General features: G+C 47.4%; 4 protein-coding genes across 7 annotated transcripts; 1 reads left to right on the plus strand and 3 right to left on the minus strand.

The window, feature by feature from the left end:
- Positions 1 to 774: 774 nt before the first annotated feature.
- On the minus strand, positions 775 to 66,779 carry CHD5 (chromodomain helicase DNA binding protein 5). Of its 4 annotated transcripts, XM_081017111.1 has the most exons (42): positions 66,450 to 66,779; positions 61,611 to 61,744; positions 53,868 to 54,050; positions 52,999 to 53,040; positions 52,612 to 52,730; positions 52,256 to 52,500; positions 51,765 to 51,889; positions 50,864 to 50,984; positions 46,382 to 46,548; positions 44,862 to 45,077; positions 43,683 to 43,889; positions 43,366 to 43,577; positions 41,576 to 41,707; positions 40,050 to 40,161; positions 38,980 to 39,171; positions 38,274 to 38,474; positions 36,451 to 36,588; positions 35,748 to 35,869; positions 34,425 to 34,598; positions 32,863 to 33,004; positions 31,342 to 31,473; positions 30,542 to 30,659; positions 29,371 to 29,495; positions 28,443 to 28,674; positions 27,645 to 27,770; positions 26,596 to 26,768; positions 25,226 to 25,400; positions 23,299 to 23,391; positions 21,486 to 21,574; positions 21,044 to 21,177; positions 20,027 to 20,171; positions 19,048 to 19,207; positions 18,177 to 18,256; positions 17,670 to 17,799; positions 17,002 to 17,100; positions 15,127 to 15,261; positions 13,996 to 14,104; positions 11,736 to 11,868; positions 10,860 to 11,055; positions 8,788 to 8,951; positions 7,977 to 8,091; positions 775 to 4,146 (listed from the first exon to the last, which is right to left on the minus strand). In XM_081017111.1, the coding sequence occupies exons 1-42, from the start codon at positions 66,490 to 66,492 to the stop codon at positions 4,028 to 4,030; spliced, it is 6,009 nt and encodes a 2,002-aa protein (XP_080873237.1). In that variant the 5' UTR covers positions 66,493 to 66,779; the 3' UTR covers positions 775 to 4,027. The 4 variants fall into 4 exon arrangements, with proteins under 4 accessions (XP_080873237.1, XP_080873235.1, XP_080873234.1 ...); XM_081017109.1 differs by lacking the exons at positions 50,864 to 50,984; positions 51,765 to 51,889; positions 52,256 to 52,500; ... (3 more) ...; positions 61,611 to 61,744; positions 66,450 to 66,779 and adding an exon at positions 7,757 to 7,807 and having other exon boundaries at positions 23,305 to 23,391; positions 46,382 to 46,613; XM_081017108.1 differs by lacking the exons at positions 50,864 to 50,984; positions 51,765 to 51,889; positions 52,256 to 52,500; ... (3 more) ...; positions 61,611 to 61,744; positions 66,450 to 66,779 and adding an exon at positions 7,757 to 7,807 and having other exon boundaries at positions 46,382 to 46,613.
- A 4,917-nt stretch (positions 66,780 to 71,696) lies between these two features.
- On the minus strand, positions 71,697 to 82,242 carry RPL22 (ribosomal protein L22). Its single transcript, XM_081017221.1, has 4 exons — positions 82,106 to 82,242; positions 76,785 to 76,889; positions 73,568 to 73,692; positions 71,697 to 71,912 (listed from the first exon to the last, which is right to left on the minus strand). Exons 1-4 carry the CDS (start codon positions 82,115 to 82,117, stop codon positions 71,768 to 71,770), a joined length of 387 nt encoding a protein of 128 aa, XP_080873347.1. The 5' UTR covers positions 82,118 to 82,242; the 3' UTR covers positions 71,697 to 71,767.
- A 2,164-nt stretch (positions 82,243 to 84,406) lies between these two features.
- RNF207 (ring finger protein 207) lies at positions 84,407 to 107,851 on the plus strand. Its single transcript, XM_081017160.1, has 18 exons — positions 84,407 to 85,052; positions 87,067 to 87,257; positions 89,978 to 90,107; positions 91,535 to 91,679; positions 92,254 to 92,335; positions 93,569 to 93,644; positions 94,757 to 94,882; positions 95,056 to 95,102; positions 96,123 to 96,195; positions 96,845 to 96,913; positions 97,492 to 97,560; positions 98,354 to 98,475; positions 102,799 to 102,991; positions 104,060 to 104,245; positions 104,368 to 104,419; positions 105,472 to 105,589; positions 106,147 to 106,239; positions 107,139 to 107,851. The coding sequence occupies exons 2-18, from the start codon at positions 87,067 to 87,069 to the stop codon at positions 107,353 to 107,355; spliced, it is 1,989 nt and encodes a 662-aa protein (XP_080873286.1). The 5' UTR covers positions 84,407 to 85,052; the 3' UTR covers positions 107,356 to 107,851.
- Positions 107,852 to 108,997: 1,146 nt separating this feature from the next.
- ICMT (isoprenylcysteine carboxyl methyltransferase) lies at positions 108,998 to 117,901 on the minus strand. Its single transcript, XM_081017208.1, has 5 exons — positions 117,634 to 117,901; positions 114,873 to 114,961; positions 114,063 to 114,232; positions 112,573 to 112,790; positions 108,998 to 112,181 (listed from the first exon to the last, which is right to left on the minus strand). The coding sequence occupies exons 1-5, from the start codon at positions 117,874 to 117,876 to the stop codon at positions 111,999 to 112,001; spliced, it is 903 nt and encodes a 300-aa protein (XP_080873334.1). The 5' UTR covers positions 117,877 to 117,901; the 3' UTR covers positions 108,998 to 111,998.
- Positions 117,902 to 118,236: the final 335 nt, after the last annotated feature.

The following is a 118,236-nucleotide window of genomic DNA, read 5'->3' on the forward strand; positions in this document are numbered from 1 at the left end:
TTTTACTGCATGGCTGAGATTCCTTCCACACAGGCACACCATTGAGCAAGATACTCTGCTGCAGCTGGAAGCAGCAGTTTGGCCCAGAGGAAGCAGACTGGACGCCACAACGGTCCCACTGTTCGCAGCCTTGATGGACTGTGATCGGAACAGGTTGTGTGTGCGGAGGGGGTGTAACTGCACTTGCTGATAGTTTTCTATATGCAAGGATGCACACAGGAGAAACATTCCACCTATGCAAGCCTGAACGTGCTTGGGCTCAAGTCCTGCTTGCAGGTTTCCCACAGCCATGTGGTTGGCCACTATGAGAACAGGAGGCTGGATAAGATGGGCCATTGGCCTGATCCAAAAGGGTGGTTCTTATGTTCTTACGGTGGCAATGTATCTTCTAGCTTAGGCTAAGAAGCTTTGTAGTTTTGGGTGTATGCATTTTGTCCCAAATATTCCCCAAATCCCCAAGTGACCTTTAAAAATAATAATAATAAAGAAAACCTTTTTCCCCCCTTATTGAGTAACAGAGTCCTTATATTGCTATTTTATTAATCTTGAACAAATCTGGAAACTGTACTTTTGCGTGGATTGTTTAGAATCCTGTCCTGAGCCAAACCCAGCCCCTCAGGGTCACTTGAATCATGATGGTTGACTCTAGACTCCTCATTCCTTACAATGACAAATGTCATGTCAAAAGTGTTTCTGTAAATGTGCCTCTTCCCATCTTCCAAACAATAGAAGCTTGGTGGGACCCAGGAGGAGAACCAGCCAGCCATTCCCACAGGTTTCCTTTTTCAAATGATTTATTAAAACACAAAAATTTAAAAAAAACAAAAAGCAGGGGAAAAAAACCTTTGAGACACTCACAGAATTCAAAGGGGTGGGGAGACACAGTTTGTGGCATTATAAACTTGCCAGAAAGGCCACCCAAGGGTGGGGAGAGCACTGCTTTGATGTCCCACTTGCTGGTATCACAGAAATAAAAACACAGGAGCAATATGACAAAGTAGCTTGGAACGCTTTTCTCATTACCCCACAACCCGTGTTAGGAAATCTAACTGGTCTCACCTGCATTTATGCTCCCAGCTTAAGAGCCAGACTTTCTACTCAGATAGGGGAGGAGGGGGAAAGTGGGGTCCTTAAAAAAGAGTTGAGACACCCTTGGCAAAGCCAAGGGGAAATGGTCACGGCAGGCAGGTGGTGGGGACTTGGGGTGGGTGGAACCAGCAAAAGAAACTCAGGGGAAGATCCCAGCAGACTCTAAAGCTCACTGGTTTTTGGACTGCAAAACCGATCACCTTACTATATGGATATGCTGCTCAGAGCAATGAAATGCTGGCTTGTTGTCAATCCTACACATGAGCAACCTAGAGGCAGGCCTCTCTTTATCCATTTGCCTGTATTCCTAAGACCCAAGTTCATTAATGGTACAGAGCAAAAACCACACTTCTAGCCACTGTTTGGCAAGCAGGAAGAGTCAATGCTAAAACTAGTAAATCCAATGACCAGGAAGAGGGAAAATGGGGTGCTTTCCATTCTGGCCAACCCCAACATCAGAGGGTCTCCAGATCTTGTAGGACTCCCAACTTCCAGCAGCCAGCAAGCATATCAGAAGTCCAGCAATGGCCAACCCCTCACCTGGGCATGGTTTGCTAAGGCTGACATGGGGCTTCCAGATGTCAGAGTTCAGAAAGATCTAGGAGTCTAATAAGGCATCCTGAGCTGCTCACAGGAAACTATTCTGGGCTTCTCCACATTCTGCCTTTCTCTCCTGGCATTGCACTTGTGTGTAGCATGAGGAACTAAACTCCCACCCTCACTTAATCGAATGGAGCTGGAGAAGCTTTGTCGTCAGGGAATAGCTTCGGTTCATCTGTTAAAACAATTGCCCAATAACTGAGTGTTGTGCTCATGCGCTGAAAAGGATGAGTGTGCAACCTTCTCTGAACAGCACAGTGGGGAAATAAATAGCAGGAAAGCATCCGAAATGGGGGGTAGGGGGACATTCAAAATAGCAGGGACTTGAGGCACACATCCTAGGATCATCCACTGGGTGCCTGCAATACTCACGTAACCCACCAAAAATGCATACGAAGGCGCTACTTGTTGGGGAAATACTGGTTTTTGTCATGGGCACAGATCAGTACTCATCAAAGGCAGAGTCCTCCTTCAATGGCAGACCCAAGTAGGAGATGGAACCATTCCCTGGTCCTCACCATATGGAGCCACAGGCACAATAACCCCAAACACCTTGGTCCGCAGGCTACTCAAAGGGTCAGGATTGCCCTGAGGAGGTATCTCCACAGCTTGAAACCCTGGGGCCTTAGAAGAAGCCAGCAGATGCAAAGAAAGGCACTGCCCCTTTAAATGGCCAGATGCAGCTTTCAAGGGGCATGGGGGGGGCTTTACTTAAAGGAATACTAAGCCCTGGTTATAAAGGTTGCTCCAAGACATTGCTAAGACCTATGGCCTATGTCAGCTGCAGGATTGCTGACCATGGTCTTCAAACCCACAGGTTGACTGCTCTCCATGGTGCTGAACTTGCCTTGCCTTCCTGTTTGCCTGGAACCCTGGGGCAACTGATCTCTTCTTCACTTCGGCCATCACCTATCCAGGGCAGAGGGCATTCTCCATAGATCAGGGCACATTTTGGGGATTTAGACAACAGGGGCATGGGGACACTGACACATTCTGTATGAGCTAGTGAAGGCTTGGTAAAAAGGAAGGCATCCAGGCCCTTTGAACAAATTGCTCAAGCATATACAGGTGGAAAGGGACCAAGCCCAGATTACACTCTGGAAGAGCTATATACAGCTGTCTTCATTTTATGGGAAAGACCAGAGTGGTCATGGCAAGGGGTGGACCGACGAAATCAAATCAACAATTCTGGATTGATGTTTTCATATCTGGGCGCTTGTAGATTCACTTTGGGATGCGTCCCCCTTGTCTCCTCACCCTGGTTTTTGCTCAGGGGCACTGAGGACTTTCTACTGTGTGGTGGTTCACATCCCAATGCACATTAATGCATCTCCTTTTAAGTTTGATCAAGGTACACCCAAGCCTGGTTCACACATGCACATTCATCACTGAATAGCAGAACAGCTCATGAGGCCTTCGTTGCATTGCTTGGGAATGAGCATTCACAAACCCCAAAGACGGAACTTTTGCACCACCACAACTCTTTTTGGTGCAGTCAAATTTACCTGCCGGTCACTGAGCAGAGGGAAATCAAGCAACAGATGCACACGTGTGAGATGGGCCTTGAAGAGGACATGCTTGGTGCTTTCATATCCCTCATTACTGGGGCCAATTAAAAACCACATTGCTTGACCCTTGCAAAGCCTTCAATCTTTTACACTGTGACCATTAGCCAAACAACATTAAACACTTTGAAGTCCCACTGATTTCAATGGGACAGAGAGTTAACTGAACAATTAACTCCTGCAGAAAGCGACGGGAGTCTTTGGCTGGACAGAGACCTTGGTGTCCATATTTTCTTTTTGAACCTCAGTTGGCTTTTTCGTTTAAATGCAGGTTGCATCCTCAGTCTCAGACATGTTATCTGGATTGAGCACAACCACAGTTCAGACCCTCCTCAACACACAGCAGCAGCATTCAGTCTACCCAACCTGGCCTGTTCAACGTCTGAGCTCAGAGAGTGAGCTTGTACCTTTTCCAAGCACAGGCCAAACAGGCATTAGCAAGGTTCTCCACTTGAGTCATGACTGCCACACATCTTGGGGGGGGGGAGAGAAATAGCACACTGGCACCTGCTCCCAGTCTCTCAATCAGCTGCGTATGAAAGGGGGACAGCATCCAGGCGAAAAACTGAAGAATCCATTTGTAATCCAGCCAACAAACCTTTCAAGTCCTCGATAAGAAAGTGCGAAAGAAAAACCCAAGATACAAGGAAGTGAAAATCTTGCTGTCTCAAGGAAGTTTGTGAAATGGCCCAAGGGATGCGGGGGGTTGTCCTTGTTTTGAAGAACACTTTGAGATGTGAACACAGCAAGCCCAGAGCCACCAAGACTGGCCTTCAATCTTCGATGCAGATGACATCGCAATGCTGTCCCTTGCAGTCTAAGGTTGCACCATCTTTCAGGGGCTCGAGGACATTTTTATCCAGGTGGCTCAAGGGCGGTCCATTGGGTGTTGCTGAAAGGACAAAAATGGTGGGATTATGTTCCGAGGACTGAGTTCAGCCTGGATGGCTCAGTTGGTTAGAGTGTGGTCCTCATAACAGGTTTGATCCCTGTATGGGACAGATGCATTGCAGGGGGTTGGGCTGAGATGTTCCTCAGGGTCCCTTCCAACTCTATGATTCTATGAGGTACTTCCATCATGAGCCAGGGTCAATTTGTAAATTAGACATGTGGCCTGACCAATGCCATTTTTAAAAGCAGGGAAGCCAGTATGGACCACAATATTTCAAACCCTGTTAAGGAGATGCCTTATCTCTGACTAGAGACCCATATGGAATGCATTTGCAGCAGTCAAATCCCAAAGATGCAAAAAGGCATGCTTGGAGCTACATTTGGGATTGCAGCCTTCTCATGTGATGCAAGGGAAAGGCATACCTGGTGACACACAGAGGACATGGAGATGGCCAAGGCCAGTGAAGGTGAGTGGTGGTATTGCCTTGCACTCCCCAAATTACCTGAATGGCAGTTAGAACAGGCACACCACAAGGAACTTTGACCTTTCTGCATGGGCAGTCAGCTTCCCAATGAACATGCAAGCACTTTCAACAAGCCTTTCAGGCTGGCTCAATGGATGGCCCAGTGCAAGGGTGGTCAACCTGGCATTCAAGGGCACAACAGTTCCCTTGAGGTACTCTGCTGCCACCCAGGGAGCTTCTGGAAGCCCCCTCCCCACTCACACCCACCTCGGTCAGGAAAGTAGATAGAGCTGAAGCAGAAAGTTGGGAAAGAAGCTCTTTCCCACTTCCTCTTTTAGGTCTATGTGCATTTCGAAGCTCCAATTAATTCAGATTCAACCTGGATCCCTTGGACAAATGAAGTGTGCTTCTGAATGCTAGTTACTGGAAACCACATGAGGGGAGAGGGCTTTTGTGATCAGATCCTGCTTGCTGGTTTCCTTTTGGGGCATCTGCTTGGTCACTATGAGAAAGCCACTCCCGACATAAGGAGGGGGGGTTGCAGGCTCACGCCCCCATCTACATTCTCGCGGGGCTGACTCAGGGATTCCCGGGTTCATTAATATTCATTACTCACTGCGCCAGCCAATCGGCTGGCGGTGGGGGCGGGCTTACTAGGGGGCATTTAAGGTCGGGGCAGCCCTGGCTCGCCCCTTTTCTTCCCTTTCAGCAGCTGCTTTTGGGGCATCTGCTTGGTCACTATGAGAACAGGATGCTAGACTAGATGGACCTGATCCAGCGGGATCTTCTTACGTTCTTGTGAAACAAGTGAGGACCTGGAAGGTTGCTTCCCCAAACTCTTCACTGGAAGTCTGGACCTAAAGATAGAAGCAACACCTGTGCTGTCATCAATGAGAGTCCGCTTAAGAGGCAGGCAGTAGCTGCCATGTGGAGGCCATTGGAAGCCGTGTGGGGAAACTGGGTTTCTGCCCAATCCTGAAGACTCTCAGGAGCAGCAAACTGGGCTGAGGGTGACATTCCTCTTATATTCCAGGCAGCACCTGCTTCCCCCTTAGGAAGAACCTATTTTTGGCCAGTTTCCTGGTTCCACAGAGTGGTTCTTGTGATAAACCACAGAACTGGGCCCAATGGTGGATGGACCATCTGCCAATTCCTTTCCTTAAAATTTGAAAAAGGGTAATTATTCATAAAATTTTAGGACTGAAGAGTTGGAAGGTACCCCAAGGGTCATCTAGTCCAACCCCCTGCCATGCACCCTGGGCCAACAACATCTGTTGAGTTCTTAAGAAGCATTGGGGGGGGCACCTACAGAATGCATCACAATTTAAGGTTGAATTATAGCACCAAAGACTTCTGAATGCTAGTCATGAATTAAGAGGAAAGGTCCTCTTGTTGATCAGGAATTGAGCAGGGAGTAAGAATAAATGTGCAGTGAAAATATCGAACAAAAATGGATTGTATTAGGTTAAATGGCTTGCCAAGAAATGTGTATATTACTAAATACTGCAGAAAATGTGTATATTAGTAAAATGCATGAGGACTTTTTAAGACTGGAAAAAAATTAGAAACTGAAATAATCTGAAATCGACAGATTCATTGGTCCTTGCTCTTGAGTATTTTCACAACAAATATACACCAGCAACACAGCGTACTTAACTGTCACAGCTCCCCAAATAAAGAAACTCAGGAATTGTGGTTTGCTAAGGATACTGACAATTCCCCATTTGAGATCCACTGTTTGTTAAATAACTTCATCTTCCTGAGGAGAAGCAAAAGCTCTTTGATTAGTCTGATGTGCAGATTCTCTTTCTTGGCCAAAGCTATCTCACCAGGTTGTCATGAGGATTAAGATGAGTAGCCCCAAGTAAACCACCATTTTGGGCCCCGGGTTTCAAACCTAATCCATTTAATTTTTTCACCCCCAAAATGGCATCTCTCTATGAAGATTCTCAGAAGAAAGCCAGCTCCTCTAGTGATCTATTCACTAGAGGAGAGCAGAATGTAGTGTTGTTAAAGTGTCAGAATAGCACTTGCAATGCCCTGGGTTCAAATCCCCACTCAGCCACCTGAGCTGAACCTACCTGCAGGGCTGTTTGTGAGGGGAGTAAATGGTTAAGTCCCCCTCTCAGGTTCATTGCAAGAGATGAGTTTAATAGAGAAATAAAGAAGGGATATGAACTTAATAGAAAGAAATAAGACTAGAGAAAGAAAACATTTTAAAAGCTACTGAGGCTTGAAAGGGCAAGGCTGTTAAAATAGGGTGATGATTAAAAGGTGGAGGCAACTCCCAGTAAAGGCCATTTTGCAGTGCAGGTGTCAGGATCCAGAGAGCTCTTGGGAGAGACAGGTCCAGGAGGCTGGAAGAGGTGAGGTCTGAGACTCAGGATATCTGGGCAAGTGACCTCTAAGCTTCAATCCATGCAAAGAATGGAAGGGAGCAAGTTTGGGGGGCAGGCAGTTCTGCAAGAGGGAAAAGAGGGGGGTGCTTAAGAGTTCCAAAGAAGAGAGAATTTCAGCAGGCGCATCAGCTATCCCTAGTCAGCTATTCCTGCATGCTCTCCCTGCTGAAATCTCTCCCCCCCCCCAACTCTTAAAGGAGAAGCACTGACCTATTTTGCATCTGCCCACCCAGGTGCTGTTGCTGATCAAGGTCCCTAAGGTTGGATCTCCTATTGAACCTATTGGCTGGTGGAAGATGGCTATAGTTAATTGGGCAAAATGTTTTTAAAATGATTATTTTTATTGCATTGTGATTTTATTTTTGTACTAACCAGAAAAAGTACATGTTGAGCACATGCTTTCTTAAAAAAAAAATCCTTTTAACAGAGGAATGCCTTTTGTTTCAGGTGCTTTTTGACTCCCTACAAATTCAACTGGCTAAGCATAATTAAGGGATTGTTGTGCTGTAGAACCTTTTGCATGTTTACTCTGAAGACTTGCTGTGTTAACTGGGGATTGCGCCATAGAAAGCACCCTTAGAATTACAGCGTAAAGCTCAGGGGACTGTCAGGTGACAACGCAAACCCCAAAGGTTGCAAGTTTGCCACCTGCAGGAAGACTAAGCCGGTCACAGCCAGCCACCCCCACCCTGCCCAAAGACAGAATGACAGAACACAGTTTATCAGAGAGTAATAAGCGTGGCCTTACCTCTCGTAGCAATGAGAACTGCAGAGGAAACTCTTGCAAACGGCTAAATATCTATTGATAAGAGAGAAAACAGCTGGCTTGCCCAATGCCCTTTTGTTTTTTGACTCATGGCCCCCACTTTAAAATTTGTACTCTTAAGAGAAGAGAGAGAGAGAGAGAGAGAGAGAGAGAGAGAGAGAGAGAGAGAAGAGGGGGGCAGCTGAAAGGAACCTCAACTCACCCGTCACGTAAGGTCCCAAGGGCATCTGACTGTAGTTGACAATTCCACCTGGTCCTGGACCACGGAAGTTTGGGCCAAAGTTGTTGCTGTAGATCTGGGAGGAGCCAAAAGAGGCCTGGAGAGGGTGGAGTTGGGGAAGAGCTTTATTTGAAAACACAAACCAACCCCATCCCCAAAGGCTCTTGGTGGATAACATTTAGAAACAAACAAACCATCAATATTACAATGATTATTTTTTTAACTGCTGGTGATTGATGCTGTGTACAAAATAACTTTAGCAAAAGAACAACCCTCTGCCCCATGGAATTTATAATCTCAATTTCAAATGGGGTGGGGTTGCAAGTAAGGGAAGATGAGAAATAGGCTTGAACTGCTACAGGGTCAGCTGAATTGCAATTGCATCCCTAACAGATATATGGTTTGGAATAATAATAATATAATAATAATAATTTATTATTTATACCCTGCCCATCTGGCTGGGCTTCCCCAGCCACTCTAAATATTCCAAAATTCCAACAAAATATTAAAATACAATAATGCATCAAACATTAAAAGCTTCCCTAAACAGGACTGCCTTCAGATGTCTTCTAAAAGTCTGGTAGTTGTTGTTCTCTTTGACATCTGGAATGCAATTGCATCCCAAATGGATAAATGGTTTGTCTCCTTTCTTTACCACTGCACACAGAACATCTGGCCACACACAAAAAACCCAAGGCCCACCCCCCCATTAGTGGGGAAAGGCTTTCTAGAGAAAACAGGAGCGCATTCTGGGTGTGCTGATGCACTAATGCCTTTGAACGCTGCCTCTAACCTGCTGGATGCTGGGGTCGCTCCCCCGGTTTGTCAGCCGGCTCAGGATGCTTCTCTCAGACATCTGGAGGCGAGCGGCCACAGGTGGGATGCGGGAAAGCATGGAGGGCAACCGAGTCACATCGGCTTTCATGTCGCTCAGCAGCTCTTCCAGCTGGTTTAGGACTGCAAGACAGTTGGGCACCTGTGAGCCCCAGACACCTGTACCCAACCCATCTGGCAACACCGCAGATTTTTCCTTCTGTGTAACTTAGGCTGCCATTTCTTATATTTTATTTCAGTACGTGCCATCATAGGAAATCCATTACCTGTGGGTGCATCTGGCAAAGCACAGCGCAGCCCATGAAAACCTATCCCATGATAAAATTGTTAGTGCTTTTTTAATGCAACAGCATTTATAAAAATTAAAATAAATTAAATCGTTTATTGTTTTCCTGATCTATACAGAAAAGTGAGCCTGGTGGGCCGATTATGGGATCAGATTCTGAGAGAGAATTGTAACCAATGGGATGCCCAAAAAGCTATGAAAGTCCATGGCACAGAATTGTAAAGTTGGAAGGTACCCCCCCTGATCTATGCAGGAATCATAGCTCAAGAATCCCTGAAAGACGGCCATCCAACCTCTGTTGAAAAACCTCCAATGAAGGGGAGTCCACCACCTTCTGAGGAGCTGCATTCCACTGTTGAGCAGCTTTTGCCGTCAGAAAGTTCTTCCTAATGTCTAATCGAAATCTCCTTTCTTACAATTTGAGTCCATTGGTTTGGGTCCTGCGCTCTGGGGCAGGAGGAAACAAGCTTGCTCCATCTTCCATGGGACAGCCCTTCCAATATTTGAAGATGGATTCGTATCCCCTTTTCTGGTCTAAACATCCCCAACTTCCAATCCCCGTGAGGCCTGGTTTCCATCTTGGCCGCCCTCTCTGCGGAGAGAGATGAGTCATACACCTTTTGGGGGTGTTCTTACAGTGCAAACTCTCCCCTCCTTCCCACACCCACAACACGCACAGAGTTATATTTACTGATTGCAGACATTTAAATTCCAGTTGTTGTTGTTGCTGCTACTGCTGTTGTTGTTGATCCGAGTAGTTCATTTTGCCAGTGCTCCCACAGCACAGCTGATAGTGTGAGTTCAGGTTCCCTTAGAACCTGAAAAAGCTCTTTCCTCTCTTAGCCACTGTGGAGGTGACACTCCACCTGTGCTGAGGCAAACCTCGCACCATGCATGCAACAGTGTGCCAAGGAGCATTGCGCCCACGCTCCCTGACCTTTTGCCTTCTTGGCTAGCAAACAGGGTTTTCCCCTGTCCATCTGTCCTCTCACAGATTTGGTTACTAGACATAATGCTTGGCTGCAGCATGACCGGGGATGCAGATGTAATCAAGTATTAAGGAAAACATTGCTAACACGTGTATTTGCTAATGCTGGAAATGTGCTTAGATGGAAATACATCATGTTCAGAGTGGTTTCACTACTGTTTCCAATTGTTGACTTCTGCTAATAAAAGGAGCCTCTACAGAACTACGGGACTACGGAACTCTACGGGACGTGGGTTAAACCACAGAGCCTAGGGCTTGCTGATCAGAAGGTCAGCGGTTCGAATCCCCATGACGGGGTGAGCTCCCGTTGCTCGGTCCCTGCTCCTGCCAACCTAGCAGTTCAAAAGCACATCAAAGTGCAAGTAGATAAATAGGTACCACTCCGGCGGGAAGGTAAACGGCATTTCCGTGTGCTGCTCTGGTCCGCCAGAAGCGGCTTAGTCATGCTGGCCACATGACCCGGAAGCTGTACGCCGGCTCCCTCGGCCAATAAAGCGAGATGAGCGCCGCAACCCCAGAGTCGGCCACGACTGGACCTAATGGTCAGGGGTCCCTTTACCTTTTTACTAGAGAACTAGCTGGCAGCCTGCTTGGAGCATGCTTACCAGTGTGCTTCTGCATAACTCACCTGCCTTCAACCTCCTGTCGTCCTCGTTATTCCTACAGCCACCACTCTCCCAACTGGCATGGGAGAAGCAGGCGAGGTGGAGGGAGTCAAGGGAGCAGGGAAAGCGGTCCCTTTTCGGGAAACACCCACCTTTATGAAGGACGGCGTTTGCGGGCTTGTTCCCCGCCAGGGACTCTTTGGAGAGGTGCTGGTGGCTCTCAGCAAGGCACTCCACTTCAGCCAAGCGGGCGTTCAAGGCCATGGCCGGGTGATTGGGGTCCTGGGTCATGTTGAGGTATGCTGCCCGGCGGAGCTGCTCCTCAATCACCAGCGCCTGCTCCAGCAACTGCAAAGAGGATAAGAGGAGCAGTGCCGTTAACCTTGCAGAATCCTCCAAGATGCATAGATGGCCTCTGACACAGATAGCAGCAGCCAAGGAGCAGCAGAATGGGTGAAACTTGGACCAGGAGAACATAAGCACAGCCCGCTGGATCAGGCCAGTGGCCCATCTAGTCCAACATCCTGTTCTCACAGTGGCCAAGCAGGTTCCCTAATGGAAAACCCACAAGCAGGAGCCCAAAGAGTGCTCTTGCTTCCTGCAACTGGCATTGAGAAGCATTGCTGCTACTGTGGAGGCAGAGCATAGCCATCATGCCTAGTCGCCATTGATAGCCTTATCCTTTCAATATCCCATTACACAGGGGGATGTGGAGACAGCCTGCAGAGATTTAAAACATCAATTTAAATTGTGTCTGTTTGCACCAGGAGCGAGGACATCTGGGGACCCTTCAGGCTGTGTTACATCCTCAATTGAATCATTCTGGCCAGGGCTGATGGGAGTTGGGAGTCCAGCAACATTTGCAGGGCTACAAATGCTCCCCGCTCCTAGTTTACATCAGTCCACCCTGAAAGGTACACTGCCTCTGTCCGTGGAAGCTCGTCTTTGATACTGCGGCTGAGACCTGGTGATAGGTTTTATCCTCTGCAAACATGGTCGCTCTCGAACGGGTATTTCTGGAAACCCACCTTGAACCGCCGTGCCAGGAACTTGTTCTTCATCTCCAAGTAGTTACCCTTGTGGATCTCCGACTTGAAGGGCTCGTTCAGGATTACATAATGCGGGTCGTTCTGGATGTCTTGCCAGCGCGCGTAGCCGTGACTTAGGCAGCAGGGGAGAAGCATTAAGGGAACAACAGAACCATCTGGCATCTGAAACATCTCCATTCATTCACTCATTCATTCATTCCTGCCTTTTTCCCTGACAGAGACTCAAGGTGGATTACAGATAACATAGAAACAGGGAGGGGTAATTTAAAGAAACAATCAAACATTAATACAGCTACAAATAATAACAATAAAAACATCACAGTACCATCCCTTTCCTTAAAAGTAGTCAGTTCCCAAAAGCCTGTTGGAAAAAGAAAGTCTTCACCTGTTAACAGAAGGACAGCAAGGTGGGAGCCAGTCTGGCTTCTTTAGGAAGACAGTTTCAGAGTCTGGGAACAGCCAACAAAAAGAAAGACGTCTTTTCCCAGTCTTAAATTTGGTTTGCCCCATTTCCACTTCAGCTTGGGCAATTTTCACAGAAGATTATCCCAGAGAATCTTCATGCACATTCCTCTTAACGGAATGCGTTTTTGCATGTTCACTGATATTTCATTTATTTCAAATAAATTGATTGTAAAAAAAAAAAAACACATCAGGGCAGTTTACCGAAAAGATAAAGCAATAAAATGACCACTAAATTTTTTTAACAACAATAATTTCATTTTTTTAAAAAAGTTACAATAACAATAGACTAATGAAAACAGATTAAAACTTGCATCACCTTTCTAAACCTCAAGGCAGACTTGCCTAAAACAAAAATGATTTTAGCAGGCACCGAAAAGAATAGAGTGAAGGTGTCCGTCTGATCTCAATAGGCAGGGGGTTCCAAAGTGTATGTGCCACCACACTAAAGGATTGATTTCTTACAAATATGGAATGGGTATTATGTGGCAGCTATAACAGGGCCAGATCTGCTGAGGAAAAAACTGTGCTTCTGCATGAACTTGCCCCTGTTATATGCTTTTTTTGTATGCATTTGTTTTCATCACAAAATCCAGTAATAATAAGGATTTGTATGCTGCCCATCTGGCTCAGTCCCCAGTGCCATCTCCTGGTAGGGCTGCGTAGGACCCTTCCTGTCAGAGTAGACAACATTGAGCCAGATGGACCAATGGTCTGACTCAGATTGGGCAGCTGCCTAGGTTGTTATATCTCTGTGTATGCAGCTTGGCCGAATAAGTGTGAACTGCCCTTTGGATTTCACACTTCTCTCTGTTTTGAGCCCTCAGCTCAAGAAATACACCAAAATGCACATTTCAGGATTAAGTACCTTTGGAAATGTGCACACAAGATAAAATAGAGATCTGAGTATGAATCTGTGTGCATTTTTAAAACAAAACATAATAATAAGCCCACATTAATGCAGAAACAGGGTGGGACCAACTTATACGTGCAAAATGGACATGGGCCAGGAACAGGGAAGGGCCGTAGCTCAGTGGGATAGAGCATCTGCGTCACATACAGAAGGTTCCAGGTTCGATTCCCGACAGCGCCTCCAGGTAGGGCTAGGAGTGACCTCTGCCTGAAACCCTGGAGAGCAATAAGTAACCAAACAAACCCTGTGTTGCAAAGAGAACGTCAGCAATGTCTAGGCAACACGATGACCATGTACATACGCAATAGACAATCTTTATAGAATTCCTTCAAACCATAACAAGTACAAAATGAAATCTTTAGGTTCAAAGTCTCTGAAAATCTTTAAATGAAGTGAGGTACCAGACTTCATACGATGAAAGACAAACTGTGAAGCTTTGTGTATTTGGCAAATATGATGTCCAGCACTGAACAGTGATTCTGGATATTGACTACTGTTTCATAGAATTCTTCGTCAGCTTGGTGGGAGGATATAGAATTGCTTCATAAACTGAAAATAAAAAGCTTCACAGCTTGTCTTTCATCTTACGAAGTCCGGTTCCTCGCTTCATATAAAGATTTTCAGAGACTTTGAATCTAAAGTACTTGTTATGGTTTGAAGGAATTCTATAAAGATTGTCTATTGGGTATGTACATGGTCATCGTGTTGCCTAGACATTGCTGATAAAACCCTGGAGAGCTGCTGCTGCCAGTCAGTGTAGGCAATACTGAGAAAGATGGAGCAATGGTCTGACTCGGCAGGAGGCAGCTGAAGGAAACCACTGCCGCATCCACCCCCGACTTCCCATAACCACGCCAAGGATACGTGACGATTCCTGCCAGGAGCCAGTAATCGTGCCTCCGGTGCCAGATGTCGTAAATCTTCCCCGAGGAGACAGCCGCCCTCTCCTCGTTCTGCCACAGCGTGTGCAGTTCTGTAAAGCGAGAGCGGAGAGATGCTGCGTTTCAGGCGCCACACCAGCTGTGGACTGGAATGTCAAGAGGAGGCTTAATAATGCTTGACATTTCCACAGCCCTTGTGGGTAGGAAGCCTTGCACAAACTCTCGAAGGGAGGCCGCTGTTATTAACTCCACAGGGAGCCCAGTGACAGCAGGCTGCCCAGGAGTCCAGGCAACCAAGCCAAGAAATTCTTGCGGTTCCTGCATTGCATGGGGGTTGGGCTAGATGGGCCTTAAGGGTCCCTTCCCTACATTTCTATGCGGGTTGCCAGGGCTCTGCCTTACCTCTGATCCTGTGTTATGGCTCTGTGTGAATTCATCATCATCATTATTATTACTATTTTTATTACCAATATTATTGATATTAATATTGAACAGTTATTTATATAGCGCCATCAATGTACACAGCTCTGTACGCAATTGAAATAAGAAAATCTACCCCACAGGGTGTACAATCTAAGACAACAAATCCCAAACAGTAAAAATCAGTAGTTTGAAATGCACAATTCCCAATGCATAGCAGAATTATGTACACTTAGAGGATGTTGCCTGTCGCATCTCTGCATAACTCACTGCTCTGTCCTTCCCTCCTCCTCCCAGTTAGAGGGCAAGCAATTCTGCCATGTCTCTGCATCAGCCACTCCCTGTGCAGGGCACGGCAGAATTATCTGCCCTCAGAGGAGGTTGCCTGCTGTGTCTCTGCCCAGCTTGCTGCCCTAGCTTTGCATCCTTCCTCTCAGCCTCTGCTTGGGGAAGGTAATGCATCATATGCGACTGGATCAGAATTGCCCTCTCCTTCTGAGGAGAGCGCTGCTCGCTGTGTCTCTGTATAAGTCACTGCTCTGAGCTTCCCAACCTCCAACCAAAAATATGGGGCTGAGATGGTAACAATGAAGCATGCCTCCAGTCTTAACCAATGAAGGAACAGAGCTTGAGCCACCAGGATCTCACAGGGGGAGGCTGGCTTTCCAGGAGGTTGGGGCCTGCTCGCGTGTACCTGTGAAGCCCCCATCAGCGATGTTGAACATGAATCGGATCCCACTCTTGTCATCCTTCTTCCCATCCTCCTCCTCCTCCTTTTCTCCATTCTGCTGAGCCTCTGACAGCTCCTTTTCTTCTGCCTTGGCATCATCTGCTTAGCAAAACACAGGGGCACCCCATCACAAGAACATACTAAGAACATACTAAGGACCTTATGGGTCATGCCAATGGCCCATCCTGTCCAGCACCCCATTCTCACAGTGACAACCAGGGGGAATTCATTTTTATAAATGCTGTATTAGGTTAAGGTCCGGTTAATTACAATAACTTTTCTTTTGTTCTGTTTTGTTTTCTACATGGGTACTCTTCTTCTGCTTCCTCTTCCTCTGTCTTACTCTGCACACTTGTCGTTATGTATGTTTTATTTTTCAATAAAGAAAAGCATAAAAAGAGGGTGAATTGGAGGGGGATTGCTTAACAATGCAGACCAAATGAAATCTTTAGGGAGACCAGAGTCATGCAGGGGTTCCATATAACGATGGCTAGTTGCTGCTAAATTAATAATATCCCAAGTAAAGTGGATGGAATCCATCAAGTCTGCCTGTCCTAGCACTGGCTCTCTGCAGGGTAATCCCTCATTGCTAATCAAAAGTGACTCATTAATTGCTGGGGGCGGAGAACAGTAGCCAACCAGATGCCCATGAATGGAAACCACAAGCAGCAGCTGAGCACAAGAGCCCCCTCCTTCCCCACACTGTGGTTTCCAGCAACTGAGATTCAGAAACATCCTCTGACACTGGAGGCACTGCATAGCCATGATGGCTGGTTCCCATTGATTGCCTTATTCTCCCCGATGAATTTGACCAGCCCTCTTCAAAAGCCATCCAAGCTGGCAGCCTTGGCAGCCACACACTTGGTGTGATGGAACAGGTTCTCCAGAGCAGGGGTGCCAAGTTGAATAAAACATTGTAGGGGCTCAGGTGAGTCCCACCTCACATAATCGATCACATGGCACAGTGCACACACACACCATTTGAATGGGTATGCCCAACAACTTTGTGGGAGCCCATCTCCCTCAAATATTTTATAGTGGGGACTGAAGCCCTCACGGCCCCTAAAAGTTGCCTCCTATGCTCCAGAGTGAGCTTGGCATTCAAGCCATGCCCAGCTGGAAGAAGATGCCCTGATTTTATCCTGGCAAACCTCATCTAGGGGCCCCAAGTGCAGCAGGGACCTCTGTCTGCCCACGTTGCAGTTGTAACAGTGGGGTATTTAAGAAACCTTTCAGAACACTTGCGCAGGACAGAAAGCAAATCGATCCTGAAAAATCAAGGATTTCTTGGTCCAGTATATCTGAAGGAGCGTCTCAACGCCCATCATTCTACCCGGACACTGAGGTCCAGCGCTGAGGGCATTCTGGCGGTTCCCTCGCTGCTAGAAGCCAAATTACAGGGAACCAGGCAGAGGGCCTTCTCGGTAGTGGCACCCGCCCTGTGGAATGCCCTCCCACCAGATGTCAAAGAGAACAACAACTACCAGACTTTTAGAAAGCATCTGAAGGCAGCCCTGTTTAGGGAAGCTTTTAATGTTTGATGCATTACTGTATTTTAATATTTTGTTGGAAGCCACCCAGAGTGGCTGGGGAAGCCCAGGCAGATGCATGGGGTATAAATAATATGTTGTTGATGATGATTTTGGAGGAAATTGAGCAAGTTCCTGGCCCTCAAGAAGCTGGTGGGGAGGAGCCCAAGCAGGATCTGCAGTAGTGGCCAAAGGGACAGCCACAGGACACAGCCCTTTTGACCCTTGATATGAGAAACAAAGGAAAAGTTACATTTGCTTATGACTGTGCATGCTGAGCTGGGTAAAAGCTGAAGAGGGGACTTCTTACCTGACTTGGGTTCTTTACTGCTTCCTTTACAAGGGCTGGCGTTTGATTCCGACTTTGCGGCTGGCTTTTCATTCTCCTGGGAGGCCTCATCTGCAGGAGCTGGGCAGGGTGGGGGGTAGGCAGGGAGGAGGGGAAGGAAGCAAAGCCTCGCATCAGCCAACAAGGAGATGAATGCAGCTTTGCATCAGGAATGGGCACCTGGGGCAGTGGGGATAATATGGCCCTCTTTGGGGCCTTACTGTCTCGTCCCAAATATAATAATAGCCTCATCTTCCGCTTTTAAAACCATGCAAGTTGTTGGCCATCACTGCCTCCAGTGGAAGTGAGTTCCATAGATTAGCTATGTGCTGTGTGGTCATATAATATAGCCCCTCATCCTATGGATGTGCACACTATGATGCGAGGCAGCTTTATTTACACTACTTTTTATTGCACCCTATTATTCACATTTAGATAATTCTACGTGCTTTCTTTCTTAGTGCTGGTCATTGACAATAAAGATTTGCTTTGAATGTTCCTCACACTGGCTCACTATTCCAGGTACAAAATAACATCAAGCGAACTAGAGCAGGGTCCGGTTTGATGGGTCGTTCTGAGGCACCGGTCAACCCCCAAAACCCATTGCTCTTGCACTGTCACCTCCCCACGGCATCTCATCAGCCCCACACCTTTTGCTGGCTGCTCGGGGACAGGCTCTGCCCTCTCGCCCTCTTCAATGCTCTCTTCGCCCGGTTTTGCTTGTCCCACCACAATTTCCTCCTTCTCGTCCTTCTCCGTTTTCTCTCTGTTCACCGGCACCTTAACATAAAGCAGAGTTTCCATCACCTCTGGCTCTTTCCAATATGAATTTGTCTAATCCTGATGGGGGCTGTTGAAAGGTAGACTGCGGTCTGTGGGTCAGTGCCCTATTCGCCCTAGCGGATCAGCCCCACTGCTCTTTCTACCCTTCTGTTTTCTTCTTTGTTATTATTAGTAGTATTTTCTTGATGCCAACCCATATATTTTCCCAGTTTACTCTGGGTTATCCCTTTCTGGGTGAAATTCAATATTATTATTATTTTAACTAACCTGCTGCCAACAACCCATCTGCAACATCTCAATGTCCCACTTGCAACACCAAGTCCCCCACCTGTGCCCCAAGGATGCCCCTCCTAGCTCAAGGGATATGCCCTTACCTGGCTCTCCCGTGGCTTTTTTGCCCTCTGCTCCAAAGGATCTTTTTCCTGGGGGATCCCTGGCTGTGGATCCACTTTGTCTGAAACAAGATGAAATGAAATACAGGCAGCTTGGCAAAATCCTGCACACAAAAAATCGCTTTCTAGGCTCTTGCATGGAAATTATTAAGGCTGGTGGTTCTGTTTCTACAGCCATTAGCCATCGTTGTATCAGGAGTGGCCCTCCAGGTTGTGCTAGACTTCATCTCCCATCAGCCCCTGCGAGCATGGCCAATGGCCAAGGGTGATAGGCATTGTAGCAGGGCTGCTATATGCCTGGATTTTCCCGGACATTACTGGAATTCCAAAGGTGAAATTGACATCCTGGATCTTAGGCAAGTCAATTGAAAAATCACTCAACAACTTTGGGGTTTGTCTTAAAAAAAAAAAAACCTGAAAGAAAAGTTCAACAACTTTCGGGTTGTACTGGTTTTTACAACCCTAATTGTAGTTCAGTAGCATCTGGAGGATCAAAGTTTCCCCACCCCCCGATTTGCATTACAGTGGTACCTCGGGTTAAGTACTTAATTCGCTCCGGAGATCCGTTCTTAACCTGAAACTGTTCTTAACCTGAAGCACCACTTTAGCTAATGGGGCCTCCTGCTGCTGCCGCACCGCCGGAGCACGATTTCTGTTCTCATCCTACAGCAAAATTCTTAACCCAAGGTACTATTTCTGGATTAGCGGAGTCTGTAACCTGAAGCGTATGTAACCCGAGGTACCACTGTATATCAATCCAGCAGCTGCCTGATGTTGAGTCTAGCCCAGTCTTTTCTACACATGGGTTGGCAGTGGCTTTCCAGGGTTCCAGGTGGGGATGTTTCAGCCATACCTGGTTGCAACGTGGGCCCCACCTGCCCATGAGCTGGGCTGGCTGGGACAGGCGTGTTTGGGTCCGAAGAGAGAACCTCCCCTCCCTTTTTGCTCTCCAGGCCTTCCGGGATGAGGTCAGGAGTGCTGTATTTCCCATTGACAGGTTCGAACTCTTGAACCTGGATCAAGGAATGGGCGGGGTAGGGGGAGAGAAGGTGCAAGGAACATAGGGTTAAACCCCCCCACAGAGAGAGAATCCATTTATTTCTTAAAGTTTAAAGAACACCGTTTCTTACAGGGTATAAGAAGCAGCTTCAGAAACAAAAGGTTGTGAATAAAATGAAATGATATTCAGGTTAATGACATCATCACCCAGACAATGATATTTAGGTTAGGGTTGCCATATTTCAAAATGTGAAAATCTGGACAGTGAGGTTGTTGAACTTTCTTTCTTTTTTGGGGGGGGGGCAAAGTTGTTGACATATCCTGGACGTATGGCAGCCCTAATTTAGGTTGATGATGTCATCATACAGGCAGGGATATTCAGGTTAATGATGCCATTATCCAGGCAATGATATTCAGGTTAATGGCGTCATCATGCAAGCAATTATATTCAGGTTAATGATGTCATCATCAGAGCAATGATGACTCAGAACTCAAACACAAAAATGAAGGTCATTTCACACTAACTCCCCCCCAAAAACAGCAACCCCTAAAACAGGAAAGAGCGAAACACCTTGCTGATTAAACAGAAGGTGAAAACCATTCCTGCAGGGCTACATCAGTTAACTTAATCTCACTTTTTGCAACCTGGTGCCCTACAGACATTTGGGGCCACAATTCCCATCAGCTATGAAAGCAACATTGGGTAACATGTAGAAGTCAACTTGGACCCAACTAAAGCCATATAAACAGTCTTACAATGACTTTTCCATCAACTCACTGAGTTCTCGGGAGCAAGCCTAGCAGGAAATAATTCAAGGAAAGAGTTGACCCACCTTCTTCCTTACTAGCGACATCACGCCAATTCGGGTCAGCACATGCTGCCGGGACAACCCTTCACGGGGGACGCCGTCAGCGAAGGTCTCCGCCCCATCTGCCCCAGGTTCGCACAAGTGCCTCATGAACAGGGAGACGTAGGCCCTGGGGAGGAAACAAACAGGAGGGAGGGAGACGCCAGGGCAAATGGCTTCCATTGCCTTAAGTCAAAATAGATGCAACCAACCCATAAATTAGACAGCTTGAGCTACGCAGGGATAGATATCTGTGTGGAAAGACTCAGCTTAGATCCAGTAATCAAACCAACACCCCGTGTCTTCTACCCAGAGTTCCAGGTGGTGGATCCTGGAATCCTAGCAAAAGCACAAAGCAGATCCCACAAGTCTGCTTTGGTCTAGAAAAGGCTGGAATCAAGCAAAGTGCATGGGAAATCCACTCCACAGAAGTCCATCCATTCTCTGCCATGGCTCCCAGTGACTACTCCAAAACAGGTCTCAAGGGCAGGAAGAGAGAAGGGTCGTGGGGCACCCCCAGTGCCAGGCATGGAGAGTCCTCCCCTCCCTTTGCAACTTCACAGATAAGAATTAACGAGCAGTTGATAGATTTATAGTCCTTTTATTACAGCATCATGTTGCAAGCACAAATACACAGCTCTCTGCAAGGAGGGCAGTTGCCTAGTCTAATCAGCTTTCTGGTTTCGGCAGCATTTTGGGCGCCAATGGGAAGTTCCTCCCTCCCTGTGGCTCCTTTGCTCTCTGATACATCCAGACCTCTGAGTCCGAGGGGAGGGGGAATCCTCCACGCTCTCAAGTGACGTGTCAACTAGCTGCCCCCTCCCTTCTGGTTCTGTCGTCATTATCTCATAACTGGGTAACTCCCCACTAAGTTGTTCAGCTTCTGCCTCTCTCTCTTCTCTGCAATTCTTCCCCCGCTAGCTCTCTATCGGAGAGAGGCCGGTCTGCCATAGAATGCACTCCCTAGTCCTTGTCTTCAGACCATTCCCTGACACCCAGTACCTGAACTCCTTCTCGCTTTTCCCCCGGAGGTCCCGCACCAGCCAGTGGGAGTTGAAGGCGTCCTGAGGGGGCATCCCCCAGCGCATGATGGCGTTCAAGAATGCTTTCCGCTGGCGGGCGTTGAAACCCAAAACCTGCAAAGAGAGGCAGGGAAGGGTGGAGAGGAAGGAGGATATGGGGAAAGATGGCATTCTCAGATGCCTAGGACAAAGAGGCAAAGCAGCATGGGATTGTAGGGCTGGAAAAGGAACCCCAGGGGTCATCTAGCACACACACACCCAAAATGCAGAAATCACAGCTACAGAATCCCTGGCAGATGGACATCTAAAGTCTGGAAATCTCCAATGAAAGAGGGTCCATCACCTCTCTAGAGAGTCCGCTCCACTAGCCAACAGCTCTGTCCACCGGGCCATCGCCATGAACAGCGTTGTCCAAGACGTACCTCAATGTTCCCACCGACTCTCGCCAATAACGGTGGGAGGGGCTTGTCCCTGTCACTCTTCAGCTGCCTTCGGGACTGCCGCCGGCCACCTAGAGAGCGTCAGAGAGATCCCGTGTCAATAAGCTAAGATCCTAGGAGAAAGCTGCAGCCTCGAAAATGCCCTGTGGAGGGAGGCGGTGCTCTAGACATTCTAGGGCACTTAAAAATATAATAATGCATGGTTCTACGCTAAGCTAAGCGATGTGAACTGGGATCCACCGAGGACCAAAAATGAAGACTTGAATGCTGCACACACCACACCAGAGCATCCCTGCATTCCGAAAGCATCGCTGCAAAGACTCAGCCCAGAATATAGGGCAGGGCTTCCAGGTTAGGCTTTGTTCGCTGACTCTCAGAGCGTCTTCAGCTGTGAGCCAGGAGGGCTGAGAGGCTATGATGATGTTTTATTGGGTAGGGTGTTAGACTGGACCTGGGAGAGCATTTGGCCACGATGAAGCTCGCTGTGTGATCTTGGGTTGAACTACCTCACAGGGTTGTTGTGGGGGTTAAATGAGGACTAAAATCTTGGAGAGGCCAGGGTTGAAATTCCCACTCAGCCAAGAATGAAGCTCACTTTCTTTGTTTTTTAGGATGGTGTTCTCTTTATGAAGATGGGAGAGAAAGGTACTTTAAACAGAGAAAGTGTGTGCAAGATAGGCAGAGATCCTACAGTAATGATCTAGGAGAGACAACGTCAGCAAAGCCTTTCTTGTACAGAACTGCCAAAATGGAAGGAACTTTCTCCTCCTTTCCACGGGGTCAGACCAGGTCAGCCTTTCCCCAAAGCTGGTGCCTCCAGATCTTTTGGACCACAAATCCCATCAGCCCCAGGCAGAACAGCTGCTCCTTCTGGGACTGATGGGAGTTGTAGTCTGAAATGACCTTGCTGGCTGAGGCTGATGGGAGCTGCGGTCCAAAATGGCTGTGATGACTGGGGATGATGAAAGTTGTAGTCCAAAACATCTGGAGGCCATCAGCTTATGGAAGGGTGGTCTAAACCAGTGGTTCCCAAAGTGGGTGGTACCACCTGCGGGGTGGGGGGAGTTCTGGGGGGGCACTAAGAGGCAAGGGGGTGACAGGGAGGTGCTGGAGGTGCAAGTGACTATCAGAATGGTGTCGCTAGATCAAGTTCAGCAATTTTGTAGCAATAGTATTAATGAAATAATACAGAACATCCACCCAGCATCCATGCTGTAAGTGAGAGAAATTACCAGAGACAACATCAAGCATAAATCTTGTCCAATTAATACTTTTAATTGGATTTTGAATAGACGTGCAATTAATTGTGACTGTTTTGAATTTTACCGTGTTCTTCTCTTCCATGCTGGGTCGTGCAAACTGCTGTTCAGAATCATGCTTTTTATAGGGGGCAATGGGAATGGGTTTATGCAACAAAGGGGGAGGAGGACAAAAAAAAATTTGGGAGCCACTGGTCTGAGCAAAGATTGGGGGGGCCAGGGGGAGAGAAATGACAAGGAAGATTGCAGGCTGGACTTTAAAGATGAGTTCCAGGTCTGCAGGGTCAACCAGGGGTAATTGCGCAAAGGAATTAGGACCCCCCTTTTCCTTTGCACCCTGTTCTGCCTTGCTCCAACACCCACAGTGGATTCCGAGGATGCCTGAGCAAATGTCTGCTGTCCATCCACTTTGCTCCCACTTCTGCCGGGATCAGCCTCTAAGGGCCCAAGAGCAGTTGCTGGAACATGCCTGGCTGATGTCAGCACAGACGAAGAAAGGGACAGGGTGTCGTCGAAGTAACAAAGGTCTGACTCACTCTGACCTTCGGGCCGCTCCTCAAAGTCTTCGTCCTCATCTTCAGAGCCGATGGAGTACTCAGACTGATTGTCGGATAGCTCGTCCTGCCACTCTGCCGGCAGAGGAGAGGGAGGGGTCTCAAGAGGGAGAAGCAAGGGGTCCGATGCTAGGAGGCTCGAGGCTGGGCGCAGCAGGAGGCTAAAGTGGCAGAGTCCTCAAGGGGCTGCAAGGACTCTGCCACTTTGGGCCGCAAGCGCAAACTCACATTCGTGAACGTTTGAAGCATCATAATAATCATCTCCTCACAACGGATATTTAAACAACAACAACACAAGAGGCAAAGGTTAAGCCCGCCAAGGTCAAGATTCGGTTGTTGACATTTAAAAGGTACTTAAACAATTTGGCGGGGGGGATACCTAGCAGGTCACCTCCCCAAACACAGTCCAAGCTGAACTTCCAAGAAGACCCTGCTGCTCACTGCAATGATCAGCAGATTGTCACTTGGTGACAATGTGGCAGTGGGCCATTCTAGTGGGCAGCAAACACCTTCGGGAATGCCCCCCCCAAGTAATTTGTTAGGCAGATGAAAAACATACATGTTTACCCATGGATTTCTACTTTCCTGGACTTTTTGTTCTTGATTTCATTTGTTCTCTGCACACGCCAGCTTTATTTATGGCTTGCAGCTGCATATTCCTCTTTGATTTTTACACTTGCTTTTAGGAAAAGTGGTTGAATACTGTTGGGGTTTTTTTAAATTGTTTTCACAGAAATAGCTTTACATTACATTAAAGCATTTTTGCAAATAAATCAATGCACCCATAAATAGGGGCCAGCTAATTTTCTTGACTGATGGTTGCAAACGTTCCATATGTACGTGTAACATTTAATATGTTTTTTTGGTGCACTGGGTAAGTCGATGGTCACTCAGGGGCTTTTCCAAGGGGCCAGTTTGGGTATATGCGATATCCTAGAATGTAAGCCTTGTGCAAGATGCAATTGTACTGTGTTGGGATTTGCCATTGGGCTTCAGCTGGAGGGATCTCACAGGTTAGGCACCCCACTTGGTAAATCAAAAGCATCATTGTCTGCTGATTTCAACTTGGCTTTGATTCTGATTCTGTTTTAAATTTAGTTCTGATTTTACATCCAAGTTGTATTTTATGCCATTCCTCCCCCCCCCTTTTCAAAATGTACCCAGCAGCACAGAGAACATTGGGTTGATTGGCAGCATTAAAAAATATCTGGAACTTATTAAATTGGGGTAGTCAACACGGTGACCTCCAAATGCTTTGGACTTCAAAACTTGCATCCTCCCTGGATACAGGCCATGCCAACTGCAGCTGAGGGGAGTTGTTGTAGTCAGAATATCTGGAGGGCACCAGGTTGGTCACCCTTACATTAAAAATGTGAGCAGCAAGGAAACTCTCAAAGGACAGATGAAAGCTTCTCCCATCCTTTCCCCTGAATGCTCACTTAGAATCAGAGAATCGTAGAGTTGGAAGGGAACCAAAGAGACATCTAGTCCAATCCTTGCCATGAAGGAATCACAGCTAAACCACACAGAAGAAAACTGGTCAGGATCACAGCCCCATGGAGAGAATGCACAGAGGGTCACTGTACGAGCAAAATACATCTTCTTTCAGGGGGCAGCTGCACATGTCGAGTTCAAACATGTGTAGGCTCTTTCTCACGAGTAGCTGAACCCCTTTACAGGTATCTTGCACCCACGTACAGTGTAACATGGGGACACCCCTGGAAAGATTGTCCGCGAATAACTAGTTTTCAAGTTACTGGATAGGATGAGTGCATATGTTTGAGAGAAGTTCCTGGACTACAATTGCCATCATCCATTTCTAGCCACTGGCCATGGGCTGATGGGCGATGGAGTCCAACAGCAGCCAGAGGTCTGCAGGTTTGCCACCCCTAGACCACAACAGCCTCACCTTGGTCCTCCTGCGAGGTGTCGTTGTAGTTGACCTGCTTCCGGACTCTCTTCCCTTTCCCGAGGTTACGGGCCAGATCCTCCTGCTGCTGTTCGTAGTGGTGCCTCAGGAGCTTCTCCCAGTAGTCGGGATCCACGTTCTCCTCCTGCTTGATGATCTCGCGCTCAACCTCCTCCTACAAGCGGAAGAGGGGAGAAGGGGACAGCTCTCAAACCACAGCTTTGAGAGATGGCAGTAACCATTCCCTAAAGGACAAACTCGCATGGGGCATGATGGCAGGGCTGTAGTGAAAGAAAGAAAGAAAGAAAGAAAGAAAGAAAGAAAGAAAGAAGCTTCCAAACTGGATTACTGCAATGCACTCTACGTGGGGCTGCCCTTGAAGACTACTTGGAAACTTCAGGTGCTCCAAAATGCAGCAGCCAGATTACTACTGGCCGGGGTTCCATTTAGATCACATATAACCTGCTTTAAAAAAGCCACACTGGCTGCCGGTTATTTCCCAGCCCAATTCAAGGTGCTCACATTGATGTTAAAAGCCCTACATAACTCAAGACCCAAATACCTGAAAGACCACCTTCTTCCCTACACACCCTCACTGATGCTGTGATTAGCAGAGGGGGCCCTCTTGGTAGCTCCTCTTCAGAAGGGGGTGGACCACAAGAGGGCCTCCTCCATGGTGGCCCCTGAGCTGTGGAAATGCCTCCCCACAGAGGTGTGTCTGGCACCTTCATTGCACAGCTTCCAGCCAATGCTGAAGTTGCACCTCTTTACCCTGGCTTTTGACACTTGAGGAGTTTGTTTTTAGGACCCACCTTCTTTTCATGGCGGCAAGTTGTTCTTAATTGTTTTTCACATTGTGTTTTCATGTTGTAACTAGGACCTTACGGCGAAGGGTGGACAATAAATGAACTTCAGTTACGTGGCAACCTTTGCTGCCTGGATGTGACTTTACTGCTAAATCACTCAGAGGTACAGTATTTCATGGGAAGCGATTCATGAACACAGTGAAATAAACAAATGAGTAAACACTTAAGGGCTAGAAACATGGGTTTGGCTTGGGCTTTGAAGATTTTCAAGATGGCGGAATCACAAACCACCACCAATCTCTGCCCTCGGAGTGTTCTTTGGTGCCCCGATGAACAGATTCCAATGGCAGATGGGTATTACTGTCCTTAGGCGTTCAGTAAGATTTGTTTATATGTTTTATTTGCACCATTTTAGAAAGTTGGGTGGGTGGGTGGGTGGGTGTCTACGTGTAGATTTTAGTGTGCCATGCATAACTTTGCTTTGTGTGTTTTTAAAAAACGCAACACCCTGAAATAAGCAAACTTATTGAAAAGGAAGGTAAACCATGACTCTGAACGCATTACCACACCATCCTCTTCTCTCACAACATACTGGGCCACTTTAAAAGAGCTGAGATACTCGTTCATGTTCTGCAGCTCCGTGTCGTCAGTGGCATCTTGGTTGCGGTCCAGGAGCTTTGAGATGGCTGCGTCGTCATAATGGATCACGCTGCTGTCCTCAACGTCTTTATTGTCACCTGGGAGGGAGAACATACGCGTGTGAGGAGAGCCTACTGGATCAGGCCCATGACCCATCTGGTCCAGCATCTGGTCCAGCACAGTGGCCAAACAGATGCCCCAGTAGGAAGTCCACAAGCAACAGTGCTCTCTCCTCCTGTGGCTTCCAGAGACTGGCAAATAGAAGCATTACTGCTTCCGACCATGGAGGCAGAGCTTAGCCGTTGAAGCTGGTAGCCATTAACAACCTTCCCATCTATGAATTTGTCCAAGCCTCTTTTAAAGCCATCTAGGTTGGTGGCCATTAGTTTTCCTGCAGGAAGGAGTTCCCATGATCAGAGGACTGTGGCAAACTCTATTGTGTGAAAAGGTTGCGATGCCTGGGGCTTTTTAGTTTAGAAAAGAAAGGTGTGAGAACAAAAAGGTGCATAAGATCATGTGCAGGAGAAAGTGGGTGGGGGGAACTTCTTCTATCCCTCATTTGACATCAGAACTTAATGGGGCCATCCTGAGCTTTGAGAGGTTCAGGACAGACCGAAGAAACTGCTTCTTCACACGGCACATAATTAAAACTGTGGAACTCACTCCCACAAGAAAAAGTGGTGGCCCCCAACTTGGGAGGCTTCAAAAGAATGTTAGATAAATTCAAGTTGGATAAGGCGATCCACAGCTACTAGTCTCAAGGGCTGTGCTCTGCCCCCACTTTCAGAAGCTGTAGGCACTCAAGTTCTGCTGGTTGGCTTCCCTTTGGGGTGTCTGGTTGGCCACAGTGAGAAGAGGAGGCCGGACAAGAAGGGCCCCATTTGACAACTCATCTTAGCTTCTCACGTACAAACTGCAGAGCAAAAAAGGAATGTCAGCGTTGGTGGCCTTTGTGCCTTCTGTCCTTCACGTACCTGGTGGAGCAGGGCCATGTTTTTTCTTCATGCCAGGAGTCACTGTCCCACCTTTGGAGGTTGGTGCCTCCATGAAAGGGGTCATGGCCTCAGGTATGCCAATTTTCTGGGCCTGAGATATCATCCCTGGGAGCGAGGAAAAAATGTGAGTGTTACAGGTGTGTGCCAAGCAAACAAACACTCCACTTATTCTCACTGCAACTTGGGCCCACTAAGTCCAAGTACAGCTCAATTGGCTGAGGTGTCTAGAACCTTGGTTCTTCAACTGTTTGAGGTGTCTAGAACCAGAACCCTTTGACTGGTTGAGCTAGCTAGACCCTGGATCATCCAACTGACTGTGGTGTCTAGAACCATTGTCCATCAACTGGTTGAGGTGTTTTGAACCTGAGCCCATTGACTGTTGAGGTATCCAGATCCTGGATCTTCAACTGCATGATGTGTATAGAAATTTGATCCTTCAAGTAAGTGAGGTGTCTAGAACCTTGGCCCTTCAAATACAGAGATAGAGTAATTCACAGATGGCCCCAGGCTCAGTCCTGGACATCATATAGGGCTGCAAAAGACCCCCATCTGCAACACTAGGCAGCTGCTGTAAGTCAGTGCAGACAATACTAAGCAAGCTGGACCAATGGTCTGGCTAGGCATAAGGCAGCTTATTATGTTGGAATGGGACTGTGACTCAGTTGCAGAGCACCTACTTGGCATGCAGAAGGTTCCAGATTCCATCCATGGTTCCCCCATCGCTGCCACCCTTCCCCACTCATGCATGGATCCTCATGCACAGCCATGCCATCTCACCCTCAACATCGTCCTTGAACAGTTCCTCTGTGCCAAACTTCAGGATGTCATCCAGCTCTTGTTTCGTCATGGAGCCAGACTTGGAGCCAAGGCCCGGGCGCACCACCAAATGCGTCAGCATCATCTTCCTCTTGGCCACTTGGGTGATGCGCTCCTCGACGGAAGCCCTCGTCACAAACCGGTAGATCATCACCTTCTTATTCTGCCCAATCCGGTGGGCTCTGCTGAAGGCCTAGATGGATGAGCAATGAGATGTTTCAGAATAACATGGAAGGCCTTTCATGGAGGAGAAGACTATTAATGACTCCTAGCCACAATGGCAATGTTCTACCTCCATGGTTGGAGGCAGAAATCCTTCTGAACACCGGTTTCTGGAAGCCAAAGGAGGGGAGAGGGCCTTTGTGCTTGAAAGCTCAAATATAACGTGGAAATTAACAGTTAGGGAAACACAGGGGAAATGGAGTAGACCGCTGTGTGAATGCAGCCTTAGTCATGCGAACACCCCAAATGGATAAATTATTTCAGCAACTTCATTTTTCAGCCGTCAATAAAATGAGGAACATCTGGAGCAAATGCTGAAGCAAAGGAAAAACAGCAAAAAAACAAAAAAACCAAAAACCAGCCAGCAGAACATTTCCTTGTGAAAATGGCAGTGGGCAGAGAGGGGGAGAAGGAAAGATTTATACAAGAGGAGAAGGAGGAGCGAAGTCAGAAAAACAGGCATGCATTTCTAGGAAACACCAGCAACTTGCTTTGGAGCCAGGGATGGGGGGAGCTTTTTTGGGACCCCAGCAAGATTGGTAGGGGGTGGGGAATGAGGCAAAGGATGCTAAGAGGAGGATGGGAGGTTGGGAGATGGCAGGTGTGAGCGGGGTGCCTTTTACTCTGGGGGTTACAAAGGCAGCAAGGGAGAACCAACAGAATTAACCTGAATGTCATTGTGGGGGTTCCAATCAGAATCGTAAATTATGACTGTGTCGGCTGTTGCAAGGTTAATGCCCAAACCTCCGGCTCTGGTGGAGAGCAGGAAACAGAATTGCTGAGCTCCGGGTGCTGAGGATGACAAAATCGACAAGGTTGTGGGGTTAGGGTGGGGAGAGACGAGAGGGATAGGGAGACAGAGAAGTGTCGGGGTTAATAACGACAGCAGGTGCCCCTGACTGCAAGGGGGGTGGGGAGAAGACAAGATCAGTTAGTGGCAAACAAAGAGGGGTGATCCAGAAGCAGGCAGGAGAGAAACAGACAACCTGAGCACCCTTTTCTGGGGCATTTATAGAGCCCTACCAGAGCTGGCTAAACTGCTCCATCAGCAGTAGAAGCAAATTCATTTTGTGTTGGCTTAAGTCCATCATTTTCAAGTTGTGGGCCACAAAGGAAGGGCTAGCATGCTGTGAGAAGCAGATAAACAGAGCGAGGAAAAGCTCTAGTGGTCCAGAAGCCTGCAGACAAGACCCTGCTCTGAGCTCGCCTCCTTCTGATCTGACAATCTAGCCTGTTCAGCTCCCAACCGGCTGCAGCTAAAGGAAGGAATTGCAGCGGGACCAGGGGCATCTAAGTAAATCAAACTGTGCCAGCCAGGGGGAGCCCCCAGGGAACCAACGCAGCAGGAGAGGTAGCTCTTTAACCAATGGAAAGCTGAAATGAAAACTGTGCTAGTCCATGAGAATTAAGCTAAATAACATGAGTCCCCAACCCGTTTTGGCCATTTGGATAACAAAGAAACCACTTCATCCTACGTATCTTGCAATGGAAAGACATCAAATCCTACAAACTTTCAGTGGCTTTGAGCTCCAGCTGGCTCCCCAGCACCACCACAGCATTCATTCATTCATTCATTCATTCATTCATTCATTTCATTTATATCTCCCCTCTTTTCCTCCATGGAGCGAAAAGTGGCTTACATGGTCCCCCCCCCTCCTCATTTAATCACCACAATAACCCTGTGAGGTAGGTTCTAGGCTGAGTGGGGATTTGAACCCTGGTCTCCCAGGTCCTCGTCCAACACTCTAACCACTACACCACCACTGCCTCTCCACTAGCCACCTGCGGGCCGGAGCAAGGCCTGCATCTTGAACACGGAAAAGCCGAAACTGAAGTACCGTTAAACCTGTCGATGGCTTCCTGCCTCAATCCTCCAGTGATGCCACCATCAATCCTCTCATACTTATAACCCTCATATTCCAGGAAATCTTCCAACAAATCAAGCATCTTCGTCATCTATTAAAAAATTAAAATAAAATAATCAGACCATGAGCGAGTGCACCACCTGAAATAAAAAGAAACAATTAAAGGTCCCTTTAAGCCCAAAGTACTCAGAAACAGAAGACACTCTACGGCAGCCCCAGGATTCCCCCGTGAAAACAGCAGGAAGGTACCGTATTTTTTGCTCTATAAGACTCACTTTTTCCCTCCTAAAAAGTAAGGGGAAATGTGTGTGCGTCTTATGGAGCGAATGCAGGCCGCGCAGCTATCCCAGAAGCCAGAACAGCAAGAGGGATCACTGCTTTCACTGCACAGCGATCCCTCTTGTTGTTCTGGCTTCTGAGATTCAAAATATTTTTTTTCTTGTTTTCCTCCTCCAAAAACTAGGTGCGTCTCATGGTCTGGTGCGCCTTATAGAGCGAAAAATACAGGTAACTGCATGCTGGTATACCACTCCCAAACTTTTATCACTTTACTCCTACAATTTTTCCTGGTCAAACAAGTTTTTCCCCCTTTTCTTTCTGGAATCAAATAACACTAAAATGAGCGCTAAACAAGCCCCACGTTCCCAAAGTTTTCCTGAAGTGCTTTCACATCATGCGGAAGAACAAGTACGATGCAGAAATTAACAGTTTCTTTGGGGAAATGGAATAAATGGCCGCATGGATGCAGCCTTTGCCACTCGACCTGTTCACACCTGGGAGAAGATGAGCACCCGGTGGCCACCATCCCTCAGCTTCTTGAGCATCTTCTGCAGCAGCATCAACTTCCCAGACGACTTCACCAGCGAGCTGCCGTCGTAAGACCCGTTTGGCAATACCGGGGCTTCCTAAGAGCAAAGGGAAGTGAGTGGGGAATGGCTAAGTCCGGCCTGCAAGGGAACAGCTCCTGCACAGCACATGACCTCTGCTAGGAGGCAGCTGATTGAGCAAGAAGTGTCTCCAGAGAGATGAAGCCACACCCAGTCTTGGATGGACCAGTGGTCTTGCTCAGTCTAAGCCAACTCTCTGCGCTTGAGTCAATCATGCTTCTGAATACCAATTGCTAGGAGCCACAAAAGGGGAGAGGGTTCTTATGCTTGGGTTCTGCTTGTGAGCTTGGGGTAACTGCTTGTCCCCTGTGAGAACAGGATGGTGGACTAGGTGGGCCTGATCCAGCAGTTTCTCCTTATGTCCTTATGTTCTGAATAACTTAAGAGGTCCACAAGAAAAAAATCCAAAATCCACAGTAGTTAGGACCCACCAAAATGTCCCAGGAACGACTTCGCAAATGACAATAGTTTATAATGCTGACTAAACAGATAAACACACTGTTTACATCTAACAGCAGTCCTACTCAGAGTAGACACATGCAATTTAATGGGCATGGTTAACCTGGGTTCAATTAAGTTCAGTGGGTCTGCTCTGAGTAGGACTTAGCAGGAGACAACCCATTTTGTTGGTTGCTGGCTTAAGATACTGTGAGCAACGGACGCATAGAGTTCTTAAGCAAATGGAATAAAGAAAATAAAAGGTTTATGGGATATATCCTGCTTCTGCAGTTGGAGGCAGTAATGAATACCAGTTGCTGGAAGCCACAGGAGGGGAAAGGGCTCTTGTGCTTGGATCCTGCTTGCTGAGTGCCGTCTGGGTGGCCCCTGTGAGGACAGGATGCTGGACTAGATGGGCCATTGGCCTGATCCAGCAGGCTCTTCTTATGCTCTTATGAAAGAGTAAAGTTGGGTCAAGGAGTTCCCCCGCCTCCAATGGTGAACCTGATGAGAGTGACCTTATCCAGAGCAAGCAGACCCCTTAAGACTGGGTTGTTGGGCCTCTTGGCCAAAAGCAACTCTGCCTTGGCTGGAGTAAGCTTCAGACTCTTTGTCCAAGTCCAGTTCACCCCGGACCCCACCCAGAGGTTCAGAACCTCCCCCGACTGAGATGGTGAAGAGAGACAGAGGTCACATTGGTGACCACCAGCTCTGATTCATACAGAGGAGCCCCTCTGGAGTGACTCTCCTTCCTCGGAGTTTTTCAGAAGAGGTTGGATGGCCATCTGTCTTGGATGCTTTAGCTGAGATGCCTGCATTGCAGGGGGTTGGACTTGATGACTCTCAAGGTCCCTTCCAACTCTATGATGGGCAACTGCCTAGGAAGCCCGTCCACCCAGCGCACTGATCTGAGCTGCGGTTTGGAGCAAAGGTGGGGAGGGGGAAGGCATGAAATAGAAACAGACCTACCACAGCCGCCACGGGGAAAAGATACGGATGGTTACAACACTTCTTGAGATCCATCATGATATTGAGCAGGGACACCTGGTTGCCTCCACCTTTCGAATTCAGAGCCTCAAAGTTCCTTGTCAGGATTAACTTGTAGTATTTCCTGTGAGAACACAAGTGGGGAAAGGGCATCTTAGTTAAGGGGCTTCTGGGCTTCCCATGGAAGCTGTAACATTTCCATGACTCACAAGGGGTATGCTAGATCCCCACCCAGCCACAAGCAAAATAAAGACCTGGGTGCCTTCCAAGTCTACAATTCTATGATTCTGTCTGAGATCCTAGATACACTATCCTGCAGTGAACGGGGAGGGGGGAAGGATATGAGCATTTCAATCGTATACCTCTGCAAAGCTACCAGGACTTCCTCAACGGGTTGTGATGCTTTGCTTATGTTTCTGGAGCTTGGAATGAAAGTCACACTCTCCTGCCAGGAAGAGTGAAAGGGAGGGGGGGCAAAAACACAAAAGAGAACAAGAGTTTTGGGGGTAGCAGCTGTTAAGAAGCAGCCCCACAGAGCAGGAGGGCAGTGGCCTTTGAGGGAGCACATGGGCCTCCCTGCTTCCCATCTCCTCAACCTGTAAGTAAACAAGGACACAGCAAGTCCCTAGCACTCTCTCTTCCTGGAAGAAAAATGATAGCAAACAGGCTGTCTCTGGAATGGCCTTCCAATGGAGAAAGAGAAAGTGGAGGCCCTATGTGTAAAAGGCTGGCACCATCGGCCTCAGGAAAACTAGTGAACGTAGCTCGTGGGATCACCACCACCACCACCCTCCAAGGCCCCTCCCCTTGTTGCATTTTTAAAAGTTTTTTGGGACATTTTCTGGGGAGAGGGTCAGCTGAGAGCACTGCCTCCTTTTTGAGGGGGTGTTGCTCATTTTTCCAAATTTCTTCTCTGCTCAAAGTTCTCACAAGATGACACTATTATTCTAATTGCAGGTCGTGCATCATGCTTGATGCTTGTGTCATGCTGTCTCTTAAAGACATGTGTGTTTTATGCTTTGTATCACATTGTATTTGCCATAAGTGAATGCTTTAATGCTATATATATATATATATATATATATATATATATATATATGTCAATACAGTCTACTCTGTTTTGATGGGCCTGTGACTGTATAATAAATGATGGATGGGTGGAATGAATTTTCTGTCTGTGTTTCATGTGTGTGTTTTTTGTGGAGGGTGGGGACTTGCAGGTATTCTCACATTCCCTTTTCCACTACAAGTCTGAGAACAAGAACTGTTGTGGAAGTCACTATGGACTTATATGGGAGCTTTTTCCTGCTAAAGAGCATGATAATATTGCCAATAATAATAACAGACACACCCACCATTTCTCTAACTATGGTAATGGATCAGTAAAGGTGGGGGTCTACATGCAGATGAAACAACTTCTGGGCCACCAGGACCACTGCAAATAAAAACACCCCACTTGCTCCCCAGTTTCCAAGCTGTGGGCCATAGGGCTCAGTCACTGTGCTGTGGCCTGGCCCAGCACGTCTTGCAAGGGGAGAACTCACTTCTGCATCTGGCTCAGCTCCACCCTGACAATCAGCTCCGTCTTGGCAGGCATGTTCTTAAACACATCGGCCTTCAGCCTCCGGAGCATGTGAGGTCCCAAAAGGTCGTGTAGTTTCTTGATCTGGTCCTCCTTGGAGATGTCTGCAAACTCTTCCAGGAAACCCTCCAGGTTGCTGTGGAACAGCAGAGGATGGATTATGGAGCAGCCAGGGCTTGGCAAAGGTAGCCATGGCACTCCAGCACAGCAAATGCCACCCGCTCTGCCTGTAGGATGCATCTTGTACAGTGTCATTGGGTGGCTTCAAGGCAACGTCTGGAGAAGGTCTTGTTGCCAGCTGGCCAGGCTGGAGCTCTGGGCAGCCATACCTGAGCGCAGGTTGGGAAGAGCTGCTCTCCGGCACGTGGGCGAGCCACCAAAACAAGAGCTGCAGGCGGCATCTGGTAAACAGAGCCTTAAATACAGCAGGAAGGCAGCCCTGCAAGGTTGGCCAGGTAAAGACGAGGATTTACACCAAGCCCAGTCACTCCAAAGTCTTCATGCAGACCACCAACCAACCACAGGCACATCCACAGTCCCAAACAAAGCATAAGGTGTGGCTTCAGCCTCAAGTTACAGTTTGTTCAGTGGTCTGCCACAGAGCAGCTTTCCCCAATATGGTGCCCTTCAGCTGTTTTGGAACACATTTTCCATCAGCCCTAGCTTAGGGATGATGGGAGTTGCAGTCCAAAATAGCTAGAGGGCACACATTTGAGGAAATCTGCTTTGGAAGTTACGTGAGGAAGGGCATAACTTGCAGCATTTGGGATTTTTTTTTAGTTTAGAGAAAAAGTGAGGAAGAGGCGACATGATGGAAGTTTATAAAAAATTATGCATGGCATTGAGAAAGTGGTCTTTCTCCTCTCATAACACAGCAACTCATAGACATCCAACGAAGCTGAATGTTGTAAGATTCTGGACATTTTCTAAAAAGTGCTCCTTCACGCAATGCATAGTTAAGACTATGGAACTCACTGCCACATGAGGCAATGCCGGCCACCATATTGGGTGGAATTAAAAGAGGATTAGACAAATTTGTGAAGGAAAAGGCTACCGATGGCTACTAGCCACAATGGCTATGCTCTGCTGTCACAGCTGGAGGTAGCAATGCATCTGAATACCAATTGCTGGAAACCACAGGAGGGGAGAGTTGCTCTTGTGCTTGAGTCCTGCTTGCTGGTTTCCCATGGGGTCATCTGGTTGGCAACAGCGAGAACAGGATGCTGGACTAGATGGGCCATTGGCCTGATCCAGCAGGGGTCTTCTGATGTCCTTAAATACTCACTTGAACCTCTCTGGCGTGAGGAAGTTGAGCAAGTGGAAGAGCTCCTCAAGGTTGTTCTGCAGAGGCGTCCCAGTCAGAAGCAGCTTATAGTCGATTTTGTAGCTGTTGAGCACCCTAAAAAACTTTGGAGAAAAGGTGAGGGGTTGACAGAGAGCTTATGGCAAAGGATCTGGGCAGTCGAACCATCACATAATTTTCCATTCAAAGAGAAGCCACTGACTACTGACCCTCCTAACCCATGGGATGGGATGCAGGATTAAGAGGCTGCTCTGGAAACTGGTGCCCCACCATCACGTTCACCCTCCTTTCCCCCTTGGAAAGTGGTGGACTCTCCTCCTTGGAGACTTTAAAGCAGAGGTTGGATCACCATCCTTCAAAGATTCTTTAGCTGTGCCTCCTGAATTGCAGATGATCCTTGGGATCTCTTCCAACTCTACATTTCTATGATTCTAGGAGGCACCCCCAGAGCAATGATCTCCCTCATTTGGAGACCGGTGTTCTTGTTGGCTCCTCTTGGGACAGGTAACCTTGTGTCTCTTTACACATTCCCCAAACCAGCTTGTTCTTGCACAAAGTCAATGTGGTGCCTCCAGTTTTGGGTCCAGAATGGAGCATGCCTTGGCTATCAGCAGTTCGGGAAACACATCTGCCATTCAACCCCTGCACCAAACTCTGTCAACCTGCCCTGAAAAGGTGCACCTACCTTGGACTGGTTGTTCTTCAGTCTGTGGGCTTCATCCACCACCAAGCATGCCCACTCAATGGATCCCAGAATGGCCTGGTCAATAGTGATGAGCTCATAGGATGTGAGCAGGACATGGAACTTGATCTGAGCTTCTTTCTAGAGGAAACAAGGAGACAATGTTGCCAGCAAGAGAGGCGTGATCTGGAGAGAGGCCCAGAGCTCAGAGCATACCGGCTTTTCATGCAGAATGTCCCAGGTTTACTCCCTGGCATCTCTCATTACAAGGAGCGAATAGAAGACCTCTTCTTTCCGCTGAGTCTGGAGTGCCACTACCAAGCAGAATAGGCAAGATGGAGCTATGCCCATCTTATGCCCATCTTCTGCTCTGGTGCGAGGCAGCTTCGGAGGTTCCATGATGGCCCTGGTTCACACACAAAGCTAAGCCAGCTTTGGTTCAAGCCGAACTATGGTTTGCTTCAACATATAGACCCGGCCCTTGCAGACTACCCATGCTTAGTTTTCTGCCCAACAAACCATGATGTGACGCTATCGTTTGTTGCAGGCTTAGGAACCGGCAGCTTGTTTTAACTATGGTTTGGCATAACAGAGGTTCAATGGTCATCTGTCACAGATTCTTTAGCTGTGAGTCTTGCTTTGCAGGGGGTTGGACTAGATGGCCCTTGGGGTCCCTTCAAACTCTAATTTTTTTCCCCAAACTGTAGCTTGTTGAGGGTGATGAGAGGTGTTAGGAGATCTCCTATTCCCTGCACAGAGCTACAATTCTCAAAAGTTTCCTGTGAAAGATTATTAAACCACTCTTGAGAGAAATTTTTTTTTAAAGAGTTGAAAAAGATGCTCAAAATCACCATAGGAAAGAAAGCAGAGGCGTATTTACTAGTTTATTATGGAAGGATATCCCACAGGAAAAGAAAACAATCTTTCTATACGCCACGGCAGCCACCAGAATAGCTCTCGCCAGTAAATGGAAAGGTGAAACAATACCCACAAAAGAAGATTGGATATGTAAATTAAGTGAATTTATAGAAATGGCAAAGTTAACAGCAGTCATAAGGCTCCAGACAAATCAAAAATTAAGATTAGAATGGCAATGTTTTGAGGAGTATATGGAAGAACACTGTTCTAAAAAGAATATGTTAATATGCATGGATTAAGTATGTAAAGTATAAGTGAGAACAATAACTGGAAACGGCTATAAGAGATGTATTATCCAAAAAATGCACTGATAGTATTTAAATTTGAGCTAAAGGAAGTCGAGTCGTGGTGGAGGGAAGTCACCGGGGTATGTAAGGTTTCTGTTTGCAGGGTAGAGGGTACATGTATTTTCTTTAGTTTAATTTTGTATTAATATTTGTTTGTTTACTTTATTTTAATTTTCTGTATCATTTATTAAGAAATAAATAAAAATTAAAATATAAACCACTTCGAGAGTTTGTATCTCTGTTAAACTGCAGCTCTCTGAGGGGAACTGGGGTCTCCTAAAATTTCTTAGCAGCTCTAATAAAATATAGTTCCCAGGATTCAGTGTGGGGTACGTCATTATTATTCAAAGTGGTATGATACTGCTTTCTGGTGCAAATGGGGCCTAAGTTGGCTATGCCTAGCCATTTCTATGGGTCTGCGTAGAACTACTTTGGATACAACCCACTATGTCTGGCATCTCCAAGGAGGGCTGGGAAGAACGATCCACACCTGAAACCCTGGCTGCCGGCCAGTGTCAGCAATACTGAGCTAGATGGAGCACTGGTCCATCGTGACATAAGGTAGCTTTCTATGTTCATAAGCAAACGATGCTTGCTCACTCCCCGCCAACCAGTGCTCACCTTCATCCGAAAAACTTTCTTCCCACTGCGGATGGCGTTGTCCTCAAAGGAGAACTCATTCTCGCGAATCACAGACCGGCTCTCCTTATCCCCCGTGTACGTGACCACGTAGAATTCGGGCGCCCACATCTCAAACTCCCGCTCCCAGTTGATGATGGTGGAAAGAGGGGCGCTGACCAGGTACGGACCCTTGGAGTGGCCCTGTTCGGGGAAAGAGGGGTGTTTCTGTGCAAAGGGGAGGGATTTCCCCATAAACAACCTCCTTGCAAAGGAGGCCAGATAAGGAAGAATGGTTGTGGGTCTGTTTAGCTTGGAGGAGAGATGACCAAGAGGGGCTATTATGGCCATCTTTAAATATCTGAAGGGCTGCCCCATGGAAGATGGAGCAAGCTGATTTTCTGCTGCTCCAGACAGGAGGACCTGAAGCAATGGATTCAAATTGCAAGAAAGGTATTCCAGCTAAACATCAGGAAGGACTTTCTGATGGTAAGAGCTGTTTGACGGTGGACTCCCTCAGAAAGTGATGGGCTCTCCTTCATTGGAGGTCTCTAAGCAGAGGTTGGATAGCCATCTGCTGGAGAGACTTGAGTTGCGATTCCTGCATTGCATGGGGGGTGGGCTAGATGACCCTTGGCAGTCCCTTCCAACACTACAATTCTACGTTTCTGTGGTTCTAAGTCAGGGATAGCACAAGAGAGGCCTCTACCTCTTTGTAAAGGGAGTAAAGGTACACAATGGTCTGGACGGTCTTCCCGAGGCCCATCTCATCAGCAAGGATAGTGTCCGTTCCCTGTGCCCAGGAGAACCGCAGCCAGTTGAGACCCTCCAGCTGATAAGGATGCAGCGTCCCACCGGTTGTATCAATATACCACGGCTGCTTGTCGAATTTTATGGTGGGCTGCAGGGGAAGGAAGAAAACAAGGCATGCCATTAAAGCCGTCAAGCAATGGAAGACATTTCCAGTTGACTCATTGCTTTTTTAATACAGTGATACCTCGGGTTACAGACGCTTCAGGTTACAAACACTTCAGGTTACAGACACTGTTAACCCAGAAATAGTACCTTGGGTTAAGAACTTTGCTTCAGGATGAGAACCGAAATCGCGCGGTGGCAGCAGGAGGCCCCATTAGCTAAAGTGGTGGTGTTATGTACTGAAGTTCTCACCCTGGGCCAGAAGGGGGATACTATAGATAGTTATGCAAATAAGGGATCGAAAGTGACTTTCAGTGATTGGATAGTTTTAGAAAGTTGTTACAATTATGTGTACTGGAGCTCTATATAAGCAGGCTGACTGAACCCTTCAGCTCAGTTCTGTTCTGGCCTCTGAATAAACAAGAGCTGTTTGAAGAATCGCTGTGTGGTCTGATATGTTCACCCGCAACTTAACAGGTTCCTCAGGATAAGAACAGATTCAGGTTAAGAACGGACCTCCGGAACGAATTGAGTTCTTAACCCGAGGTACCACTGTAATAAAAAAAGACGGGTATGCAATTGAATCTTCCATTGCTTCAAAATGCAGTTGCTAAGGGCTGATCTTTCTTTCCTTTTGCTTAAAACCAAGCAGCTAGCCCTTATGACTGTGACGGCATTCTTGATGTTGTGCAGCCAATGCCTGCTAACTCTCGGAAGCAGACCAAAAGGTGAGAAAGAAAGTGTAAGAAGCTTTCAATAACCATTTTTAAGGGGGACAAAATGTCATATAGGAAACGTAAACATGTATGAGGAGTGGGTGGGGAAACAAGCTCTCCCCCCCCCCATTCCTGATCCCGAACGTACATCCACAAGAGGCGATTCTGGAGGTCTTTCTAGTTTCTCGTCATTGAACTTCTTCCCTTTCTTGCTCAGCCTCTTGGCGGTCTGGCTGCTCTCCTCTCCCAACATCATCTCCCTGCAAGGGAATCAAACACAAAAGTCAGTGTGGTGCAGGATGCCACCTTAGACCAAGTGATTCCTGCACTGCAGGGGGTGGACTGGATGACTCTTGGGGTCCCTCCCAACACTACAATTCTATGATCATCATTTTTGTCAAACCATTGATCTGTCCAGGCTCTCCACAGTTCAAGCAGGGGTCTTTTCTTAGCCCTACCTGGAGATGATAGGAATCGAACCTATGACCTTCTGCATTACAAGAACCTGCAGAAGGCACTCAGCTATGAAAACTGACACACACCTGCCAGAGACACGGCATATCTGTTTGCAAAGCCAACTTTGGCTGATCTCTTCGGCCACTTGCAACAACCACCAAAACAATGATGGCATCTCAGATTAAAACTCAAGGACATTTGCAAGGGATCTTTGTCAATTTGAACCCAATGACAAAATGGACGTAAACACAGACTGCGGGATTGGGCCCCTAGCTGTAAGAGCCCTGGCTTCAATATACTGAAATAAGACAGGGCTGGCTGAGCTGCTGGGGTGGCGTGGAACATCCATAAACACTCCAACTTCTCCTGGTGAAAGGTGGAAGAGCAAAGGGACTCATTTAGGAAAGAAGGAGAGAGGTGGGAGAGCTAGTGCAAGGATAGGTGTGTAATATGGGAGTGGAAGAGGGAGACCAAAGCTGGATGTGGAACTGACACAGAAACAGAATCTATATATCCTCCATTCTCTGCTCTTGTTTTTATTATGTTTTTATCTTGTATTTCTGTGTTGTGAATCGCCCTGAGATTTCCCGATGAAGGGCAGTATACAAATTTAATAAATAATAATAACAACAACAACTGAGAAGTGTTTGAGCTTGCTTTTCCCTCCTCCTTCCCATTCTTTTTTCCTCTTGCGTCATGTCTCTTTACACTGTGTATCTGAGGACAGGGGACCATTTTAGCACTGATTGTTCTAAGCCACTCTTAAGGTAGGGTTGCCATATTTCAAACTGTGAAAATTGGGACGGAAAAGTTGTTCGCAAATAAATAATAATTGCCATTTCTTAGCTATTTTAAGGGGAAATTGGCAAAATTGGCAACCCTGCTTAAGGACTCTTTTGGCTAAAGGGCAGGCTATATATGCCTTAAGCACAAGAAGAAGACTTTTCTGGTGGTAAGAGCTTTTGGGCAGTGGAACAGACTTCCTTGGAAGGTGGCGGCCTCTTCCTCACTGAAGTTTTTTAAACAGAGGTTTTGTGGCCAACTCTTGGGGATTCTTCAGCTGTGATTCCTGCATTTCAGGGGGCTGGACTAGATGGCCCTTGCAGACCCTGTCCAACTCTACAATTCTGTTATTTTATTCTCTGATTATCTGAATGCATTAGCCCCTGGCTGCCCTCCCCGCATCGACGTATCCTGCACAATGCCTCACCCCCTGACCTGTGATTCCAGTATTGCTGCTTGAAGTTCTCGTAGTACGGAATGTTGATTTCATCCACCTCCCAGGTGCACTGATCATACGGCAGGTCCTTCCACTTGATCAGATAGTGGACATCTCCTTTCTTGTCAAAGCTGGGAAGCAGAAGACACAGCTGGTTTTTCAAAGCAGAGCCACAAACCTGACCCAGTCCACCAATGAACAGTATTTCAGGATTCAGATTACATGTACTAGAAGTAGGATTAAGAATCTTCTGATTAGTATATTTCATGTTGTGCTGATATTATTTTATGACATTTGTGTTGTATGCTGCAAACCTCCCTGTGGTCTTCTGACAAAAAAACGGTATAATAATATGTGGGACATAGCATAATGTTTGAGGATTGGGAAAGACTGTGGAAGAAAGGGGTCAAGTTCACTGCATGTACAATGTTAAAGGAAAATATAATGAAAATGATGTATAGGTGGTATTTGACCCCTGTTAAATTAGCAAAGATTTATCATAACTGTGATAATCTATGTTGGAAATGTAAAGAAAAAGAAGGTACTTTCTATCATATGTGGTGGACCTGCACCAAGGTGAAAGACTTCTGGGAAAAGATTTATAATGAATTGAAAAAAATGTTGAAATATACATTTATAAAGAAACCAGAGGCCTTTCTTCTTGGAATAATAGGTTCGGAATTGCCCAAGAAAGATGTTAAATTATTTTTGTATGCCACAACTGCTGCTCGAATTTTATTAGCTAAGAAGTGGAAAACGCAAGAAATACCAACAGTGGAAGAAGGGCAGATGAAGATGATGGGTTTTTTTGGAGCTGGCCGACCTGACCGGAAGAGTCCGTGACCAGAAGGAGGAGGAATACCAGGAAGAATGGACGAAATTTAATGATTATTTAGTCAAATATTTTAAGTTAAACTAATTGGAAAAAGCTTGCAATTACCAGATAGGCTTAGGATTTAAATATGCAATGTTATGAATTATTATGTTTAATGCTGAATTGGAAAGAAACAAAGATGTTAAGTTATTAAGTTAATCTATTCAATCAATCAATCAATCAATCAATCAATCAATCTTTATTATGGTCCAGAGACCCAACAAATCACTACAAATCAATACACAATTCATACAGTCTACCTCCAGGTTAAACAAGCATTTTGTTTAGAATATAGGGCTCATTTGTTCTTGCAAGCACTGATAAAAACTTTGCCACTGCCAGCGTTCTAGCATTTGTCCGGTCTTCCAGTACGAACCTGACATAGTGAGCCTCTGATTTTCCCGGGAAAGGTACCAGCAAGGGTAGTAAGTTAATCTTATAAGAATACTGATTTGGAAAACTGTTAAAATGATATGCATTAAAATTCAACAAGGGGGATACGAGGAAGTCACTTAACAATGTTAATAAGATTAGTCTTAATAAGGTTATGATTTATGTTTGTTTGTTTATTGTTTGTGTGCTTTTAATTTTGTGAAAATCAATAAAAAAAATTGGGGGAAATGGTCTAATAATAATAATATTAATAATGATGATGATAATGAATCTACTATAATATAGAAGAAACTTTGTTAATTAGATCCACATCTTCATCTGACCCTGTTTTCCCTTTAAAAAAGACCAAACCACCTTATATGTAGTTTCAGCTAATCCACCAGATCCCCAGATATAAGACTGATAAACAAAGGCCAGTCTGCCGAAAACCTGTCCTTTGACCTCTAATCCTTTGATGTTTGCGAAACCATCTTCCTGAGCCAACAAATCTGATTTACACAGGTGCGACGTGGGCCTCCTCACCTGTGGTTGAGGATACGGTGAATCATCATCCATTCGGGCTTGATGCCGTAACGATAATACTTCTCCTCCATCTTGGCATACTCGGGGTCTTTGCTCTTCCTCTTCTCTATCTTGGTGTCCTCGTCACCCGAGCCATAGTCAAAAGCTGGAGGGTCGTCCATATCGTTCTTCCTTTGGTAGTTGCGGAACATCACCGTGTGGTAGAGCTCCAGCTGTAAAGGGAGAGCGCTGAGAAAGGGCTGTAGCTCAGTGGGTAGACCGTATGCCTTGCATGCAGAACTCCCCTGCCCCAGCATCTGCTGTGACTGCTTACTTACCTGCAACTCTTTGACCCAGGAGCAGTGCCAATAGGACAGTCCTGCCCACTTCACGAAGAACTCTCTCTCGGGGATCCCCTCCAGAGGCTTCGGTGGCAGGGCAGCCAGCTCTGGATCCGCCAAGGGCAAGGCTGGCACGAGCGGAGCTGGGGGCTCCTGCCAGATCCAGTGGAGGATCCTCTGCACTTTCCCTTTCAATGGCGGGCACTGAGGACGAAAGAGGGTGAGACACACACAATCTACAATTGGCTTCACCCGCAAGATCCAGAACAAGATCTGAGCGCAGGACGTCTCACTTGCCTGTGGTGCGGAGTACACAACCAGCCTGGGGGGGTGCAGTGGGAGGGAGAAAGGTCTCTGCCCTGAGGAGCTTACAATTTAAAGGAAGGGAGAGGAGGAGACATGGGGGAAGAGTGAGGACAATTTCTAGCCCCCCAGACAGGAAGGCAGAAACTGTGCAACTGAATTATAAAGTTGGAAGACCCCTTAAAGATGGGTTGTTTTGACTCATTTTTTCGATGCAGCAGCAGCAAAGATGAAACTAAACCTTTCTTATACATAGTTTTAGAAAATTGAACAAAAATAATTGGGGGGTGCCTTTTCCATTCTGAAACTTTACAGTGGAACCTTGGTTCCTGAACTTAATCCGTTCCAGGAACCCGTTTGACTCCCAAAACAGTTCGAGAATCAAGGCATGGCATCTGATTGGCTGCAGGAGCTTCCTGCAGCCAATCAGAAGCAGTGGAAGCCACACTGGATGTTTGGCTTCCAAAGAACATTTGAAAACTGGGACAATCACTTCTGGTTTTCGATTGTTTGGGAGCCGGAACGTTCAGCTCCCAAGGTGTTCGGGAGCCGAGGTTCCACTGTACTTGGTGTGGATTTGACTTTTTAAAAAAGAAGGCAGGAAAGAGAGGGTGGAACCCCTGCTCCCTGTCAGGCAAAATTCCCCAAATGCACCTCTAAGGAGATTGACTGGTGGCAGGGCTTTTGCATTCTTCTCCAGTGAATGCATATGGGCAAAAGAGAACCTCAGGATTCAGGCTAGGACCTGGCAGAGGAGAGCCGGCCACTGGCTGTCCCACCTTGGAGGTCCCAAGCCGTCGGCATCAAGCCCGGCCCCACTGCCAGGGGGCACAAGGGAGCAGATGGCACGAGGAAGGCTGGTAAAACACTCACTGTACAACGGGGGCAGAGCCATTCACCATTTGGTATCTCCGGCAAAGGTGGGTTGAGGCAGTGCAGGTGGTAGGAGGACGGGCAGGTGTCACAGCAAAGGAGCTCCCCTCCATCCTTGCAGATGCGGCAGAACTCCATGTGGTCGTCCTCTTCCTCACCAACCTCCTCTTCCTCCTCATCCTCTTCCTTTGGCTCCCATTGGATGCCTTCTTTTTCCTGGTGTAAAGGGGAAGGCAGAGCTGAAATGTTTCACATCCCAACTCTGAGCCCGCCATGTTTATCTCCTCTGCAATGGCCTCCGGTAAAATTTATTTGCGAATTTTTTCAGGCAGTTTAAAAGCAGCTGTGCATAAGAGACTGGGGCAAATTTATTGGCTTGCTTAAGATGGTGAAATGGCACGAGTCAGGCAAAATATATTTGTGCAAGTTGACAGAAATTACAAAGTATGTTTCTAGGAAGTGAAGTCTCTTCTCCCCCTGAGGATGAAATAAAATACTGCATCTATGGAATGTATGTTTAAGGCAAACACAGGAATCATTATGTTTTGATCATTAGAATCAGTCCTTATTAAGGGGATATGTTTGAATCCAGTGTGATGTCACGTCCCTACGGAACACAAGAAATCATGCAATGCTTGCTTCAAGCAACAGTACTCCGTATACCAGAGTAAATACAGGCCTAATTTTTAATAACTTTTAATTCTTATAAAATATTGTGAGGTAGGGGTGGGTGGGTGTGTAAAATTATTTTAGTAAGTAAACCACTTGGGGGTGGCCTTGGAATGTTCATTGGTATATACCAGTTTTATAATAAAAAACCAAAGCTATCCAGATATTCTCTGCAGAGACATTTGCCTAATATTTGACACCTGCATTTGATATCCAGAGCTGCTTGATTATCATATGGCATCCTCGAAGCTAGATACTTTCCCCCTCACCATAGCAATGTTCACACCATACATTTAAAGCACTATGATACCACTTTAAATAGTCCCCCAAAGAATTATGGGCGTTGTAGGTTGGTAAGGATTCTGAGAGGTACTAGGAGAGTCCCTGATTCCCCTCCCAGAGCTACAATTCCCTGAATTCCCTGGGGTTGACTGTTTAAGAACTCTGGGAATTATAGTGCTGCAGTTTCCTCAGCTCAGCAATTAGCCCCAGAACTACCGTATTTTTTGCTCTATAAGACTCACTTTTTCCCTCCTAAAAAGTAAGGGGAAATGTGTGTGTGTCTTATGGAGCAGATGCAGGCTGCGCAGCTATCCCAGAAGCCAGAACAGCAAGAGGGGTCGCTGCTTTCGCTGTGCAGTGCTCCCTTTTGCTGTTCTGGCTTCTGGGATTCAAAATATTTCTTTACTTGTTTTCCTCCTCCAAAAACTAGGTGCGTCTTATGGTCTTGTGTGTCTTATAGAGTGAAAAATACGGTAATAGTCTGCCATACAGGTTAGAAATCTCCCTCAAAGCACATCCTGCACCCTTTTCTTGCCAACGGCTGACTCTCAAGAGCCAAACCTCCTTACACAATGCGGGCAGCTCCATTTCCCTTCTGGTGCCTTCTCCAGCTCTGGGTCCAAACAGACGAGGTGGTAGGCCCGGGGGCAGGTGTCACAGAGAATGATCTCCCCTCCTTGCTGGCACACCTCGCAGTAATCCTGGTGGTCTGTCTCGTAGCCATCTCCTTCTTCAACTGGAAGGCAAAAGCCAGGTGGAGGAAACATCATTCTGGACTGCTTATCAGGGTTTCCTCAATTAGTTGAGGTGAGTCGATTTAATACAGTGGTGCCTCACAAGACGAAATTAATTCGTTCCGCGAGTTTTTTCGTCTAGCGAATTTTTCATCTTGCGAAGCACGAAATCCCATAGGAATGCATTGAAATTCAATTAATGCGTTCCTATGGTCAAAAAAAGTCCAAACAAAGTCGAATTTGGTACAACAAGAGTTTATTAAGTGCTCTTTAAAGTCACACATACTGTAAAGAGCATTTCAAAAACTGAAGGAACAATAAATTAAGTTTCTAAACATGACAGAAAAACATTTAAAAATCAACAAAGCGCAATTCAAATTTCTCTGGCTGATCCCGTTCCAGGCCGTGGTGATCATCTTCAAGCAGGTGACGATGTCGAAGTGGTCCTTCCAGAATTCCCGCAGGGTGATGGTGGTGCAATCAGTCACCTCGAGGCATCGTCTGAAAAGCTCCTTGGTGTTTTTTGAAATTGGTGATGACCTGCTGATCCATCGGCTGCAGCAGTGGCGTGGTGTTAGGCGGCAGGAACATGATGCTGATGAAGCTGAACTCCTCCAACAAGTCCTCCTCAAGGCCTTTAGGATGAGCAGGAGCATTGTCCATCAGAAGCAAAGCCTTCAGCGGCAGGTCATTGTCCAGCAGGTACTGTTTGACAGCAGGGCCAAAAGCAAGATTGACCCAGTCCACAAACAGCACACGTGTGACCCAATCCTTACTATTGGATCGCCACATGACACTCAGCTGCTCCTTGTCGACCTTGTGTTTCTTGAAGGCCCTTGGGTTCTCCGAGTGGTACACCAGCAGGGGCTTGATCTTCAGGTCGCCGCTTGCGTTGGCACAGAAGAGCAGGGTCAGCCGGTCCTTCATGGGCTTGTGGCCAGGCAACTTGGCCTCCTCCTGTGTGATGAAAGTCCTTTTGGGCATCCTCTTCCAAAACAGCCCGGTCTCGTCGCAGTTGAAGACCTGCTGTGGAACGTAGCCCTCCGTCTTCACAACCTCCAGGAACTCCGCTGCAAAGTCTTCAGCCGCAGAAACATCAGAACTGGCAGCCTCTCCATGCCTGACCACGCTGTGGATTCCAGATCTTGTCTTGAACCGGTCAAACCAGCCTCTGCTTGCCTTGAAGAGTTCTGGCTCGCCTGAGGTTCATGGCTGTTCCCAGACGAGGTCTGCGTGCAAGGCCTTGGCCTTCTCACAAATGACGGCCTCAGTCACTGTGTCCCCTGCACGCTGCTTCTCTTCTAACCAGATGAGCAGCAACTTCTCCACCTCCTCCAGAACAGCTGGGGACTCACGATCCTGGTGACTCCCTTGGCTGCATCAGTCGCAAGGATCTTCTCCCTCATCTTCAGGATGGTCCCGATGGTCGATGGATTCCTCCCGTACTCCCTGGCAAGGTCTGTCACACGCATTCCACCGTCGTGCTTCCGGATGATCTCCTTCTTCATTTCCAGCGTAACCTTCTCCTTCTTCCCCTCACCGTCGTCTGCAGCAGCAGTCTTCTTAGGTCCCATGGCAGCACAGCTCCTACCTGCGCAAACCCCAAAAAAAATAAATCAGTGCTTCACATCCAAAAAATTCAAAAGCACCCAGCCACCCACCACACAGAAATTCAAACCCAGAACCAAATCCTTGAATTCCAAACACCCCAACCCAAAATCCAAAACCCCCCAAAAAAGTTTTAAAAGTTTAACTTACCGAATGGCTGCAAAAGAAGTTTTGGAAAAGCTTCAAAAATCACCAAAGTCTTCAAAATCCTCAACTATTCCCCCAGCCACCCACCACACAGAAATTGCAAACCCCTCCCCAACTGTTGCAAACCCCTCCCCAACTGCTCCCCCAGTCACCCACCACACAGAAATTCAAACCCAGAATTTTTTTTAAAAAAAACAGCAGAGTGGCCCAATGGTCACAAAAAATCATAAAAATGCAGAAAAAAAACACACAAGCTTCCAGATTCTTGCAAACCCCTCCCCAACACCAAGTCCTTGAATTCCAAACACCCCAACCCAAAATCCAAAAACCCCAAAAAAAGTTTTAAAAGTTTAACTTACCAAATGGCTGCAAAAGAAGTTTTGGGAAAGCTTCAAAAATCACCAAAGTCTTCAAAAACCTCAAAAAAGGCTACCACACTGCGTGCTATGAGTTGCTCCTCGAAGTCAAGTCGCAACTGCACCTCTTCAAGCAATGCACCCTGGGTATTAACGATTTTACGAAAAAGGAAACAAACTTGCAAGACGTTTTCATCTTGCGAAGCAAGCCCATAGGGAAATTTGTCTTGCGAAGCACCTCAAAAAACGAAAAACCCTTTCGTCTAGCGAGTTTTTCGTCTTGCAAGGCATTCGTCTTGCAGGGCACCACTGTATTTGCATCCCGCTTTTCCAACAACAAATGTTGAGCTCAAAGTGGCTCACAATAATCACAACAGCATTAAGAAACAACCAACGTTGCAACCACTATGCTATCAAACACAATAGCATATAAAGCAAGCAACAACAAATCTGTCAAAACAATGAATATAATTCAAGATAGCCATCATAGCTTATAATATTGCTAGGATACTTTCTTTTCTTTTTAATTTATTTATTTGGTTTTTCAAATTAAAATTTTACAGAGATATATCAAACAAAGATCATAAAAACAAGATTCCAAGGAATCTCCTGGACTTCCATAATCTCTTTTGTGGTTCCTATTATTAATCATTTCCTCCTGCATCTTTTTGCCAGGATCCTTTCTAATCCCATGGATGTTTACTACAGAGCAACAAAAAAATGAATTCGTTGTTGGCTATCAAACGCATTGTTTTTCAACACGGCAATGAAGGGAAGCCTCATTCCCTGTAAAGTGGTACCTCTGGTTATGTACTTAATTCGTTCCAGAGGTTTGTTCTTAACCTGAAACTGTTCTTAACCTGAAGCACCACTTTAGCTAATGGGGCCTCCCACTGCTGCTGCGTCACCGCCACATGATTTCTGTTCTCATCCTGAAGCAAAGTTCTTAACCCGAGGTACTATTTCTGGGTTAGCGGAGTCTGTAACCTGAAGCGTATGTAACCTGAAGCGTATGTAACCCGAGGTACCACTGTACATGAATTATAGACACTGACACAGAACATTTAAGCACCATTTGGGATGGGTGGGCAAGGTCACTGAGTCAACGGTGGCTGGTCAGCTGCAGACATGGTTGTGGGAAAAGGATTATCAGTCTGGCTTCAGGACTAGTTTCAGAACCGAAAGAGCCTTGATGCCAAAGGCTTATGTCAGGAGTGGAGAACCAGCGGTCATCCTTGATGTTGTTAGACCACAACTACCATCAGTGCCAGCTGGCATGGCCAAGGATCAGGGATGGGAGGGGGGCACAGATTCCCAAAATGGTCAAGCTGCTATCTCTGTGAAGTTCACAAGGAGGACATGAAGCAATAGCCATCTCCCACCATTGTTCCACAGTGAGTGGCATCCATTGCCACTCAGTTTACCAGTTACATGAAGCCATCATGGCAAATAGTCATTGATGGAGATACCCTCCAGCCCAGGGGTCACCAACCTTTTTAGGCCCATGGGCTCATTCAGATTTTTGAGCGAGTGTCATAGGCACCACCTCCTCTGGTCATTTCTCTCTCTCCACCTGCCACCTAAGTAAATACCTGATCCAGTAGAATGAATCTGAGTTTTGGAAAGCACATAGAGCAGAAGGGTGAAGTGAGAAAGAGGGTCACTCTTCCAACTTCCTTCTTCAGCCAACGGGGCAGTGAGCTAGACGGGGGGAGCTCAATGGCTTTGGAGGTGCCCAGAAAAGATTGTGCCCAAAGGCACCATTGCCCTCACTACCCACCACTTCTGGTCTTCCCAGGCACATCAAAACATAAGAACAGGCATAAGCAAACTCAGCCCTCCAGATGTTTTGGGACTACAATTCCCACCATCCCTGACCACTGGTCCTGTTAGCTAGGGATCATGGGAGTTGTAGTCTCAAAACATCTGGAGGGCCGAGTTTGCCTATGCCTGCATAAGAATATCAGAGGATCCTGCTGGATCAGGCCAGTCCAGCATCCTCTTCTCACAGGAGCCACCCAGGTGCCCTTTAGGAATCCTGCAAGCAGGACCTGAGCACAAGAGCACTCTCTCCATTACTAAAGTGTGTGTGCATAGCTCTTGGTGTGCTGCCCTGTCAGGATGAAGCCCTGCACCAGCCAATGCTGTGCCCCTCCCCATGGGCAGTTCTGGTGAGCCCTGAGGAAAGCTCCTGGTGATGACCTACTTTTCTTCTTCTTCTTCTTCCGCCTCTTTCCCCTCTTGCCCAGAACAGCAGAGGACTCGGAGCGCACCGAGGAGCTGTTGATGCTGGCGCTGTCGGATTCCTCCCGTTCCTCCTCCTCGCTCTGGAAGGGAAGCCACGTGGTTAGCACTGCTGACACTGGGGACCCTCCCAGCCACCAGCCCATGCCTCCAGCCACAGCCACACACCCTTGGAGATGGCACAACCTTCTAGCATTAGACAATGTAATTAGGGATGCATTACAGCGATCAATGCAGATCTCCTTGTGCTGCCTTTCAGCTCGATCTACTATTTTCCATGAACCTACACAGGGAAAAGATTTGGAGTGCTCCAATACGATCTTGTGGAGCAACCTGTTTTCCATGCTGTTCACAGCAGAACTTGGGTTCCCTTGAAACTGAAGCACCTAAATGCTTAGCCCTGGAGCACACAAAACAATTCCTCCTAGATCTTCTTCCTGTGTGTCTTCTCCAGAGGAACCCGAGGAACCCATCCTCAGAGGCCAACTTGCCTCCTTCCACTCTGATCGGCTCCAATCAGCACCGAGGGTGAGAAGACCTCTTCTCGTTGGCTAAAATGCTCCCTCTTCATGCTGATTGGGCAGCCCCAGGACCCTGGAGACCATGACCCAGCTTCAGAAAGAGTAACAGGACACCCCTTCACACCCCTAGACCACTACACCACTGCCCACCTCTCTTTGAACAAGAGCTGTCCAGTCTCAGAAGCAGTGACTTAGTGCAGTTGTGGGGCAGGCAGGAGGATGCAAGGAAGCTGGGGAGGTCAGGGGACTGCCACTGTTATTGCAAAGGTTGCAGACATGTGAGCAGTGATTCTGCACATGCCCAGGAACACTGGGCTTTAGTACAGACAGGCGCTTACTTACCGAGGAGCCCTTTTTCCTCTTGTTGGCGATTCCCCCAAAGCGGAATTTCAGAGCCCCCACTTTCTTCCCTTTCCCCTTCTTCTTGATCTCTTTGGTGTTCTTAATTTTTTTCCGCACGCCAGGACCTGCAGGAACATAGAGGCATTTGCAATGGAGACCACCTGAATTTCATTACTTCTCCTGAGCCCTAAAATCCCAAGTACTTCCCTCGTTTGAGCATTCAGCAGTTATCAAGGGCTCATGACTTTGCTGGGCTTCTCTCTCTCTCTCTCTCTCTCTCTCTCTCTCTCTCTCTCTCTCTCCCTTTCTCTCTCTCTTTCTCTTTCTCTCTCTCTTTCTCTTTCTCTCTCCCTCCCTCCTTTCCCTCCCTCCCTCTCCCTCTTTTCTCCAACTTTTTATCAACCTTTTGTTGGCCTTAACAATTCCCCAGCCCTCATTGTTCTGTTAATCACAGCTAGCACATCCATTCACATTCTTCCACCCCATTTTACCCTTTCCCTCCTTGGTTTTGGCTTTCCTGATGGCGGGTGGTGGTGGCAGCAGTTGCTGGGGGCTGAGGGTCAGTGGCGCCGGAGCTATGGCAACGGTTTCGACGGCCGCCGCTATGGCGGCTGCAGCAGCAGCAGCTGAGCTGCCTTTGAAGGGGTTGTTGGCGCTGAACTCCCTCCACTTGGCACCCAGAACAGTCATCATCTTGGACATGGGGATTTTGGGGTTCCTTTTGGCAACCAAAGGTCTGGAGAAGAAGCGGAGAGGACCATTAACAGAAATCCGGGACACCAGTTCAAGTCCACAGACACACAAATACCAGACTAGTTCAAACCAGGCAAGGAACGGCATGACCTACCTGAGAAACTGGCTGAAGGCCTTGTAGTTTGTCAGCATGTGATAGTCTTCTTCGGAAAAGGCATAGTCCACATCATCCAGACCCCACTCCTCCATGAGCTGAGCCGAGGTCTTGGGCTCCTACAGGAGAACCAAGAGCTACAGTGAAGCTTCCCCACAAACTTCTGCAACTTCCAAGGCAGAGCTGGGTGAAATGCTTAGCAAACAGCATCACAGAGGAGACATAGAACTGTAGAGTTGGAAGGGACCATGCAGGAATCCTGCCCACAGCCATCTCTGGGTGGGCTTGCACCACCAACCTTCTGGTTAACAGCCAGACATACTAAGCCATTCACAGACATTCCCCCACCCACCCACCTTCCCACAGAGTTCCAGCAGGCACACTCACCTGGCTGTAGTCATCCTTGTACCCGTGGCGTTCTGGTGGCTGCTGATTTAGAAGGGAGGGAGACATGGTTAGTGCCTCTTCAGAGGGAAGAAAAACACCTTGCAAGCCTACCGTGCTCCATTAAGAAGCTCCATTTGACTTTCTTGGAGCTTCGTGTCTCATGAGGCCTGATCCTGATTAGCTTCAACAATGCTGGGGCATCACAGACCCTTCCCTGGACCCCAAAGAAGCACACTCCCCAAGGGTCCTTGGTGGAAACCAAGCAGTTCAAAGGCCCACCCATAGGGCCATTTGCAAGCCACAGGGGCACAGGGAGCCAGCGTAGTGTAGTGGTTTGAATGGAACTAGGAGCTGGGAGACCAGAGTTCAATTCCCCCACTAGGCCATGAAGCTCACTGGGTGACCTTGGGGGCCCATCACTGCCTCTCAGTCTAACCCACCTCACAGGGTTGTTGTGGTGATTAAAGGAGGTGTGGGAAGACCATGGTCACCACCTTGACCTCCTTGGAGGAAAAGGTAAATGCAATCAAAATAATGATAACAATTGTTGCCCGTGGTTCTTTCTGGTCACCCTAAGAGATGGCAAGCCTAAGACCTAAGCTGCCAGGGATCAGCTCTCGATATGCCAACACACTTGAGAAGAAAGCCATCGCATAGACGGTCCTGATAGGTTTGGGTGCCCATAGCTAACTCAACTTCAAATACGCTGAGTCAAGGATGTTCCCATATGGGTACCACACACACACAAGTGCATGTGTACACAGAGCCTTAGTCTGTAGTACTAATGTGATGCCCTCTCCTTACCCAGCCCCATCACAGCACCAAGCTGCTGGTTGCCACATCCCAAGATATCTAGAGTTGAGGGTTACTTTTAAGCCTCCTTCTTCGTTCTCCTCCTCGTTCTCCTCCTTCTTTTTCCTCTTGGCCTTCTTCTCCTTCTTCTCTTTCAGCTTCTTCTTCTTCTTCTTGTTGGGGGAATAGTCACTGCCTTCGCTCTCTGATTTCTCTCCTGCTTCCTCTTCATTTTCGGAGATTTCGTCGTCTTGGTTCCCCTAGATTTTGACAAAAACAAACACGCATGCATGAGTTAAAGGAAGACGGGTCATAAAATTGGATGAGGCAAATTCATGGAGGAGAAGGCTATCCATGGCTACTCTGCCTCCACTGTTGGAAGTGGTAATGCTAATGGTTTCTGGGAGAGTGCTGTTGCACTCAGGTCCTGCTTGCAGGTTTCCCACTGGGGCATCTGGGTGGCCATTCTGAGAACGGGATGCTGGACTAGATGGGCTACTGGCCTCATCCAGAAGGCTGTTCTAACATTCTTATGTTCTTAAGAAAAGAGGCAGAAGGCAGAGAACGGTCAGCTCTCCTGTCAGCAATGGGACTGCTTCACACACACACAACCCCCTCCTGGGCAGCTTCAAAGGCACAGCTCTGGTTGTTAAGACCGGGAGGCAACTTTCTCTTGTCGTTATTATTGTCATTAGCTGCCCTTCAACAGCAGATCCATGGACAGGTGACAGCCATTTTAAAATTCAGAATGAAAAACAGTTAAAACATATTCTATTCACAATAATAATCTGTCAAACATGTGCAGTTAAAGTTTGCTTGTCTGTGTAAAAAGAAAAGAACCACTAGATTACAAAAGAAAAACCTGACCAAGCTGCAGTCAGTGGGTCAAGCATTCTAAATATGATCCAAAAAATCAGAGATGGGGAATCCTGGGGCCTCTGGGCGTTGTTAGACTCCCAACTCCCATCACCTCCAGCCAGCATGATCAATGGTCAGGGATACATTTGTGTCATGCAAGCGCTTGAAATTGTCTTGAGCGTATACCTTAAATGTAATGTGAAAACAGTCTTATCCGGATGCACAGACTTATGCCATGGATCCAAAAGAGAGCAGGACTGCTTTAGCGCAACATTTTTGCAGCCTCCCTTTCTATCTGGCAAAGGCGGCAAGTACATGCTGCGCCAAGAGCTGGCAGTAATAAAGCCAAGAAGATTTCAGCACCTTGGACAGGGACAGAAGCCCAGAATGGGGCAGACCCAACTGCATCCCCGGCACAACTGGTATGCTCTGCATAGGAAGTCACTGCCGCTGCCCCCCTGCCCCACAAATCCTGAAGCTTTTGGTGCTGCTTGTATTTACAGCTGCTGAACAAGCACCAAAACTGATGTGCAAACATCTGGCCGATTATAAATGGTCTGGAAGCCTATATGAGACGGTCAAGGGAGTTGGGTATGTTTAGCCTGGAGAAGAGAAGACTGAGAGGTGCCATCATTGCCATCTTCAAATATCTTAAGGGCTGCCACGTGGAAGATGGAGCAAGCTTGTTTTCTCCCGCTCTGGAGGGTAGGACCCGAACCAATGGAATCAAATGACAAGAAATGATATTTTGACCAAACATTAGGAGGAAGTTTCTGATGATAAGAACTGTTCTACAGTGGAACTAACTCCCTCGGAAGGTGGTGGACTCTCCTTCATGGGAGGTTTTTGAACAGGGGTTGGGTGGCCACCTGTTAGGGATGCTTTAGCTGTGATTTGTGCATTGAAGGGCCTTGGACTAGATGACCCTTAGGATCCCTTGCAACTCAGCAGTTCTAGGGTTCTATAGTCATGATTTCACTCTATCCAGTGTTCCATGCATGAAGGTCTTGGTTGAAATGATGGCTTTCCCCCCAGAATGCCACCTTTCCATCACAGCTTAGCACATGGGGTGGCAACCTAAGGCCCATGGGCCACAAGCGGCCCACAGGGGTCATTTAACCGGCCCACGAGCCACCCCTGAACCAAGCCACATGCTTGGTGAGTCCCCACATGCGGCGCTAAACTGGAAACCGCATCTACACAGAAACAGATGCTGGAAATCGGGGGGGGGGGCGCTCACGCATGCACATGATCTGGCCCATGGAAGGATCTCCACTGGAGTGAACCGGCCCAGGTGAGGTAAACTTTGCCAACCCCTGGCTTAGCATGAATGAGAGAACCTGGGGTGGGGCTATGCAGATGAAAGGAGTGGGGATATGCAGATCAGAAGGGCTGGATTCTCAATGGCCTGTGGGGGGGGGGGCGAGGCTGTCACCAGATGCACAGAGCAAACTCACCAATGACCTGAGAACATCCCTTTACTTTCTCTCAGATTGTGAATAGAGCCACTCCAGCCTGCAAATATTTGAGCATCCCTGGACCAGCTCGCATCATGACCGGATGGATGTTCACACGTGATAAAAGGTAAAGGTAAAGGGACCCCTGACCATTAGGTCCGGTCGTGGCCGACTGGGGTTGTGGCGCTCATCTCGCTTTATTGGCCGAGGAAGCTGGCGTACAGCTTCTGGGTCATGTGGCCAGCATGACTAAGCCGCTTCTGGCGAACCAGAGCAGCGCACAGAAACGCCGTTTACCTTCTCGCCAGAGCGGTACCTATTTATCTACTTGCACTTTGACGTGCTTTCGAACTGCTGGGTTGACAGGAGCAGGGACCGAGCAACGGGAGCTCACCCCGTCACGGGGATTCGAACCACCGACCTTCCGATCGGCAAATCCTAGGCTCTGTGGTTTAACCCACAGTGCCACCCGCGTCCCTTCACACTTGATATAAGCCCCCAAATCTCAACCTAGGCCCCTCCTGATGTTTTGGACTAGCCTGGGCCCATGGGAGTTATAGTCCAAAGTATCAAGAGGGCACCAGGTTGGGAAAGCTGGATCTAAATCATGGGTATAGAAACACACAAAGACAGCGCTGGCTAGTAATTCTGTGTCCTTCAAGTTTTCCATTTAATAACGGGGAGAAAGTGGGGGGAGAGAGAGAGAAATCTACTGTTGCTTTTCGCTGGCGATATGAACAGTTATAATTTAGGCCTGAATAATTGGTTGCCATGGTAATTTCTGCAGAACTGACTGAAATCCCATCTCTCTCTCTCTCTCTCTCTCTCTCTCCCTCCCTCCCTCCCTGACAAGGACTTCCATCTAAATATGTTCCGACTCAAACAGCAGCCTGGTTGTTTTATGTCAATACATCTCCCTCCTGTTCAGGTTATGCTGTTGAGAGCCCCAGTGAAGAACAATCAGCAAATGCATTTGGCTGCCAAAATGGCAGGCATTGAGACAAATTAACTCTTGCAATCTAGATCTAGAATGAGGATGGGGGGGGGGCTTCCAGAGATACAGATATGCAGATGCAGGGGAGGCAGAGGAGAAATGAGCTATTCTCTCTCTCTCTCTCTCTCTCTCTCACACACACACACACCCCACAGGTCACATCTGCAGTGATACATGTATCAAGAAGGGTTTGCAGCTGCAGGGTGCAGTACATACCATAATCTACACTATAAATTTTTAATTTTATTTAAATATTTATGAGCCACCTTGTCGAAGAAAATATCGCAAGGCGGTATACAGATGAAAAGCACAATACAAACATCACAAACACATCAGTAAGAGCTTGTTGGCAGAAAAAAAGGGAAAAAAGAAAAATCAGGTACGAAAGGTCTGTCATCTAAAACATCATCTAATATTGAGCAAGAACAGCTCCCACCAAAACTCAACTGGTAAGGAGTTCCACAGGGCACAGCCCATCACACTAAAAGATTGGAAACCCAAAATCTCCCCATCAGAAGACAGAAGACAGGAGTTTCTAAGGGCCACTCGCCAGCACCCCCACTTCAAAGGATCTCAGGGCCCTTGCCCAAGACCTACTGCCAACCGTAATTATTATTTTTAATTAACTGTTAATTCATATCCTGCTTAAAGTGGCAAGCTAGGCTTCAGAATGGACAGTTCAGAGCCTGACAGATCAGTATAAGGCAGCTGCTATCTGTATGCACAAGTCCTGGGTAAGATCAGCTCCTGCTAAAAATGGGCGAAGCCACTTGCATGAAGAAGCATTGTAGGGGGTTGGACTAGATGATCCCTGGGATTCCTTCCAACTCTACAATTCTATGATTTGATGAACCAGCTTTATACAAAATCAAGCCATTGGTCTGTCTGGCTCAAGCTTCTGTCCCCCAGCCTGAGGACCTCAAGATGTTCTTGGACCAAAATCCCCATAATCTCTGACCCCTAGTCATGCTGCCCACCCCCTTCCTAGTGAAGAATTGGATAGATGACTGCATGCACCTTCTCCATTCTCCTCCATAAACAGAGGAGCTAAATTCAAAGAAAGAGAAATGGATACTTGGATCCGGCCTGAAGTACCGTTGAGAGGACCAACATCCCTTCCCCCTTGCAACTTGTTGGATCAAAATAAGGATCCGCCCAGCCTAGTGTCCTGTTCTCCGACAGTGTTCAGCGTCTGGGAAGATCACATGCCAAGATTAGTCACTGGATTGTGCCACGGCGATAGCCCAAAGAGGACCAGATAAACTAGCAAGGTGTTCTGTGTGCTGGTCAGTTTTCCCCATGTCTTTCAACTAGGAAATGTTCTACTCGGTGGCTCATGGAAGGAGCACCCACCTTGCATGCAGAAAATCCCCCTGGGAGAGTTGAGAAAGACCCCCATCTGAAGCCCAGGAGAGCCAGTATAAGGTCAGTGTTAGCCCACCTCCCTGAACATCTTGCCCAGCAGAAGTTGCTGGACTCCTGACTCCAATCAGCCCCAGCCAATATGACCAATGATCAGGGGTGTTAGCAACTGCAGTCCAGAAACATCTGTAGGGCACCAAGTCCTGGAGGGGTGCCCTAAACTCTGAGCTGCTGCTGAGAATCAGGATCAACAAAGGTTGATGTGTGAACCTCCCCTCCCTCTCCCCCCCCCCAGCCAAACACACATCGGCTTTGAGAACGATGTTCTGCATCACCACCAGGAAGACGGCCACTGTTTCCCCACCCATCTCTTCTTCATAACAGGTGGGTGAGCCGCTCCCACGCATGTCTGTGCCGTCAACCGATGCAAATTGCTACCAGAATCCGGAGAAGAGAGACAGGCAGATGCAGAAGCCAACACTTCTGCTAATTAGAGCAACACCGTAAATGCTCACCCAAACAAAGGAGGCGTTGCCCACATGCCCAAGCAGCTTCAGAATCATGAGCAGGAAATCTATACATTCATTTCTGTCGTGGGAGGGTGTATCCTTTTAATTTCGTCCTTGTGTCTTGCAAGAGCATAAAACTCCCAGGATGAATGTGGGCTTCTCTCTATGTGCATCAGGAGCAGTGACCTCTGGCCTTGCTTAGTCTTTCCTAAGCTGTATAATGTCATTCTGCAGCCAGGACTCTGTACACTTTGTACATTTAAAATAATAACACTATTATCATTATTATCATTATTCTGCACAAATTCCAAACATAATTATGTGTCCTTGATGCAAATTAAGGGCATTTGCATTGCTGGGCATAATTTTCATTTCCCTGTGAAGAATGTATGTAGAGAAACATAGGAAGTTGCCTTATATGGAATCAGGCCATTGGGCCATCCAGCTCAGTACTGCCTACACTGACCGGCAGCACCTCTCCAGGGTTTCATGTTTTATTATGTTTTTGTATATGTTGTAAGCTGCCTGGAGTGGCTGAGGAAACCCAGATAGATGGGTGGGGCACAAATAATAAAATTAAAATTTTCAGGGAAGCGTCTTTTCTCATTCCTAACTGGAGAAACCAAGGATTGAACTTGTGACCTTCTGCATGCAAGGCAGTTGCTCTACTACTGAGCTACGGTCTTTCCCCTGTTTCAAGGTAAGAAGGCGTCAAAGGCCCTCTGACTCTTGACAGCCTTATTCCCTTCCAGCTTCCAGGATTTCTTCTCTCGGCGTTGTCCACATGCTTCCAATCACTTCTTCGCAAAGCTAGAAACTTGCTCTGTTGGAAAACAGAGATGGCCAGGAAACTGGGTCCTGCCTGTGGAACCGTGGAACGCAGGCAGCCCTCCGTCCCGTCATCCCGCTCTCTCCAAAAAGCGTCCCCCAAGGTCCTCTCCCCTCCCTCAGATGCACCATCCACAGACAGAGCACGGTTGGTACAGCAGCGAGCTGCCAAGATTTACAGCCAGCCACCAGGGACAAACTGTAAATGAGGTGCTGCAATGCAGCTGGAGTATCACACGGAGGGGAAGGCCCAAGATGCTGGAGAAAACACTTCCGGTAAGGTGGAGAGGATGGGGCAGAAACAGCCACATCGGGATCCTGCCTTCACGGAGTTCTGAATTAGTGCATGCATACAGTGTGAACACCTTGGCCCTTTCCTCAAACTAAAAGCTAATTCTCGTGCCAAGAGGTCCAGGACATACATACATCAGCAACATCTGCTAATACTTTGCAAATCCAGACTGCTGCCAGAGGGAGGATATTCTGTCCAGTGGGGCCAGGAAAGGGCAACCAAAATGATCCATCGGATAGGGATTAACCCCCCCCCCCAAAAGAAAGGTTGCAGTGTTTGGGACTTTATAGTTCAGAGACAAGGGGAGTAAGAGGCAACATCACAGAAGCTTAAAAAAACAATGTGTGGCATGGAGAAAATGGGCAAAGTTTATCTCCCTCTCACATAACTCTGGAGCTCGTGGACATACAAGGAAGCTGGACGTTGGAAGATTCAGGACAAGTAAAATAAAGTTCTTCTTCATGCAACACCAAATTAAACTATGGAACTCACTCTCACAGGAAAAAGTGATGGCTACCAACTTGGATGGCTTCAGAAGAGGATGAGACAAAATCATGGCAGAGAAAGTTTTCAATGGCTACCAGTTATGATGGCTACACCCTGCATAAATGCTTCTGAATATCAGTTGCTAGAATTTACAGGATTTACAGGAAGCGTAGAGTTGGAAGGGACCCCAAGGGTCACCATCCAGCCCTCTGCAATGCAGGAATCCTTGACAGATGGCCGTCCGGCCCCTGCTTATAAACCTCCAATAAAGGAGAGCCCAATGAGCTAAATTTGCCATGTGCATCAATTTCAGTGGGTCTACTCTGATTAGGTCTAATGTTGACTACAACCCATTATGGTGCTGAGGCGCCTGCCATGCAATCTTGAGATTGGGGGCCCAACCATGCCTCAGCTTACTGTGAACTGTGAATCCCTCGTGACTCCTCTAATTCCCTCTTGCTCTCTACAAATACTGTTCTCCTCCCTAAATTGTAATGTCCACAAGCAGCTGAACTGCAAGCACTACTTTACAACGACCCGAAGCCTCGCATTTCAAAATGTGAATGCATCCTTAAAACTGCATGTGTGCAATTGCAAAATGCATGGATTCTTTGGGGTGGGTTTTTTGTTTTTTGCATATTTGCAAAGAGCACAAGTCTACCTCTCTGCTGAGACACCTTTCCCATTGCTTTGATCTTCTTATAGCAGATCTCCTTGCAAGGGAAAGGAGCTGTTATTGTGCACTTTGCGTAACATCAAGCCCTTTCCTTCTCTCAGCTAAACAGCTGAGAGGAGATACACAGCTTGGCAGGGGGTTGGACTCGATGGCCCTTGTGGTCTCTTCCAACTCTATGATTCTATGATTCTAGGAGGAGACCCAGAGGGCTGGAGGTATGTATGGCTTTGGGGCCTGAAGGGTCCTCATCGCTGACATAAGCCAATTCAGCATTCCTTAAGTTTATCTCAAGACAATCATGCAAGTGTGGACGTCTTACTCCTGCTTTCCTCATCCCAGCAAGCCCAAGAAAACCTACCTCCTTCTTCTTCCTCTTGACTTTAGCTGCCTTGGTTTCCTTCAGCTTCTTGGCCTTCTTCTTCTTCTTCTGGGTATTCACCTGCTCCTCAGGATAAAACTCCTCCAGATCTTCCAGGACTCCATCCTCTTCTTCTAGACCAGGAAGGAAAGGGATCAGTCAAGAAACTGGGATCCAGGAAACAGCTGTTTTAGCTGTACACTTAATCAGGCCATTAGAACCTCAACGGCTATCTGCTATTCCACCCAGCCTTCAATTTGAATTAGCCTAATCCTCTATTCCCTTTTCCCTTTCTTCTTTTATGAAGAAACCCTTTCTGGGACCCCACATTTAAATTCTTCCCTGGTCTCCTTGCTGGCCCTAGTAGGACCAACTTGGCCAGTTAGCCCTGGTGATCATTTGATGTCTATTGACTGGGGGGGGGGGTTTCTTCCCCAAAATGACCCTGAATTTTTGAAATTTTATTGATATTCATGCTGCACTTTATGTTGTATTTTATGCTGTTTTATGCTGTTTTTAAGCCACCTAGCAGTTCGAAAGCACCCCTAAGTGCAAGTAGATAAATAGGTACCGCTTTATAGCGGGAAGGTAAACGGCATTTTCGTGTCCTGCGCTGGTGCTGGCTCGCCAGAGCAGCTTCGTCACGCTGGCCACGTGACCCAGAAATGTCTCCGGACAGCGCTGGCCCCCGGCCTCTTAAGTGAGATGGGCGCGCAACCTTAGAGTCGGACACAACTGGCCTGTACGGGCAGGGGTACCTTTACCTTTAAGTCACATTTTAATCAATGTTTTATATTTGCTGTTAGCCGCCCTGATCCTGGTTTTTAAAACGGGAAGGGTGGGATATAAATAAAAGTTTATTTATATTAATTATTTATAACGGCTGCCTCTCCCCATACAAACCGACCTGGACCCTGCAATCATCACCTGAGGCCCTTCTCCATGTGCCTCCGCCATGAGAGGTCCAGAGGATGACAATAGGAGAACAGGCCTTTTCAGTGGTGGCTCCGACTTGTGGAATGCTCTTCCTATGGAGGCTCGCCTGGCGTCATCATAACATACTTTGAGGTGCTAGGCAAAACCATTTCTTTTTCCCCAGGTCTTTGGCTGTGCTGGCCTCCAGCACAATATTGATTCTGACCGTTGTGTCTCTGCATGATTCATGACTAGAGACTTGACTTCTTAGCATCAGCCTTCAGTGCAAGGGGGTCATTCTGCTGCTTGTCTGCATCAGGAATGATTGGCCCACCCACTGCAAATGCAGCAGAGGAGGCCAGGTCCAGAAAGAGGACTCATTCAGAGATGCTGTAGGGGTGCTCCTCTGAGGCTGGATCATTCTGACTCACTGTAGTTAGAGTGTGTGGGTCCAACACACTCTCTCTCACACCCACACAGCCAGCAAGTATGGGGGGGGGGAAATGTTCAAAACCTGCAAATACATTGCCAACCTCGCAGGGCTGTTGCAGGAATCATGAGGCCAATGCTAAGACATGCCTTGAACAAGGTCCACAATGTGCCTAGTGCAGCCCTTGCTGGAGTTAAAGTGATCTGAGTTTTGTCAGCGCCTGCATAGGAGACCACCCCATGTATGCCGACTTTGATTGAACGAAAGCAGGTTATAAATAGGTGCAAAGTGCTGTTACAGTTCTGGTGCAGCAGGTGGCCTTCAGTCACAGGTTCAGGTGGGCTTGTGATAAAGTATTCCAGCATCCTTTTCTCACAGTGACCAGTCAAATGACCCAATGGGCAAGCCACAAGCAGGATCTGAGCACAATATCACTCTCTGCTCCTGCGGTTTCCAGCAACTGTCAGAAAGTTCTTCCTCATGTTTGAATTGGAATCTCCTTGCTTGTCCATTGGTTCAAGTTGTACCCTCTGGAACAGCAGAAAACAAGTTTGCTCCATCTTCCATGTGGCAGATATTTGAAATGGCTATTATATTTGAAGGTGGCCATTTGTCCCTTCCCAAAACATTCTTCAAGGGCAGCCCTATGAAGAGTGAGTGCCTTATAGTAATCTAAGCTGGATCTTGCCAAGGTAATAGTCACAGTGGCTATTATTGGATATCCAGGATCAGCGTTTAGATCCAGCAATTATAACCCATATTCTTAAGGGGGAGTGCAACGCCCTCCCAAACATATTGCATGACTAACCCTGCCTCTGCCCTTAAGGATACTATCTCTCAGCCTCAGAGCCACCATCTGCATTACGGGGACAACAATACTGACCTACTTTACAGGGTTGTTGTCAAGATTACTGGCAGAAGCACTTGAAAATGAGAGGCTTGAAAGTATGTGTGTTCCTGCAGCAACGTTGCAGAAGTACAGTGGTACCGCGGGTTACATACGTTTCAGGTTACATACGCTTCAGGTTATAGACTCCGTTAACCCAGAAATATTGCTTCGGGTTAAGAACTTTGCTTCAGGATGAGAACAGAAATCGTGTTCTGCCTGCGCGCCGGCAGTGGGAGGCCCCATTAGCTAAAGTGGTGCTTCAGGTTAAGAACAGTTTCAGGTTAAGTACGGACCTCTGGAACGAATTAAGTACTTAACCCGAGGTACCACTGTATTTCTAGTGAAGGGTGCAGGACTTCAGAGGTTCCCCCATAACTCAAAAACCCCTCCCCATAAAACAGGACAAATTTTGCCAACTGTTGAAGTGTTAGTTCATTAAGGAACTTTTTTCTTCAAGTAGCTTGAAGCAGAAAAGGAAACATTACAGTGGTGCCTTGCAAGACGAAATTAATTCATTCCGCGAGTTTTGTCGTCTTGCGATTTTTTTCGTCTTGCGAAGCACGGTGTCGGGAAAGTTTTGGAAAAGCTTCAAAAATCACCAAAATCTTTAAAAACCTCAAAAAAGGCTACCACACCGTGTTCTATGAGTTGCTCCTCGAAGTCAAGTCACAACTGTATTAACGGTGTTAAGAAAAAGGAAACAAACTTGCAAGACGTTTCCGTCTTGCGAAGCAAGCCCATAGGGAAAATCGTCTTGCGAAGCAGCTCAAAAAACAAAAAACCCTTTCGTCTAGCGAGTTTTTTGTCTTGCGAGGCATTCGTCTTGCGAGGTACCACTGTATTAGGCAAAGCACCCAAAGACCAAGCAAATGGATAACCATATTATTTATTAGCATCCTTTGGAGATCAATATGGTAATCTCTTAAAACTAGCAAGGCAAGCTTCCAGGTCACTAAGACAGGAGTGAACAGCTGAGAACCCACCTAGTGGACTTTGCTAATTAAGTTTCAGAATTCACTATAACGTCAGTAAGCAGCAACAGCAGTGAGCATCTTTGGCAGTTTCCGAAGAGGCCTAGAGACAAATGGACTGAGGATATATCCAGCATCAGCTTAGAGCCAAGTGGGGCCCTCCCCATTCCTCAGAAGGAAACCCCAGGACACGAGAAATTTATAAAAGTTTATAAAATTTATAATTTATAAAATTTATAGAAGTTTATAAAACTATGCATGTCGGAGAGAAAGTGGCCAGAGATAAGTTTTCCTTCCTCTCTCAAAACACTAGAAGTCGTCCAATAAAGCTGAATGTTGGAAGGTTCAGGACCGATAAAATAAAGTCCTTCATGCAATGCATTGTTGAACTGTGGAACTCACTCTCACATGAGGCAGGGGTGGCCACCAACTTGAATGGTCTTAAAAGAGGATTAGGGGGAAAAAATATCTGGAAGAGAAGGCTATTGACTGCTACTAGCCACAATGGCTAAGCTGTGCCTTCGTGGTAGGAGGAAGGTGCTTCTGAATGCTACAGATGGGGAGAGACTGATCATGTGCTTGCTGGCTTCCCACAGGCATCTGGTTGGCCACTGTAAGAACAGGATGCTGGACTCAATGGGCCATTGGGTTGATCCAGCAGCATTCTCCTTGTGTTCTTAAATGAAAAGGAACAGAGGATGAGTGCCCCTCTTGTGCGTCCCATTTTAGGAATTCCCTGAGGTCTCTCTGGAGACGGAATACTGGATCAGAAGGGCCACTGGTCACCTGGCCCAGAGGGGCACACTTTCCTAGGATGTCCCATCAGGCTTGCAAAGGCCTCCAAAGAACAGCTGCTACTTGTCAAACGTTCTTTACAACCTGTGCTCAGGCTTGGCAGGAAGCCCCATCGATTTCAGTAGGGTGTGTGCAAATCACCGCCCTCCCTCTCAGTAGGCTTACTGAGGACAGCTATTAGCTAGAGAGAAAGAGAGTGAGGGGGGTGAGGTAGCACACTTCTAAACTCCAGAGGCTCAAAGAGATGTGGAGAAGACCGAGAGCTAATATGATAGCCATCTTTCTGCTGCTCCAGAGGGTGGAACCCAAACCGACTACTAAACCTTAGGAACAACTTTCTGAGCTGTGGAAGGGCCTCCCTCAGAAGGTGGGGGACTCTCCTTCATTGCAGGTTTTGGAAACAGAGCTTGGGTTCAGAGTCAGGGATTCTCCAGCTGTGATTTCTGCATTTTAAGGGGTTGGACTAGATGACCCTGGGGGAGCAATTATATTATTCTAGTGGCTTTGCCCTGCTGCATCCAGACTCCAGGATCGGATGGAGAGAGGCGTCCAACAAGCCTTTGGATAAGCTAAAGGGAGCCTCCATGGGTAGGGGCAGTCTACCTCAAGTAGATGATCAGAGAGGGAAAGGGGCCACCACCTCAGGGCCCTGTTTGGGAGAGCTCTCCCCCTCCCAGCGTGGGGGCAATCTTGCAGGCCACCTTGGAGAAAGGTGCCTGACCCAGCGGGGCTCCTCTTCGGGCTGTTTTGGGGAAAAGAGGTGCACCCTCCCATCTGAGCCCCCACTCGCGTCAGGTTTTGTCCCCCCCCCCATTCCTCCCCACGCTTTCTCCACCTACCTGACATGTCTTCCGCGATCTGCGGCTCCTCCGCGCCGCGCATCGCTCCGCGGGCCGAGCGACGGCCGCCTCCGCCCGGTGCGCACGTTGCGCTGCGGAGGGCGAGGCAGCGAAGATGGCCGCTGCAGCGACTGGGGAGGGATGGAGAGGGGGTGCTCGAGAGCCCGGCGCGCGGGAGGGGGGCAGAGATCGGTCCCTCTTCTTCCTCCTCCTCCTCCTCCTCTTTCTCGCCGCTGCCTGCCCCGCCGCGATCCGCAGCCGCGCAGGAGGAGGAGGAGGAGCGCGCTGGACCCACCTCGCACAAGCCAGCCCGGAGCAGCGGCCGCGCACACATGCCCAGGCGGGCGCGCTGACGTCCAGTCTGGTTACCTTGGCAACCGCATCCCATCATTTTGGGCACACCACCACCGGCGGCGGCGGCGGCGGCGGCGGCGGCAGCAGCATCTCTCTCGGTAGACAGCCAAAGCAAGCCCCCTTCCCACCTCCCCAAACACGCACAAACGCCCCTCCAAGAATCCTCCCCGCGGAGATTTTTACGCACCAGGAAAGTGAGAGGCGCAGGGGGGAATAGATGGGTTGGGGTTGAGAGGGTTGATCCTGCAGGGACAATGCGATATGAGAAAAGGACCACAATATTTCTGAGGGGAGATACTTTGATTTGGCATTTGTTTTTCTTTTTAAAGGACCATTTATTTAAGCTTTTCTCCAAAAAGCCGTGACAAAGGCCCATCAAGGCTAGAGAACCCATGGTGGCGTCATGGTTAGAGTCCAGGCTTCAAATCTCCACTTGGCCACTAAGCTCACAGGATGACCTTGGGCCAGCCAGGAGGAAAGGTGGGATACCGATGCAACAAATACCGTATTTTTCACCCTATAGGACGCACTTTTTCCCCTCCAAAAATGAAGGGGAAATGTGTGTGCATCCTATGGGGCAAATGCAGGCTTTCGCTGAAGCCTGGAGAGCGAGGGCGGCCGGTGCGCACCGACCCCTCTCGCTCTCCAGGCTTCAGGAAGCTATCCGCTAGCCGTGGGAGACGCAGCTCTCCCACGGATAGCCGAGAGCTTGCCTGCACCCAGAAGCTTGGGGCGCGCTGAGCTCAGCACACCCCAAGCTTCAGGCTTCGCTCAGCGCTCCGCTAGCTGTGGGAGAGCTCAGCGCGCCGTGGGAGAGCTCAGCACGCCCCAAGCTTCGGGCTTCGCGCAGCGCTCCGCTAGCCATGGGAGAGCTGCGCGACTTCGCGCAGCTCTCCCACGGCTTGCGGATAGCAGCCTGTTCTGGGGGCTGGGGTCGGGGGAAGCTCGGGCTTCCCCCACCCCGGCCCCGCACCTGGGGGGGGGAAATAATTTTTTTTTCTTTATTCCCCCCCCAAAAAAACCAGGTGCGTCCTATGGGCCGGTGCGTCCTATGGGGCGAAAAATACTGTAAATAACAGACCAACCTCCTGTTCCTGCAGTGGGAGATGCCTATGAGGAACCTGCAAGTGGGACCCAAGAACAGGAGCACCTTTTGCCCAACTGCAATTCCCAGCAACTGTTATTCAGGGGTCTGCTGCTTGCAACAGTGAAGGCAGAACATAGCTATCAGGGTTAGTAGCCATTGGCAGCCCTCTCCTCTATAAAATTGCCCAGTCCTCTGGGTTGATGGCCCTCACTGTCTCCTGTGGGAGGGAGTTCCATAGTTCATGCACTGCCAGAAGGAAGACTTCCTCTTATCTGTCCTGCATCTTCCAACATTCTTGGACATCCCTATTATGAAAGAGAGCTTTCTTCAGTTCCATCACATCCCCTCTTATTCACCGTTTCTCTAAACTGAAGTCTCAAACTCTGAAGCTGTTCCTTGATCATTTTGGTTGCCCTTTCCTGAACCTTCTCCAACTCCGCAATATCCTTTTTGAGGTGAGGTGAGCAGAACCGCACACAGTACTGCAAATGTGCCATAGATTTCTATAACGGCACTATGATGTCAAAAGTTTCAGTTTCTTTCCTGATGATCCCTAGCATGGAATTTGCCTTTTTCACAGCCACTACACACTGGGCAGGCACACTCTCTCCCTGTTTGTATTCCCCAGCAGATGGTATTTAGAGATGACACTGGTTAACCTGAAGGAGGACAGGGAGGAGACTGGTGTGACCCGTGCCCAAGTGAGGATTCGAACTCAGGGCTTCCTCGCTTTGGATATTCTGAAAGCTGGCAACCCACAAGGGGAGCAGCAAATTGGGTCCCTGGGAAAGCCCCACAGCCACCCTGGGGAGGTTTGTGACACAGCAGAGTCAAATGGAGCTTCCACAGCCAATCTAACAGCCCCAAGGATCCAAACTTGGACTGGATCCCAAATGATCTCTCACCTTTAAGCTGTACCTCTCCAAAACTAAGGCAACCAGAAGGCTTTGCTTATTACTCTGCTCTCTTCCAGATGACCGGTTAATTGAGCATTCAGTCCGGTTTTGTTTGCAGGTAGATTACACCATACATTGAAAGCAAATTATACCCACGCTTCAAGCGCATTATTTCTCCCCAAAGAATCCCGGGAATCGTAGTTTTCCCCCTTCACAGACCTACAATTCCCAGCACCTTAACAAACTACAGTTCCCATTATTCTTTCGAGGAAGTCACTCTGGGATTGTTCAGTCAGTAGAACTTGAGTCTCTTAATCTCAGGGTTGTGGATTCGAGCTCCACATTGTGCAAAAGCTTCCTGCATTGCAGGGGGTTGGACTAATGACACTCGTGGCACCTCCAGCCTTTGCCATCGCGGCACCTACAACCAACTTCTGAAATACTGTTAAGTATCCTTAATATTATTTGGTGTGAAATGCCAGCTTTGTTGTTGTTTAGTCATTTAGTCGTGTCCGACTCTTCGTGACCCCATGGACCAGAGCACGCCAGGCACTCCTGTCTTCCACTGCCTCCCACAGTGCCCCTTCATGGATCACTGCCTTGCCGTGGCGAAGGGGCTTGAATAACTCAGAGAAGCTATGAGCTATGCCGTGCAGGGCCACCCAAGATGGACAGGTCATAGTGAAGAGTTTTGACCAAACGTGATCCACCTGGAGCAGGAACCGGCAAGCCACTCCAGTATCCCTGCCAAGAAAACTCCATGGACAATGGACAAATGCCAGCTTAGCAGTATTTAATAAATTAAAAATCTCTCTCATTGCTTTCCTTAACTACTGGCTGACACAATAGCCAGAGTACTTGGATGTTCACCCTGCACAGCTTGGCAAACTTAATATTGGGGTTTTTTTATTTAAAAAAAAATCTGGGGAAAAAGCTTTCCTCAACCTCTTCTGTTCCTCAAAAGCAAAAAGACTAGTTTGCCTGGCAAAAGAAACCCCTCTTCCACAAGTTGCTGCAACAGTCAACGTGGGAATTTCCTTCACAGTCAGCAAGCTGCATTTGCTCTCCAATTCATCTTATTCCACCCAGCTGCAAGAAGATCTAAGCAAAACTTGAGGTAGGAAGGAGTAGCCAGGGAGCTAGAAGCATGGCCTTGGGGTAGCAGAGGTTCTGTGGTGCCAGCATCGTCTACAAAGCAGGGCGTATAGTTCGAAGGGATCCCCAAGGGTCATCCAAACCAACCCCCTGTAATTCAGAAATCACAGCTAAAGAACCCCTGGCAGATGACCATCCAATCTCTGCTTAAAAGTCCAAGGGACTTTGACCCACTGTCAAACCGCTCTTTACTGTCAGAAAGTTATTCCTAAAGTTTAGTCAGAATCTCATTTCTTGCCATTTGAATCCATTTGTTTGGGTTCTTCCCCTCTGGAGCAGCCGAAAACAGGCTCGCTCAGATTTTCCATGTGACAGCCCTTTAGCTATTTGAAGGGGGCAGTCATATCACCTCCACAAAGTCTTCTCTCCTCCAGGCTGAACGTCCCCAATTTCCTCAGCTGCTCCTCCTAAGACTTGGTTTCCAGACCCTCTGGCAAGCCACCAGTGAATCTGTCAAAACCCCAAACCCAACCACCTTCAATACTCTACACACTTGCTTCATACATCCCCCCCTCTCTGAAACCAGCCTCCTCTTCCCTATTATATGAACACATGCTCTGCACCCCCCTCTCCAATTATGAAGCCTTTTCCATCACAGCAAGTGTGGGAGCCTTTAGGAATCTAGACACTGATGAACTACAACTCCCAACGTCAACCTTGACCATGTTCCTCGGGCAGACGGGACTTGGTAGTTACAGGTGAAACTCAAAAAATTAGAATATCGTGGAAAAGTTCATTGATTTCAGTAATTCAACTTGAATGGTGAAACTGATATATGAGATCGACTCATGACATGCAAAGCGAGATGTGCTTCCACTTCTCAGGGGTCCAATCTTGCTCGATTTGCAATCTTGTTTTGCTGATTTCCTTGAATATTCTAATTTTCTGAGATTGTTAATTTGGCGTTTTCATCAGCTGTACGCTATGATCATCACAAGGATAACAAATCAAGGCTTGACATATCTCGCTTTGCATGTCACGAGTCTATCTCATATATTAGTTTCATCTTTCAAGTTGAATTACTGAAATCAATGAACTTTTCCACAATATTCTAATTTTTCGAATTTCACCTGTAGATTCCCCGCACCTGCATTGCAGCAGCCCTTTCATCCCACCCCAATAAAAGGAGATGAACCTTCCCCTCAGCCCAGTCTCCTAGGCTGGCACCCACAGGCACAATGACCCTCTCAAAACACCAGCACCCAACACATTCCCAATTTTAACTTGAGGTGCTTTAGCTTGTGGAGAAGATAGTTTGGTTGGGGGAGTGAAGGGCTTGCCCAACCTTTGGGGGTGGTCTTTCCCCCCCGTGTTTTGTTTTGTTTTGGGGTGGGTAGTTGTTTTCCCCTATGGGACGTGTGGTGTTTCAGAGCATTGCCAGTTTTTTCTTCTCCAAAAGGGCCCTTTGCAGCGATCCTGAGTTTGAGATTTCTAAGTGGGTTCTTGGGCACATCGGAAATGGGAAGACGTGACTGTGGCGCCACTACCCTGGAGAGATTTTGTGAGGTTTTGGCTGCCAGTGCTGCCTTTCTGGCAGTGGCAGAGGTGCCCACAGGGGCCACTTTGCCCCACGCCACAGGCAGGCTGGCCCTGCTTTGGCAAAAGAAAAAGTTGGGGATCCCTACCCCTAAGCCCATACCACCATCTCTCCATAGAGGGCAGCAAAGGACAGGGGAAGCTTTTGGTGCGGACATCTATTCTGGCTGTGTTTACATGGCAGACTGCAATCCAGACAGAACCACACAAGGAGAAATGTTATAACAACTTTCACCGTATTTTATTGAAGGAAAAGTGAATGTACAAAATATTGCCAGATTCCTTTGCGTTTAATCTTCTTCCTCCTCCTCCTCTTCATCCTGGTTGATCTGGAAATATCGCAACTCATAGCTCTCCTTGCTGTTGGCGACCACGCGGAGCCAGTCGCGCAAGTTGTTCTTCTTCAGGTATTTCTTGGTGAGGTACTTCAGGTATCTGCAGAAGGAACAAAGAAGCAGGGAAGCAAACTGACTGCGGCCCCCAAATGACGCCACTGGAGTCTGCTGGGTCAGTCACATGCCCGGTTCTCGAGCTGCTTAAATAATTCAAGCTGAGTCAACGGCAACAGGATCTCAGTTGCCTGATGGGGGATGCAGCAGCCCAAGGTCCCCAAAGGGCATGGTATCTGCAAATGTGGGTAAAATCTGGGCAACCCAAAAAACCCTTAGCTTTCTTGTCATTGTATTCTTTAAGAAATCACATTTCCAACTCCCTGTTTCTGGGTGTGAAGGTGAGTTGATGACCCCGACTGAAATCTCCAAGGCTTAGAGGAAGGACTCAGTAGGACACCCAGGGGGTAAGGAACTGGTTTCATGGGCTTGCATTCTTCAATACCCCAAGCCAAGAAAAAAATATATTCAAGTCTGTTAAATGAGCGGTTTGGCTTCATTTATACATGGAATGGGAGGGCCTGCATTCCCCTAAAAATATCAGTCCCCCCACAAACCAGCACAACAGAGCCTTTCCAACCCTCCTTCTCACTGTACTCAAACCTTGTTTTAAACTGTCTCTATCCCGCCCTCCATGACACCACCTGCTCATTTTACTGAAACTTCCATGTTTTCCTCTCAGTGTTCAGGTTGCAAGGTTTTTAGCTGGGGCCATGAGAATAAGATCCATTATTTGACTATTGATCCAAACCCTCAAAATGTATTTTATATAAGTGCCCTTTTACCTTTATTCTTTGTATACCACATTCTGTTTGTTTTATTGCTATGGCTGGTGGCTGATGCAAATAAATATTCATTCATTCATTCATTCCTCTCAGTGTTACTCCATCCCTGCTCTCCTCAAACCTCCACCATTATTTAAAACCACTTTTGTTCTTCTATCCCACCTGGACTTCACACAAATCCAGGATTGTGTTGCGACATTACAAATCCTCAAACGGGAGCTGCATGATAACATTTTTATTGGAAATGTTTTATCTATAGAACTGTTGTATATTGTTTTCACACTTTTTTGGTTCAAGGCTTTTTAAATATACAGTAGAACCTCGGGTTACGTTACCCTCAGGTAACGTAAACTTCAGGTTGCGAAAGCAGCAAATCCAGAAGTGTTTCGCTGCGTGCGCATGCACAGAAGCAGTCTACCGCTTCTCCTCCGGTTGCGAAAACCTCGGCCGGACCTCCAGAACGGATCCCGCTCTCAACCAGAGGTACCACTGTAACTGTGTATTTTAATGTTGCATCTCGCCCAGAGACCTTCCTTATGGTAAAGTGGGGAAGTAATTAAATAAACAAATAAATAAATAGCCCTCTTCCACTATTGCACCTCACCAACTGGTAATTCAGAGGCAAGATTTCTCTGAAGATGGATGTTCTAAATTGTCCTTATGAATAGCAGCCATGAATAGATTTCTCCCCTCCTCCTCCAAGAATCCCCTTTTAAAGGCACGAAAGCTAGTGGTCAACAACACTCCCTGTGGCAATGAGTAAAATGTATTGTATGAAGCAGCACATAAGCTTCATTGGGTGATCCTCTTTTCTCAGCCTGCACCTGCAGCCAACTGTACAACACCAGAGGGCCAGAGGCCTCTTTAAGTCAAAGCCACCCCCACCCCAGTCTTTTAACCCCACGTGGCTCCTTACCTCTTGGAAAAAGGGACCTCTGAGGTGACTGTGATTTTGCTTTTGCTTCTCTCGATGGTCACCACACCGCCACCAAGGTTCCCAGCTTTCCCATTCACTTTGATTCGCTCCTGCAAGAACTGCTCCTGCAAAAAAAAAAATAGTAATGCCTGTTTAGGAACTGGCACCCCAGTTTAATTTGTTTTTTCCTCTACCCTCCCCGTCCCTTTTCCCTTGGGTGCTGCGTTTTTTAAGGTTGTAAACCTGCAGGAAGGGACTGTCTCGTTTTACATGACTGTATGCTGGCCACTCTGGGAGCCTTTCTGCCTGAAAAGTGGATAACAAATGCTCTAAAGAAACAACAAGCGCTTGAAGAGTGACTGTTACGAGGTGATGCCTAACCTTTTATTTATTTTCAAGAACATGTTTGTGTTGCCATTGCTCCCTCTAGGAAGATAAAGGCGGTGAAACTGGACCCACCAATCCATTTCATCCCTACAACAACCCTGCAAGACAGGCTGAAAGACAGCAACTGATCAAAGATCAGTCTGAGAGCATCATGGCTGTATAGGCAGGGCTTTAAACCAAAGTCTCCCTAGTCTTAATCCAAAATCCTGACCACTACACTAGGTAAAGGTAAAGGACCCCTGACAGTTAAGTCCAGTCACAGACGACTCTGGGGTTGCAGCGCTCATCTCACTTTACAGGTTGAGGGAGTTGGCGTTTGTCCACAATTTTTCTGGGTCATGTGGCCAGCATGACTAAGCCGCTACTGGTGCATCGGAACACTGAAACCAGAGCAGTGCACGGAAACGCCGTTTACCTTCCCGCCGGAGCAGGACCTATTTATCTACTTGCACTTTGACGTGCTTTCGAACTGCTAGGCTGGCAGGAGCTGGGACCGAATGGGAGCTCACCCCGTCATTCGAACCACCAACCTTCTGATCAGCAAGCCCAAGCAGCTCAGTGGTTTAGACTACAGTGCCACCCGCGTCCCTTGCGACCACTACACTAGCCTTCCCCAAAGCTGGTGTCCTCCAGAGGCTTTGAATTATGGATCCCATCAGCCAGCTGCAGTCCCAAAACATCTGGGGGGCACAGGCTTGGGGAAGGCTGTTCTGCAACAAAACGGGAGATGCAAACGTCCTGAAAAAGGAGGCAACACTGCCAATTTCTAAAGGTCTAAAACCCAACAAAGGTTAATGAGAGACTTCAACGTAATTCTCACAAATGTTGAGAAGAACCATGACCCATAATATTCGTCTGTGAACAATGTGAGGTCACCAACCAATTAAAGGATGCCTAGATCAAGGATGGGGAACCTATGGTCCTCCATCTCTCATCTTTTCTAGTCAGGGATGATGGGCCAACAACACCTGGGGATGGGACACAGGTTCCACATCCTTGTTGTTCTGGAGGGTCGTAGTTTAGCGCCAGAGCACAAAAGGTCCCAAGTTCAATCCTGGGCACCTCTCATGGAAATCTCTCAGGCAGCAGGCTTGGCAAACTCTTCTCTCTACCCCAGACTGTGGAGAGTTGCTGCCAGTCAGTGCAGACCAGAGAAATGGAGCCTGCAGCTCTCTGGCTGCCACGTGGCTTCAGTGTCCATTAGGCCCAGCCAGAATGGTCAGGGACGATGGGAGTCATTGTTCAGCAACAATTGGAACAGATGTCGCCAAACTAAGGCCTGTGGGCCGGATAAGGCCCGAGGGACTCATTTATCCGGCCCGCGGCAACCCCTGCCACCCGCTACTGCTCTTACCGCCGCTGCGCGGCTGCCCACCTCCAGGTCAGAGGAGCACCAGAAATAGCTTGTGCGCATGCGTAAGCGTTATTTGCGTATGCGCAAGCATTATTTCCGGTGCACATCTGGGTTGGAGGAGGCCCACGCACATGCGCACAAGCTATTTCCAGTGCTCCTCCGACCCGGAAGTGCGCCGGAAATAGCGTATGGGCACGCGTTCCCCTGCCCACCGCACGATCAGTGCTGGAGACACCGGCCCGAGGCGCGGTAAGTTTGCTGACCCCTGAACTGGAGGGTCACAGGCTCCTCACCTCGGCCTAAGGTGATTCCTTTTCCCCCACGAGTGATTAATAAATTTACATTTGAATAAATCTGCATGTATAATACAGACAATGGCAGAAGCAAGAAAGGATTTACGATACATAGAAGCCTTTGAAAGAATGCACAACCAACAAGGAAAAGGGACAGCCCGCTGGGGTATCCAAACTACTGTACTGGTGATACTCTGAGAAGAGTCCTCATCTGAAGCCCTGGAGTGCTGCTGCCAGTCAGGGTGGAAAGCACTGAGATGGATGGCCCAGCAGTCTGACTGAGACAAAGCATTAGTGCAAGCACATACCTAGTTGCTTTGTTCAGAGCTGAATGTATGCACTGCAGCAAAATGGCAGTGCCACAAGCAAACAGGCATCAGGCTTTGCCACACAAACTTCAGATACATACACAGAGCTCCAAGATATGCCCACTCCAAACCAGGCTGTTCCAAAACACGACCAAAGCAAGAATAAGGAACGGGTGACCCTGCTGAGGCCATTGGACTACAAGTCCCATCATCCCTGACCAATCTGGCCACACTGGCTATGGCTGATGGGAGCTGGAATCCAACATTCTCTGGAGGGTACCAGGCTCCCCACCCTGAACCAACAATAACCTCCTGCAGGATCCAAAACCAGTTGCAACCAAATGTATGCAGCACAGACATGAAAAGAGCTTGCTGGATCAGGCCAGTGGCCCATTTGGTCCAGCCTCCTGTTCTCACCACGGCCAATCGGATGCCCCAGTGGGAAAACAGTAAGAAAGAGCATAGCAGAAGAGCACTCTCCCCTCCTTCGGTTCCCAGCCACAAGAGCACTTCACAAGCGTTACTGCCTCCGACTCTGGAGGTACAGCACAGCCATCACGGCTAGCAGCCGTCAATAGCCTTGTCCTCCATGCTAGCTGGAGAGATCAGAGAGAACAGCAGGTGCTCCAGTTAGCAGTGTATTTGCAAGCAGCCTTTCGACAGCACAAGGCATATCCTGCCTGTCAAAAGCACACTCCGAAACAGAAGCCCTGACCAAGATAGAAGTGCCTCCCATTTCCAAAGATGGCAGCAAAGCAACCAGATCTTCTATTTGCAATCTGTGTGGGAGATGTGCCTGGTTTCTCAGAGTAGCAAGTGCAGGCAGTTAATGGGATTCCAGAGGTGGTCAATGCCTCCAAGGGCTGGGAACTTACAAAGTTGGCAGCATCCATGATGCCATCTTCTACTGGATGGGTACAGTCTAGAGTGAACTTCAGAACCTGCTTCTTTTTTTTGCCACCCTTCGTCACAAGCTTTTTCTGCAGGAGAGAGAGAAAGAGAGGTTACTATTGTTCAAGAAATCCGGGCACATGCACCAGAGAGGAAAGGGCTCTTCTATTATTTTAATATGCTGAAAACCGCTTTAGCTATTTTCCTATACTTGAAATGCAGTATATAACTTTCTATAACAAATAAATAAAACTAATGTCTCACAGCCTGCCAAATGTAGGAGGGGAGGGGAGGGGTGAAACAGGCAGCTGTCCCTCCCCAAACCCAGATTTTTTCATCTTGGCTGGAGTCTAAACTTAACCAAAAGATTCAGGGTAGATCACACTGACTATACACTGGTCCCTGCCACCCAAAAGGTGAAATTAAAGTACTGAGGAATGCAGTAAAGAGGTAAGAAATTGCTTTTCAGCAGATTTTTGTCCACAAAAGTTTGTCCCATAATAAATTTATTAAAACTCTTTTGTTGTTTTTGCAGCTACAGACTAACATGGTTACCCCTCTAGCTAACAGCTTTAGATGCCTTACAGGAGGTGACAATAACCGTAAACATGTTTTCTTTCCCTATTGGGGCTTGATGCTCACTGCAAAAGCAGACATCCTCTTTGCAACATCAGGTGAGCCCCACATAGAGAAGAAATTGCACAACATCACATGTTTTCCCAAACCCTTTTTCCCCCCACCCAACACCCTGGTTTTGTCTCACACCTGTTGAATCTTTGTGCTGGCTCCTTGCCACTTCTCTCAGCCAATCTAGAAGTTCCTCGTCCTTAAACGCAGGGCTCTACAACCAGCTGCACCTCCTCTCAAATTTTCTCCCAATCTTTCTTGCTCTCCCCAACCCAAATCTTCTGCCCCTACAATGCCTTTCGTGGTGACGATTCTGCTTCTGAAGCCGAAAACCATGTTTTTAGAAGTGCTTCCTAAAATCCCTTCCCCCCCCCAAGATTGTCAAGCTGCCCCAGAGCCAACTTTTATTTACTCCTAGTAGGTTTCTTCTTATTGCTTTATCTGCTGCTATCCCATGCTTTAATTCTTCCTAACTCTGGCTGACTGGAAGCCTCCTGAGGAGAGTCCAGAAGGGGAGTGATGTTGCTCACTGGGCTTAGAGGAGCTCAGGCTAATCCACCTCACAGAATTCTGGAAAAGAAGTTTGTCATTCGCCCTCAGCCATGACAGCAAAGAAGGGAAGTGAGAGGCGGCATGTTGACTATCAAGCACTGGGGACAAACACCAGTAAGTGGCTATTTCCCCGTAATCCATGCTGGCCTAGCTATCTGCTTGCAAGCTAGCAGGACCACAAGCAGATGATGCTAACTGCCCCCTTATCTGGTTGTCTACAGAGAGCCAGAAGCAATTCCAGGCAATCAAGCTTTGTAGGAAGCTGGCACCTTTTTCAGATTTTGCTAGAAAGGAATGTCAAAACACAAACACACCACCAGACCACTAATACACTGAATAATATAAATGAACTTGGGCTGTAATCAATGCTGGTCCTACTCAGAGCAGACCCACTGAAATTAAGAGATATTACTAATGCAGGTCCACTTTCTAAACAGTCATAGGTAAAGGTATGTTAATCTCACTTAATATATGCATTTTTAACATACCCTTCAACCGTCCTACTAAGCAGGACATCCCGGAATTACAGAAGCCATCCTGGCTTCTGACTGGATCCTGGGATGCCCCATTTTGGCTTCCATGAGAGCATGGCCCCAAAAGACACACATCCAGATTTTCCTCTGTGGCATCTTGGAGGGTATGTTTTAATGCACACTTTCCCCTAGTCCACGTATTTCTGTACTTGCTTCTTGGCTGGAGAACTGCGTTGTGAAATTCAAAGAAGTGGGAATTTGAAAGGAGAGCTGTGTTTTTGTCCAAAAGTACAAGTTAAGTAAAGGTAAAGGGACCCCTGACCATTAAGTCCAGTGGCGGACAACTCTGGGGTTGCAGTGCTCATCTCTCTTTATTGGCTGAGGGAGCCGGCGTACAGCTTCCGGGTCATGTGGCCAGCATGACTAAGCCGCTTCTGGTGAACCAGAGCAGCTCACGGAAACACTGTTTACCTTTCCGCTGGAGCGGTACCTATTTATCTACTTGCACTCTGACGTGCTTTCGAGCTGCTAGGTTGGCAGGAGCAGGGACCGAGCAACAGGAGCTCACCCCATCGCGGGGATTCAAACCGCCGACCTTCTGATCAGCAAGCCCTAGGCTCTGTGGTTTAACCCACATACAGAGTCATAGCTTCCCCCAAAGAATCCTGGGGACTTAAGGCTGCTGAGAGTTATTAGGAGACACCCCTATTCTCCTTACGGAGCTACAATTCATAGTTATCTGGGAAGAGGGACTGACTGTTAAACCACTCTGGAAATTATAGCTCCGTGACAGGCCTTGGGAGGAGGGCCGCCTAACAACTCTTTACACCCTTAACAAACTACAGTTCCCAAGGTTCTTTGAGGGAAGCCAGGGCTGCATAAAGTGGTATGAGACAGCTTTAAATGTATAGTACAGACGGAGCCTAGGACTTAATTGGATGCAACCACTAACACTGCTATGTGTGTGAACAAACCTAACCAGTTTGGTGGACTATAAGCAACTAAGCAGTGATCTAGCCCTAGATAGCTGGACAGTCAGGTCTTCCCTAGTGCTCCAGTAACCTAGCTCAGTAACATAAAGGCAAAAAAAAAAAAAAAAAGACAAGTATGTGCACATACTAATCTTGTATACTATAGATCACATCTGGCACAAACTCTGCCATGGTTTGGGGCTTCCCTTGGGTTTGATCCAGAAGCTACAGTTGGTGCAGAATGCTGTAGCACAATTGCTGAGAGGTGTGACTTTGTCCACATAAAACAGCTGTGCTCAGAGATTTGCAAGTTCAAGGTGTTACTGTACAAGCATACAGTCGTACCTTGGAGGTCGAACGGAATCCCTTCCGGAAGTTCATTTGACTTCCAAAACGTTCAAAGACCGAATCGCGGCTTCTGATTGGCTGCAGGAAGCTCCTGCAGCCAATCAGAAGATGCGGAAGCCCCATCGGACGTTCAGCTTCCAAAAATAGTTCGCAAACCGGAACAGTCACTTCTGGGTTTGCGGTGTTCGGGAGCCCAAACGTTTGAAAATCAAAGTACAACTGTAAAGCCCTTGACAACTTTGGAACCAGTTTACCTGCAAGAACTCCTTACCCCATATGTGCCTGCTTGACCACTTCAATCTGCAGAACAGGCACTGTTACAGCTACCCCATTACCTGTTCTGCATTTGTAAAAAATCATTTTTGTTATGTGGCAGCACCTGCACTTTGGAACTCCCTGCCTACTGACATTGGGCAGGCACCTTCACTGTATACTTTTCAGGGTCTGCTAAAAATATTTTTGTTTAGCCAAGCTTACCCTGATATCTAGAATGTTGATGTGTTTTTTTAATTTGTTTTTAGTTTACTGCTGATTTGAATGTTTCAAATTATTGTTTTTTTACCAATAATGTTATTGCTTTATTCTTCTTATAAACAACTTTGAGGTTTTCTACAATGAAAAGTGTCTAAATCTTAGGAAATAAATAAATAACTTGTGGCCGAAAATATAGTGTGCCTTTAGTCTGACCCCCCTGTCAGTCAATTTCTTGAGGAGTTGATGTGAAAATATGAAGGTATGCCATCTTTTCATATTGTTTCATTAGATTTACTGTTTCAGCTTTAAATTTGATATGGTGTGGTTTTTTTGTTTTCTTACTGACTGCTTTGACTGTTCCGATAGAAAAGTAGTACAGAAGAAATAATAATAATAATAATAATAATAATAAACACAGCAACCTGAGAGACAGAGTTTAAAATAGCTCTTATTGCAACCAAGAATTGGAACAAAAGACAAAGCTATAGCTTAAATATTGTGGTTAGGATTATACAGCAGGTTCAGCATTCTGCCCACTCTATACATTTTTTCTTATGGTCATACATCGGGTTACAGATGCTTCAGGTTGCGTTTTTTCGGATTATGGATCACCGAAACCCAGAAGTACTGGAACGGGTTACTTGTGGCTTTCGGTGGTCGCACATGCGCAGAAGCGCTAAATTGCGCTTTGTGCGTGCATGCCAAATCACAACCTGCGCGTGTGCTGACGCACACACTGTTGGGACTCTTAACTCCCATCAGCTCCACTTAGCATGCTCAATGGTCAGGGACGATGAAAGCTATAGTTGTTCAGCAGCCTCTGCACTGCATATTTTGGGTCTATGGACCACAATAAATTTGTGTGTGTGCTATGGTCCAGCAAAATCTGAATGTCTCATGTTGGCTACACCTGCAGTAAATTATTGATGGTTTGTAGTAAACCTATGGTCCTTCAGGTGATGTTCAGCCTCCAGCTCCTATCAGTCACAGCCAGCATGGGCAATGGGAGTTGGGAGTCCAAAAGGCAACCCTTGAGACACCCCAGCTGAAGCCTCTGAGATAAACGGAGAGATAAAAGGGGTCTCTGATATAAAGGGTGCAGGGCTGTGAGAAGGAGGATGTGCACCAGGCATAGGCAAACTCCGGCCCTCCAGATGTTTGGAACTACAATTCCCATCATCCCTAGCTAACAGGACCAGTGGTCAGGGAAGATGGGAATTGTAGTCCCAAACATCTGGAAGGCTGCAGTTTGCCTATGCCTGATGCGCACTGTGAGAACGGGGCTGGACTAGGTGGGTCCCTTTTGGCCCGTTCCAGGGGCTGCAGGGCTCTTCTCAGTTTTGTAAGATTTGTCAATGGAGCCTCCATAGACAGTGCAATCTACCTTAGAATGCAAGAGAGTAGGAGTGGGAGAAGGCTGTTGCTCTCACGTGCTGCTTGGGAGGGGGGTTCCCTTTGGGGCACCTAGTTGGCCACTGTGAGAACAAGAGGCTGGGCTGATCCAGCAGCTCTTATGGGTAGGCCTCGCTTCCTGCGCTGTCCTTCTGGAGCCAGATCCAAGAGCTCAGCTGCTCTCTGCACATGCTCAGGGGGGACATGGGGAGCCTACCCCGGAAAGCAAAACGGGTGCGGGTCCAGGGAAGTCAGAAATGCGCTTCATGGGGTGGGAGGAGAGGCTGAGGCCTACCTTGCAGGGAGGAAGGGGCAGGGGGAACCCCCCCCGCCAGGTAGACTCCCTCCCCTCCCTGCTCCTTATGACGTCACCGCCAACAACCCCCCCTCCGCTTCCTTAATACGTCACGGGCTTCACCCCGCCACCCTGGACCTCCCTTTCTAGGCCCGACTCGGCCAGAGACTCACCGCAGGCGCCATGGCGGCAGCAACGAGGGGGAAAGAGAGAAAAAGGAGGCGGCCGCGCGCATGCGCCTACTTCGGCGCCGCCCTCCCGCCCACTTCCGCCCTTGCGTCAGGCGGCGTGCGCTTGCGCACTCGCCGCATAGGAGGGGCGGGGGAAAGGGGAAAGGAGGGTATAACCATAGAGACGAGAGGGTAGGGTGGGGATCGCCTTCGGCCTCCCGTCCTCTTAAGGCCGCTGCTCGCGGAGCATGCTGGGAGGTGTGCCGTAAAGAGAAGCATGGCGGGGAGGGATTGAGCAATACCTTTGGGCCGCTTCCCATCCTGCTCCTCCTCCCTTCCCGGGGGCTGATGGGAGTTGTGGTTCCAGGCGCTGCTCGGAGCTACCTGAGGGGATTGAGACGAGGTTGAGGGGGAAATGTCATAATAAATACCGTATGAAATGCATAAAGAGACTAACGAAGTATTCCACTAATTCAAAGAAAGAAGGAAAGGAAAGAAACTTTATTAGTCTCGTTATTCATTAAATTAAATAAGTAAATAAATAAATAAAGTTTTCAAATAAGTAAAAAAGAATAAATAAAAAATATTCTTTCTAGTAGCACCTTAAAGACCAACTAAGTTAGTTCTTGGTATGAGCTTTCGTGGGCATGCACACTTCTTCAGATACACAGTGTGCATGCACACGAAAGCTCATACCAAGAACTAACTTAGTTGGTCTTTAAGGTGCTACTAGAAAGAATATTTTTTATTTTGACTATGGCAGACCAACACGGCTACCTATCTGTAACTGTAAAAAAGAATGTTAATGTAATAAAAAATTAAAAAATGCTCCAAATAACATAGAGCTGCCTCTCTGTTTCTTTATGAGAGCCGGTCATGCATATGCACTGACGTTCTCTGTATATTAACAGATATATATCCTTCCCAAGGTATTCCTCCCACATTCGAAACCATGAGTAGGCAAACTAAGTCCTGGGGGCCAGATCCGCCCCAATCGCCTTCTAAATCCGGCCCCTGGACGGTCCGAGAATCAGCATGTTTTTACATGAGTAGAATATGTCCTTTTATTTAAAATACACCTCTGGGTTATTTGTGGGGCCTGCCTGGTGTTTTTACATGAGCAGAATGTGTGCTTTCATTTATAATGCATCTCTGGATTATTTGAGGGCAGTAGCGGAGCTTCATGCTCCGGCACCGGGGGAGGGGCAGAGAGCAGGCAGGGGCTTGCAAGGGCATGGTGCGTGTCCTGGGAGCGTGGCGTGCCACCTGTGGGGGTGTGGCGCCTAGCACAGGCGAGGGGGCAGCCGCGATGGCACCCCACTGGGATCACGCTGCCCGGGGCGGTACACTCCCCCCACACTCCGCTTCCTCCACCAGTGTATGTAGGACATAGGAATTCGTTCCTCCCCCCCCCCCAAAAAAAAAATATAGTCCGGCCCCCCACAAGGTCTGAGGGACAGTGGACCAGCCCCCTGCTGAAAAGGTTTGCTGACCCCTGTTCAAAACTGTTTACTGTAAATAAATAAATGATTGTCCAGGCAGAACTCGCTAAGAGAAAATAAGATCCGGTGACTTGAAACAGGGGAGAAATTTGCTTCTTGGAATTTACCTAACTTCCTGAAACAATTCACAAACTGAAAAGCAGCTCTCCTTGGAATTTAACACTTTTCTAAATTTTGCAATGTGCTTCTCCAACTCTCAAAAATGTGTACAAAGATGCTTATATGAGGGGGTCGTGGTAAGCATACCTTTAAAATTGCTTATATTGGTAAATTTTTTTGCAAGAAAAGTGTGCGTATTCAGCAGAAATCAATACAAAAATTGTGTATATCGGGAGAAACCAATGCTGACAGGTTTTCCCAAGGACTTGTGGGGGTGGGTGGGTTGGAAATTGATGTGGAAATATTGCCAATGGGTATGTGTAGATGTCATGGACTGAAGACTGGAATAAAGAAACATCTATTGTAAGCCTTCGCCAACCTGGTGCCTTCCAGACGTCGAACTACAACTCCCAACAGCACCAGTGGCACTGATGGGAGTTGTAGTTCAGAATCTGGAGGCATAGCTGTCAACCTTTCCTCTTTTTTTTTGCGGGAAATTCCCTTATTCCAGCGCCGTTTCCCGCTGCTTCCCGCTGCTATCCTGGATTGTTAGATATCCCGTAGACTGTCCCCAGGACAGGTGAGGCTGCTGATCCCTTATTTTCAAAACTGAAAGTTGACAGCTATGTCTGGAGGGCACCTGCTTGGAGAAGGCTGATCTACCCATAACCAGTGACTGTGCATAGTGTCTACCTGTCTTACTCCTTTGAAATGGCCATTCAGCTTGCTAATCCTCGTGGCCTCTGAAACACGGAGGGAGTTTGCTTTGTTTCCATCACATGGGCACTTGATCTGACCTTGAATGAACCTTGACAGCGGCGGTGAATGAGAGAGAAAAGATTCTGACGTGCTGGAGAAGGGAAGCAGACCGTCAGTCGATAGACATTTGCGCTTGCCTCTTCGTTATCCTGCCTTCCCTGAGCAACAATCCCAAGGGAGCTGGGGGAGCAGACGGTTTTCTAGCACTTCCCAGGAAATGGGATACAAGAGCCGATGAACTTTTTGCCTCTTCAAATTTGACACGCCGTCTTCTCCAAAGTACCCGTACTTACTGAGCTTCTGCAGAAGAATTTATGAAGTCCGTATTTGTTCTAACGCCATGGGTGCACACCTGAAATTTGCCTGCTATCTTTCAGAAGGAGGACTATTTTGCCATTGTCTCAGCAGAAATTATTGTCCAGGAAGGCACGATTTTCCTCAAGTTACTACAATTCTAAACAGGTGGTAATTTGTCTTATACACTGGTCGGCTGAAAGCTACAGCAATTTTGAACTGAAACAAGTGGAGGCAGCAAATCGATCACTGCAGAAGTGGGCAAAGTGGAGAAGACTGAAGGAAATCCAGAAAAGGTAAGATGTTTCTGCCCTCCACCCAAAAGAACAGCATGGCAGAGGTGAGATAATTTATAATTGTAATTATGACGCCCACTCAACTGATGCAGGCCTAAATTCATAGGGCTGTCGCCAATGTTAGTCCTCCTCAGACTAATGTGTGTCCATTAATTTTGGTGCATGGCTAAATTCCTGGATGGAATTCTCCAAACTTACAAAAATTCTAGGTAGGAAGGACTCCTACAGGCTCAATGGCTGACAGGGTTTCCCTTAGATCTATTTATTACTCAGTGTGAAGTTGCCATTCTGCTACGCAGTTGGGGAACAACTGACCTAGTAGGAAAGGAAGAGGTCTGGTATTTTCAATTTGCTTAATAGCATGCACCCAGAACATGATGAATCACTATCCACAAAGCCCTCAAGACTTTTCCCCAAAACAGCTGTTTCAGAATGAAACGAAGGGATTAGCATCCACTCTTGAAATATTACCCTTTCGCTGTCCGTTCGTCCTTCACTGGTCTTTGCAGCCCATTAATCCATATTAATTGTAAAGCTTAAGGCAAAGCAGATCATGGTTGTGTTTTCCTTACATGGGTGGTGGCGGGGTGGGGGGAATGAACACGTATGTACTGTAATGTGTGAAAACTGCACACAAGTGTCAATATTGCCTCTATTTATACATGGAAGCCACAGCACATCCTGGCTCCCCAAACGTGTACTTGCAACTGGACAGAAGCAAACTTTTCACACATTGTTTGCACACTTTTGTTCTCTGTCCCTGTGGAGGAGAAAATCTTGAGATTCAACCAGGCATGCTGGTATCAATTCCACTGTATTTCTGGGTTCTGCCAGCAGAGGTCACTGTAAAGCCAATGAAGCTGTTGCAACCAAAAGATGAACTTGACAAAGTACGGTATACCAAAACCACAAACACCTTTCAGTATATTTTCTTCAGAAATTAAAATATGATTTCTGGTTCCCCAACCTTTTAAAGTTTTCAGTGATCAAAAATGGGAAAGCTGGAAGGACTTTGGATTCTGTTTGGTGTGGGATAGCAATGTGCATAAATAGTTTTTTCTTTTAAATTACTCTTTGATTACTAGAGTGGAAATATGTCTCAATTGCTACCTCATTTCCTCTAGCCAGAAGCAAGCAATAGAAAGTCACTGATTTTAGCCTTTACACACACTTGTGATCCTTATAAATGTGTACGTAACTTGCTATAAATACACACAGTCCCTACTGGTCTTAGAGAGTACAATATTTTAACAGTTAAGTGTCAATAGACAGTGGTGTGCTGCAAGAAAACACATAATGTGTTGTGAGAAAAAATGAAATTGTTAAAAGCACCTCTTAGCCCAAAGCACCCTAGCAGCACAGGATGCTGCCTGCCATATCTCTGCATGAGCCGCTGCTCTGGGATTGCTTCTTTTGAACCTGGGTGGATCCCAAATCAATGCCTCTGGCACAAACACTAAGGATGGGCTCCTCTGAGGGCATGCAAGTGTTAAAACCACACACCCTAAAAGCAGAGAAGTTAAGAGTGGGCCTCCCATTCGGAAATAAAACTCACCTTGACTATCAATTGCTCCAGGGGCTAGGACCCAGACCAATGGATTCAACTTACAAGAAAGAAGATCCCAGGTAAACATTAGGAAGGATTTTCTGGTGGTAAAAGCTGTTCAGCCATGGAACAGACTGCTTCAGAAGGCAGTAGACTCCCCTCCACTGTAAATTTTTAAGCAGAGGTGTGTGGCCATCTGTCAGGGTTTCTTTAGCTGTGATTACTGCATTGCAGGGGGTTAGACTAACTTCATTCAGATGTTTGGGAGATTCTGTAATAACCTTGACAGGCCAATGTTGAATTCGCAAAAGGGATGTGTAGGCTTTGAGCTCACACAGAGCTCTTCGCCTTTCTGCTTCCACAGGACTCTTTGCCTGTGCAATTCAAAAGGGCTCCTTCTTGTTCTGTGGCCAGTCACCCCTCTAGCCCCTCCAGTAACCTTCTCCTCTCTTGCCGCTACCCTTCCAGATGTCTGGTGGGATTTTCTCCCCCTTGGAGAACCTCTGCGACCTGGACAACGCCAACTGCCACCCGCTGGTGTGCTTCCTCTGCCACGAGCAGTACGAACACCCCTGCCTCCTCGACTGCTACCACAACTTCTGCGCCAGCTGCCTGCGGGGCCGCGCCATTGAGAGCCGCCTGACATGCCCTCTTTGTGGGTAAGGAACGACCATCTTGCTCCCCTACAGTCCAGAGATATTTGAGCGATGGTATAAGCAGCCCTTTTTACTGATGAGTTATTGTACTTCTGCACTAGCCTGGTGCCAGTTTGGAGCCCTTTGTGTGCTGCAAGAAATGCTTGTACAGTAATTTGAGAAATGCATTAAATAAGTAAAGGTTGGTGTGCTGTGAGCCCAAAGGTTCTATCCACAGAGGAGGCTGCCCACTGCATCTCTGCATGATTCATTGCTCTGACCTTGCCTCCTTCCAACCAGTTTCCATCCGGATACTACAGATATCCATCCAAGCAGCAGGATATGGGCATCTTTGGGAGAGACATGCAAGATGGGCACAGCCTGCAGGTTTTGTAGGGCCCCTGGGAAGACCCCTCTAGAGCACCCCCTCCATTTGTGTGTCTGCCTCCTCCTCACCCCTATCATCACCAGCTGCTCTCCTCCTCCTTGCTTGCTTGCCAAGAAGAGACCCAGTGAGCAAGCCGGCCGTTGCATCTACTGCTCTGCGTTGTCTGTATTTTAGAAACCTGCTGCTAATTCTCTCGTTTTATGCTGCTGTGAAAATCTGTTTTATTACACATTTCTTATTATTGCAATTGCATTTCTACAATTACCTTGATGTTTATGTTGCATAGTACAGTATTATGTTATGTAGTGACATTGGTACTGTCGTGCTGAATGCTCACTGGGACTGGTAGGGCAGAAAGCAAGGAGTCCAACAGTAGGTGGCGCAATAACCAAAGACAGGAAGAAGTTGAGCCCAGTGACAGGTAGAGTAGCTCATTGTATGTACCAGGGGTAAGCAACCTAAGGGCCATGGGCCAGATGCGGCCCAATCACAGATGGTCTGGGAGTCAGTGTGTTTTTACATGAGTAGAATGTGCCCTTTTATTTAAAATGCATCTCTGGGTTATTTGTGGGGCATAGGAATTCATTCATCCCCCCCCCCCAATATAGTCTGGCCCCCCACAGGGTCTGAGGGACGGTGGACCGGCCCATGGCTGAAAAAGGTTGCTGACCCCGGTATGTACCTTTTGTCCCTATCCTCTTCTCTGTTGAGTTCTACAAGGGCAAAACCGAGACATGTACAGCTTTGCAGTACTGTGTTAGAACTTTAGGGTTTTGTAACCCTGGGGCAACAAATCACCCTTTAAAAAAGCATCAAACTTCCTTGTGGTTTGGAAAGCAGCTGAAAAGTGTGGGATGAACAAATGATCAACGGGGGGGGGGGGATGTATGAATACGCCACAAGCAAATGCACGCCGGACAAATGTTCCCTGTGTCATCTCCCGGCAAATAAATCAGAACGGGTGTTCAATAAACATCAACCAACCTCCGTGCCAACTTTGCACAAGCAAACCAGAACACTGGCTGAATAAACATATCTTGTGGAGGGGCCCTAGTAAATCTCTCGCTAGTGTGAGCCAGGAATAGAGTTTGGGAATTAGCGGAAGAGGAATGAGGCATTGACTTCCTAAAAAGGGAAGCCGTGACCAGGCTAATGCCTGGCCTTTGTCTTCAGTTGTAAGACACCCATATCAGGTTTGACTATAGCTGCCAAAGGAATCCGAGGCTTTGTGATTAACTGCCAGGGACAGAAACTGGGAAATAGGAGGGGGTTATTAGAGTTCTCTTCAACTTTAGGAAGAGCCCCATTTTCCCGCTTTGGGGGTGAGCAGTGTCAGTTTGTCTGTTTTCCCCCTGCCTCCCCCCCCCCACTGGAAACCAGGGTGCAAATCCACACTTCTCTCGCCTCTGCGCCTCTGAAACATGAAGCCTCCCATCACACAATGAGCTTCAGGTGTGAACAGCTGCTGAGCTGAATGTCTCCCCTTTTAGCTCCAGTGGAATGCAGTTCGGCAGCAGGAAGGGGGGAAAGAGAAAGAGAGAGAGAGAGAGAGAGAGAGAGAGAGAAAGGGCGCCTTGGCCAAATCAGGCAAAGGCGTGCAGCAGGTGGGGGAGACAAATGCAACCCACCCATTATCTTTTTGTAAAACACTCCAAGGGGTTTTTAAACAATCAAGCCATGTCTACATGTTATGAAATAAGTAAAAATAAAATCTAAATAAAATAAAAATAGTTAAAGCTTGTTCATTTACACACCTGGTTTTCCTGTCCATAAGGAAATCGATCTTATACCTGTTTGCTGAGAAGCAAGTTTCATTGTGTTCCATGGGGATTATTTCCACCCATTTAGCTCTGAGGGCTCATCCAAAGGTCCCTTCTTCTTGTGCATTTGTGACGAGTTACTCTCAGAATGCTTTTGGAACAGTCCTATGTGATCAATACGTGCATATATTTTTGGGACAGTCACGCTGCTTCATTTCCAATCAGTGCATGACCCGTAACTTCCTGCTAAAGTCCTATAATGTTAAATACAACAAATATTCTGGGGGTTTTGCTTCTTTGCCTCCCTCTGGGTGGCAGTAATGCGGTAGCACTGGGAAGCACCGCAGAGCAGAATAAATCCACCACGAATGCAGCATTATTCTGTCATTTTTAGCTGTGATTCCTGCGTTGCGGTGGGTTGGAATAGATGACCCTTGGAATCCCTTCCAACTTTACAGTTCTGTGATTCTGTGTTGCAGAAACTGCCCAGGACAATAAAGCACCATATCTCAACATCCTTGCATGAGTCTTCCTGTATTATTTTGACATTGTCCTTCCCAGGGCTTCAGCTTTCTCCCTGTGTCTTCCTTCTGCAGCCACCAGTCCATTGTCAGGGGGAATGGCCTCCCTCCAGAAGACCGACTCCTGAAGTTCCTGGTGGACAGCTCTGGGGATTGTGAGGAGGAAGTCCAGTGTGCAAATTGTGACCTGCAGAGTACAAAGCAGGTAAGCAGAGAGGGCGGCAAAGAAGGCCTTTGAAGGTCAAGAGCAGTGTGTGGGATTCAGCCAGAACTAGGAATGAAGAGTTTGGATTTGATATCCCGCTTTATCACTACCCGAAGGAGTCTCAAAGCGGCTAACATTCTCCTTTCCCTTCCTCCCCCACAACAAACACTCTGTGAGGTGAGTGGGGCTGAGAGACTTCAGAGAAGTGTGACTGGCCCAAGGTCACCCAGCAGCTGCATGTGGAGGAGTGGGGAAGCGAACCCGGTCCCCCAGATTACGAGTCTACCACTCTTAACCACTACAAATCTGCCCGTTTCATTTTGTTTCCATTTCTAGTTTTGTCCAGTCTTTGTTTAGTCCTCCACATTTCCACACCAGTGTGCAATTTTTTTTAAAAAAGGGGAAAAAAATATCCTGAAAATTCATCAGCTTTTTAGTGTGCATTTCTTCTGATGCTACACCTGCCTGTAAGCAATTCTGCATACTATACACGTTTTTTGCAAGGCCATTCTCCCAAATATAATGCATTTTTGTATATTAATCTCACTTAATATATGCATTTTTAACATACCCTTCAACCGTCCTACTAAGCAGGACATCCCGGAATTACAGAAGCCATCCTGGCTTCTGATTGGATCCTGGGATGCCCCATTTTGGCTTCCATGAGAGCGTGGCCCCAAAAGACACACATCCAGATTTTCCTCTGCGGCATCTTGGAGGGTATGTTTTAATGCACACTTTCCCCTAGTCCACGTATTTCTGTACTTGCTTCTTGGCTGGAGAACTGCTTTGTGAAATTCAAAGAAGTGGGAATTTGAAAGGAGAGCTGTGTTTTTGTCCAAAAGTACAAGTTAAGTAAAGGTGAAGGGACCCCTGACCATTAGGTCCAGTGGCGGACAACTCTGGGGTTGCAGTGCTCATCTCTCTTTATTGGCTGAGGGAGCCGGCGTACAGCTTCCGGGTCATGTGGCCAGCATGACTAAGCTGCTTCTGGCGAACCAGAGCAGCTCACGGAAACACTGTTTACCTTCCCGCCAGAGCGGTACCTATTTATCTACTTGCACTTTGACGTGCTTTCAAACTGCTATGTTGGCAGGAGTTGGGACCGAGCGACGGGAGCTCACCCCGTCGCAGGGATTCGAACCGCCAACCTTCTGATCGGCAAGTCCTAGGCTCAGCGGTTTAACCCACAGTGCCACCCGTGCAAGTTAGTTAGGCTCAAATGGAATTTCTCCAGCCTTTTCAGGAAAAGCAGTCAAAAACTATCAAACTGCTGTTTTAAAAATTGCCTCTGTGTTGCAATCTATGCTGCACTGCACATCCTGGGGCACCCACTGTTGCCACTGAATAAAATGTTCTGCCAGTGTGTGGTGGTGGACCAGGCATGCCAACCAGAGCTTTGCCCTCTAATCTCCCACCTCCCCCAGGACTTGGACGCCATGTATTTTTGCAATACATGCCACCAGCCTCTCTGCTCCAAGTGCCGCGAGGAGACCCACAAAGCCAGAATGTTCTCCCGCCACGAGATCGTCTCCCTGACCAAGCGTATCAAAGACATCCACAAGAAATGTTGTAAGTGTCTTTCCCATAGCCTTCCTTAACTCACTGGAAACCAAATTTTAGGAGAAACGATCGAGGGAGTTGGGTTTGCTTAGCCAAGGGAAGACTGAGAGGGGATAGGGTAGTTTTTTCTTCAAATATCTAAGGTCCATTACATGGAAGATGGAGCAAGCTTGTTTTCTGCTGCTTCTTCAAAATCAATTTGTTGAATCAACAAATTGATTCAAATTACAGGGAAGGATATTCTGAATAAACATTAAGAACTTTTCGATAAAGCTGTTTCTATTTACAGGGCATGTCATAGAATTAAAGAATTGTCCAGCTGGAAGGGACCCTGAGAGTTATTTATTAGCTCAACTTCCATTAATTGTAACTGGTGGTCTTCCATCCAATTTGAAACCACACCAGATCCTGCTTAGCTTCACAAGCATGCCAGCAGTTTTATTGCTACACCACTAGGAGGTGGTTCAATAGGGCTGTTTGATAGTAGAATGTACTCCCTCAGAAGATGGTGGAGGTTTTTTCTTTTTTGTCTATTTCTTTTTTATTATTTCAAGCTTAAAAGTGACACCTGTGTCTCTTTCAGCACTTCACGAGGAACTCTACATCATGTTCTCAACAGAGAAAAAGTCCATGCTCTGTATCAACTGCTTTCGGGACATGCCCGTGTGAGTTGCTGTTATTTCATATCTACATCACGAGCTATCGATGGGCATGGCTTTTTGCAGGAAACAGGAAGAGAGATCCCTGCTTAGCATCTAGAGGGGTCATCCAGATATTTTGAACTGCAATTCCCATCAGCCTAAGCCAGGCTGCCAAAGTTTGGTCTAAAGACTGATAGCAGGGAGAGAACAGAGAAAGGACAAAGCAGTAAATGACAAAATATGCTGTAATGCAGATTTAAATTTCAGTGCATCTGGGGAGAAGTTGAAGACTTCATGGACCAGGGTGGGGGTGTTGAAGAAGTGAAAAGAGGGAAATGGCACCACATTCAGGATCTAGGAGGGTATTCCAGGCATCAGAGGATGCAAAACAGGTGGTACAATAGCCTGAGAGAATGGAAAACCCAGGAAATATCTTCTTAAGGCTGCCTCCAGACTTTTGTTGCTACTTTCTGGGGAGTGCAGTTCATTCACATACTGGCAAATTCAGGCTGCACAGCTATAGTTGATCAGGAGCACTTGTGTAACCAACCCACTTCCCCAAGAGACTGTGATTTTTTTTCTGGTAAGCAATAGGAAAATGGGAAGGGTGGGATAAGAACTACCTTTGACACAAGATCATGGAACCTCCCTGCAAACATATCAGGATGAATGCACAATGAACAGGTCATCTGGAAGCACGCTTAATGTTGTTGGGTTGGTTTTGTTTTAAGGCAAAGTAAAAAAAAGGGGGGAGAAAAAGCATTTCGGAAAAAACAAACTGAGATAATGGAATTGATAAATGAATATTATGATTTTTTATTAAAAAACAACAACGTCCAAAGATGAAAGCTTAAGAGATGCCCGCTGAACCCTGATGGGTTTGACACACACACATCTGCAAAGGAAGCATTGCTACATTTATATAACGTGCATAATGAGCCAGTGGAACTCCTTGCCACAGGATACCCTTTTTTAAAAGAAAGAAAGAAAGCGGTCATGTTGTGGATGACAAAGACTTAATATTCCTTAATATCGGAAGCTTCCTTAAATAGCAAGTCAGAATTTTGGTCCATTTAGCTCAGTGTTGTCGACATTGACCGGTAGCAGCTGTCCAAGAATACAGACTGGGGACATATCCAGACCTTCCTGGAGCTGGGGAATGAACCCAGGGCCTTCTGCATGCAAAACAAAATACTCCGCCGCTGACCCACAGCGCTTCCCCTCTGATACCTCCTTCTCTGGTCTTTCCTCCTCCAGGGAGAGTCGAGCGCATTGCATCGATATTGAGACTGCGTATATGCAGGGCTGTGAGAAGTTAGACCAGGCCGTGATGGTGGGTATAAAAATTGAAAAGGTTTCACTGCGGGGGGGCTGTGGCTGGGAGACGCTTTATCTGGATGCAACCTAGGCAGAAACATCTGGTCACGGTTATTCCCAGAACATCTTGGAGCAGGCCCAACCTCCCTGTTTTTTGAGCCAATTGGTGATTGCAGCCTTCACCTGATGATTTAGATTACAACTCCCATCAACCCCACTGTGTTTGTTGGGACTGATGGGAATCGTGGTCCATCATTTCTGGAAGGCTGTGGATTTGGGAACTGATACAGTTGTGTGACTGGTTTTCCTGGCTAGGACACTTAAGCCATCTTTAGGGAAGTTTTTAATATTTAATGCTGTACTGTTTTTAACATTTGATTGGGAGCCACCCAGAGTGGCTGGGGAAACTCAGCTAGATGGGCAGGGTATAAATAATAATAATAAATTTATAATAGAATTATAATATAATTCTATATTCTATAATATAATTCTATAATATAATAGAATTATAATAATAATAACAATTTATTATTATTATTATTATTATTATTATTTTATTTATTATTTATACCTTATTATTTATTATTATTATTATTATCATTATTATTATTATTATCATTATCATTATTCTGTTTTGCGAATGGGCTCCGGGTTGGGATTTGGGTGAAGGAGCTCTGAATAACAGAATGTACATCTAGGAGCCTTTTATGTAAGTTGTTTTTAAAAGGGGAAGGGGGGTAGAATCAGCCTTTGCCAACCTGGTGCCCCCAGATGCTTTGGGCTACAACTCCCACCCTCTGTGCTAGCTGGGGCTGATGGGAGCTGGTAGGACCCAAACCAATGGATTCAAATGACAGGATATTCTGACAGGAAGAGCCATTTGACCGTCAGAAGGCGGTGGACTCTCCTTCATTGGAGATATTTAAGCAGAGGTTGAGCAGCTATTGTCAGGGATTCTTGAGCTGTGATTCCTGCATTGCAGGGAGTTGGACTAGATGATCCTTGAAATCTTTTCCAATGCTGCAATTCTATGATTCTTAATCTTGCCCTTTCCGTGGGGTCAGCTCTGCTCTCCTACTGATAACGCCTGCAGTTTTCAACACTCGCCTTTTCTGCCCTGCGACTCAGGCTGTGAAAGAGCTCCAGACATCCACCAGGGAGGCGATAGTGCTCCTCAAAGCTATGATCGAGGAGGTCCGCAACAGCGCGGACGAGGAGGAGACATCTATAAACTCGCTCTTCAGCAGCATGCAGGTGAATTGCGGCAGGGAAGGGTCACTTGCAGCCTTGGTGCTTGAGTCTGCCTGCAGGGGATGCTCTCTGAGGCAGCAACCTACCCCCTAGAAGCCCAGTTGTGGTGGAGGGAGGGAGGCTGCCTATCGCTTGACGTGAGGAACAGTCCATCTCTTTCTCTCTCTCCCCCACAGGAGAAATTGGCAGAGCGGAAGAAGATGCTTTTGAAAGTAGTTCAGAGGTAAAAGTGGTCCCGTGCTCAAACTCCTTGTCTGATTTTTTTCCCCCGTTGGCAGAAAAGAAGCAGGAGTGTCTCGGGGCTTATCCAAACAAAACTTTAGTGTAACGACGACAACAGCCCACACAGACCTTGCTCATGTGTTGTGAAGGATTTATTCAGGACAGATAAAAAGAAAGGACTTCTTCATGTAGCACGTAGTTAAACTTTGGAACTTCCTCCCACAGGAGGTTGACCTCTGTGAGAAGAGGATGCTAGACTTGATGAGCCTTTGGCTTGATCCAGCAGAGCTCTTTTTATGTAGGTTTGCTGCCACAGCAGAACCTCCATGCCCAGGGAGAGTCTACCTCTGAATACCAGATAATGCGGAGCAACAACTGGAGAGTGCTCAGGTCCTGTTTGCAGGCTTCCCATAGGCATCTCGTTGGCCACTGTGAGAAGAGGATGCTGGATTAGATGGGCCATTGGCCTGATCCAGCAAGCTTGCCTTATGTTCTTATCTTCTTAAGAGATTTCCTGGAAAGTGCTGGGCTCGCCAATCAGAAGGTCGGAGGTTCGAATCCCCGCAACCAATCAGAAGGTCGGAGGTTCGAATCCCCGCAACCTAGCAGTTCAAAAGCACGTCAAAGTGCAAGTAGATAAATAGATACCGCTCCGGCGGGAAGGTAAACGACGTTTCTGTGAGCTGCTCTGGTTTTCCGGAAGTGGCTTAGTCATGCTGGCCACATGACCCGGAAGCTGTACGCCGGCTCCCTCGGCCAATAAAGCAAGATGAGCACCGCAACCCCAGAGTCGGTCACGACTGGACCTAATGGTCAGGGGTCCCTGGACCTAATGGTCAGGGGTCCCTTTACCTTTTATTAAGCGGTATGGAAGTTTCTCTAGCTACCTCAGATGCATTTTAAATATCATCGGCTAGCACATTTCAGGTTCGTTCCCACCTCTGCAACTGTGGAGCTCTCTCATTTTGTGCATAAGCAGCCTTATAATAGGATCATTATTTTATTTTTTTGTCATTTCCAGCCAGTATGAAGAAAAGGAAAAAGCCTTCAAGGAACAGCTGGCACACCTGGCATCTTTGCTGCCCACCCTACAGGTAAAGCACCTGAGTCGGGAGGGTGGCCATTTCTCCCCCCCCCCCAAAAAAAAGGAAGGTTCTCTGCACCTTAACAGTAATGTGGCAGGCAAGAATTCAACAGGCACAGTCACCATATCTCAACCCTGCTTACCTCACAGGGTGCTTGTGAGGATAAAACGATGGGTGCTTCCTCGAGCTTGAGGTGGGGAGGGTGCAAATTTGAGTAAACATACACCCAATCTGAATGGCAGAGGAGAAGACGAGAATCCCACTTTCTATATTTGCATTGTATTATTTTTATTTACAGTGCACCCTAACCTTCAAGGTCAGGTAAGGTACCATCGTCCTCGTTTCCAAAAATTATATGTCAAGTTTTGCCAGAGTTTGGAGGCACTTGGAAGTCTCATGAGATAAAACATAGAATAGCAAGTTGTGGTTGGACTGACACCAAAATTGAGTGAGATTTAGGTCTTCATGGAAGCCAAGCAGTCTAAGGTGAGGGAGCCCTGTCTCCCCACCCCAGAGGGGAGGAGGCATATATAGCCTACTCAGTGGTGAGAGAAACGCCCTTGGCACATGCTCAGAGGCCCTCTCGGTGCCTCTGCTCCAAGTACTCATAGTTTTGGTATTTGCACAGGTGTCATGTTTCCTTTCCTCTCCTCTTCAGGTCCACCTGGTGACGTGCTCTGCTTTCCTCAGCTCTGCAAACAAGGCTGAATTCCTTGATTTAGGCTATGTAAGTCATCACCCACAAATTCAAATAACACCCCCTTATCACAGCTGCCTCTGTGGGTACTCAGATGAGGTGCAAAGCCCTTCTTGTGAGTTTCCAGGGCAAGGAAAGCACTCTGCAGATGCTCAGAAGCACCTGGTGGTTATGAATCTTTGTACTTCCATCAAGAAAAAGAGGATAGGACCCTGCCCCAAGGAGTTTACAAACCAAACTTTGACACAGGGAAGACAAGGAAGAAAATGGTAGCTTGGGGATCAGGGGAGAAGAAGGTACATTTAATTCAGCTGTGTAGACACAGCAACAGCAGAGTTTGGGGGCTCAGGGATTATGCCAAGGACTCTGGTGTTTTGAGAGCAGTTAGAAAGAAAGAAGTAGCTAAGGAGATCATAGAACTGTAGAGTTGGAAGGCGCCGCATCTAGTCCAGCCTCCTGCAATGCAAAAATCACAGCTAAAGAATCCCTGACAGATGGCCAGGTGGTTCTTGTTCTTGACCAGAAACAGTCACGGGGCAGGGACTGCTTTCACAACGGAGGGCGGCATTTTATAGAACTGACCAAATCATCCTCAATTCCATTTTCAGCAACTGATGGAGAGGCTGCAAAAAATCGTCAAGCTGCCCCATCGACTGAGGCCCTCCCAGACGAGCAAGGTACAAGTTTCTGCTCTTCCCTGCTGAGCCAACCCAGCAACTCCAGGCACCCAGAGAGCATTTGAGCAAATGTTCACCCACCTTTCCCTCTGGGGTCATGCCTGTTTCATCTATCAGCTCTTCATGGGAAGGCCACCTGGCAAGCCAGACATAGTCTGCACCATGAGGTCTAACGGCACACCTGTAAAGCCAAATTTGGGTGTTTGCTTTAACTCCAGGTTCTGTACCTGAGGCTTTCCAGAGTTTTGCGGGAGACAAAGATGAGGCTGCCTACACACCAAAGGTGTGTCTTCACAGACAAGACCCTCTCCTGGATTGCACCCCCTTTCCACAAGCCTCTGAGGGCAAAATAACTCTCAAAAGGGCCCCTCTGCCAAACGCAGACTATAGAAGGATTGCAAGGAAGGAGACATGTCTCTGAGATATTTCTGAGTCATTTAGCTTTAAATACCAACATGAGCACCTTGAATTGGGCCTGGCAACCAACTGGCAAGCAGTGCAGTTGTTTTAAAACAGGGGTTATATTGAGATCCAAACAGAACCTCAGCCAGTAACCCGACCACTGCATTTTGGAACACTTGAAGTTTCCAAGTCAAATTCAAGGGCAGCCCCAAGTAGAATGCATTGCAGTAATCCAATCTGGAAGCTGCCAGAGCATGGACTACGGTGGCCTCATGTTTACCTTGACACATTGTCCTGTCCAGAGAGTCCTCTTATAGCCACGTGCAGGAGAAGGCTTGCAACTCTGGGTGCTTTCAGAATGACGACCCGTCTTAATTGGTTTCCCTTCCAGATCAACACGGAATACAGAGCTGAGTTTGCCCACTGCCTGGAGCCCTTGCTGCTTCTAGCGCCCCGTCGCTCCGTGGTAGTGAATGGAGCGGGCATCGGACCTGGGATGAGCAACAGTAACATGTAAGCTGCTCCCGAGCCCTGCTTCATCTGTGGCAACCTTCCCCAGATGTTTCGGACTACGAGTCCCATCATCCAGTGCCAGCAAACACAGGCAATGGCTGATGGGAGTTGTAGTCTAAAACTCCTGGAGGACACAACGTTGGGGAAGGGGGATCTGTGAGGAGGGAAATGCAGTGAAGTATTTTAAAACAAAGGTGGATTATGCAAAGCTGAATACGGGTTGGAGAGATTTTGAAGCCCAAATTTCTCTTGCCTGCCTTTGAGCTGGGCACCAGGCACCCTTGGAGACAAAAAGAGCTGTCCTGATTAGCAAGCAGATCAGATGGGCTGGCAGTGCCAGTTCCAGAAAGCCAAGCTGGCTGGTTGGGAGGCTGTTGTGTCAGAGAGTCCCAGTGCAGCTGGCACCCGATCGAACATAGGAAAGCGAAGAACACTGTTTCTTTCTTTAGGATGTGGAGCAAGGAAACTAGCTCCAGCAATTGTAGCAAAGAGGTTCCAGGGATGGGGCAGAAAATTGATTGTTTGCATTTAGATGCAAATTTACCTACTGACTTCTCACTTTGTGAAACAATACTACCTTCAAAATTTGCCCTCCTTTGAATTTTGCCATTCTCTAGCAGACATTAAAAGTATGCATTAAAATGCACATATTTGTAAAAATAACATGCAAAAATGCATTATATTAGGGGAAACTGCTCTGCAAATATTGCAGAGAAGCATGCGCATATAAGGAGAAATTTGCACCAAAGTGCTGATGAATTTTTTTGACGACTTTTTTTTTTTTAAGTAAACTGATGTGGAAATGTAGAAAACCAAAAGATTGGAAAGACGAGAAACTAAGAGAAACTGAAATGGACGTATTTGCCCATCTAGTGCAGACTTGCTTGAAAATAATCCTTTCTGTTCTGGCAAACGATTTCATTTGCTTGCCTTGCACACACATTGCATCTCCAAACGTTGCTGAATGCATTTGGAGTTGGTGTAGCTCTTCTGCAACCAGCTGCACTGCAAAATCAAACTTTTTAGTAAGAATATTCTTAGGCGGGGTGGGTGGGGATAAGCTAATACATTTATTGTGGCTTTCATCGAAGGGAGTCCATAAGCATGTTCGCTTCACTGCAGCCTTGTTTCTGCTGCAAGAGACTTAAAGAGTTACACCTGTGTCAGCTTAAAAAAAGAAGAAAAGAAAGAAAACGTTTTGGTCAGTTAACATAACTGAAGGCAAATAAGTGACCTCCATCTTTGCGCGTTCGTGCATTTGGAGTCCTGATCCTTGCTGTGCAAACAAGCATTTGAGGACTGCTAGTTTGGGAGGGAGGAAACGGGAGACTAGTGTGACAGCCACGGCCAACAGTCTGTTTGCACCATACCGCAGCCTCCAGGCAGGAACAGTCTACCTGAGTGATAAGAATTTTGGAATTCCAGCAGTTAAACTATGGAACTCTCTCCCACTGGAGGCAGTGGTGGCCACCAACTTGGGTACCATTACAAGAGGATTTGGCAAACAAATTCATGGAGGAGATGGGCTAGTGATGGCTACTGGCCAGGTGGGCTCTGCCCTGAACAAAAGTTGCTGGAAGCCCCAGGAGGGGAGAGTGCTGCTCTTGTGTTCGGATCCTGCTTGCTGGTTTCCTACAGGCATCTGATTGGCGACTGTGAGAACAGGCCCTAGATGGGCCATGGTCCTCATCCAGCAGGGCTCTTCCTTAAGTTCTTATCTGCAACATAGTAAAGGTAAAGGGACCCCTGACCATTAGGTCCAGTCGTGGCCGACTCTGGGGTTGCGGCGCTCATCTCCCTTTACTGGCCGAGGGAGCTGGCGTACAGCTTCCGGTTCATGTGGCCAGCAGGACTAAGCCGCTTCTGCTGAACCAGAGCATCGCACGGAAACGATTTTTACCTTCCAGCTTTTTTTTAACCTATTTTTACCTATTTATCTACTTGCACTTTGACGTGCTTTCGAACTGCTAGGTTGGCAGGAGCAGGGACCGAGCAACAGGAGCTCACCCCATCGCGGGGTTCTGAACCGCCGAACTTCTGATCGGCAAGTCCTAGGCTCAGTGGTTTAACCCACAGCACCACCCACCACTGATTCCTGGAATGGGGCAAGTGGTGTCAGCTGAGGAGCCTCCCCCAGGTATCAAAACATCCTATTACAACTACAGTACTTGGGTCTGGAATGGCTGAGAGCCCTAGAAAACAGCAACACCCCGATGCGCCTTGCTTTTGGCGCTCAGCTAGCGTGCCTGTTGCCTTTGTCTGCCTGACCACCTTCATGCCCCGACCTACTTGAGAAGCAGATGGCAAACCCAGTGGATCCTTGCACACATCCCAGCCTGCCTGGCTAGCAGTTTGCCCATCCCTATTTTTATCAGAATTTCAGAGAACTCTGCAAAGCACATTTCCCTGGCACTGGATATATTTAGGACCATTGACATCACAGGCCCCTCTGCTCTGGTGCAGCTGATTGCTGTGCAGGCAGGGACGGCCCTCTCCCAAAGCACTGGGGGCAAAGTGATGGGTTGGGCCGGGGGTCTTCAGGATCCCCTTTCCCTCCAAAGGGAAACTGAGGCTGAGAGCATTGGACTGGGAGTGCCAAGTGCCCGGCTGAGGGGAAAGGCCAAGCGGAATCTGCAGGGAGTCTCCATCTGCCGGTCTGGATGAACCTTCTGATCCGTAAGTGGCGATCTGAGCATCTGTCTTGGCTGCGGGATGAGTCAGTGGGAAGGACTGTCAGGCTGCAGCCGGGCTCTTTTTAATTTGGTTGTGGGTGGAGGGTTTGTTACATCACAATTAATTGGCAGATAGTCCTTTACTGGTGTAGATGGACCAGACTTTGACTCATGACGCTTCCAGGTAGGGGGTGTGTGTGTGTTTGTGTGTGTGTGTGTGTGTGTGTGTGTGTGTTGAGTATGTATGTCATAATGATTAATTTCACTTATAGATTGCTCTCTGTGCAGTGTATCAAAGCCATTTCGCAATCCAATAAAAACATACACAAAATACATTGCGTATTTAAAAAACAGCTTTAAAAATCACTGCATGTCTTCCTTTCTTTTAAAAAAAAGGTCAACAATTTCAAATCCATTACTGCAATATTGCAAAGGGGCTGCTGAGATACCGCAAAGGGTGTTGCTTCACAGTGGTGTTTTATTATGGGATGCATGCACATTTTCCCAAGTTTCAAAACACCGTTGGCATCAAAAAGCCAGTTTGTATTGCTCACTGACTCTACCCACTTAACCCAGATTTACATTTTCTTGGAAAAATTACTGTTTGCCAGTGACCCGCTTGTGATATCTGCCTGGCTTGTTTGCTATATGAAACCCCTTTCTGGAACCAGCTTTGGTCATCGGCAATAGCTTCCTTTTGTTTTTAACTCCCATCAGATTTTCCTTGGAAAAAATAACTCTGGATTAACTGGTGGTAGTGGTGGGATTTGGGCTGGGATTTTGACAATGACGTCGTGTGGCTACTGCCCAAAACTGACACGTGTGCAGACCATCCATCCCACAACAGGCTACATAATCAAAGCTAATAAAATAACACGTGGCCTGGAGGAACTGAATGGAGGAAAGTTTTCCTCTCTCTCTTATAATCTTAGGAACTTGTGGACACCCCAATGAAGCTGAACGTTAGAAGATGCAGGACAGATAAAAGGAAGTCCTAATTCACAGCACAGAGCTAAACTGTGGAACTCCCTCCCACAGGAGGCCGTGATGGCCACCAACTTGGATGGCTGTAAGAGAGGATTGGATAAATTCATGGAGGAGGGGGCTATCGATAGCTACTAGCCATGATGGCTGTGCTCTGACTTCATGGTCAGAGGCAGTGATGCTTCTGAATACCAGTTGCTAGAAGCCACAAGATGGGAAAGTTCTCTTGTGCTTGGGCCCTGCTTGCTGTTTTCTTACAAGCACCTGGTTGGCCACTATGAGAACAGGATGCTGGACCAGATGGGCCATCGGCTTGAAAAAAAGGGCTCTTCTTACGGCCTTACGATACAATATGATACAATACAATACAATACGATCATTTCCAGAGTGCGCACTATCCTGCGCTATCTCTGCAGCTTTCTTATGGCACCTGGAAGCATAGTTTTGATCCAAGGTGGGAAGAGTGCACCCAATCTCCACAACCTGGACAGGGTTGTTTTTTCCCTTATAACACACACCTGCTGCAGAAGCAGCCTTGCCACATCTTCCAACACACTTCGTTCCCACACACCTGATGATGAGTGCTGAGATCCAAAGCCATTCCCTTCTAGAGCCTCTCGCTTAGGGACTCCTCCTCTCTTCAGCTGGCTCCCTCTTCTTCCTCCAGGATGTCCGGAGGTCCCTGCTCCAAGACCCTCCTCGTGTCCGGCTGCCCCTCTACCTGCGAAAAGATGTCCCTGGCAGGCTCCCTGGTCCGGAAGCCCACCATGCACCGGTACATAAGCACCAAGGTGCTCCTGGCTGAAGGTGGAGAGACACCCTTCACCGAGCATTGCCGCAACTACGAGAACATGTATCGGGTAAGGATGGCTGGGCAAGGGGAAGGCTGCTCTCGCTCTGTCCCTGGTGATGGTGCGTGGTCCTGGGCACCTGCGGGAGCAAGCCAGCACTGCTACTGGAGATGCTGTTTAGCCTTGCAACAGAGCAGGTCAAGATGAATCAGCAGGCCCAGCCAATGAATGTGTGGTTTTGCACGCACGCACGCACACACACACACATGAATGCAAAATAAGAAGACAGGAGCATTATAGCCTGACCACTATAGTCCATGCTTTGGTGACCTCGAGTCTGGATTACTGCAATGTGCTTTATATGGGGCTGCCTTTGTGTCTGGTTTGGAAGCTTCAGCTGCTGCAGAATGCAGTGGCCAGATTGCTGATGGGAGCTTCTGGCTGAGAACATGGGGCACCAGCTGTGCCTGCCCATCTACTACTGGGCCAGGTACAAGGTCCTTGTGTTAATTAACAAAGCCCTGAACAACTTAGGTCCAGGGTGCTTCAGGGAATGCCTGAACCCTTGATCACTGAGATCATCTGCAAGAGTATTGTTGGTTGTTCCTCGAGTTGGCAAGACTCCTTTGACCATAACAAGGAACCGAGCCTTTAGAGCCATCAACCCTGACCTGTGGAACATTCTGTCACTAGATTCAGAAGCCAACCTTCTGTGCCAACTTTTAAATGCCCGTTGAAAACTTTTCTGTTCCGCCAAGCCTATGCAGGCACTTACAAATGCATTCTTCCGCAATTATTATTAATTAAATTTGTATACCGCTCTTCACTAGTATGAATGAAAGCGAACATTAAAAGCATAAAAAGTTAAAAGCAAACATCAGTTGCTGATGTTTGTTTTTAGCTTTCTATGCGTTTAATGTTTGCTTTCAGGTTTACTATTGTTGCAAACATCTCATATATGTTTTTCTGATATAGTGGTAGAGAAATATTTTTTACAAATAAAAAAATAGTAAGTCATAAATCTCCCCCCACCCCCGGTTTGGCAAAAATGAAGTTTTCTGCCTTCTCTTGCTGATCCTTCCGCCTCGTCAACTGGAGCCTTTTGAACTTGCTTCCTTTCCCCCCGTGTTGCTGCAGGCCCTTCAAATAGAGATCCAGAACTTGAAGGATCAGGTGCAGGAGCTCCACCGCGACCTCACCAGGCACCATTCCCTCATCAAGACGGAGATCATGAGCGAGATCCTGCAGAAGTCGCTGCAGATGGACGTGCAGATTGCTTCAGAGTATTCCTCTGTGGAGATGATGCGGAGCGTGTTTGAAGAGGTATGCTGACTTTCTCAGGCTGCAGAGTCCTGCAGCAACTATGCAGTCACAATACACACACATGCACAAAATCCCCCCGCTTGAGGAGCATGTGCTGATAACTCGGACTTTGTGTTTTGCAGACCTGGGAAGAAACCTATCAGCGAGTGGCAAATGAGCAAGAGATTTATGAAGGTGAGCACAGTATGAACTTCTCTGAAGCCATCAAACCCCACCAATCAGTGGTAGCCGGTAACCTTTTTGACTTGGTAGGGCTGCAGTATTATACCTTGCTGTAGGTATAAGGACTTGTATAGCCCTTATGTAGGAAGGTGTGCCATTGCACATGTGAAGAGTGCCATTGTTTCCTCCTCTCTGAAATACAAACCATTGATTTACTCTGTACATCTATGGACGGGAAAAGAACTTCCATGTAAGAAGGCCAAGTACACTTTTCAGAAAAGATTTGACTCCATGCCTCTTATTTAGAAACATAGCCATGTCACATAAGGTTTTGAATTCATGTATTGAGAACCACAAGCTTAACTTGAGTCAACAGTGTGATGGAGCTGCAGGGGGAAAAAAGCTAATGCAATTCTAGGCCGCATTGACAGAAGTATAGCGTCTAGATAAAGGGAAGTAATAGTAGTGCTCTATTCTGCCTTGGTCAGACCACACCAGGAGTCCTGCATCCAGTTCTGGGCCTCCCAGTTTAAGAAGCATATTTACAAACTGCAAGGTGGGCAAAGGAGGGCAACCAAGACGATCAAGGGTCTGGAAACCAAAACTTGTGAGGAACAGCTGACAAAGTTGGGCATGTTTAGCCAGGAGAGTGAGAGGAGATATGATAGCCATCTTCAAATAGCTGAAGGATTGTCACATGGAAGATGGAGCCAGCTTGTTTTCTGCTGCCCCAGAGGACAGGACCCAAACCATAGATTCTAGTGACAACAAAGGAGGTGCCAAATAAACATCAGGAAGGACTTTCTGACAGCAAGAGCCATTTGACAGTGGAACGGACTCCCCCAGGTGGTGGTGGACTCTAGGCTTTTAAGCAGAGGTTGGGTGGCCATCTGCCAGAGATTCTTTAGCTGTGATTCCTGCACTGCAAGGGGTTGGTCTACATGACCCTTTGGGAGTCCCTTCCAACTCTACAATTCTATGATTCTGTGTACCTATGCTTATTGTGTGAAAGGGCCAATCCTTTGGGCTTGACTGACTTAACGCCAGACTTCCTTCTCGTGCAGCACAGCTCCATGATCTGTTGCAGCTCAAGCAGGAGAACAGCTACCTGACAACCATCACCAAGCAGATCGCCCCTTATGTCCACTCCATCGCCAAAGTAAAGGAGCGGCTGGAGCCCAGGTGAGGAAGCCGAGAGCCCGGTCCACTGCTGCTTTCCTGCTCCGCTCCCAGATCCTGCACAAGTTTGCCTTCAAAAACCTCCGCTGCCTTATCTCCAGAGGGGAGGATTGGAACCGATAAGAGTCAAGTGACAAGGAATTAAACATTAATTTGACTAAACATTAGGAAGCCATTCAGCAGGGACAGGGACAACCTTGGAAGGTGGTGGAATCTCCTTCATTGGAAGTTTTAAAAGCAGAGGTTGGATGGCCATCTGCCAGGGGTGCTTGAGCTGCGATACCTGCATTGCGGGTGGTTGGAATAGATGACTTGGCCCCTGAACTGTAAATCCTCATTGTGCTTCATAAAACACCCATAGCTGAAGGAATATGTAGTCTGGCAGAGGGATGATCAAGCCTTGTGACTCTGAGGGAAGAGGGACCCTCTGTCCTCCAGAAATCTCTTTTGCTCCAACCCTGTCAAGGTGGATGGCTTTAATCAGTAGGTATTTGTGGTACAGCTCTTGAGTCAGCTTCCCCCATGCCAAAGCCCCCAACTCAACCCAAATATCCCTTCAGGTTACAGGACACAAAGGAGGAGAGGAATGGCCAGCCAGAGAGCTTGCTGAAAATATACGATGAGAGCCCAGAGGCTGCTGACGTCCAGCACAGGTATCTGATCCATTTCAGGTAGCAAAGCATTTTGGTTCTACGTTGATGCCACAATACCGTAGGAGCAAAAAGGTGAATATTCAGTCGGTTGTTTTCCAAGTGGCCACTCCTCAGGGGATGCAGATTAACTAAGTGACCTGGTCAGTCAGCCATCAGTGTTTGCTTGGGAGGGAAAATACTTGATCTAAGAGGCTGGTTTCAAAGGGAAGCACTAGTAGTTTCATGCTTCAGTGCTAAAGAGACAAATTCATGGAGGAGAGGGCTATCAAGGGCTACTAGTCATGATGGTCATGCTCTTCCTCCACAGTTGGAGGCAGTGATGCTTCTGAATACGTTGCTAGAGATTCAGATTCCGCTTGCAGGATTCCCACTGGGGCACCTGGTTGGCGACTGTGAGAACAGGATGCTGGACTAGATGGGCCATTGGTCTAGACCAGGCTTCCTCAAACTCGGCCCTCCATATGTTTTTTGGCCTACAACTCCCATGATCCCTAGCTAGCAGGACCAGTGGTCAGGGATGATGGGAATTGTAGTTTCAAAACATCTGGAGGGCCAAGTTTGAGGAAGCCTGGTCTAGACTCTAGCAAACTCTTCTAAAGTTCTTATGAGCCTTGCTGGGCAGACTAAAGGCTGCCTTGTCCAGAATCCTATGCCCAGTAACATCCATCCAGATGCTTCTGCAAATTCTACAAGCTGGTTCCCCAGAAACTGGTAGACTGTGCAAGAACAGAGAGGTTCCATTAAGCTGTCAGAGCTACTAGCCTAAGATAGGGCTATCCTCCAGCAGTTTACTTAGTTAAAAAAAGCTTGGCATTTATTTAGTGATAGAAAAGCTAGGGCTTGTTATGATTTCCTAGACCATTCCTTCCACCCACTGTTATTTTTCTCTTCTATCTGAGGCCTGATTTGTGCAGCGGCCTTGAGGAACGAGAAGGAACCTCGGAGCCCAAAGCAGAAAGCCAGATTCTCAGCCCAGCCGCAGAGGACCCCCTGCTGAAATCGAAAGAATATTACAGGAGCAAGCAGAAAGGCCGACCTGAGAGTCCCCCGCAGCCGCCGGGACCTCGCAAGTCAGCCAAGGAGGCGGATCAGGAAACAGAGCTTCTCCTGTGCTGAACCTGCACTCGCAGTCTTTCTGAACAAAAATGTTCATGTATGGCATAGCAGACTCTTTTCAGTGTGGTGTGTGCTCAGAAAACCATATATATTCTGCACTAAGATAATCCTGATTCTGCAATCCCTAAACTATGCAAAACAGAAGGATTTATTTTGCGTTACTCTGCAGGGCTTCTTTGTTGTTGGCACTTCCGGAGCCCAGGAAGGTGCAGGCTTGTTAAGAAACAATGGAGGGTGCAGCGGTGGAAATCTTAATTCCTCCAGCTTCTGCCAAGTATTGCCTGTGTTCTTTCAGCCGTGCCTCCCACATCAATGTCTAGACAGGCACTGGCTTCTCAAACAGCTCCAAACCGAGAGAGTGAGTCTGGGCTTCTCTGAGAAAAGCAAAATCCTCCTATGACTACCAAGTGTGTGGATTTTCTGCACCTGCCTGGAACTGCAGGTTTGTTCTTATTTTACCATGCAACTGAGAAGCATAAAATGTTGTTATGCAAAACCAGCATCTCCTATTATTCAGCTACACCCTTAAAAGCCAGTTCTGCAGATACAGCCATATCCACTAGCACGCTAGAGGTTGGGGCATCCTCGGATTCTGAGAAAAACATTCATTCAGCAATTCTTCTGTATGGCTTAAAGTACCTGTGTGCAGAATAGGATTGCCCACTGTGTCTCTCTGCAGGATTCCCCGTTTTGGCCTTGCTTATTTCCTGTGAGCCTCTCCTGGGGCCTAGCAATCTTGCCATGTCTCCTGAGCAGATGTGGGGGCCCGCCTGCTGTTGCTGAACTACAGCTCACATCAGCCCAAGGAAACACAGCCCTTGGCCAGGGTGCATGGAGTTGTAGTTCAGAAACCTCTAGAGAGCCCCCAGCTGTTCTGGGACAATGTATTTAAATGATCCAAACCCTCCAGACAGAGCAGAATTACCTTCAGAGGAGCTCACCTGTTGCACCTCTGTAGCAGTCACTGATGTGGGCTGGCCTCCTTCCAAGAAGGTAATTCACTCTCTGAAACAGGGACCTCCAAATGCTGCTGGACTCCCCACTCACATAGTCATCCCTGATGTGTGTCCAAGTTTAATTCGGGGGTGGAGGACATTACTCTTATATTGCAAGGCCAGGAAACACTCACTTAGATGCAAACATTTTCCTTGCCTTTAACGCTTATGGATTTTATTAAGCAGCCTTCACAAAATGCATCCCATATGCTCAGTATGATAATTAAGGATGTGTATTTGTGCTATTAGAATTGGGGTGTGTGTAGAAAAAAATATACCCGTTTTCTGTTTATAAAGACAGATGGCCCTGATGCCGTGCCTATTGGCATGATGACTAGGGCTGATAGGAATTGGGAGTCCAACATCTGGAGGGCTGCAGGTTCCCAACACCTGCCGAAATGGTTTTGAAATAAGAGGGCCCCTTCCTTGCCCACCAATAATTATGGGGTTATTCCCAGTCACACATTATGAAGGGGACTTTGGGCCAGTCATCAGGTCTCAACTACCCTACCACACAGGGTTGTTGTGAGGCTCATATTATGGACTACATACACCACCTTGAGCTTATTGGAGGAAAGGTAGGGTTGTCAATGCAATAAATAAATATGATCTAAGAAAGGGGTGCTGTCAATATCTGCCAAAGAATAGAGACTTAAAAATATTTTATTATTATTCTTTTAAAAATACAAGAGAACAGAACTGATCCTCTGTTTGGCTGGTTGCCAGCCGACTGCTCCAAAGGGACTGGAAAGTAAACAACTGCCTCTCAGCTTCCAAGGTAACAAAGCAAAAAACAGCATGATTAATTTTCAGAGGGAATCTCAGGATATTCTCCTGGCAACACAAACTGGCTAGTTACCAGGGCAGCCGGGGGGAAGGGGAGGGGGGAGAGGGGGAGGCAGACCTGTGTGTATACCATGATTTCTATAAAAATGATGCTAGGATTATACATCCAAAATTCGTTCTAATAAAAGCTGTATTCCACAATCCATACAAATTACACTGATTTGATTAAATGTGCATACTTAAAAAAAAAATTGCTTCTGCATATTACAGATATTGCCTGCATATTACAGATATGGACATGTATTTTGACCGAGGAGGGCCTACAGGTCTGAAGTAGGAACATGTGTGCGACCTGCTACTGCCTCAGATCTTTGGATCCATCTACCTCAGTACCGTCTACACTGACTGGCAGCGGCAATCCAAGGTTTCAGGCAGGGGACAGTCCCCAACTGGGGACTGAATATGGGGCCTCCTGAATGCAAAGCACAGAGCTACCCCTCAGCTGCAGCCCATACCGTACAAAGCAGGGTTTGCAAACTACACACGTGCTATGCAGGGAATTCAAATCTCATCCAACTAAGTGCAGACCCATTGAAATGAATGGACCTTAGACATGCCCATTCTTCTCAGTGAATCCACTCTCTGTAAGACAGATCAGAATCTGACCCTTGAAAACCTTAGCAACTTTCTAGATTTTGAAATTCAACCAGACATACCCTTCCTCCACCATGCAAGCTCATTTTGCAGCCACAAGGACTAGAAACTTTTATTTATTTATTAAAACTGATTTTCTTGGGGAAACTTGATTTCTGCAACCGATACCCCATCTCATGGCGTATATGAACCGTATATGAATCTTCTTCCCCATCAGAGCAAGCAAGTATTAGGCACCATGGGTCAATGAACTTACTCAACCTAAGGAAGAAGCTTCAGTTTTCTGTTGCAGTAGGTCAACTGTGCAACAGGTTCCCCCACCAAGCTGTACTATGACATTTGCACAAAGCCAACCAAGGGGCTCTCAATCGCCACCTGATAGTTCACAAGCAACAGAACAGAATTTTTCAGATTCTGCTTGATTCTTAACGAGCCACCGAGGAAACAAATCGCCCTGAAGCTCCAAGTCATGAGTTGTGTCTCTCCATCACACGCCTAAAATTAACTCAGCCATGCTCCCAGATTAAAGAATTAAGGTCAACAGAAGCTCTTGGGCAATGCAGGGCAAGGTCTGAGCTCCTACCTAACTCTGAACAGCAGGGGAATTATTGAAGCAGACACTACAGGTACAATAGGAAATGGGGGACACTATGTAGACTGTCTTAATTTATACAGAGGTGTAGAATCCAGCTTTTCCTAAGCATAGAATTGTTTTGGACCTATTTTTGCAGTTATGTTTCTCTCTCTCTCTCAAGTGCACCTGCCTCATTTTCTCCCCCCCCCCCCCAAAAAAGTGCCCCAAGTAAAGAAGCACAAAAGCCTGCTTATCCCTCTGTAAACAAGGATGTCACAGAGTGAAAGAGAAATTAAAGCTGCTTGCTTGAGATTTTGGCCGTTTTGCATTTACAAATCAAAGAAAGTGGAGACAGATGACAGCTTAAGGAATCATCCTTGCTGGGTACACACAGAATGATAACTGGATGGCAACTGGCCCCCCAAAACGACAGAAATGCCATTTCTGCCAGTCTTGGCCGCAGTTTGCAAGCGTCTTATTTCCCATCTTCGTTATAAATAGATCAGTAGAAACAGAAACACATTAAACTTCTCTTTGGTATATTAAAATGGAAAAGTGTGCAGTGAGAAACTTTTTAAAAAGGCAGCCAGGGAGAGGGGGAGGGCGCGAGGGAAGTCTCTCCCAGTCAGTCATGTGCATCCTGCTTAATAGATATTGCCAAAGTAATACTTGTTCAGTATGCAAAGTCAAAAGCAACCATCCCCTTGCACTTTGTAGAAAGAGAATTTGAACTTTTGCTACACAAGCAGGATTCTGGTGGGAGGAGAGGTGGTCATTATCAAAAATGTGGAATGAAGACAAAGGTTGTGAGGCTGAGCAGTAGGAGTGAGACAGGACCGCTCAACCAGGAGGGACGTCAAAATGGCCGTGAAAGAAACAGGAGACCATAACATTTAGGTGCAAAGACTTCTCTTTTTTTCATTCGTTTGTGAGGTGTATTGCAAGCCTGGTTTGGAAAAAGGGCAAAGGGAAGGGAGATTTCTTTGCCTGTGTTGTTAATCTTGACAGCAGTCATGCATTTTAAGTTAGAACCAGAGGGCCCGGCTGCTGAAACGGACCCCACCCCCTGCCAGCCCAGCCTTGGGAGAGTGCTTAGGAGATCACGCCCAGAGGTTAAAGCTGTGCTGTGCTTGCCCTTTGGCAGGGCGGCGCTTGTGGGGAGGGGGAAGAACTAGAAGGGCTGGGCCTCTTTGCTTTAAAAAAGAAAAGAAAAACTTTCGACTAGAGAGGTGAGTTTCTATCCAAACCCCTTCCAGGGAGCAATAGTGGTTACTCAAAGGGCGAGCTTGTCATTGAAATCTGCTTTGGTGCACTTTGGTCCATCAAAGCTGCAAGAGGCAGAGCGACAAAAATTGTTTTGCTTTCAAAGTCGGCCTTGAGGATTCAGTGCAGCTCTGATCATCCGGGCAGTCCCTTCTCCCGCTTACGTCAAGGGAGGGCATCTATTTTTGCCTAAGGTATGGAGCTTCCGCCCAGCCCTTCACAAACCTCCAGGAAACTCACTAGGTATTAAAACTGACCGCTACTGTACCAGCACGGCACGAATGTCACCGTTGTTCTTCTGCACAGGCCAGGCCAGGCGGCCCCTGGAGCCGGGAGCTCCCATGTTCTGCTCAACGCCGGCCCCGGGGTCTTCATAGCTCCGCTTTCACGCCTCTGATGAACGGCAAGCCTGTAGGGACCCTCCTCTTGTAGGCCAGGTACTCTTCCCCAAAGAAATGGATCAGCGTCATCTCCTCCTCTTCTATCCGCTCCCGGAAGAAGCGCCAGGATGCCAGCGTGTAGCCCACCATGCAGATTGGATTACACAGCAATACCTGAAACAAGGAATGCAGGAGAATGGCTGCCAGGAGCATGAAAACTGGAAAGCTCAAAAGACTCGTAGATTACATTCACACCATATGTTTAAAGCGTTCTGATACCACTTTAAATGACCCTGGCTTCTTTCCCCAAAGGGTTTTGGGAGCTGAAGTTTGTTAAAGGTGCCAAGAGTGGTTAGGAGACCCCTATTCCCCTCCCAGAACTACAACTCCCAGAGTTTCCTGCGACAAGGGATTGACTGTTAAACCACTCTGAAAACTGGAAGGTTGAATTCATGAATTATACACTATCACACTTTCCTCTTAATATCTCATGAAGCCCAGGGTACCCCCTCCACTCCCGAAAGAGCCAAAATATTACAAGATGCACTAAGCTGTGCAACAGTACCTGGGTCCCAATACTCCAGTAAAACCATCCGACATACGATGGGTGACGAAACCAGCCATAAACACCTCTGGTCACAAGAGTGTGAGTCTCCGATTTTTCATTCTGAACAATGTGGTTGAAGTTGGAGCCAGCTGTGAGCATGGCAGCCTTCCTCAGACAGTCCCCGAAAACCACCATGAGCAGCCCTGCCGAACTCAGCCAAGTGATCTGCTTCATCTCTGCAAAGGAGCAAGCGCAGGTTGCAAAATGGTGCCACTCTGGTAGAGTTGCAGCTGCACCGGTCAGAAGGGGAAAGGAGGCACTCGGTGCTTGTAACAAATGGATTAACTTCACAAAAATACATTCTTCACAAGGGACCAGGGCAAACAGCTGCACTGGAGCTGGGTTTTGGTTTCCTTTTGGGACAAAAATGACTGACAGAAGTCTGTGCCAGCAGGTGGGCTACAACAAAGTTAACTTCTGTGGAGATCCATCTGCAAACTTCACAATTCAATGTACACAAGAAGCAGAATGCAGAGATCAAAGCCAAACTTCCATAAACCCTCATTGATAACAGTGATCTCCTCCCCTTCACAGTGTAATTTAAAACAAAAAAGGACCTTACTGTCAGAGCATGAAGTCAGAACAGTCAGTGTTTTAGAAGGGTCAGAAAATGGTCCAACTAATGACAAAGAGCTAAAGCCACACACAAGTGGTATGCAGCCATCTTTCAATGCAGCCTCTGAATAAGCTTAAGGGGCAACAAGTTCACCCTGTTATCAGCATTTTCAGGAGCGTATTAGTAACTGAGGGCCAGCAGGGTGCAATGAATAGAGCACTCTCAGCCACCACTGAAGGGCTGTTGTTATAGCTAATAATGCAAGTTGTGAAATCTCTGGTTCAAGGGGGTAATAAGCTGAGTAGGTGGCCTTCACAAAAGGAGTGCTGCTTACTCAGCCTCTGTACCTGCAATAGTAGGATAGCAACCCTGGCCTAACTTAGAAGCTTTCTGAGATAATGCATGCAAAGCCCCTTGACACTCAAGGGCCAAGTCCTACACCTTGTTTCAGCATACCAAGTTCTTATTTATTTAAAGTATTTATGACCCGCCTTTCTACCCAGAGGCCCCAGAGAAAGAATAAATAGCCTAAGCACCAACAGTTTAAAAAAGAAGATAAAAACAGCATGTAGCAAAATACAGACTTCAGTTACAAACTACCAGCAGCAATGGAGATTCAAGCACCCAATACATACTTCATCCCTCCCCAAAAGCCTGGGCAAAAAGGTGTGTCTTCACCTGTTGCGAAAACAGTATCAGTGTTGTGGTGAAACACACCTTCAAAGGGGAGATCATTTTAAAGGTGAGGGGTCAATATCACTCCAATTAGTTCAGGTTGGGGAGAGAAACAGCTTCGTTTTCAGACCTGCCTCCAAGTCCATGTTTCTGGGTCTCCCATTAGAATGATTGAATTTTTCTGTTTCACTTGCATAAAAACTCAATAGTTACTGACCTGGGCAAATGAATTTTTCCACGGTGAACTCAACCCAGGATGAGACTGCAGCTAGGTTGTATTCAAAGCTGTGGTTGATCAAGAAGGAATCCAAGGAGAGACTTCTGGGATTGTTAACGGCTGTCACCAAGTATTCAGAATAATGGAAGAAGGAGAGCGAACACATATACCTGAAAGAGCAACCAGGGACTTAGCAAAACCCTCGTGTTTCAGCTTCCTGGGTTTTAACTCTAGGTTTGCTCTTCTGAAGAGCTGTAAACTGGGCTGCTCAACACACCAGCTGCTTAATCTCCAATGCTGTTTTAAAAACGATATTACAAGGGTGGGCTCATTCTCTGGATGGTTCCTTTTCCAGGAAGCATGCAGACTCAAATATAGCATCATTCACATCACTCAATGCAGGTGTCCTAAAACACTGAGAAGAACTTGCACACATCTATATATATATTTTACAGAGCAAATGCCTAGGTCTCACATCCAAAATTAGGAGTGGGGAGGCTAACCACCTCAAACTAAGAACCATCAGTTATTCACACATTCCCCTTCATGTTTCTGCTTTTGTCCCCTGGCAAGCAGCTAGGATTTCCTGAGTATAGAAGGCAGGGGAGAAAAGGGGCTCCAAAAAATGGATTCAGAAACAATGCATTAAGTAGTATTTGTCTCCTATGGCAGGCTCTCCTAGTGCCCTTAAGAGGATCAAGGCCAGCCAAACAGAGGTGAGTGGAGGTCCCAGGAGTCTCCAGGAACAAAAGAGCTGTCCCCCAGAGCCCACGGTTTTCTTTTCAGAAACCTAAAGTGCTGCCCTCTTACCATCCAAAATGCTTCCATGTAGATTGTCCGAAGCTGAGCAATAAACCACACCCAAATGCAAAGCCCAAGAAGCAGGCACGGATGGCAATCTACAAGGCAAGAAAAGGCAGTCAGAAACTCACCTGCCCATCAGCCAGAGGTGGGGGGGGGCAACCCCACATACTCCTACCCCATAAGCCACCAGTTCTGAAGCCAAATCCTAAGGCAGTCCTATCTCTCCAGCACACCATGGGAGGGATTGACAACAGGAAACCCCTGGGTGGAAATATGCCTATCCTGACCACCGCTCCAAACTCCCATCATCCTCCCCAACCACTGGTGATACTGGAAGTTCGAGTCAAAAAACATATCAAAGGCTGCAGGTTCCCCTTCTTCTCTTCAGCTTATTTGTCTACAATATCATTTATGAGAAAAAGATAGATGAGATCTATGGGGAAGACTTTGCATCCTAATCTTCTAGTGCAACCTTATTTCAAACAGGGGTAAGGGCTTGAGGTTTCCTCTTCAAATTTTTCCTACTTATCCTACGGCAAGACATTAAGATCTAACACAAGGCTGAAGACTTTTAAGAGACCAGCCGCAGCAAAAACGACTGTGGGATTGACAAAGTAGGTGCCAGGTTAAACAAATCACGCCACAACAGGTAAGTAAGAGCCTGGCAGGATGAGGCCAATGGCCCATCTAGTCCAGCATCCTGTTCTCACAGTGGCCATCCAGAGGCCTGTGGGGAAACCGCAAGCAGAAGATGAGTGAAACAGCCCTGTGCGCAGCAACTGAGGAATAATGGAGGCTGATTCTGGCTAGCAGCCAGTGACAGCCTTGTCTAACATGATTTTGCCCAATCCTCTTTTAAAGCCATCCAAGTTCGTGGCCATCACTGCCTCCCACCATGGGAGGGAGTTTCATAGTTTAACTATGCGCTATGTGAAGAAGTCCTCTCTTTCACCTGTCCTGAATACTCCAACATTCAGCTTCATGGATGTCCACAAGTTATTGTGAGAGAGTAAGAAAAGCTTTTCTCTATCCACTTCTTCCATTCCGTGCATAATTCTATCGGCTTTTATCATATTATCTCTTACTTGCCTTTTTGCTAAACGAAAAGGTCCTAAGTTCCGAATGCTGCAACTTTTTCTGATAGGCAAATCGCTTCTCCCCTTTGATCCTCTGGTTGCCCTTCTCTAAACCTTTTCCATAAATTTCCTTTCTGAGGTGGGGTAACCAGAACTGTGCACAGTATTGCACATGGAACCACGCCATAGATTTGCATAACAACATTATGATTTCAGCAGCTTTGGCTTTATGTACTTGACGAAGCAAGTGCCAGTCTAGGACAAGTAAACAAGCCCAGTTGTCAGAGTGCTGCAAGACGCCTCACAGGCATGGACTGCTTCAGTGGTTAAAGCACTCTGAGCTTGTGCCGGGACATACTTGCCCCATGATTCAGCCCTAAGCATTGGCATCAGAAGAAAATAGAAAGCTGTTGAGCAGAGCTAACGTATCTGGGTCAGAAGCAGAAAAGCGAACTCATTAAGGAGATAGCCACACCCCTCCTTAAGCAGAGAAGGGAGTGGCCTTTGATGTAAAAATTGGGGTTTGCCTTTTGCTGTCCAACTCCCCATGGGACTCTGAGCCCCCTAAGTCCATGATCGGTCAGATAAGAATGGATGGAGGCAGGATCCAGTGGAAAGCAAGGCAGATACATATATTTTACTGTTGCAACAGAGTTCCCTCCGCTCCTTCCATGATGGGAGAGACCCTGAACAAAAGAGTGCAGGAGCCTCTGAAGACATTTGATGTTGCCCAACCCCCTTAGCCAAAGACCACCCCCAAATCATCATACATGCATCAAAGGAGGCAGTCGAGAACAGAAATCCTGTTTTCCAGGATACCTGATAATGGTCGAGGATTGCATTACCTGGGAAGCCTGGCCATTTTTGTGATGGTTAATACTTTAGTTCCTGAATCCAGGTCACAGGCTCACCCTATTCATACTCAAATATGCCCCCTTTAAGACAAGAAGGTTTTCCTCATTTGCTTCCCTTACTACAGAGGAGTACTTGAAGTCATTGGGAGAGTCAACATGGCTTCAGGATTGCTCTCCTGCACTATTTCAGACACATGGATGATATCTATTTAGATATGCATGCATATCTAAATATATATCATGGGTGGGAAGCGGGTGACACTGTGGGTTAAACCACAGAGCCTACGACTTGCCAATCAGAAGGTCGACGGTTTGAATCCCCACAACAGGATGAGCTCCCGTTGCTCGGTCCCTGCTCCTGCCAACCTAGCAGTTTGAAAGCACGCCAAAGTGCAAGTAGATAAATAGGTACCGCTCCAGCGGGAAGGTAAACGGCGTTTCCGTGCACTGCTCTCGTTTGCCAGAAGCGGCTTAGTCATGCTGGCCACATGATCCGGAAGCTGTACGCTGGCTCCCAATAAAGCGAGATGAGCGCCGCAACCCCAGAGTCGGCCACAACTGGACCTGATGGTCAGGGGTCCCTTTACCTTTACCTTATGAATATTTATTCTATTTTTGAGACCTTAGAATTCTTTTACCACCCTTGGTTAAACACGCCCAGGGGAGACAGCCACACCCCTGGGCGTGTCTAACCAAGTTATAGCAAAGAGGGGTATGGCCACGCCCTTCCCAGGCCAGAAGTGGGCGGACCCTGCACTAACCACGCCCACGAGCTCGGCGAATCCCAACGCCGTGGGGCGGAGCCTCGCGTGGACACGCCCTCCTCCCAGCCCTTACCTGGTACATGCCCCCCGGGGCGCGACCCCAGGCCAGCAGGAGGGCGGCGTTGACTCCGGCCACATGAAGGGCCAGCGCGGCACGGCCTTGGAAGCCCAGCCCAGAGAGCAGCGCCGGCGGAGGCGCCGACAGCAGCAGCGGCACGGCCGCCACGGAGCTTCCCAGCACGAAGGCCGTCAGGCTGGTCCGTGCCTCGCGTCCCCTTCGCCCGCCGACGCCCGCCTTCCCCTCAGCGCCGGCCATGATGGACCGGCGGCCGGAGCCAAGCCCCGCTCTCGCGAGGCCTCCCCCCCCAATTCTCGCGAGACAATTCCGCGCAGGCGGAGCGTAGAGTCCGGCTTCTTAGCATGGGACGGGGGCGAGACCTCGCGAGATTTATTGAAACTGGCCCAGGGGGGCGTGTCCGCTTTGGTAGGGCGGGTGACCATAGAGATAAGAAGGGTGAAGAGAAACGCACGCAGCGCGAGTTTCTGGTTTCGATAACGCTTTGATGATGATGATGATGATGATGATAATAATACTAATTATAATATTTTTTTATTTATACTCCGCCCTCCCCAGCCAAGGCCGGGCTCAGGGCGGCTAACAAGCAATAATAAAAAC

This window comes from Podarcis pityusensis, assembly GCF_964106645.2.
Source record: "Podarcis pityusensis genome assembly, chromosome: 8".
Taxonomy (NCBI): Eukaryota; Metazoa; Chordata; class Lepidosauria; order Squamata; family Lacertidae; genus Podarcis; species Podarcis pityusensis.

What these genes read in the sequence shown, in the direction of transcription:
- RNF207 (XM_081017160.1), top strand. Translation starts at nt 87,067, where the DNA reads ATGTCTGGTGGGATTTTCTCCCCCTTGGAGAACCTCTGCGACCTGGAC. An exon ending in AATTCCTTGATTTAGGCTAT is followed by an intron (nt 96,914 to 97,491) that starts GTAAGTCATCAC and finishes TTCCATTTTCAG; the next exon opens with CAACTGATGGAGAGGCTGCA. An exon ending in AAGGAGCGGCTGGAGCCCAG is followed by an intron (nt 105,590 to 106,146) that starts GTGAGGAAGCCG and finishes ATATCCCTTCAG; the next exon opens with GTTACAGGACACAAAGGAGG.
- ICMT (XM_081017208.1), bottom strand. Translation starts at nt 117,876, where the DNA reads ATGGCCGGCGCTGAGGGGAAGGCGGGCGTCGGCGGGCGAAGGGGACGC. An exon ending in ACATGGAAGCATTTTGGATG is followed by an intron (nt 114,233 to 114,872) that starts GTAAGAGGGCAG and finishes TTGCTCTTTCAG; the next exon opens with GTATATGTGTTCGCTCTCCT. An exon ending in GGAAAAATTCATTTGCCCAG is followed by an intron (nt 112,791 to 114,062) that starts GTCAGTAACTAT and finishes GCTCCTTTGCAG; the next exon opens with AGATGAAGCAGATCACTTGG.
- CHD5 (XM_081017111.1), bottom strand. Translation starts at nt 66,492, where the DNA reads ATGCGCGGCGCGGAGGAGCCGCAGATCGCGGAAGACATGTCAG. An exon ending in GTTCAAGGACGATGTTGAGG is followed by an intron (nt 27,771 to 28,442) that starts GTGAGATGGCAT and finishes CCTCGCTCCCAG; the next exon opens with GGATGATATCTCAGGCCCAG. An exon ending in AAACGCCGTCCTTCATAAAG is followed by an intron (nt 8,952 to 10,859) that starts GTGGGTGTTTCC and finishes ACTGTCTTGCAG; the next exon opens with TCCTAAACCAGCTGGAAGAG.
- RPL22 (XM_081017221.1), bottom strand. An exon ending in TCATGGATGCTGCCAACTTT is followed by an intron (nt 73,693 to 76,784) that starts GTAAGTTCCCAG and finishes TTTTTTTTGCAG; the next exon opens with GAGCAGTTCTTGCAGGAGCG. An exon ending in GAGGTCCCTTTTTCCAAGAG is followed by an intron (nt 71,913 to 73,567) that starts GTAAGGAGCCAC and finishes TTCCTTCTGCAG; the next exon opens with ATACCTGAAGTACCTCACCA.